At 42.4% G+C, this 144,179-nt stretch overlaps 1 protein-coding gene across 2 annotated transcripts; it reads left to right on the top strand.

The window, feature by feature from the left end:
* Window positions 1-23,419: 23,419 nt before the first annotated feature.
* Window positions 23,420-117,636, top strand: HHIP (hedgehog interacting protein). Of its 2 annotated transcripts, none has more exons than XM_077300198.1 (13): window positions 23,420-24,121; window positions 40,655-40,847; window positions 57,911-58,067; window positions 59,119-59,320; window positions 94,042-94,193; window positions 95,229-95,402; window positions 96,062-96,205; window positions 96,849-96,970; window positions 99,923-100,046; window positions 100,986-101,116; window positions 102,629-102,710; window positions 113,985-114,133; window positions 117,358-117,636. In XM_077300198.1, the coding sequence occupies exons 1-13, from the start codon at window positions 23,849-23,851 to the stop codon at window positions 117,549-117,551; spliced, it is 2,097 nt and encodes a 698-aa protein (XP_077156313.1). In that variant the 5' UTR covers window positions 23,420-23,848; the 3' UTR covers window positions 117,552-117,636. The 2 variants fall into 2 exon arrangements, with proteins under 2 accessions (XP_077156313.1, XP_077156314.1); XM_077300199.1 differs by lacking the exon at window positions 23,420-24,121 and adding an exon at window positions 36,001-36,126.
* The last annotated feature ends 26,543 nt before the right edge of the window (window positions 117,637-144,179 follow it).

Genomic DNA, 144,179 nt, shown 5'->3' with positions numbered 1-144,179 from the left:
AGGCTGACAAGCTCTTGAATATAATGAGCATTATAACAAATACTGGCCATGAGAATTTCCAAGCTCTTCTCACTGAGAAACTACCAAGAACACTACATTACCACAGTGATGCAAGAAAGGAGAAGTTGAACTACTTTGCTTCAGCTTTCAATACACATTCCCTAAACTATACAGTTATGTAAGGACAATTAGCTGGGATCTGGGCCATAACTGGTTAAGACAACTATCCATCAATTATTTTCAAGTTATTTTCTCCATCCCCCGCCCTGAGGATCCAGATTACTTCTAAATTCAAGAGCTTTATATACTGTAGTCCAAACATTGTGTTCCCTGTGTAATAGTCATAATTTAATTTGCATATTTTGTTATGTCTAGTTAGCTGCCAAACTTATAAACTAAATGATAAATACAGAGTCTTTAGGGATTTGGTTCAATTAAGCCATTCTTCAGGGTGGTCTTGATATGAGTTAAAACTGGGAAAATGATGTTATGTTTCCACCTAAACCCTAAAGTGAACATAAGTAATTTATTGTATGGCTCTCTTGACTTTTACTGCCATGTATTCATGATGTGCTTCCTTTTTATTAGATGTTTACATATTTTATGAACTGTATTTCCAGCCATCATTGATAAAGACTTATAAGATTTAGTTAAATGGGATAATTCACTTTATTTAACTGGCAGCTTCATTTCACGCTATGCAAGGCTCACTGCTAGGAGCTCATGTCTTCTCTTTTATGAGGTTGATGATTAAGCATAACTTCAGAACATATTCCATTATTAAGCAATATCTGATTATATTTTGCATTGGAAATAACTGCAAAAATTAATGGTAGAGATGATTCAACAAAAAATTAATAGCAAAAATATAGAACAGAATTAGATTGCCAACATTATTTTAGCAACAATTCATTATTAAGATGAATATTTAATATTAAACCAAATGAGGGATATTTATTCAAAACACCTGCTGTTCAAAGATAATTGAGGACACCAGCATTTGGTATACATTTGGCACTACGTATACATGTTGAAATTATCACAGGCTTGAGCAGAAAACATTGTAACAACAGTGTTACCCAATGGGAAACATAGCAAGATCAAATCAAGAACAAGTGGACCATGTAAAATGCCACTTAACTGGCAACCCAATTCTCAGGTACTGGCAATGCTAGTATTTCCCATTCTAAAATATGTTGAAATTTTAAATATGCTTCTAATACATTATGCTGCCTTTTCTCACTAAAGTCTATTATACATATCTAGAGATCTTTCATATCACCTGCTACCTGATCTTTTTAACTGGAAAGAGAGTGATTAAAACTAGAACCTCCTGGACAAGAATGCTGGAAGGGAAGGGAGTATGTGAAGGGTGGGTGCTACTCAAACAAGAGCTATTGCATGCTCAATCAATGACTATCCCAGAAAGACGAAAACACTGCAGGAGCTCTAAGAAGCCTATTTGGATGAACAGAGAACTTCAAGAGGAACTAAGAAAAAAAAGGAAAATGTTCAGGAAATGGAGGGAAGGACAGAGCTCTAAAGAAGAGTACCTACAGGTTACTAGGCACTGTAGATCAATCATCAGAAAGGCCAAAGCTGAGAGTGAGCTAAGATTGGCCAGGGAAGCCCATTGTAACAAGAAAAGATTTTTCAGTTATGTGAGGAGCAAACATAAAGTAAAGGAGGCAATAGGCCCACTGTTGGGTGCGGATGGACAAACTCTAACGAAAGATGCAGAGAAAGCAGAAAGGCTTAGTGCCTATTTTACATCTGTTTTTTCCCCACAGGTCAAAGGGTTTAGGCACATCTAGAGATGGCAGTAGCCAAAGGATAGTGTCTGGGTGGCAGGTTAACATGGATAGAGAGGTTGTCAAGAGGCATTTAGCTGCACTGGATGAGTTCAAATCCCCTGGGCTGGAGGAAATGCACCCGAGAGTGCTCAAAGAACTTTCTAGAGAACTTGCACAGGCCTTGTCCATCATCTTCGGGACCTCTTTAAGGACTGGAGATGTCCCGGAAGACTGGAAGAGAGCAAACGTTATTCCGATCTTCAAAAAAGGGAGGAAGGATGACCCGGGAAACTACAGGCCAGTGAGTCTGACCTCTGTTGTGGGGAAGATAATGGAGCAGATATTAAAGGGAGCGATCTGCAAACATCTGGAGGACAATTTGGTGATCCAAGGAAGTCAGCATGGATTTGTCTCCAACAGGTCTTGCCAGACCAACCTGGTTTCCTTTCTTGACCAAGTAACAGGTTTGCTGGATCGTGGAAATTCGGTTGATGTCATTTACTTGGATTTTAGTAAAGCTTTTGACAAGGTTCCCCATGATGTTCTGATGGATAAGTTGAAGGACTGCAATCTGGATTCTCAGATAGTCAGGTGGATAGGGCATTAGTTAGAGAACCGCACTCAAAGGGTTGTTCTCAATGGTGTTTCATCAGACTGGAGAGAGGTGAGTAGCGGGGTACCTCAGGGCTCGGTGCTCGGCCCGGTACTTTTTAACGTATTTATTAATGATCTAGATGAGGGGGTGGAGGGACTACTCATCAAGTTTGCAGATGACACCAAATTGGGAGGACTGGCAAATACTCCAGAACAGTGGTCCCCAACCCGCGGGCCATGGCCCAGCGCCGGGCCGCAAAGGCCTCAGCGGCAGGCTGCGAAAGCCTCGGCGCCAGGCCGCGGCTCCTTCTTCCCCCCCGAAGCGAGAAGCTCACCAGGCCGCGAGCAAATCGACCACCAAAGCGTCCGATTAGCTCGTGGCCCGGCAAGCTTCTCACTTCGGGAGAGGAGGGAAGAGAAGCTTGCCGAGCTGCAAGCTAATCGGACGCTGTAGCGGCTGATTTGCTTGTGGCCCGGAGGGGCTGGGAGGGGAAGTCGTGGCCGCTGGCATGGCGGCGGCGCAAACGCGCGTGCACGGCAGTCCGCGCATGCGCGTTTGCGCTGGGGCTGCCGCACGTGCGCGGGCCCCCGGGCCGCCCTCTCCACCCACAACTCCACAGCAGTCCACGGCAAGCGGAAGCTTGCGGACCGCTGCTCCAGAAGATAGAGACAGAGTTCAACGAAATCTGAACACAATGGAAAAATGGGCAAATGAGAACATGATGTAATTTAATAAAGATAAGTGTAAAGTTCTGCATCTGGGTCAAAAAAATGAAAAGCATGCGTACTGGATGGGGGATACGCTTCTAGGCAACACTGTGTGTGAACGAGACCTTGGGGTACTTGTGGATTGTAAACTAAACATGAGCAGGCAGTGTGATGCAGCGGTAAGGTAAAGGTAAAGGTATCCCCTGTGCAAGCACCGAGTCATGTCTGACCCTTGGGGTGACGCCCTCCAGCGTTTTCATGGCAGACTCAATACGGGGTGGTTTGCCAGTGCCTTCCCCAGTCATTACCGTTTACCCCCCAGCAAGCAAGCTGGGTACTCATTTTACCGACCTCGGAAGGATGGAAGGCTGAGTCAACCTTGAGCCGGCTGCTGGGATCGAACTCCCAGCCTCATGAGCAAAGTTTTCAGACGGCTGCCTTACCACTCTGCGCCACAAGAGGCTCTTGATGCAGCGGTAAAAAAGGCAAATGCCATTTTGGGCTGTATCAACAGGGGCATCACATCAAAATCACAAGATGTCATAGTCCCATTGTATATGGCACTGGTCAGACCACACCTGGAGTACTGTGTGCAGTTCTGGAGGCCTCACTTCAAGAAGGACGTAGATAAAATTGAAAGGGTACAGAGGAGAGCGACGAAGATGATCTGGGGCCAAGGGACCAAGCCCTATGAAGATAGGTTGAGGGACTTGGGAATGTTCAGCCTGGAGAAAAGGAGGTTGAGAGGGGACATGATAGCCCTCTTTAAGTATTTGAAAGGTTGTCACTTGGAGGAGGGCAGGATGCTGTTTCTGTTGGCTGCAGAGGAGAGGACACGCAGTAATGGGTTTAAATTTCAAGTACAACGATATAGGCTAGATATCAGGGGGGGAAATTTCACAGTCAGAGTAGTTCAGCAGTGGAATAGGCTGCCTAAGGAGGTGGTGAACTCCCCCTTACTGGCAGTCTTCAAGCAAAGGCTGGATACACACTTTTCTTGGATGCTTTAGGATGGTTAGGGCTGATCCTGCGTTGAGCAGGGTGTTGGACTAGATGGCCTGTATGGCCCCTTCCAACTCTATGATTCTATGATTCTATGATATTATCTAGTAGATGCCCTACCACTGAGCCACATCTCCTGCCATTTCTGTTAGCTGTTCATAGCTAGCAATGAATACTATTCATTTTCAGAAGTGGCTTACTTGAGATAAATCCCTGTAGGGACACCACATGCTCCTATCAGCTCCACGGAGTTGCGGAGCTTGATGGGGTGTTCCCCCATTCCCACCTTGGTAGAGGAGTGGCATGCTGCTCTCCTGCCATTGTGCAGTGGGGGGGGGCTGCCCCCTGCTCCCTCCCAATGCTACTACCACTATGCCGCGCACCTGGCTCTTACAGTCCCAGTGTTGTGTGTGCTTGTGCACTACGTCAGGGTAGTCTGCAGATGCCGGGGAATTCCCTCCCACATGTATATGCAGGAAGTGGCAGGGCATGCCACCCTGGCATAAGGACTAAGCAGCAGTCTGGCATGGCTGCTGCTATGCATAATGGGTCTCTGGGGAGATAATCCAGACTTTCGGTGCCATGACTGAGATGACTGTCTCCCAGGCTGCTACTTGCCTCATTACAGAAGGCAGAGCTACCCAAAGTGGGACTTCAGAAGATGACTCTGGCAGTCAAAAAGTTTTGTAAAAGTGTAAGCAATCCTACAGGCATGCTGGTTCCAAGTTTTATAAGGCTTTAAAGGTCATCACCAACATCTTGAATTGTGCCTGGAAATAAACTGGGATCCAATGCAAATGGACTAAAACTAGAGTGATATCTAGATGCAACCAGACCACAGGGGATATTTCTTTCCTGCTCAGGTCTTTATTGGCCTCAGTTGGCCTTGGGTCCAAGAGTGTCTCCAAACCACAAATCTTGCCAAGATAGAATGCTGGGTACTTTTACAGCTGAATGAATGCTCTGTTTAAAATAATAAAGAGCACCAGTTTTTTAATTAGTGATCAACTTGTGTTTTCTTTATATCAATGCAAAATTGTATTGAGTCTAATCCTGTCTCTAATGAAGTTACAGAGGATTAACTATACTGACACATGAACTGAAATTTAACTAACTTGGTACACTGCATGAGAAATATTCAAATATCTAATCGACTGAATTTTAGAAGGCTTTCACTGAGACAATAGTGAGCAGCCAGGAATTAATGACTGTGCTACTGGCAAAACATCAGGGACTAATAATACCAGGCAACATCCACGCAGCCTGCAAAACCCACAACAGTCAATGAAATAGATTTATTTTTACATTTTGTAATAAATAGTAAAATACTATTTGCTGAAATTTCTTTTATGAAATAAAAACTGTACAGCTAAGAATTTTTGATGCAGTAAAGCTGTGTTTCAGTTGGATCCTAGCTTGTCTTTTTATGCCCCACCTAAGAATGGATATGATTGCTGGATATGATTTTAATTCCAATAAAAATTTATGAACCCCATAGCTATAGAAGGCCAGAAAATGAATAGGATATGATTCAGGCAAGGGGTTTATCTGTGTTGCTGGGGGGGGGGGGAATTAATATGAATTGGCTGTTCCTGGTAATAGGTTATATTTTTAAAAGGCACACACCTATGGCTCCTCCTGTCCCCTTTTCCTTTTAGGCTGGCAGTAATGACTTCAGCCTGGAGCATTTCCTGCAGAATAATGACTGATGTGGTTAATGGCCCCCAGCCGAGACCTGGGCCATCAACTCCTCTTAACCAGCCATTAATCTCAAGGAAATGCCTCCCATCTCAATTGTTATTGCAGATCTCTGCAGGGAGAGCAAATCTCTGCACTGAGAATATAGTGTATTTTCCCCAGTCAAAACTAAAATGCCACTGTGAACTTCTCCATGACACAGTGTCACAATATGCTAAACAGATTAAGAAGTTATTCACTTCCATCTCTTTAGCATCATTTCCCAAAATCTACTGAACACTATTATTGTGAGTGCTCTCTGTGTGTGTGTTTACTTTGCAGAAGAATCACAACATTTAAAAACTTCTGCATCAGCAAATAAGAGTGCTGTAAAAGTTTTCCTCTAATTTGTTATTCTCTGGCATGACCAGAAAAGCCCAATCTCCTTTCGCCGTGAAATGTGTCATTCTTTATATTTTGTACGAAAGAGCACTATGTATCCATTGACCAGGCAGTGGTCTCCACAGTGGTTTGGAAATGCATTTGGCCCTTTATCAGGGCCAGCTGTAAGATCAACTGAGACAACTCCCTCAGGCCAGAAGGTTTTGGGACCTGGCAACCTCCTGTCCTGCCTATTGCTAGCCTCCTGTTCTACTATATTGGCCAATGCCACTTAGGAAATTTCCAGGAATTTTCCAAGCCTGGGGTGGGCAGAGTTTTTGTAGGGAAGGGAGCACTGTGGTACCATAGTCTGCCCTCAGAAGCTGTAATTTACTCCAGGGGAACTTACTTGTACAGTCTGGAGATCAATTGAAATTCTAGAGAACTCTAGGCCCCACCAGGATGTTGTCAACCCCTCATCCTATGAGCCCACCACTTCTGCCTCGGTCCCCTGTTTTGGGGAGTCAGACAGGGTTGCCAGCCTCCAGATGGTGGCTAGACACCTACTGCTATTAATATCCTCCTCTCCTCAGGCTCCAGTCCCAAAATCTTCAGATATTTCCCAACCTAGAGCTGGTAACCCTAGAACCAGAGCAGCTGCTCCACCTTACCTTCTCCCACCCCCAGCTTTCTTTAAAAGCAGCAGGTTAAACCCTTAATGCTTATAGTTTGGACACCATTTTGATTCCCTAAGTAGCCATGGTAATCAGCAGGATTGACAGTGCAACCAAAATGAAGGAAAAACTTTTATAAGAAGAACTTCATAAGAAGAACTTCATGAGAGTTCAGGCATGAATGATAAAAGACGTTTTTAAAATACTGTTTTTGAAAAGGGTGGTAAAATAGTGAATGCAAGAAGGCTTAGCTGTTCCGGCTCCCTGAAAAAAGAGGTAGCAGAAAGGCAAAATGGGGGCAGTCTTAGATGGCAAAATGTCTTGAACTGGCACGGCCCTTAACACCTGCCCCCCCTCCCCGCAAGGGAAGTTGCTTATGGAGAGGTTGATTAAATTGAACTCTGCTATACACCTATTAAGGTGTAGGCATAGAGGCACAATTATCTACTAGCTCTAGGGTCACTATTGTCCCAGTGGCAGCAGGTTACCTTCCACCTCTGTCCTCATTCCCCACCCTTGTTAATTTTAGCAGTGGGGAAAATGGGAGGAAACAGTGGTGATTTTGATGCTCTAGGAATTTTCCTGATCTCTAAGGTCATTGCCATAAAGCTGGTAGAAATCCTAGTTTGTCACGCAGCCCACTTCTCATACTATAATCCCTTAGCTAGGGTTGGCAGGAGAAACTGGGGTTAGGTATGTATGAGCAGTGATCCATTTGTCCCATCCACGTATACTTTATCAAAGCAGCCAGTGTAGTGTAGCCTTAATTAAACTATCATTTCTCAGCCTAGACTACAGCGTTGTTGTAAGCATAAGATGGAATAACTGCATTGTCAGCTACTCAAGAGTCTAAGTATCTTAGAGAAAGGCTATGATCCAAATCTGGCTTCTGGACACAAGCTGTAGTTTTACATGATCAGGTGAACAAGGTTTTTTTGTAGTGCACTGCAGAGTTTGTAAAGTCACTTGCTTAGTAGACTGAGCAGCCTGTTGTCATTACAATGGTTTCTTCCATTGTTGTAAAAGATGCAAACAGTTCTAGTGAACCTGAAATTCAAGAGACAAACATGCGTCTAACAACTACATCAAGAAACATTTACTAAATGGGAAGTATAGCATTAGCCAAGGAATTTTCACCACCCTTACTAATTTTAAATTATTTTAGCCAGTTTAAACATTTAAGAAACTTTCCCTGGTCTCAAGAGAGCCATTAAGCATAGACATCACAAATTCACATGCGGCTGTAAGTCACCAAAACCTGGTTTTGATTCTTTCCAGCTTTTTCAATAAAGTCATGTTAAATTGAATAATTTAAAAGTATCTCAGGATAGAAGAGTGGGGTAAAAATGTGTCAGGGATATATAAATTAATGTGACCAGTGTTTGCTGGCAGGGGCTCGTGGGAATTGTAGTCCATGGACATCTGGAGGACCACAGGTTGACTACCCCTGTGTTAGAGGTCAGTAACTTGCAGTCCTTCGATCATTTCTGGCCCTTACAAGAAGAATTATTTCTCTCTCTCTCTAGCATGAGAAATTCTTGGAGATTTCAAGGTAGTGCTTGGGTAAGATAGAATTTGGGGAGGAGAGGGAGCTCAGCAGGGATAACATACCATAAAGTCCATCCTCCCAAGCTGCTACTTCCTGCAGGAGATCTGATCTCTGCAGTCTGGAGATTGGTTGTAATTCCAGAACTCCATACCAAGAGATTGGCAGCCCTAAGAAGGTGCATCAGTCGTAACAACACGACTTGCTGGCTGACACCATCATCCTATGATCCTATGAATGGTGGAATTAAGGGGCGCAACAAAAATAAAGGTTTGAGCAGGCACCATTTTGCAAAAAAAGAAAAGAAAAGGGGGAAGAAAGCAAAGCATGATGGGACTCAGATTGTACTCAGATGCAGAAAGTATATCACAATTTTCAGCCTGGGAAATGAGGGAAGGAAAGCTCAAATGCGGAAAGCCTAGAGTTGACCTGCAGCATCCAAAGGAACTCCAAAGTGAGGCTAAAATATGATATGTCTCCTAAGGTAGAAACCATCTATGACTTCCTTCTCAAAGCAATTATCTGGTAGCAAAACTACTTGCTCTAATTAGTAGTATAATCTTGATCTTTTGGCAGGAGGCCACCTGAGCTGGCATGGCCCTGTACAATCATATCTCCAGGGCCATGTGGAACTTTAGTTGTACTAGTATAGAATATTAGTAAGAGTTGGTGAGACCCATGTAAATCAATGTGACGTAATGACATTGTTAAACACGCAAACCTGCAAGTCCACTTAGTTTAGTTAGCTAGTCTGCTCTGGAAAATGTCAAAATGCACATGAACATTAAAAGTTTTCCTCTCTTTACATTACATAAATTGACAGAATAATTGCACATTGAGACTCTCTCTCTCTCTCTCTCTCTCTCTCTCTCTCTCTCAGTTATGGAAGTATTTTGTTCATTAGCAAGAAAAATTATTGGTGTAATGTATTATAATTAAGTCCTTATGCACTGTGGTTAGAAAATGGTTTATGTTGGCTACACCCATTCTCCTGTGTGGTATGAGGATACCATTTTGGGCAGTCTGAACAGAGGAATGCAGCACTGACCTTTCCCATATCCTTCACAGTAAGGTTCCATGCAGCTGAAGCTAGGAATTAACATGGAGCATGTGGAATGGATTTGCTAGTCACGGGGCATTTGTGTTGCAGTAAAAATTATGATTTTTGCAAAGGCATACTAATTTGACAAATACCATCATTTTTGCAAGACCACAGTTTTCCTCCCAAACCTGAATGTGTGTGGTTGAACACAAATATGCTACATGGATGGTGTGCTTTCATTTGTCCACAGGACTGATGGAGAGGTAGAATTTGTGGGCAGACATGCTGGAGGTTTCCCATGTGAAGCTGGAAGTAAGTTTACAGACTCTCATGAATTCTGTGATGTGTACAGTGAAAAATTAATAACAGGGAATGTATTATTGGATACTGCTCATTTGATATTGAAATTCAATTTTTGCATTGGATCTTTCAGGTGGGGAGAAATGAAAAACACTCGGCCGCCAATTTATCTCTGCTATATTATGCTAAGAACCAGCATAGTATAATGGTTAGACTGAGTATCAGAACAGGATTGAGGAGACCCAGGTTCACCACTCTGCAATGGATGTTGGCTGGGTGAGCTTGTGCAGTTATACACTCTCAGCCTAACCTATCTCACAGGGTTGTCATGGGGATAAAGAGAGGAGAGTGATGCAGTCTGTTTGGGATCACTATTGAAGTAAATAAATATAACTGTGAAATTTCCTCATTTGTCAGATATACAGAATATTATATTGCTTGTGAAATAGGTAGTATTTTCATCTAATTTGTCACTTTTGAAACTATTCAGGCTAATGGAATGAAAACTGAAAGTGCTCCGGGCTAATTTGAAATGGTCTGTTCTGACACTGGGTTTGTGAATAAAACAAAGTCCCTACTTAACACCGCAACTGACACACTCATGAAACTTTGGTCCCAGTCATTATGGCTGTTTAAACCCACTTTGGCTTCTAAAGGTAATTTTTTTTAAGGTTTCACACACCTCAAGGAAAAAAAGGATGATAAAGAAGAAGACTTGGTTTTTATACCCTGCTTTTCACTGCCTGAAGGTCAAAGTGGCTTACAATCACCTTACTTTTCTCTCCCCACAATAGACACCCTGTGAGGTCGGTGAAGCTGAGAGAACTTCTGACAGCACTGCTCAGTCAGAACAGCACTATCAGGGCTGTGACGAGCCCAGGTCTCACAGCTGGCAGCATGTGGAAGAGCAGGGAATCAAATCCAGTTCATCAGGTTAGAAGCCACCACTCACTACACCACACTCTTAACTACTACACCACAAGTTTCAGGAATGCTTAATTAATGCCTTTTGTCTCTGCCTGCTCCGCAGCTCCACGGAGCCGACAGGGGCGACCCCTACCCCCACCATGGTGGGAGAGCAGCATGTTGCCTGCTGTCTTGGCAAATATATTACAAGACTGTATATCTTCTGTATTCTATCTCACCCTAATGAAACTATTGTATACTCTGCAGGAATAACACCCAGAGAAGTACAGAACACTTAACAGTACTTTCTCTTTAAAAGGAGGAAGGGAGCTGGCTCTCTGGTGAAGGAGTACAAAAAATACTTCCTGGGGGTCAGAACAGAATTCAAAGAAAATAATACTCTACAAAGGTGAACACATTTAAAATGAAGGCTGGCTCAAATAATCTTAAATTCCAATTTTCCTGTCAAAATGGAGAACATTTGATGTACCTAGCAAAATATTACCAAACATTCACATGGGGTTATGTTTCACAGCTATTTAACTCTTCTTTGTTCCTTTGCTTGCTGCTTATTCTTTGTACAATTTCCTTTGTGCTGTTCTTTGTCCACATAGTGCTTGGGTCCATTGGTCCACACAGCCATTTAACTGAACTGGCTGTGATGAGCCATCTAAGATTGTTTACAAGTATCTGTGTGGTCATCTCCTAATATATAGCTCTGTGACATAATCAACGAATTCATAGTGGTTGCTGGAGCACCTTCTCAAGAGGACTGATGAAGAGAAAGAAGAATGTTGAAACAACACTAATGTATTCACAAGTGATCAAAAAACAACAGGTATTTTTTGAAACTCATGAATAGCAACTTGAAACATGATCAGCAATTTCGTCCAAAGTCTATTTCAATTGGATGAACTCATGAATCATAACTGGTTCGTGTCAGAAGATATGTGCTCAGTAATCCAATTTTTAAAATTATTTTATAGCTCTGTCATTGTATGAATCAGGGGTAGTCAAAATGCGGCCCTCCAGATGCCCATGGACTATAATTCCCATGAGCCCCTGCCAGTGAATGCAGTGAACGTGAAGTGGAAAAGGAGGAAAATATTTCCATGACTTCTGAGGGAGTTATACTGTGATGCATATGTTTAAAAGGAATATGTGAGAATTTCTGGAGAGAAATCAGAAAATATTCTCCCAACCCAGTTAAGCTTATGGTTATATTTTATAGGTTTTTCATAAGACTGACATCACTCAAAAACAGGACATCAACATTATTAATTAGTGGCCATAAAAGTGCCTCGTACCCTTAATAATCAGGCACCACTGACATTTCCCATTTCTCCTATTTTGTAATCATATATAACAGAATATTCACAGCTAGCCCTTTATTTTTCAGTGTGCCTTGATTATTTGATCTGAGCTGGTTTATGATCTCTGATTCATCATGTCTTCATGCTTTAAGCTGAGGTCTCACTTTTTAATTTACCTTATTAGCTTCATTACATCTTTGAGAGAGCCAGTTTGGTATAGTGGTTAGGAGTGCGGATTTCTAATCTGGTGAGCCAAGTTTGATTCTGCACTCCCCCACATGCAGCCAGCTGGGTGGCCTTGGGCTTGCCACAGTGCTGATAAAACTGTTCTGATTGAGCAGTGATATCAGGGCTCTCTCAGCCTCACCTACCTCACAGGGTGTCTGTTGTGGGGAGAGGAAAGGGAAGGTGAATGTAAGCCACTTTGAGACTCTTTCGGGTAGAGAAAAGTGGCATATAAGAACCAACTCCTTCTTCTTCTTCTTCTTCTTCTTCTTCTTCTTCTTCTTCTTCTTCAAGGTATCACTTTTATGCCTGTGTTGCCAACATCCTGTCCCACTGCAGACTAAGCTCTGCTGTATTTCATTGTTCATTGTCTTGTACATACATGAGCTATGAAAGAAGCCCTTTTACAACATTCTGAGGTCTTTATGGAGGCTTTGGCTTCTCAAAGAAACTCCAAATTTATTATTTTTTCTGGTTTCTACTTAATTATTTTTCTTGTAAAAATATTTGAAGCTAAATTTCACCAGCATCTGAAATACTAACATTGGTCTAGAGTTGTCATAATGTTCGTTTAGCAGTCATGGTTAATCCATCCAACATGTGATGCACGGTGAAGGTTGGGTCGGAGAGTGGATAAAACTCAAATGTCAAACCAGAAGTAAGCAAGGACAAAGATAATCCTGAAAACAGAAGGAAACGGCCCATGAGCAGAGTACACATCAATTTAGAGGTAGATACATACAATGTACACTAATTATCCCATCATTTAATTTATTTATTTTGATACTTTTGGCCCACAGGACAGCATGGTTTTCCTCTTTTCCACTTTATCCTTACAAGACCTCTGGGAAGATTAATAGGCTGAGCCAGTCATTTTCCTTGCACTCAGGCCATTACAGAGAGACAGAAAGGATTTAGTAATCAGACTGTAAATTACAATATGGGTGATATGAATGGTAACTGTGTAGTAAGTCCTTCTCTGGGGGGAAAAGTAGACCTAGAATCCTCAGGTGAAATCTATAGTTGGTTCTACTCACCTTATAGGTAGATTTTGATACATTTTGACATGGAGCAGCAGAACTTTACAATGAACCACTACTAAAAGAAGACTGCCTATAACAAGTATAACAAGTATGGACCAACAGGGTCAGGGATCCCGATACTGAGGAGAAGAGGTGGAGATAGCGGTTGGAGGAGATGGGAAAAGAGGAGGGACCCAAAACACAGATATCCTCAGGTCTCCTCCGGCCTCTGCCCCATCCCTCGAGTCACTAGGGTGGAGGCAAAGGTGGACAATCTGCCTCCGACACTGATGTTGTGCAACGCCAGGTCGATTAACAATAAGACCCACACTCTGCAAGATTTCATTGCAACTTACAACATGGACCTGGCGTGCGTGACGGAGACCTGGGTAAGGGAGGGAGAAACTGTTGCCCTCAAGGAACTAACCCCTGCCGGGTTCTCTGTCCTTCATCAGTCTTGGACTGCGGGGCAGGGAGGAGGGGTGGCTATCCTAATCCAGGAGAGCTTTTCCTTCAGGGCTCTCCCTGCACCATCAATTCCAGGAATTGAATGTGTTGGCCTCGGGTGGGACTCAACCGAGAGCGTGGCCATCTGGCTGGTGTACCACATGCCCAATGCACCCCCAGATGCCCTGCAAGCCCTACTGGAGGAGGTAGTGGCCTGGGCGCTACAGTCCCCCAGACTCTTAATCCTGGGTGACTTTAACATCCATGCTGAGCTGCCTTCCTCCAGGAATGGGCTAGTTCTAGTGTCAACCATGGCAACACTAGGGCTCTCGCAGTTTGTTGTTGGCCCCACCCATCAAGCAGGCCACACCCTGGACCTCATTTTTGGTGCAGTGTTGAATGAGGATCTGTTCTCGGCCACGGCCATGCCATGGTCAAACCACTATGCCCTGAAGGCCTGGCTAAGGCTGCCACCCCCTCCTCAGTTGGGCACCAAGCAGATTTCAGCTCGCCCACAAAGACTTATGGATCCAATAGGATTCCTGAATGCTCTGTGGGACCCAATGCATCCCAGCACTAGATGGCCTGGTCAGCGACTGGCACAACAGAATGCTGGCAGCCATCGATGAGATAGCTCCCAGACGCCCTCTCCGCCCCTGTCATAAGCGGGCCCCTTGGTACACCGAGGAACTCCGCGAGAAAAAACGGGAGCTGATATGACTAGAGTGCGTTTGGAGGAAGTCTCGTGATGAAGTGGCGAGAGTATCCTATAGAATGTAGTTAAGAACCTATGAGATGGCGGTGAAGTCGGTAAAATGCAAATTCTACTCGACTGAAATTGCATCTGCTAACTCATGCCCAGTGCAATTATTTAAGATAGTTAGATCTCTTACCGCCCTAAAAGAAGGGCGCCAAAATACCATCCAAAATAGCAGACATCAACTGTGAGGCCTTTTCGAGTCACTTTGCAGATAAAATCTTGTCACTCCACCACAACCTCCCTCCTACTTTAGAGACAGAAAGTGAACTAGAGGCCCCTCAGCAATCTTTGGAGAGTTCACTGAGTAACTTCAGACGACTCACGCTGACTGAAGTGGACAAGTTACTAAAGACAGCGAAGCCAACCACTTGCTCTCTAGATCCATGTCCATCATGGCTACTGAAAACATCCGAAATAAGAGTAGTAGCCCCCCTCTGGGAGATAATCAACCTCTTCCTTTCAACAGGAGAATTCCTGGAGAGTCTAAAAGAGGCAGTGGCTGAGAGTGCTGGAATAAAGGAGAAAACTGTAACATAAAAGTTTGATATATTAATAATACAAAGTTTAATACATTAATAAAACTATATTAAAAGTTTAAAAGTAGATGACTGAGACAAAGGTAATGCAATATGGCTAGTCCATTTTCTTTTCCGGATATATTCAACGGACAAATATATACAAATTATTTTTGATGAAAAAATATGTATATCAATGCAAATACGGAAAGATAGATACTATGCAGATATTGTAAGAGATAAAAATGGCTTATATGACAAAGTTATATTGAAAGGCAAACGTTTTAGCATTCTTGGGCCAACATGTCAGACATGGATTGTAAAGGTGCTCTTCACCCTGCCACATCCTGAACTTTCAGGAAGAACTTCAGAAACACCCCCAAAATCCAAGAAATCAAGGGAGACTTAATGGACCTTAAATTTGGCATTTCTAGTTCTTGTCTGGTTCACCTACATCAAATCTTCCATTATGAGAAAATAGTAGGAAGGCATCAAGGCCAGAGAAACTTGTTCAAATTCAGAAAGAAGATAATTTTTAAAAATATCTTAGCTGGTTCATATACACACTGAAGAAACATGAAATGTTGGAATAGGGTGAAACCCTTCTGATGCACCACATGTATGAGAGTTCAAATAAACATAGTGGTATATACTTTTGATTAAGTATACATAGGAAATCAGTTTTCCAAACAAAGGTCAAGATTGATCAAACTTCCATTCTCTCAAACGTCTGTGATGAATCATTTGAGCTCATCTCCTTAGAATCAAATTAGATGAAATTCTGATCAATCTATAACTGGAACTCCCTTTAAAAATAACTAAACACAGCTGGAGATCCTATTTTGGAATGGTGACTATGGGTTTTAACCCTTTCTTTTCTCAATGCAAATTACAGTCAACCATGGAAGCTAATATTTGCTCTGAAGGGAAAAACATAGAGGCACAGGACAGTGATATATTAGGATTATTTAAATATCATACCCAACATTTAAACATTTAAATGATGTGTAAATGTAAACATTAGATAGGCTAGTTTGGTTTCTAATTTTTTTTCAAACATCTTCCCTCAGTTGTGGGCCTTGTACATATCTGAATAGTTAAAACATGAGCCCTTTTAGTCAAGGGACACAACACCTGTGTACTAAACTCAATGAGTTTTTTAAAAAAATCAGGAAGAGCCTAAAGCAAATGGTTTCCACATCTGTGGATGCTTCTTCCATCTTGCAGGATATATTTATTTACTATTATTATTTTCAAAGATGATTGGTTGGGTCTCAAGTTCAGTCAGAGTTCATCAGGGCATGATATGCCTTTGGTAGAATTCCATGGGGATAAAGTAGATTTATTCTCATATCCTAAATTCCTAACCAAATTGGCATCTGAGTTTGATTTATCTCAACCTGCTTGCATTTTTCTTAGAATAAGCATTTTTAAATGATAAAACGGGACCTTAACTTATGCTACCAGATCTAGACTATATGTGGCATATAGTGTGGGGTTACATTTTCACCTGGAGTTTGTTTAAGGGAGTCAAGGTGATAGACAGTGCTATGGCATCCTTTCACCTGCCATATGGCATATTCTACTGAGTCTTAAAATACCTTATACAGAATTCCTCAGAAACATTTCCTTGGCATCAATTATAACCAACAGCAGATACATGATCATGAACTGTGGTTCAGTGGGACAGCATCTGCTCTGCAGCCTGAAGGCAGGGCTGCTGAAAGCCACCATGGGCCCCTGGACAAAGGCTCCATCTGGCCCCCCACAGGATCTTGTTTCAAATTAAATATAATAAATCAAATCACTTGGCTGTTACCATCCATCTATAATAATACAAGGATCCACATATCCATTTCTTTGTCCATTTGTGGCAGGTATAACTCAGAAAATAAAACTAATAATCTCAGAACTGGCCACTAGTTTTAGGATGATCATGGGAGTTTCAGGGTCAAAAATGAAAGGCACTAGAATGGGGGACATCAACCCCCGGTCCGCGGCCTGGTGCCAGGCCACTGGTGGCCACTCCTGCCTTTCCTCCCCCCCTGCAGCAAGAAGCTCGCCAGGCCATGAGTGAAGCGGCTGCCAAAGCAGCTGCTTCGCTTGCGGCCTAGCTAGCTTCTCGCTGTGGGGGGGGGGAGAGGTGGGCACGGCCACTGGCATGCCGGCAGACACAAACACACATGCGCGGAGCTGCCGGGCATGTGCGTTTGCGCCCCCTGCCAGCGGGGCACAAACATACATGCGCGGCACCTCTGTGCTAGCGCTTTTGTGCTGAGCTGCTGTGCGTACTCATTTGCATGGTGCCCAGGTTGCTGGCTCTTCCCCATCCCCGGAGGCGGTCCTCAACCAGAAAAAAGTTGGGGACCGCTACACTAGAATATCCTGGCCCAAGTTATCTTCAGACCCTGCATTCTATTTGCGATGGAAACTGAACTTGCATAGTGGTAAAATGTCAAGAGTAGGGGGCTTTCCGCCCAAGGACCAATTTTGCTGAATGTTTTCAGTATGCAGAAACTCTATATTAAATAGTGGAATTTCGTCATTCCGCATACCTTTAATTTTAGTGGAATATTGAAGTCCCAGTAGCATTGCATTCATTCCCCACAGGTTTCCGGTCTCGCTGGAATCGCAACAAAGGAAGCAATATTTTTCCACGCTTCTTCCCACCCCTGGCCATCAATCCAACAGAACAGCCAATGAACAGTTGTGTTCGTGCTCCCCAAAAGGCCCTCTCCCTTTAAAAACTGTTTTTTTAAAACCCAAACACACCAGTTGCAATGAATATTTGTTCATTCATTGTCTCTGAAAGACTTTTTTTGCTGGCGTAGGAGCTGGCGCTTAATCGTTTACATGGTCTTCAAGTAAAAAAAAATCCCCCCCCATGAGTGCTGTATTGTGCTTGGGAACTTTAAAGACACTAGCAGTAGGGAGCTTTATTTTACTGTTAATCACTTCTGTGGAGGGACTTTAGCCTCGCTCGTTCATTGCTTTCGCCGGTCTAAGGGGAAAAAATGGCGATCCCTTCTCCAGAAGCTCGGGGGCGAGAGCGAGGGAGGGACATTCTTTCTACCGCTACATTGAGAACACACATGTCTTTTTCAGATGTGCTGCAGGTTGTTCTCAAGAGTCTAGCGGTTTTTTAAGGGGGAATCCACTTTTCTGGATTTCCCGAAAAGCACTACAATGAAGCGATTTTTGCGGGAGTGTTGCAGGAGTGTTGCAGATTGTGTACGACGTCATGCGGAACATTGAATTAAGAGGGTTTTTCTAAAGGCAAGACTTCTGCTACATTTAAGTCATGCGGAATGGCCCTAGGATCTGAGAAAGGAAGTCCTGAATCCCCAATCTGCCATGGAAGCTGCTGGGTAACCTTGGGCCAGTCACACACTTAGCCTAAACTACTTCACAGAGTTGTTGAGAAAATAAAAGAAAGGAGAGAACAAGGTAAGCTGCTCTGGATCCCTCTTGGTGAAAAAATAAATAAAGTAAACAAATAAATGAGCTCTAACTTCTGTTCCTTATTTGTTACCACTTAGGCAGATTAACATTTATTGTCATGCATATTAAAGGGGTGAGGGGGGACGCATATTTTACTACTTATGATTGGAGAAATATTAACTTCTCTCTTCTGTTCATAATATTGACAAAAGTTTGCTCCTATGATACTATTACATAATAATAAATTTTTATTTCCATCCTACCTTTCCCTGGTCGACTCATGGCAGGTAACAACTCTCTAAATTGCTCCTATGCTACTATTAAATACTTTCTAAATTGCAAAATATGATATTATTAAAAGTTTTCTAAATTGTCAGGAAGCAGTAAGTGAGAAATACAGAGGGGGATTAAAAATGGATTTAGATGAATAAGCAGATAATTAAAGGAAGAGGCAAAATGAAGGAGTAGAAAAGAGTGAAAAAGAGCTGGAGGAATCTAGGAAAAGCTAATAAAAGTTTTTTTGTTTTTTTTTAACTATGCTACCACATACTAACAAGGTTGCCCCTGTGCAGGAACTGGGTAAAATAAAAAGGAAACCATAGACCTTATTAGGAGGCTGCATCCTGGCATTGATTGTAGCTTGCACTGGCTAGTCTTTCCTTGCTTCAATGCTAGCTTGGATTATGGGTTTAGCAGAATCTGAGAAGCAAGGGTTGCCCTCTGTCCTATGGCAAATTTTGCGGAAAGTCTGAGCCCCAGAGTCAAATATGGCTCTTTGCTTTCAGTGAGTCCATAGTGGCAGCGGTCAGAACTGCATTATAATTTTAAAAAACACATTTTGTATATACCGCATGATTCTGTGAATACCCCCTGAATTTTATCCCCTCAGTCTATGGCCCTGGACCAAGGTCCCAGGTTCAACCTCTCCGGTTAAAAGGATCCAGGAGGAGGTGTAAAAAATGTCCACCTGAGAGCCACTATCTGTCAGAGTACACAGTACACAGAATACCAATATTGACCTTTGTAGCCCATTAAGGAGTATCCTGTGTCCCCTCTCATTCTCAAAATCTTTATGCAAAGCTAGCTGAATATCATTTGTAGGAAGCATTCAATTACCTAATGAATATCACACTGCTGCCTTTTGCCAGTTAATCTTGCTAGCTATGTGAACACTATTTGAAGGGGCACTTATTCATACCAGTTCATACTATCTATTTCTCTTTCCTCACAGCCTTTGGAGGAACAGCAACTGTGTGCACAGCTGCTGTGTTGGCTACACATCTGCACAGCTTTTTAAGGTCTTACCCAGTACAGATAATTGTTTTATTTGGAAGTGGAAAGTTTTCAATTTCCATTTTTAAAATTGGCGGGTGTGTCAGGGAAAGTAGGTCAAGAATATCATTCCAAAGAGTTCTTCCCAGTCAAATGTCATTTGAAATGCTAATGTTACATTGCACTGTAATTAATGGAGCTTAAGACATTTCCTGTTTAGTTGAAATTAAGCATGCTACAGCTTACATGTGATGGAAGAATTCTGTTTATTGTACTAGTTACATTGGGAGGGTATTAGGAGCAGCTGCCCATAAAAAACCTATAACTACAATTTAGCATGGCACTAAAGCAAAAGGAAATAACATTTATCTGTCAATTAGTCATCCACCTCCTGAGCCAATCCTGCACAAATAATGCAGGCCACGTTTCAATTTCTTTGTGGCTTACAGTGTGGTATGCCTTTTAAAATGTATTTAGATGCACCGCTGGTCAAGATTTTCTACCTGCTTTCACCTTATGTCTTCCTGAAGTTCTCAACCTGTTTTAAAGACCAAGTTGTCACCTCATGAAGAAACAACTTTCACAGTAAACTTTGAATGCAACAAAATTCACAGGTTCATCTAGTGCAATTTCTATTTGTCAAAATAAAAAATACATTTGATTTTCAGATTTGACAAGCTCTATTTGTCTCACAATCTCACTACAGCATCAGACGATTAGCATATTCTGTAAAGTAAGGATAGTTGGTGCTGATCTTTCATGCTGTCAGGCGATATGCATTATAGTGACACCTTTGCAGTTAGCTTCAGAAAAGCTCAAAAAAGTAGAAAACAATATATTTTCCTTTGAACATTTTATTTTACAAGATATCTCTAAACCAAGAAATCACCCATGGCACTATTTCACCAGTAGTATTAGTTTTGTTTGTTATGTGCGAAGTCGTGTCCGACCCATCGCGACCCCATGAACAATGATCCTCCAGGCCTTCCTGTCCTCTACCATTCCCCGGAGTCCATTTAAGTTTGCACCTACTGCTTCAGTGACTCCATCCATCCACCTCATTCTCTGTCGTCCCCTTCTTCTTTTGCCCTCGATCTCTCCCAGCATTAGGCTCTTCTCCAGGGAGTCCTTCCTTCTCATGAGGTGGCCAAAATATTTGAGTTTCATCTTCAGGATCTGGCCTTCTAAAGAGCAGTCAGGGCTGATCTCCTCTAGGACTGACTGGTTTGTTCGCCTTGCAGTCCAAGGGACTCGCAAGAGTCTTCTCCAGCACCAGAGTTCAAAAGCCTCAATTCTTTGACGCTCGGCCTTCCTTATGGTCCAACTTTCGCAGCCATACATTGCAACTGGGAAGACCATAGCCTTGACTAAACGCACTTTTGTTGGCAGGGTGATGTCTCTGCTTTTTAGGATGCTGTCTAGATTTGCCATAGCTTTCCTCCCCAGGAGCAAGCGTCTTTTAATTTCTTTGCTGCAGTCCCCATCTGCAGTGATCTTGGAGCCCAGGAAAATAAAATCTGTCACTATCTCCATTTCTTCCCCTTCTATTTGCCAGGAATTGAGAGGGCCGGATGCCATGATCTTTGTTTTCTTGATGTTGAGTTTCAAGCCAACTTTGGCACTCTCCTCCTTCACCCGCATCAACAGGCTCTTTAGTTCCTCTTCACTTTCTGCCATTAGAGTGGTATCATCTGCATATCTGAGGTTGTTGATATTTCTCCCTGCAATCTTGATCCCAATTTGTGACTCCTCTAATCCCGCATTTCTCATGATGTGCTCTGCATAAAAGTTAAATAGGCAAGGCGACAGTATACAGCCTTGCCGAACTCCTTTCTCAATTTTGAACCAGTCAGTGATTCCATGTTCAGTTCTCACTGTTGCTTCTTGACCTGCATATAAATTTCTCAAGAGACAAATAAGATGCTCTGGTATTCCCATCTCTTTAAGAACTTGCCACAATTTGTTGTGCTCCACACAATCAAAGGCTTTAGCATAGTCAATGAAGCAGAAGTAGACGTTCTTCTGGTACTCCCTAGCTTTCTCCATGATCCAGCGTATGTTGGCAATTTGATCTCTAGTTCCTCTGCCTCTTCGAAATCCTGCCTGTACTTCTGGAAGTTCTCGGTCCACATATTGCTGGAGCCTAGCTTGTAGGATTTTGAGCATAACTTTGCTAGCATGAGAAATTAGTGCGATGGTGCGGTAGTTTGAACATTCTTTGGCATTGCCCTTCTTTGGGATTGGAATGTAAACTGACCTTTTCCAATCCTGTGGCCATTGTTGAGTTTTCCAAATTTGCTGGCATATTGAGTGTAGCACTTTTACTGCATCGTCCTTTAAGATTTTGAATAGTTCAACTGGAATGCTGTCACTACCACTAGCTTTATTGTTGCTCAGACTTCCTAAGGCCCATTTGACTTCACATTCCAGGATGTCTGGCTCCAGGTCAGTAACTACCCCATTGTGGTCATCAGGGATGTAGTATTAGTAGTACATTAAAAAAGGAAAGTTGTGGACATGAGATCCATCAAGGGAACAGGGACTGCAGCTCAAGTAATCTAATAAAGACCTGAGAGAACACTTAGAACAAGTCCATTCTGAAACCTTGATAAAGATTATAAGCACAGTCCTTAGGACACATCATTAGGATGGAACTAATTTAGGAAGTATCATATAGCGCTAATGTGCATCAAGTTCTAGGTACATAAGCTCATGCTTGATCCGTTTCATCTGACAGATAAAGATGGGCTGTATGATGAGCTATAAAAGAAATCAGGGAAAAAACTGAAAGTTTGTGTCTGAGCACTTTCCATGTTTCATATGGTACTGAAGTGAATTGAGAATATATCACAGCTTGGTGTTCTTTTAGAACTCTCAGTCCTGACATTACTTTTACATTTCTAATGGATTTAGATTGCACCTGCAGATTAGTATCTAGGTTAAAAGATTTTGGTTTTGTGAATCTTGTCATTTGGCAGGTCAGTTGGCTTATTATAAGATCCTTGGGATCCTTTCTTCCAAACCATTGTATAAAACCACTAGTCAGCTACAGAACTGCTGCCAAGCATCTAGCAAGTTTAAGAAACTACCTTTCAATAGAATTATTATAAACTTTGGACTGGTTGTTTGGAGTCAGAGCATAATTAGAACCTGGGTTTCTGCCTCAAAACCTGACCTAGTTATAGTTGTAAATCTAGTGTCAGAATAGGGTCACTTGGTCTGGATAAAAAAGTGACCAAAAGTGAGCCCTGTGCATATGCAGAATGTTTTTTTCTCAAAGTTATTTATCTGTTATTTTAATGTATAGTTTGACTTTCTCACTAAGGCCCAAGGTGGATACCACAGTGCATCGATGTAGCCCAACAGGTGAACTATTCCTAGTCAAAATGTGACTTTTCCCATTCCCCTTGAGCACCCTGGCTTCATTAACTCTGCTTATGGGTTGCTGAAAATTAGCCCCTGTGCATTTAGCAGGCGCCTGCCAGGTGGCCAAGATAAGAGGCTCTTTCCAACCAGAAGAGCTATGGGAAAGAGTTGCATTTCTTCCTTTGCCTGGGTCCTACTAAAAGTGCCAAGAGATCTTGGGAGTGGCTTCACCGCCTCGCCAAGGCGACCGTCCCTGACCCTTTCCTCCGCCCTCCACCAACGGAACCCTCTCCTCACGGCAGTGTCCTCGCGCACGCGCCAAGAGCCCCAGAGGCGCGCGCGCGCCCGCCTGTCCGCTCGCTCGCCTGCCCGCCCCGGGCTCTCCCCGCGAGTCCCTCTTTCGGTGACGTGAAGGGGCGCGCGGTGGCAGCACCTCCCCGCGCGCTGCTTAAAAACAAGAAGAAAAGAGGGAGCGAAACATGAGAGCCCTAGTGAGCGCGAGCTCCCGCCGGCTGCAGAGGAGGCATCACCCCAGCCCAGCCAGCCCGCCAGCCTGTCCTCCCTCCGCGGCAGCCGCCGCCTTTATATGGGACGAGGAGAAGGGACTCGCCACCGCCGCCTCCTGCCGCCCGGGAACCCCTTCGACCCGCAGCTGCGGCGCTTGGCGCCCGACCACGGGCACAGCGACAGCCCTTGCTAAGCCTGCGGCCGCCCGCGCACCACCACCAGCAGCAGCAGCAGCGACTGCGCCTGGGGCGGCGGGTGGCCACGTGCCGTTTGCGGGCGCCCATTCCGGCGGCTGTGGCCCCTGGCGGCTCGGGCTTCGACTGTGCCTCGGGCGGCGGCGGCGGCGCTCCTGCGGGCATGGTGGAGCTGAAGATGCTCCCGCTGCGCCTGCTCCTGGTGGCCGCGGTGCTCTGCTTCTTCGCGGCGGATGCCAAGTTCGGGGAGAACGGCGCCAAGCGGCGGCGGTGCCTCAACGGCAGCCCCCCTCGGCGCCTCAAGAAGCGCGACCGGAGGCTGCTCCTGCTCGAGCCCCCCCACGGCGTGGAGCTGACCTGCCGGGGCTTCTACCCGCGCCTCTCCTGCTGCCCCCGGGCGCAGAGCCAAAGCTGGCTGCAGCTCTCCGAGAACAAGGTAGGCAGCCCGGGCGGGCGGGCAGGCGGGCGAGGGGGGGGCAGCTCCTCACCTGAGCCCTGGGCAGGACTCCGCTACTTCCCAGAGACTGTTTAGGCACTGGGAACGTCACTGCCCCAGCTCCCGTGCAGGAGCACAAATTGGGGGCGGATGAGGCGCACCGGGCCAAATGCCCCCTGTGTGGGTGCAGGAAGAGGAGGGGCAACCTGCCACGACTAAAACTCCAGCCTGCAGCCCGGCATGAAACTTCCAGAGCGTAAACAGTCAGAGCGTCCCCGGTGGCGGGAGAGGTGCGAGGGAGGCGTCTGGCGCAGCTCCTGTCACATCCCGAACAAAGTCAGGAGCCACCTGGCTTGCCATTGCCTGGCTTGACAGCTGCTGCGAGATGCTGCTGTGCCGGAACAGGGCGGGAGGGAGAAAGAAGCGATCGCTTTCTCTGGACCACTCGCGGCATGTATCGGCGCAGGAATCACAGCGGTCTTCATCCCGAAGCATGGTTTCTGCTCGGTCCCGGAGCTTCTGGCCCAGTGTGGGCCATTGCCTCTGGGTCTCTTCCAGAATCAAGTTGGTGTCCTACTGACATGTGTTAATTTCAGAACACCTCCGTGTGCCTGTCCTATCCCTCATTCCAAGACCCTCCAGGATCTGGTTGGGAGCCCTGTACAATGCAGTCCTTCAAGGGAAATGTGCATGGAGTTGCAAAGGGATAGTGGTGATTTGAGAGGATGGGAGCGCAGTGAGTGACGTCTTAACGTTCTTGGCACTCTTAGGGTAGAAAGACTTTTTGTGAGTCTGCAATCTTTTGAAAAGGGATGACATTAGGGGAAAGGAAGGGATGCATGTGCCCACACATAGACACAATTCCAGGTCTTGTTTCATAAAGCCACACCGGTCAGGTAATCCCTTGGAAGGAAAGGAGGAAGAAAGGTCTGATTTGCAGGTTGTTTCTTAGTGCACGTGGAATTAAGATAAACTTGCACCCCAGGATGAAGGGAGGGGGGTGGCAGTTGTGACTGCCAATAAAGTATGAAGGGTTTTCTTGGAACAAGTTTGTGCACCCTGGCAGCAGTGAGACTGTAAATTAAGGTGGCGGTGGTTTCCCGTTTATTTTTTCTGAGGGTAGAAAAGTGTGTATGATTCTCTCCGCATGTTTGGTCAGGAAACTTCAGTAGCAGATGGCGATTTGGAGAGCAGATGATGCCTGAACGTTGCAAACTTTTACGAGCACTGATTAAGTGAGTCCTCTGCAAAGGGGAGAGAAGCGGGGGGGAAAGGGACTTTATAAAGTTATTCCACTACAAGCTGGGGGTGGGATCAAAGCATAAGGGCATAAGCAAGGAGTCTCTAGTCTTCCTTTTTGCCTCTCACATTGTGGCAAGTTCCAGGTTTTATGGAGTTGTAGGGGGGGGGGAGAACTCTCCTCCCCTAGACTTGTTACAATCACTGACATTCTAGGCATCTTCAAGTAAGGAGGATGTCTTTTTATGGGGCTATGGTTTGCTGTGCTCCACTGTGTTGGTGTTACAAGTTTTTCAGACTGTTTTAATCAGAACAACAATGTGAAGTGCTGGATCTGGTGAAGGAAACATGATGAATAAATGTCATTGAGAATCTCTGCACGTGAAATAAACAATCAGGTGTCTCACTCCTCCCCCCCTTCTCCTCCCCCAGCTTTTAGGGTTAATTAAGAATTCCTCTGTTACAACACTGCAGTTGTCAAGGTCTGAGAGCGGCTTGGAAAACTTGTATTTCAGTCTTTCTGGCCCAAGCATAATAAAAAAAAATACCCAGGCTGAATCGAATTTTTATGCTCAGTTCACGGTAGATTTCACTCCATTCTCATGTAAACAGCTTCTACGAATCAACATATGTGTCTGGGTGGTATCTCTCACTTTGTTTTGTAACAAAAAGCCATATTGCATCATTTAATTTGCTCAAGTCATGCAAATAGGAAAAAAATCAATAGGACAAAAAGGGGTCGACTTATCGTCCTGCCCACTAAACTGCTGCCCACACACAGAGTCCTGTTGCTTATGGCAAAAGAATAACAACAACACCATTGTGTTTGTTGGTTGGTTCGCTAATGGGTGAAACTGGAGAACATCATTCTCCTGCTCTGTCCAAATGTTCATGCCTTTTGAAGGAGCATTTGTCCTGTCGCCTCTGTTCCCAGATGAGTGAGAGCTGTCTTGGCTGTGGGGATTTCAGCGAAGGAAACTCTATTCTTACCAGATGCAACAGGAGTTTGGGCGAATATTTTCTCCGCATGTTTGGCCAGAGGTAGTGTCAGTAAAGCTCCTGTGTGGTAATCGCATTAAACTGCACACTAACTACATTCAGATAACCTTCTGAAGACTCTCAGCAAAACCCACAAAAGCCAGAGTAAAGCTGGGGAGAAAAATGTCCTTAGTTTACCCTGTTAGTAATATCTGGCCTCTGCAGAAGCAGCAGCATCTGCTTTGTGAACTCCCTGGAAGGCTCTGCACTAAATAAGCTCTGTGTGATGAGTTAAAGGTGAGATTTCAGAGGATGGTTGTATTTTTAGGCAGTGCTGAGGCATGATCTCTTCTCATTTGTTTGTAGCTCAAGTACCTCTTCTTTTTAATGTGACATTTGAAAATGTTCTCTCAGCAGTGCATGAGACTTAGTGTACATCATAACATAGCTTTCTGAGCCAGACAACTTATTCTGTATCACATTTAAAACTTGGTAATAAGCATTGTTTTGTGAAACAATCGAGCAAAAGCATTTCATTAACCCTTTACATTCCAGTGGCTGTAGATCTCTCAAATTGGATGGTTTTCAAAGATGTACTACTTTTAGTGCTCAGGACACATAATGGGTGGCTTTTTCATGCAGCATGCATATATTAGATTTAGAGACGGCAGACTTTGAACAGGATACTCTGGAAGGGTTCCAAGAAGCACATTCTTATGTCTTTGATGTGACATAGCACTTACGATACATTCATCCATAGACAAGGGCAAGTATCATAAAGAATAGGTGTTTTAGCAGTCTTTAGAAGTAACCGCACGTGCTCAGCAGGCATTTCTAATTACAATTAGGCTCTTGGGTTAAGACCACATTTGCCATTCTTGGGCAGTTTTATAATCAAATTATTGATCTGTATTTAGAGTGGAAACTTTGCCAGCCTCTTAAATACTGCAAAGCTGCAACAGAGAACACTGCTTCAGTACATAGCCATGAGGTTACAGCGTCCCCTTAATTAATTTGTTTTTTGCACTATGTCACTGATACTTTATTCTTATCTTATGGTATCTGTTTATGCCCTGTTCCTCAGTGGACTCAGTAAACTTATGAACAAATAATGCTAATGACTTATTTGGCTTTGGGTGCTATTATAATAAGTTTTCTTACAAGATGTCATGCACTGTGGTCTTCTCTACCTTAGATAGGTTCACAGCTGAGGCTGTCAGTGAATGGGTGAAAAGTAATTGTTTTCAAGTGTGCCCCTTTGCAATCATTTGTTTGCTCTGATTCTTTCTTGAACAAAAGCTATTGTTGAGCGCATTCAGCTAAACTCATCTTGGGATCCCTTTAACAGCTGCCTTGGTACAATGATCTATTTACATATTGTCCTAAAATTGAAACTGAACTTCTTTAATGACATAATCTAACCCCATAATACCAAAGAAACATATGTTCAAACTAGCAGCTGAACAACTTCACAGGCGTCCTGCTTTGAAAAAATAATTGCTTGTAGATTGAATCCTGTGTAATGTTCTTACATCATTACTATGATATCACCACCAATACCTCTCACCTGTTCATGCTTATCATGCAAAATGGTGCAAGCCATATTGTCCAAATTCTTTTGGAAAGGTGAAAGAAATGTGTGTCTCATTCAATGTAATCTTAAACAGAGTTACAACCTTCTAAGCCCATTGATTTCATTCAATTTACAAGGGTGTAATTTTGCTTAGGATGTATTTGTTTTCCTTTCACAATATATTTTCTAAGTGCTAAGCAGACTACCTATGTATTCATCTAACCTGTCGTTTCCTGGCTTCAGCTTTCTATGGATGGAAATTAAGGGATATGTTTACAGATGTCTCAGATCAGCTTGCAATAAGTATACTAAGTACTAAGAAGGGTTCTATAAAGTGTGGATGTATTTATCACAGTGTTGTTAACTTAAACCTGTATAATTTGATAGTTTTCCATATAGCTTTGGGGAAAAAGGCAGTGAATTTAGCAGATCTTTTTTCTTACTCCTTTACACCAAGACATGTTTGTTCTTAAATGTAGGTTTTTTTATTTACGGCACATTAACCCCCAGTAAGCCTTACTGTCATACTCAAGTCAGATTTGTAGGAACTGATGCATCAGAATTCAGACTATCCCCCACCTGTAATCTTAGCATAGCTTGCCATATTGGATAGATGCAAGAGCTTGGTTTATAATGGCTAATCCATGTTTTGCTTATTTATACCTGATACCAGTGAATCGTGTGCTCCTTCTACCTCCTCCTGGCATGCAGTCAGTTTTCCTTCCTTTTTCAGAGCAAGCCATAATCTTCCATTGCTTGCAAACTTTGGTATATGAAGCAATAATTCATAGTTTGTTCAGTTTTCATGAAATCATAAGTGATGATTTGCTGAGAAAGCAGAAGGAGAGGGAGGAAAACAAAGTACAAGAGAGGAGAAGGAAGGAGTGAGGAACCTGTGGCTTTCTCAGTCTTGTAAACCATTGTATATAGGATTGGGAATGACCAAAGATAACATAAGGCAGTAGTTCTCACCCTTTTTGAGTATGAGGACCTCTTTAACATTACATTCTTTGTGAATCTCATTACATAATGACAAAAGACTTCTATGAATTCAGTTACACTTTTAAATTAATTTATATTGTACTAATCACAACATCAAGTTTTCCTGAAATAGAATCTAAGTATACTTCTAAGTATACTTAAGATCAGATTGAAAATCACATTTCCAAAGTTTTGTGGAAAAACAGTAGTCCAATGAATGCAGCTGCACTTGAATAACAGGGTTGTGAACTGAAGATTGTAATTTCATGCAGATTGGTGTTTCCATCTCTTTGCCAGGATATATTTCTCCGCCAACATTGGTGGCTAAAGGGATGGGAAACAGAGGAGCTGGCATATGGGCCCGAGGGGAGCAGAGTCATAACTACAGTTAATTAGTCCCCCTTTTTACTGTGCAAGTCCTTTGCTATTTGAAGCACAAGAGGATTCTGTGTGGTTGCCTTTCCTGCTCACTTGAAGTCTTCAACAGTCAGTTCAGAGGATCAAGCACAAAACTAACAACAAAATGGCCTAAATTCTACAAAGTTTACAGTGATCTGATGAGAAATGTTCCTCCTACTTAGAATGATTTTCATCAGGTGTTTAGCTTAGGGCCTCTGATTGTTTCCATGTCACCTTAGAAGAGGTCTCTATTTACGTTCTGTTAGATTCTCAGTTACCACTGATGAATTAATTGCTGCATAAAATAGAATCACCCCATATAGAGCTCCAAAATACAGAACATGTTGTAAAACCATGAGCAGATTATATGCTATGTTAGACTAAGGAATCTATGTAATGTATTAAATCTATGCAAATGTATTGACAGGGTAGCCCCATCATTTCCCCATCTCAGCTCATCACCTGCTTGTAGCTCCCTGCCTAGCCTTGGACAGCAGCAATCCCTCTCTTCTGGGCACTAACTCGCTTTGTTATTGTTTGTCTTTCTTTTTTCCCTCATAGTAGCTCATTAGCTTTTCTTGTCCATGTCTTGCTGTTCCTGGGGCCAAGCACAGCATCCATAGCTGCCTATACAGTCTCTCCTGGAGGAAACTGAAAGCTTGGTCCTAACTAGAGATACACATATGAATATCACTTATGGCAAACTGCATACCTACTGATTCTGCACAACCAGAACTGCTTTAAATCACAATCAGAACAATACATTCATAGAATAGGCAGTATCATTTAGCCCATGTCTGATTTAAACAGCTGAGAGTTCATAAGAATAATTGTGATATTAGCAATGTAATGGAGCAATAGCAACAGGGATCTGAAAATGCAGAGCGATATCAGAGGCAAAGAACAAATTTTTGTAACGAAAGTGGACTTCAAGTTCTCTGAATAGTTGAGCGAATGTGAATTCGCTGTATAACACATAATTGCACATATGATAAATATGATAATTACTCTTGAAGCAAGAAGAAATGACACAGTTGTTTATTGAATCCTGAATACTACCCTGGCTCTGATACTGGGTACAAGCATTATTTAACCACTTACCTGTGAGGGGGTCACTTTTCCTACCTATATATCATAGAATCATAGAGTTGGAAGGGACTTCCATGGTCATCTAGTACAACCCCTGCACAATGCAGGAACTCACAACTACCTGCCCACCTACTGTGACCTCAATTTCATGCCCAAGTGATCCCTCCACCAAAAATCTCTAGAATCCAGCCTGGCCTGGAGTAAATTCACCTACCATCTCACAGTGGCAATGAGCAATTCCCTGGGTATGCAGGGAAGGGTCACAAGAGACAAACACTGGCACATCCCTTCCTGCCTACCCACTCACAACCTTCCTAAGTTCATAAAATCTATCTAGCCTCTATCTAGCCAAAGAAGGAGAACTCACCACCTCCCAAGGAAGCCTGTTCCACTGAGGAACCGCTCTGCCAAGAACTTCTTCCAGATGTTTAGCCAAAGATTCTTTTGAATTAATTTAAACCTATTGGTTCTGTTGCCTCTAGGGCAACAGAAAACAACTCTGCTCCATCTTCTGTATGACAACCCAAGTATTTGAAGATGGTTATCAGATCACCTCTTAGTGGTTTTATTTCGAGGCTAAACAGACCAAGCTCCCTCAACCTTTCCTCATGCGACTTCATCTCCAAACCCCTCAGCATGTTCCTAGCTCTCCTCTGGATAACCTCCAGTATCTCTACATCTTTCATCAGTTGTGGTGCCCAAAACTGAACACAGTATTCTAAGTAAGGTCCAACCAGAGCGGAGGAAAGTGATAACATCACCTCACATGATCTAGACACTATACTTCTTTTAATACAAACCATCTCCTGATAGAAGAGCCTTATCACGGTAGTGTGATCCATATTCCAAAACCCCAAAACTTTCCCAATGATACCAATGACATAGCCAGTCAGTTATCTGCATTATTTTTCTTTCCCTTCCTAAGCCTTGGCCATTAACAGGAAGAACTGACGAAAACACAACTTGTGCTCCCAAGTCCTTCAATTATCCCCCCAAGGCCACGTAGTCTCACTTCATATGCTGCACACTGCACTGGGTAGTAGTATCATTTGTTCCCACACGAAGAATCAGACAGGGATATCTGTCCTTGGTCTTTACAGTTCTTTCCACCCTTTCTGTGACAGCCTTGGTTCTCATGCCAGGTAGACAACATACCTCCTGAGACAAGAAATCCAGTCGACATACTTTGGCTTCTACTCCTGTCAATAGTGAATCCCCAGTTAACAGCATGCATCTCTTAGTCCTAACAAACTGGAGAGTGGAAGAGGTACTCCTCTCATCCACAGTGGCCTGTGAAAGTCCAAGTAGAGGTCTATCCCACTTTTGTCACACAGTAGGGCTTAAAGCATGGCAACATGAAATACACATGGACTCACATTTTAAAATATATATATATATAACCCCACAAATCCCAATACATATCCTACAGTTGATGAGCCTCAAGGATATCGCTGGCTGGTGCTGATTCTGCAGCATGACTCACAAAGGTAAGGTGACCAGATTGTCCCACTTTTTGAGGGACATCTGGGGGTACCTGGCAAATTGTACTTATGTTGAAATTAACATATATTACAATACTATTTTTGCATTCTATGCATTCTATGAAACTTTTTGTTGCTCCATATAGACCACATTTTAAATCAAGAACCCCCCCCCCCCCGGTCAATGGTGTCTCGCTTTCCCAATGTTAAAATCTGGTCACTTTACACAAAGGGCTACAGGCTAAGGGCATGATCTTACTCCAGTGACACAGATGTTCCCAATTTAGTTTGGGTACTTTCCTGTATCTCAGTTTCTGAACTGCTATACTACACCAACTCTGTGTAGCTGCTATGGAAATATGATGCATGGCTCCAGTCAGAATACCTGGTTACAGTTCTGACACACATCTCACAAAGGATGGCACAGAGATGAAAAAGAAGGGAACAAGGCAGTTAAAATGTTGAAGATGTTCCTTTGAAAATAAAAGGCTGGGTCTCCAAGTTTAGAAAGAAAAATGACAGGAGGGCAGATATAACAGTGGTCTGTGACAAATGTGGTGATGGCCATTGGCTCAGTCAGATTTGTAGAGGTTAGGTCTATCAGTAGTTAATAACTGCAGCAGCCAAATGGGACCTGTGTGTTCAATGGTATATTCAGAAGGTGGATGTTGTCTTTATGCCCTCCTTTACCTTTTATGCATGGCGGCAACTACCCTGTACTGTCGCCGTGCTGTAGCGGCGGGGCACGATGCCCAGCCATTCCCCGTGTACACATGGGGGTGGGGCATGCTGGGCTGCCCTGGCATAGAGCGCTTTATGCCGGGGCTAGGAGGACCGGATCGCTGCTCCATGGAGCCTGCAGGGGTGTGGGCTGGGTGGGCCGAAAGACCCGGCGCTGGCGATTATGCACGGCGCTGGCCCGCCTCAGCCCCTCCGGCCCCCTGAGTACCCAGGAAGCTGCAGAAGTTCCCGCATTTACTTAATGAGGGTCTTTTGTAGCCCTGGGCCAGAACGCACCCGCGCTGGCGGCGGCGGCGAGCATTATCGGGGATTTTCCCCAAAGCGCTGCCACCGCCAGCGCGGTCATTATGGCCTGTGCATAATGGGCCCTTGTGAATCTCCCAGAGGCAACTGTTGTTGCAAGTAAGACTGTGAGGCCACTGGGCACTGCCTAGAGCAGGGGTAGTCAAACTGCGCCCCTCCAGATGTCCATGGACTACAATTCCCAGGAGCCCCCTGCCAGCGAATGCTGGCAGGGGCTCCTGGGAATTGTAGTCCATGGACATCTGGAGGGGCGCAGTTTGACTACCCCTGGCCTAGAGATTACAAAATCATTATGCCACCTCTGTTTGCACACTAGGGTTTGACAATCTAAATGCTGTTCTGCTTTCTAAGGGCCCCTCTTTGGAACTGTGAAGCTTTTAACTTTTTTTGTTATAGGTTCCTTTCTCACAGAGATTCACACTGCCATCGTAAGCAAAGTTGTACCCTTCCAAGTCAATTAAAGTCAGTGTGCATTGAAGAGTATTATACTTGTTGAGATTAATAATTAAGGTGTAGTACACAGTGTAAAGCAGTGTAACCAAATAGCATAAGACAAACAATGCAACTGGACTAGGATCACCAAAATTAGAAACAGTGCAAAAAGCATCAGACATGATATATCATGAACAATGCACAAAAGAATGCACTTACAAAAATATCAAGTAATGCAGTAAGAGCCAGACAATACGTACAGTAAACCATGGAATAAACAACAATGTATAATGTAGCTGAAGGAAAATATGGCTCCCTGAAGGGGGCAGTGCTTTACAAGTATGGGCTGTTTTAAAAATAATCTCAGTTAATGCCTTTGTTAATTCTTAGGAAGTGCTTTAAAATGCTCTGTCATTAAATTAGGTATCCTTGTGCCAAGACAGTCCCAGGGCCTTCAGTGTAGTTTCACTGACACAAGCTCATTAAAGCCTCTGACTGTTTAATTACTTAGCACAATGAAACATATTCTCTGATCAAACTTGACAAGAAGTTTTATGCAATCTCCATCTACCCAGTCAAAAATAAAGCATTGAAATCTATGTTACCAAACTGTGGGGTCTTGGAAGAGTCATGATACAATATGCACTAATTATGGGCTGAATCTGAATTGAATTCAGTAACAGAGCTGGACTTGGCACAGAGAACTCTTAATTCAAGCAGAATGAATGGAGTAATGTAGCGAGAAATTACTGTATTCTTTCCAAAAGAACTGTTCAGTGCGACGTTATAAGAATTGAAACACCACATATCCCAAATACCCCATGGTCTGAATAACATTAATAAGTTGTGAATATCAAATTGATTCTAGGTTGTAAACTCTTCCAGAATATGGAATAGAGCTGGAACATTACCCATGTTAAATTTTCTGGAAGGAAAAACATAAATCTCATATATGCATGCAGTGGAAGGTTGTATACAGTTCCAAGGTTACAAAGTTTGCAAAACATAACAACTAGGATATGTTGTTTCCTAAATTCACTCACTTTTTGTGGTATATATTCATCAAGTCCTTTGCCCAATTGCATATTTATTATTTATTTATTGTATAGCAGAGTTACCCATTGGAAGCATGTAATAATAGCTTCAGTATTAGTGAATGGGCAAAAGTTACACCTGCAAACTATAAAATGACTTAGCATGCAAATAACGAGACATTTTTCTTTTTGAGAAAAGTAAAATCCATGACATAAAATGTGTGATTCTTTGTGTATGATAAATATAATACATATACTTTAACTGAAATGAATAAAAAATAGGATTACATTTGTAGGAGTGAGTGCAATATCATCTTTTTCATGGAAAGATTTTAAATACAAAATTGTTTATTTTGGAGATCTGTGTACAAATGAGATTTCCACCTTTTATATTCTTGGCAGAGTTGCACTTCTGTCCTGTTGTACAAGGGCTGAAAGTCTCTCTGAATGTTGGTTCTAGCTATCTGCAAGGATTTTACACAGAACAGATACACAATATAAAGAAAGATGTAATATTAAAATCTGGAATTTCATTTCCTATCTAGTAGCCAATGGTGAATACTGTTTTAGATTGCTAAGCAAGCCAAATATAGACTATATATTGGGGGCATAGGGCGTTGTTAGATACAGAAGAGCTTAAATCTCTTCTTAGATCTTCTAGATCTTCTTTATGTCTGCCTTTGATTCTGCTTAGGAGACCCATGTTTGGAAGCTTTGGCAATCCACCTGAGTGAGGGGGTGAGGCAAGCAGCTAACTTTGGGGAATAACCCAGCCTCAGACAGAGGGGCATGGGTGGAATCACAGCCATAGTGGGTAGAAAGCCAAGCTGGAGTTGGCAAGTAAGGGAATGATGGGAAACAGAATCAAATGTTCTCATCCATACCCATTATGGTAGCCTTCAGGACAACAGTGGGAGATGTGAGAATCTGATATTTGACCTAATAGAAGAAAGTTTCCTTATTCCTTTTCTGTCTGTACCCATACATTATGGAATATGCTATCGTGGCTGAGAAGGAAATAGCCTTCAAATATTGCATGGCCATGCCTCCTTTCTTTTAAATTTCAGGGTGACATTCCTTGTTAACCCCCACTGGTTTGTGGAGGAGGACAGCGTTTTAAACCTGCAAGGTTTATCTTCATGTCTCAGAGATCACCATAGCCTTCAAAAACCTGCTATAATCTCATCTGTGATGGTCAGTGTATTGTATTATTTCAAAGGAAGATGACTCTGAATGTAAGACAACCCTCTTAATAATGTTAGACACACATAACACACAAGATTATTACTGGATATAACTATAATTTATATATATGAATGTAAGATTGCCCCCCTCTGTTTTGATAGCTTACCTGGGGAAAAACTTAGCCTTACATGTGGGTAAATACTGTGAATCTTCCTTCATATGGGACCTTCATTTTACTAATAAGAGTTGTGAGGAATGTTAGTACCAATACACTACTGAACAGCTAGCCATTGTGTTAGGCTGTATGTCTTCTGCATGTCTATGTCATGTCTTTTCCTGCCCTCCTTATGACTAATCTATTGTGATTTCACAGGAGAGCCTTTGCAATCAGAGGTGTCATGGCTGGCTGTTTTTGTTTTACCTGCTCCACCAGTCTTACAAAGAATCTGGACAGCCTTGGATCAGGCAGCTAGTTGCTAATGAGACTATGGAGAGTCTGGAATGTCAGCCTTTGTCAAATTCAGCTGCATAAGCTATACCTGGACCCAGTGGCCTTACAAAGGATACCTTGTATGTGCTTTCACTTAAGAAATGCCAGAGGTTGTGGTGGGAACAGATATTGGCCTAGAGCCTGACTGCCAATTCAGTGGGCAGGAGGACTTCTAGTGGAGTGTGACTTTCCCATGCTCCCCTTTTCTCAGGAACTAAGTTTCAGGGGTATTTCAAGCTTCCACAACCATGAGAGGAGGAATGTGAGGAAATCATACTTTGTGAGTGGAAGTCCTTCTGTTCATGGAAACAGTGGTTGAGATCCAATCCATGGATTACATGGTAATATACTTGCAGCATGCAGCAGTAGGAATGGGAGAGTATTTTACTCTGAGCAGATTTTAAATCTCTTCCTTATGGATTTATATATAGAGAGTTGTATTTTTATAAAACTTGCCTTAGTTGTCAGTAATCATGTTTAGGAATCCTCAGTGAAAGTTGCCAGAACAAAGTAAATTCAAAATACCACAATTTTAAATTGGAAATAGAAAGATTTCTCTTCATACTTTCTCTTCACCTCTCAACATGGAAATGTTAAGTCTGAGAAACCTTTTATAGCTTGTGTCCATGTTGCCGGTTTCCCATTGTCTTGTAGCCACATTGTGTATCTCTATCCCATCCATGTAGACATGTAGCTTTACACACAGAGAGAAGGTCTCATCCCCCTCTTGGTTTTGGCAATTATAATCTCTTCTTGGAATAATTTGCTTGACAAATTATTTATTAGTTTTTTAATAAGAACAAAAGGGTCTAGTCTACCATGCCCACACATGTACATAATCCATGATCTCTGTGTCTAAGGATTCTTGCAGCAGTATTGCATTGCCTTGCAGGGGAGCATTCCCCCACCCCATGAAGGACACCGACACCACGTTTTGGCAGAAAATGGCCACAACTTTTTATTGAGAAGCGTTGGAATGGCATGGGGAAAGAATCCCATAAACCTGTGACCACATGGTCACAAGGCACCCAAAAATTCTTACCGCCTAGCAGGTATGCCCGGGTCCTCTTGGCTATCAGCCAAGCTCCCCGTGCCCCCAATGACCTGCTGGTTACCTGGGTGGTGGCAAGTTCTTTTGGGACCCCTTGAGGTGCGAACCTTTGCCGGGCCCCTTGCCACCTGGTAAGTGGTTCTACCATCCAAGCTTCCCCCTCCATGAGGGGGAGGCCTCCCGGCTCCACTTACCAATGACCTCTTAAGGAGGTCCCCTCCAAAAGAGCGGGGCAGCTTGCAGGCTTGTCCCACTCACAAAGGGATCTTCCCCCTGCCACAAACCCTCAAGTTGTGACAGTGTTTTAATAAAATTCAAATGCAATATCCGTTAGGAACAAACAAGCAATATGCAATGCACAACATTGTGTAACTAAAACTTTCAATAACCGGTCTTTTTGGGAGGGTGGGTGGGTATTTCCCCGTCAGTGAGGGAGAGGGAAAGAGCCTCGAGCCGATTGCCCCGCCCCTGGTATAGAGCAGGGATGGAGCAACGGCCAGGCACGCTCCCACAACCCTCCCCCCCCAGAGCCCTCTGGGACTTGTAGTCCCAAAGCAGCTCGGATCCCTTATGGGCTGGGAGCTTCCCAGCCGCGGCAATGCTGCCGGGGTAAGTCCCGTTCGCCCATTATACCCAGTAACCATTGCCTTATATTGCCTTTCACATGTGCCACTTAAAACACTTTTCTGTCCTTTTTCATTGTTGGTGTGAATTTATAAAAGACAGTTTTAATGCATGAGTGTCAGGTTTCTGATTTGATTGGTAGTGATGCAGGAAGGCTGAGTTACAAAGGTATTTTAGCTTCTCTGCAATTTAAGAATGCATGTGTGATTTCAATTACTTAGAAACTTCAGTATTACTAAGAACATCTGAATCTAATGCTAATGGGACTTAGGCAAAAAGTGGGGAGAAGCAGTGCCCCCCCCCCAAAGAGAAAAGATTTAGCCATTTGTAATTGCAAAAAAAAACCCACGGAAATGTGCGTGCACAGACTTAACAAAATATGTTTGAGTGCCTGACCAGAAACCACTCCAGTGATAGACAACAGTCCCCTAAGCAGAGCTTTGCTGAAGGGGGATGGGGAAGCAGCATCCATATTGGAGGGGGCCAGGAGGCAGCACTGGAGCTCCTGGGGCCACATATGTAGTACTATGCAAGTGCACAACTTGGTTGTAATTGGCAGTGGCTAGAGTACTCCCTTTAGCTACTAAAGGCAGGCTTATCAGGAGAGGCTGGGTGCTAAAAACATGTTGTGCTTTCAGCCCCACCAACACATTGGCTGGCCAACAATTGCTAGTAAACATTGGTAGATAGGTATCTGGGCAGATGGGAAGAAGAGAGAGTCCATTGGGGCTGTGAAAGGGAGGGAAAGAGGGACAGGAGGGAAAGTGATGTTGAATAGACTGAAATAGAGTAGGTGGGTAAATGGGGGGATGGGACTTGAATGAAGTGAGAGCCAGAGCAATTGTGGAGAGCAAGCACTTTGAGGGAGGAAGACCAGTAGAGGAAGTGAAGTTCTCTTCCTAAGCCCTTTAATACCTAATTTAGCAAAACCAAATAAAGATTTTTTTAAGTAAAAGCCAAATTAATATATATATATCTTTAGCACTATTTCTGTTACCATCTCTCTCCTTAGAGCCTTTTAAAAACAAGAGATAACTTGCCAACAAAGTTTTAAAAATTGGCTCATTTAACATGGAATTACACAGAATTCCTTGATAAAATTCATAGCGTCTGTAATAGAACGTTGCATCAGTTTACACATTGTGTGTTACTTTGATGAAGATGTTTTTTAAACATTACGTTTCTTTGTGCTTATGGTTTGTTCCTCCAGTATCATCTTTGTAGCAGTAAAACATGAACAGGCGTGTTGGCATGTAGATTAACCACCATGTTGATTCATTCTGTTTCATTGGTTTCAAAACAATGGCATTCCATCTACAGCTCACAGTGGTCAATTTTAATTTATGCAACAGAGCCACTGTTATTTCCGTTCCTGGCTTGGGGTTTGTACCTCTGGGACTGATTATGCACGGGCCCAGGTCTTCCCCCAACCTACAGTGTCCCTGCAGGGACACCACATGCCCCTGTCAGCTCTGCGGAGCTGTGGAGCTTGCTGGGCAGTCCCCCCCGCACCTTGGTGGGAGAGTGGCATATTGCTCTCCATCATTGTGTAGTGGGGGCCCCATGCCCCCCACTCACTCCCAGCTGGTGCTGCCTCCAGGCAGCGTACTGGGCTTTCTAGCCATAGTGTTTTGCGTGTGTGTGTGCTACGCTGGGGCAGCCTGCATACGTCAGGGGATTCCCTCCCCCGTGCATACTCAAGATGTGCCAGGGCATGCTGCCCCAACACAATGCCCAACAGCAGTCTGCCATGCCTGCTACTCTGCATAATGGGTCTGGGAGGCTCACAGCCTTCCCATTCTTCAGCTGATAGCTGTTTTAAGGTGGGAATCACCTGCCAACCACAAACATGGGGCAGGTGTTGCATGTGAGAACAGTGCTCGTAAAGGCCACAGGTGAATCCCAAACCACTGACTATCACTGCTTTGAAATAAACAAAATGTCCATCACTGAACATAGGATTCTGAGGAGAGAAGAGGGAGGCACACTGTGTCCTCTGTCCTTTTTATATTGTCACAATGCAAAGAATTCACAGAGGACCAGAAGGAACGTATTATCACCTATTGCCACCTTCTCCTCTCCAGTACTCTACCATACCTTTTGCAGTGATTCCAGAGTCAGAAGCTCTCTTTCACCGATCTGTCTTCCGGCACCATACTCTTCAGTTTTCATTGTCTCGGACAAGAGGATACTTTGCTTGCCACACTTCATTCAGCATATGGGCACATCTTGACAGGGAAGGGAATGAAGGATGGAACAGAACAATTTGACCCCAAGCATGGTTTGCACACAGCCTTGGAAGTATGGAAGAAGAAATCAGTGTCATTTGTGTAGAATGAGTTTTAATTTTAATAGGAAGGTGGTGAGTTTTCCTTGGGAAGATTTTAGGCAGAGGCTAGATAGTTATCTCACAGAAATGTTGATTTTATGAATTCAGGCAGGTTGTGAGTGGATGGGCAGGAAGGGACATGCCAGTGTTTGTCTCTTGTGGCCCTTCCTTGCATACCCTAGGTATTGCTAATTGCTACTGTGGGATGGTAGGTGAAATTCCTCCAGGCCAAGCTGGATTCTGGAGATTTTTGGTGTGGGAGGGGAATCACTTGGGCATGAAATTGGGGTCACTGTGGGTGGGCAACTAGTTGTGAGTTCCTGCATTGTGCAGGGGGTTGGACTAGATGACCCTGTAAATCCATTCCCACTCTATGATGGTATAAATCTAGGGCAAACAAGTCTGCAATGTTACCAAATCAAATTGTTCATTTGTGCTTGTGATTCAGTTCTTTTTGTTTTCTTGTAATATTATTACCAACATTTTGACAGTGTTATTTTGATATTTACCTCATATAAATTGGCGTGAATTCGATGCATTAATCTAAATTACTTTTTTTGCTTTAGATAGGAAAGCTTATATGTCTTTGGTTTGTGGCTTGCAGATCTTTTCTGTTACCAACAACACAGAATGTGTGAAGCTGCTGCAGGAAATCAAATGTGCACACTGTTCACCGAATGCTCAGAATCTATTCCACTCAACTGAGAAAGAAGCATTGGAAAGAGAACTAGTCCTTCCTTTCCTGTGCAAGGATTATTGTAAAGAATTCTATTACACTTGCAGAGGTCACATACCAGGTAAAAATATTGAAAAATGGTAACTGAAGTTATGTGTGATTTTAATTGCTTAACTGTACTAGGTTTCTTATGTTCATCTAAAAAGCTTTATCAAGAAAATACTGCTTATGTATTGAAAGATAATTTGATGTCATTAAACGTGAACAATTGGAATAATTATAGTTAAGTAGTACTTAATTTTATGATTCTTAAGTGGATTTAGAAGAGTGTGTTTAGAACTGCACTGGTGACTGAGGTTAGCCCATAGGACACGGAGTTCCCGGAGAAAGATTCCATAACAAGTATGTAAAAACATACACACAAGTATGTACATATAAATAATAATAATAATAAAGAAATGAGAAGGCCAGGGGGGTGGTTTTAAAAAGAGGTGGTTTTAAAATTAGGAATATTTTACTTTTTCCAGTGGATAACTTCGAAAGTTTGGATAACACTAAATCAAACATCTTTTTAAATTGTTGAAATGCCTTTTAGGACAAGATTTTACTCACTCAACATGGATAGTATAAAAATTTTAATGCATGACAATCTATAGCATTAAATAATAATTGTTATGCTTGTTGTGATCATAGATATATTTTCCAGAACGTGCTTATACTTTTTTTCTGTGATTAATTTGCTGTAACATGTGTGATAATGAACGGTTGAAGGGTTCAGTGTTTTTAACATTACGAAGTTAAATTTAATCTTAAAATATGCAGTAGTCCTATTGTGGCTGTATGAAACTGCTTCGGTCTGAATAATGGATTAGTTCTTGCCAACTTTTATGCTGATGAAAAAGAGAGGAGGGCCCCCTTTGGCCCACCAAAAAGCTGTACTTTTGAGGAGGGCCATGTAGATAGGGCTGTGTAGAGGGATGGCCATGGAGATAGAAATCAAGCAGAATGGGAATCAAATGGGATAGAACTGTAGAGCTGATAAAAAAAACAGTACAGCTCAACACAATTTATTTTTAGTTTTGAACTATTATTTTTCCCACCTCTCTGTGGGAAAAAATCAGGATACATGTGGAGCGATAACAGGCATACAATAGTTTACCGTTCTTAAGTATTTTAAATAGTCATAATTTTGTTTGTGCAAAACTAAGGTATTTGTCCTTTTAAATTCCAACTCTATAACACATTGTAGCATTTTAGATAGATACAGATACAGAAGCCTTTATTGGCATAATATTGTAGCATTTTATTTGCTTTGTAACTAGTGCAGTTTACCTTATTAAAATAGGAGAATAAGTTTTATTTATTATATTTATATTGTATACATTTCCATTTTCTCCCATTTTCTCCAGCATTTCTATTTTTATAGCTTTAAGAGGTCTAGACATGTTTTATTCCTAGGTGCAAGCAGAAGTTTCAGAGTATAAGTCTGAAGAAATACAGTTGGATTTTAACTCTGTAGGATATGAGAGAGCCCTCAGCAAGTGTTCTCAGGGAAGGAAATGAACTATGTTTTTCCATGACTTCAGAATTTCCAGAAATTTTACATCTCCAGTCTGATGACTGCCAGTATCTTACTTCTCAGGCTACATTACAGACAGTATAAATGGGTGATTGCTGACTTGTAGTATCAGACTGTGATATCATTGAATGACCTCGAACTGTGTCTCTTGTCTTCTCTTCTGGTGATCCCTCAGGGACTAAAACATTTTGGGTGGTACATGTCTCAGATATCCTTCCTGAATTTGGAACACGGCAATCCATCAATTTTTTATCCTATTTTTCCTTCAAGGGTTTCAGAATGTATACGGTTCTCTTCGATTTTATTCTTCTAAATAACCCTGTGAGGCAATTTATACTGGGAGAATGTGATTGATTCCAGGTTACCCACTGAGGGTGTTTCATGGCTTGGTAGGGATTTGTACCTGACTCTCCATGCTCTGATACTCTCTAGCAACATAATTTCTTCATCTTCTTCCTCAGAGAGATCTTTAGGGGCTTTCTCCTCACACTTCAGGCAGGGTCTGGAAGTCTTTTGATGAAAAATGGAGGGATGTCAGAGTCCGTACTTGCTTCCCCCCCCCCCCATGGTTATTAGTAATATTGTTATAATCTTGTACAGCATTGATATAATTACAAAATAGTCACCTGAATATTTACAGTTTAAATATTGACAGGACACAAGATGAAAGGGGAATAGGAGGACATAAAGCGCAAGCTATGTAGGGCAAGTCGACAGAAACTTTTTAAATATATATAAAATAAAGCAGAAAAATACTAAAGGATGTAATTAAGAGTGAGGAGGAAAGAATCTCAGTTATGAGGGGAACCAAACGCTACAACAGCAAATACAACACACCCAATCCAAGCAGATGATTAAAGGGAAAGCAAGCAAAGAAAACTGATGAATAGGTTAATAAAGGAAGGTGATGTCTTGACCTCTTTGAGACACTGTGCTAAAGGGCACGATCAGGGGTCGGAGGCAGCCTTAGGTGAAGTTGTGGCTTTTAAACCATCAAGAAGAGATTCCACACTCCTGGCTCTTCTGGATGTCTAGGAACAGTGACTTGTAATTTTAAAACAGCTAAAATGCATCGGTAGAGTCAGGGTGAGCTTAAATGGACTGCATGATGCTAAAGCTCTGTTCCATTTCTGATTTGACAGTCATGTAAAATGAGCAGAGAGCTAAAGCAAATTTTCAATTGAACTATAGGCTTTGGATTAATTTCACAGAGCTACTTGGAGGAAATAATGAGTAGTCTTCAAACTCCCCATTTCTGTGGAGTGGAAGGGCACCTGTGCTTATGCAAGAGTAGCGAGGGATTTTGCCAATTCCTCGTCTCACTGTAAAATGCTGCAATCTAATACCATTCCTGGTGATTTTTCAGTCATCACAAGCAGCTTTAGAAAGTGTGGGGGACTACGCAGGGGAAGGGAGGGATGGTAAAGATTCACATGATAAGTGCACAGCTCCAGTTCTATGGATTCTGCCCAGACCTTTTGGTTAGCGAGAGAATATATCATAGTGAATGGGATTTGTAGAGTATTATATGAATGTGAAATGTGGGATCTGAGTTAATACAAAAGAGGCTCAGTCCAGAAAAAGATAGGTTGTACTTAAGTCCTCTGACTTCATTGGGATTTAGGATTTTCTATGGATTGTGCTGTCACCTTTTTCTACTGATTTTTTTTTTTACAAGTCACATTTTATCCTTTGTAAGGGCTCAGCTTCTTCTGTTGTGGGGGAGGGGGCATCAACTCACAGCCAATTTATGGAAACCTCCTAAGGTTGGCTTTTTCAACCAGGATTTTGTGAAGACCTGGGGCTTCTTGACAGCCTTGGAGAGGTTTCCTGAATGGGTGGGAATTAATTAATTTTATATATTTAAAAAAAAATAAACATTTATTGGGAGATATGAACATATATGGTCATGTTTACTGCCTCCCACCAAATGACCAGTGATAGGTCTGGAGGGTGGTGGGAAGGGTAAGGGCCCAAGGTGGGCATGTACACAGCTATGCTTCCCAACAATATTCTGTACCATCACGGCACTTCTGGGGTTTCTCAAAGCCTGAAGAATGTTTCAGGGGTTTCCTCAATGGGAGAAAAGTTGAGACGGGCTGCTCTAGGGCAGGGGCAGTCAACCTGTGGTCCTCCAGATATTCATGGACTACAATTCCCAGGAGCCCCTGCCAGCAAATGCTGGCAGGGGCTCCTGGGAATTGTAGTCCATGAACATCTGGAGGACCACAGGTTGACTACCCCTGCTCTAGGGTATTCAAGGTAAAAAACATACAGAAATGTATAGGATAGTAGTACAGGAGTGGTACAGGAGTGTATAAACTTCTTTCACTGAAATCTGTAATACATTAAAATGACTGAAAAGTAGTTTGAAGATGAGTTAGTGTGACTTTACTATTGCATTTTCAGCTGTTGTTTCCTGGGAAGCCAGGAAGATGTAAGTACCTGGCTTTTATCGATCTATGGTTCCATCCTAGTATATCGTTCTGTATGTGTACAGGTACATAGTTGGGGTTAATATCTGAGCTGAATCAATTGTAATTGAATACAGTGACAAATAAGAAAGAAAAGGAGTCAGGTTTCAAAATGTCGTGCAATAAAATCCTAGGTGTACAAAATCAGGAAATTCAGAGGAGGGCAAACAATTCCTAATGGAAGTGCTCACATTTTGCTAGTCTTAAGTGGAAGCCACTCTTGGAAATGTGTGCAGTTATCCCCACAACAGAGAAAGAAGAAGGACCAGAGAGAAGAGGAGGTATTACTAGTTGAGGAGAGATGGCTTGAACTTGGTGGTGAGTAGAAGGGCAGAGGGGTTACAGAATAGGGTTTTAAAGCTTGGCTAAACAACATTGTGAGAGAAGAGGGGAAAAGGTAGCACAATGTCCACTAGGGCCAATTCTGCATGGGCGGAAAAGGCTGGGGTGGCATCAGCATGGACCCAGGGCTAAATTCTATGTTTATATGACATTGCCACCAGGCCGTCACCCTCCCAGGCCTGGCACAGATTGGGCCCCAGAAACCCTGCACTAACAGGATCTATCCTGCAGCAGGCCCATGTGGATGAGCCTGGCTCCTCCCTGCCCTACAGAGGCTGGCAGGGGGCAAAAAATGCCCTGGTCATATTCATGGTGCTACAGGGCAGACCAGGGCTTTTTACAATTTTGCAGGAAGGTGGGAGTGCAAAATACAATACACCCCATACACCCAAGCATGGTAGAACCTTTTCACTGCTCCTGCATCCCCAGGAAAACAGCGGGGCACCGGGTGTCCCACTGAAACGTGTCCCCCATGAGGACACATTAAGCTGATATGGAATCAACCTAGCTGGTTGGGAATGAAAGGGAGAAGGGAGGGGGAGAGAATGACGGAGATCTCTGGAGGAAGGGTCTGTGACATCAGAGGAGAGTACAGAGGGGAGGGCATGCAAGAGAATCAGAGATAAGAGAAAGGTACATACATTGTTTGATTCTGTGAATATTGTCAAGAGCAACAGTGATGGAAGGTGGTGTGGTAAAACTGAAGGTAGACTGCTAAACTAAAATATGGTTCTTACTAGTAATCAAGCCCACTGCAGTTAAATGCAGCGGGCGCTAGGCAGTTACTGTGGGTGGGTCATGGGATTTGTATTCGATGGACATCTGTAGGGCCAGAGCTTGAGTCTACCTGAGTAACCCTCCACCTCCCCCCAGTCGAGGCTGCCATGGCAACCCCTTGCCATTGTCTGCCTGGAAACCAGGGCCCGCCCCTCACCTGGAGTCTCTCCTTCAGGAATCGCTGGACGGGGTCGAAGCCCTGCGGCTGCGCGGCCACCTGGAGGCCGGATGGGGCCTTTAGTTGAGCGGCGGCGACCGCCGCGGAGGCGTGGGCGGTTTGCTGCTGGCCGGGAGGCACCCCGGGGGCAGCGAGAGGCGCGGCCTGGGCCAGCTGTTGCTGCTGCTGGTGCTGAGGCGCCGCCACCGCCATGCTGCTTTGGAAGATGAGTATGCCGGTTGGGACGCTCCAGTCGTGCGGAGCGGAAGTGGCCTGGTAGCGGCGAACTCCATTTCCCAGGAGGGCCAGCGCCGCGGCCGGAAGTGCCCCGTAGCGCCGGCGACGGTCCCAGGATCGCGATGGCACCCACCATCCAGATGCAGGCGCAGCGGGAGGATCCGGGCCACAGGTGAGACGCCAGGCGGCCAGGCAGGGAGCCCCCGGCAGCCGCGCTTCGCGCGACTGCCGGGGGCTCCCTCTGGAGCGGCCTGACGCGGCGAGAGGCGCTTTGCGCCTCTTGCCGCGCCAGGCCGCCAGGCAGGGAGCCCCCGGCAGCCGCGCTTCGCGCGACTGCCGGGGGCTCCCTCGGGGGGCGGCCTGACGCGGCGAGAGGCACTTTGCGCCTCTCGCCACGTCAGGCCAGGAGCAACTGCGAGCCGCGCTGCGCGCGGCTCGCAGTTGCTGGGGCTGGGAATCGGAGGGACCAATCGGCAGGCGCGAAGCGCCTGCCGATAGGTCCCTCCGATTGTCTGTCGTGAGGAAGGGTCCAATCCGGACCCTTCCTCATCACGGACAGAGCCCACCTCAAGGCCCCTTAACCATTTATTTAGTCCGTGGCGCCCGCGGCGCCACGGGCGGTTTAAAGATAGACCTGAAATTCACACCTTTTGCTGTTGTTGGTTGGACGACTGGTTTCTCATCATTTGAGTCACTCTGAGGGATATACTAAAGGGCCAGAGATGAAGTTGTCTTGCTGATTGATTAATTTATTGGCCAGGCCTGTACTATTCATAACATCAAGGTGTAATATCATTGCCTGATAAATTTGCTTCCCACCCTTCCATCTTTTTAAATTTTATAACATTTACCCTAAGGGATCTGGTGATATTGAAACCTTGCACAACGTTTTGTATCAATTTTGTTTGTCCTAATAAATGGTATTGCACAGATCTTGTTATTGGTCCTGGGTTTTGCGTGGACCAGTATAGCTGTTTACAACCCTTTTCTGTATCATCCAGGACACTCGTAGAGAGGAATGGAAAGTTAGGGAATTGTCCCACAAGCAATGATCACTGAGTTTTTGTCTGTATGTGGGGAGATCCCTTGGAGATAATGCAAGTCCATTATGAAGGGATGTGATGGTCCTAGCTGTCTCTAATACCATTTTATTACACTTAATAGCTATCATGACTTTCTGGCTTGATTGAAGATGCAGTGTACCTGCACCTTTGTCTGCATAGGCACCAGAATTGTACAGGGCACTGGGACTGCAAAACCAGTCAGAGTTTAAATGTGTGTCACTTTTAAACAAGTTAACACAGACTATAAGAACTACAGAACAAGTCTCAAACTAAAATGGAAGAACTTTGGAAGAACTTTAAAAAATGCTTGTGCATGGAGTATTCTTGATTTCTTTGAACTCTCAGGGGTACACAATGTTTTTCGTAGTGTTCTTTGATTGACTTGAGAAAACATTTTGAAAGGAGTTGCTTTTTCCCTTTGGTGTGGTTTAACATGTATCTAAACTCATTCAAATATGAAAATATTATTATTGACTTTGTAAACTACAGAGAGGTTTCTAAGGCTTTCTTAAACCAGCTGTTTCTTGCTCTTTATTGGATTCCCTAAAGCAACACAGAGTACATCACAGTTGCCAAGACTACATGTTGAGCAGCGATAACAGATTAGATTAAATGTTTGGCTCAAGCTGAAGGCCTCCAGGAAGGACTATTTTTTTAAAAACCTATGTAAATAAAAATTGTAATTATCCCAACCACATATTATATTCTGTGAAATTTCAGCACTGTCTTTTTTCCAAAAGTTATTGTTCTTTTGCACTAAGAAAAGAATACGAAACTAAACCATCAGGCTGAGCAAACTGAGCTGCACAGGAGCTAGAGTCAAAGAACCTCACTCACCAGATCAACATATGTGGTGATGAATGACAAATTTATTTTCCTACAGAGTTTGTGTATATGTAAAACTGCTGAAGTGCATCAAGATGTCAAGTGCTTTCTGTGACCACCCAGGTTGCCTTGAAAGATAACCAGATGAAAACACAACTTTAAGCACTGGACAGAGCACTGTGCATTGGAAGAAACAGCTTACATGCTAAAACATCAGCAAGAATAGGATACTTCCCCTACATCAGTCAGATGCTAATTTTCAGTCCAAAGCCTTGTTCCAAAGCTGGCCACACTGACAAAAAATTTTTTGGCATATATTATTGTCCATTGACCTGTATATTATTATAATTGTTTAAAATACTACGGAAAATTTTTGTTCTGGGACAAAAAACAATTGGCTCAGTTTTGGAGCAACATGGCTCTAAAAAAGAGAGTCTTACCAGGAAATATATGTTGAGCCAATTTGATTTTTATTGTTTTTGATCCTCAGACCAGCATGCCTAGGCTGCAGTTCTTTGAACACTTTTCTGGGAATAAACCCCCACCTAATAAGTTGGGGGGGGGTCTTTCTGAATGTACCCATTGCTCCATCAGATTCATACAGAATATGAACGATTGCTGAGAAAAAAACTCCCTCACTAGTTGGTTTTATTTGGGTGAAACAGTAGTTGCCTTTTGGGGAGTAGGATCAAAACCCCAAATCGAATCTCTTACAGCCTCTAGTATCTTGGAAAACTCTTACAACCTCTGTAGTATCTTGGAAACTTTAGTAGCAAGCTAACCCATTAGGCAGTTGGAAGTTTTTTTAAAGGTAGAATGAGGGCAGATCCCCACAGTTTCTTGGCTCACAAATCATAACTAATGTGTATGGCTAAACATCCAAGAGCTGTATGGAAGGGCAGTATAAAAATATCAATCAATCAATCAAACCTTGGGGCTTATCTTAGTATTTTTTAAGTAGAAAAAAAAGGGCCTAAAATCAGGGGTAGTCAAACTGCGGCCCTCCAGATGTCCATGGACTACAACTCCCAGGAGCCCCTGCCAGCATTCGCTGGCAGGGGCTCCTGGGAATGTAGTCCACGGATATCTGGAGGGCCGCAGTTTGACTACCCCTTAAGGTAGAACAAACAAGTACAAGAGATGGGATACTACATAAACAAATGAAGAGGCAAAATTTTATATTCCAAGAATCAAAAGGGCTCCAAAGGAAAACACTGCTGAGACTGAATTGATGGATAACAGGAAACTAGTATAGCGAAACAGGAAGGCCTGTATTCCATTGATTCTTCAATGATGTAGGGGAAAACTGTTATTGTCATTGCATGGCTTGAGGTATTTTGTTGCTGGCGTGTTTGTTTATTTTGTTGTGAGGTAGATTCTCCTGCTACTTAGGTAGTTATTCTGAGTTTTCTCACTATCTCTTCCATTTTTAATTACAAGCATTTTTACCCTGATATATTAGGAGTGTCTGCACAGAATAGCTTACTCTTATCTATATATCCAATTCTCAACATGACCCAAATCTGTAAATGTTTTAGAGACTGGGGCTATGAACTGACAAGAAAGGAACCAGGTTTGCAGAAAAATCTGGGATTGTGTGTGTGGGGGGAACATACATTGGCCATTAACTCCCCCCCTCCCATAACAGAACCAGCATCTTTGCCCTTAAGGAATGAATTGTCTCAGTGGTCATTGTAGGGGTTGCTTATTAATTAATTAATTTTTTTGCCCACTACTCTCCATGGACTCAAGGCAAGTTACAAACCATATAACTGCATCAAAACCCCTGCCCCATAAACCCCCACATAAAACATAACCCAAGATAACGACATTTCTCATAGCTCCTTCCCCATCCAGCAGCCATCTACTTTGGGGGTTTGCTCGGTGTAAATACATAGCCTGAGGAGGGCCCCCTTAGATTTTAATCATGTCCTGAAGAGCTCCATTTTACAGGCCCTGTGGAAGTGTGAAAGCTCCATCAGGGCCCTCAGCTCGCCAAGGAGCTCATTCCACCAGGTTGGGGCCAGGACCAAAAAGGCCCTGGCCTAGGTTGAGACCAGGCATATTTTGGGCCAGGGCCATCCAGGAGATTAGTTCCCACAGAGCAAAGTGCCCTGTGGGGTGGCATAAACAGACAAGCAGCCCCTCAGATAGGTAGGGCCCGAGCCACTGATGGCTTGGCAATCTTAGCAATATTTCTAGCCATTTCAGTCAGTATAAGGTGGGGGGCAGAGATTTTTCCAGGGCTGTTTTGGCCTTCCAGTCCACCCCGGTCCCCTCCCCCCTTTCCAAGAGGGAGGATTTATTTGGGACAGGCCCAGCAGCAACTACCAAGCAAGTTACTCCATGCATTTTGCACAGTTCACCCAGTTGAAACAGTGATTGCATGACCCCTCTGTAGATACTTAAATATATAGACTGAAGTCATAGACAAACAACATTAATCTTTCTACAAGCCTAAAAATAATGCTGAAATTTGGAAGAAAAAAAAACTGTGCACGTTGCTTTAAGAAATGGTCTTCAATGTTGCCAACCTTCAGTCCTACATTTCTGTTAATAAAAGGCAGGGGGAGGGAGCAGAGAACTTTCTGTTTTGATATTGAAGAAAGAAGTCATTGAAGCATCTTAGTCCCATGTGACTTGTATAACTCGCCCATCTTGGCTGCTTGCTTCTCATCAACACCAGCCACCCCATGAAAACCAGTGTGGCATTACTGGTAGATATTAAGATGAAGATCTAGAAGACCCAGGTTTGAATCACCATTCTGCTATGGAAACATACTAATACCTTTTCTGCACCAGGAATTCGGTGTGGCACAGCGCTTGTCCAGTTGCAGGGCTAATTTCTGCTTCTGGATGACATTGGCACCAGTCTAGGACAGTCCCAGGTCTGGAGAGATGCACACCTTCATTTGCCCCATGGTGAGGGAATTCACAATCCCTTGCTGCAGGGCAAGTGAGAGAGTGCATCACACCAGGCTTGGGACCACCCCTGACATCATCCGGAAGTGAAAATTAGCCCCAGAACCAGACAGGCACTGCACCAGACTAGGTTCCTGGTATGGGAAAGGTCTGGTTGACCTTTAGCCAGTTACACATTCTCAGACTAACTAATCTCATAGAGTTGATGGGAGCATTACATTGAATGGAGGGAATTATGTAATCTGCTTTGGGTTCCTATAGAGGAGAAAGTAGATGAAGTAAATAATAAATATAGTTGCAGATGGGGAGCAGATAAGAGGTAGTATGTTTGGTGAGTGGAAATAAAAGAAACGGAAAGGTGAGGATACAGGGGGATTCCAGGAGGAGGGAAAGAGGAATTGCTATGGGAAAGGGGATACTGTGGAAAATTTCAGTTTCTTCATCATCAACCTTAAAGTTTTGTCATTTCTCAGTAGTCACTACTTTTGTCTTCCAGATATTCAGCTGTAATCTTACTTTGGCACTTACTCAGATTGTTAGCTTTCCTTCCATCGGTTGTCACTCCACCTTCATCTAAATCTAATTCAGTTTTCATAATGATATTTTTACTTTATTTAAAACATTTTAATGTTTTTTTTCTATCCAATCAGGGTCCACAAGGCAGCATATAGATTTAACAAATAGGGAGATAAAATACATCCTTGTTTGACATCTTTGCCAACTGGAAAACATTTTGTTTTTCCATATTCTGTTTTAACAGTAGCCTGTTGTCCAGAATATAAATTGCACATCAGAACAAAAATATGTGGTACTTCATGTTTTTAAAACCTTGTGGACAAGCATGTATAGGAATTCAGAAATTCCTAGCAAACCAGGGATGGCTGGTGGAAGTTCTCAAATTTCAATTGATAGACCTGCTGTATTACTAGAAGGTATACCTTGCTTTCCACAAGTGTCGACACATTTGTGGCTGCCTTTAGAGCAGCCATCCTCTTCATTCCAAGACTGATGTAAGGGGCCCTTCCAGACCACTGTGTTTGGTTAGTAGCCTTACTCAGTTTTCTACTTTCTGTAGTTCTGGAAGTTACTATAAGGCAGTGGTCCCCAACCTGCGGTCCGCGGCCCGGTGCCAGGCCGCGAAGGCCTTGGTGCCGGGCCGCGGCTTCTTCTTCCCTCCCCCGCCCGAAGCGAGAAGCTCACCAGGCCGCGAGCAAATCGGCCGTCAAAGCGGCCGATTAGCTTGCAGGCCGGCAAGCTTCTTGTTTCGGGCGGGGGAGGGAAGAGAAGCTTGCCGAGCTGCAAGCTAATCGGCCGCTTTGGTGGCCAATTTGCTGGTGGCCCTGAGGGGCTGGGAGGCGAAGCCGCAACCGCCGGCATGGCGGCGGCGCAAACACGCGTGCGCGTACTGCCGCGCACGCGTGTTTGCACCCCTGCCGGGTGCAAACGCGCGTGTGCAGCAGTCCACGCACACGCATTTGCGCTGGGGCTGCCCTCTCCCCACTCTCCGGAGCAGCGGTCCGTGGCAGCTGAAAGGTTGCGGACCGCTGCTATAAGGTACACCATGTCTTTTGGATGAGAGACATAAAAAGATCCAATTTTCAGATGCCTATAATAGAATGTATTGGATCTTTTAGAGGTGCTTCCATGTGTTGCATATCCTTATCTGTGAGCAAAACATAAGCAGTCTTAGTCATTATGTGGTCTGACGAAGAGTGCTTGCACTCGAAAGCTCACGCCCTGAATAAATCTATGTTGGTCTTAAAGGTGCTCCTGGACTCTGATTCTGTTTTGTCATTATGTGCAAGAGATGTTTGCGCTAATAGGGGCAAGTTGAAGTCTCTGGTAATAACTGGTGGAACTATTTTGCTGTAACTGAGGGATGGGGAAGGAAGCAAGATGCCCAAGTGATATTGGCTGAATTGCTGTGATTCTAGAGAAAGGCAGGTGAACAAGAGGGCCTAGGAAATGATGTGTATGAGAGATACAGGATGGAGGGGTATAAAAACACATGAGGCTGTGTTATTATCTTCTCCGTGCCTGTGATTCTGGGCCAGATATCATTCAGTAAGGTGGAAAAGCCTTTGCATTTGATTCATGAGAAGGTAGAAGAAAAATGGATTAGCTCAATGTATAGGAATGATATTGACAGTAACAATTTACAGTTAACAAGAGAGAAATGTTTTCAGTGGCATCCAATTAAAAAAAACATAGTTGATTAACATAGCAATTTTGATAATGCAATCCCCAAGCAGAATTATACCTTTCTAAATCCAATCTGAGTGCATTTAGAAAGATATGAGTTCAGCATAGTACTTCCTACCTGCATGAATAGCATATCTGTTCCACATAATATATTTCCAATAAGGGCTTGAAGGAGGAACGTCTCATGGCTGAAGTGCCACTCAGTACTTAACACCCACTCAGGGTGGCTGTCTTGCCCCTGAGTGCCTCCTCCTCCAACCAGCATGCCTGACTGTTCAGTGGCCAGGCAGTCGCCTTCCATCCCCCACCCCTGACCAACCCCTACTCCTTCCACTTCCCTCCAAGGCTTGGAGGCTGCAGACCCCTGCTAGGTGAGAGCTACCTGTGCCAGTGAGTTCCCTAACAGCTTTCTGCAGCCTTCCCAGATCCTGGGGGGAGGCAGAGGCCATCTGCAGAGTTCTTCCCTCTTACCCCACCCCAATCAAGCACCCATTGTATTCTTGAATGCAAGGGGCTTGGCCCCTAGTACATAAAATAATAATTTAGGAAAACAGACTATTTTCTAGTGATGTATATGTTGCAGCAGCTGTCCTCAGCCAAGAAGGCATTCCTTCCTTTTGAGTTAAAGCAGGATGTAACTTCAAAGTTGGTACCTTATTAAAAATAACATTTTTGTAGAACTATAGTAGCCAATTAATGGTGTGGGTGGAATGGCTTTTCAGTTGAGCATTACTGTTCTAATCTTCAAACTTTATCACATGGTAGAATGGTCTCTTGCAATATCCCGAGTTGATGCATTCCATAGTAAATAGAGAGTTGAACCTGAAATGTTCAGGTTTTGAAAGTATTGAATAAAAGGGTTCTTATGGTACTACTGTATAGAATAAAGTTTATATGCTACATATGAATCTACTGTGCAAGATCTACTGTGTGTATACACAAAGAAGTGACTGGAAAATCTTGCAGGGACAGCAATGGGGACAACTAGCTAGAAAAGCAAGGTTAGGGATACACACCCCATTTCAAATACTTCTCCATCTTGCCTCTGATTGGTTCATTCAGATTTTTCCCTGTTCTTCTGAGAACAATTAGTTGTTCTCATCTGCTCACCAGCTAGAGCAAACAGACAAGCTTCTATCTCTCCTGTTATACAGTTTGCCATCTTATTCAGTACATCTGTTTTGTGGTTAATCAGCACGTGATCAAATTCTATGCATACCTATAATTTCTACAGACAAAAGACTGACATGATTGCTAAATATGATGATTCACCTCACTCTCCTAATACAACCAAAAATTGAATTAGAACCAACAATAACCTGTATCACTGTACATGTGTATTTAAGCACACATACAGTGAAGAAACACAACATATGACACTAGTTGTTAAATGTAAAGAAGCAAGAGGCACCCAAGGTACATAACAAATAGGTAACTTTATTTTAACTACAAAAGCTCATCAGGAAGAATCTTTGAACTGACTGACTAGACTGGAGCAGGAAAGTGAAACTCCTATTTCTAAGGCTGCATTCCAACGATTCTTAGCAGGGCAAACCAGGAAAGTCTATACTTTCACCCCTGGCTCAGTAGTCATACCAGAGGGGAGCTGTAATGTGAGCTGACAGAGTGATGCCTGATGTCTCAGAATCTTGGGCAGCTGCCTGGCTCATCACTGATGGTCCATAATGACTGAGATACACACCTCCTCATCTGGTCTGTAGGCTATAAGACTTGGCCATCTAAGGGTCTCATTCTAGTAAGATGGTGGACACTGTTGAGTTACAGTGGCAGGAATCTATGCTGATCTGATCCATAATTCCCGAAACAGACTGGGCCATCTGTATCATAGGCATGTTGAGGCCTTTAAACTCCGGCTGTAGCAGCTTTGTCATCACCATCCTTTTGTTGGCCCTTGGTCGGTCACGACACAAGAGAATTGTCAATCACCTGTTCATTAAGAGAGCCGAGTTAGGTTTTATTTATGATATCAGTTTCAGTAAGAGAAAACATTAACTTTATCTGAATAAGCAAACTAAATAAATATAGAAAAGCATACAGTTGAGAAATAACATATGAGCAAGAGAAAATAACAGGGGTATTTAAATGCTGTCATTCCCTCTGAAGAAATGCAGTTGCAGAAGTTTACTTCCTCTGAATGTGAAAATTCCTCTTCTTCATAGTGGCTTTAGCTAAAGTGAACCCCCACATCCAGAGGAACTTATCCCATAATTACCAGTATTAGAAGGCTTGTAAGGGATGGCCTTGTCCTTTTGTTCTGTTTATTAATCCTGAAGGGTAATTGGTTGACCACTGTTGTTTGCTCAAAATTGTCAAAGATTTCAAAGTCTCTGTACTTTTGAGAACAGGTAGGTTGCAGTGTTATTAGTTGCAATGAACAATGTGTGTGCAAATACCAACATAGCTGGAGTATAAGTTGTTGTTATGAGCTTTTGATGTGGCTGCTGATGAGATATCCTTATGATTCATGACATACATATCTTGGACTCCAGCAGACATAAAGATTTGGCTGGTTATTTCAAATCAATACACATCCTATCTCCTTGGTCTTAGTGTATCATCTAGTAGTGTATTGTCTCAGACCTTTACCACATGGAGAATGTCACACTGGGCTGCTGCCTGGTGATTGGGGCAGGGCAGGTTGCCCCACCTCTTCCTGCTCCCGTACAGGGGAGCATTTGGCCCACTGGACCCCTTCTGCCCTGGATTTGTGCTCCTGCACAGCAGCCAGGGAGGCAAGGTTCCACTGTGCTGCAGGGCAGTTAGGGCCTTTCATTTTTTTAAGATTGTGGTATTGTATTCCAATGCAATACCACATTCTTTAAAATTTAAAAAAAAACAACACTCCAGGCATCCCCGCGATGCTGCACAGTACAGCAGAGCCACCTTGGGGGCATTTTTTGTCCGTTCCAGGACACCATACTTGGGCATGGCTGGGGAGGATCCAGGCCAGAACAGCCCAACGCTTCCACAGCTGCGTGGCTCAACATGGGCCCCATTGATACCTGGGGCAAAAAGGGGAATGGAGATTTATCCGCATTCCCTTGCCACAGGCCAGATGAGTCAGGCCAGGCCTGGGACAGCCCCAGACTGGCACCGATATCATGCAGAAGTGGGAATTTGGTCTGGAACCAGATGAACCGTGAGTCAGTCCAAATTCCTGGTGTGGAAAAGGTCTCTGTCTTGCTCTGGCTCTGCTTCCATCACAATCATAAGCAGAGTTAATACCCTTTAAGTCCCCTTCAGCTGAATTCAGTGGATGTAGAAGGGTGTAACTCTGTTTGGAAATTTAGTGGAATGTAAGTTTAGTAGAACTACTTTGTGGCCTTTTTGAAATGTACTAATAAGTTTTGGTAGGACTGCAGGTACATTGGTATAATTTCTATTGAGTGTATAGGTTTGGGGACATTCATATTTCATGAAATTTAAACAGATAATAAGTTCTGCTGCCATCTTTATGTAAAGGCAATTGCCTATTTGCTTAAATCTAGATAGCAACATGCAGATAAAATTTAATATTGTATGAAGTTAAAAAAACCCAAAATGTTTTAAAAAATTAAAGAAAAATATTTTAAAGTTTATTTTTGTAAATTCTGAAATTGGCAATATTAATAGAATGGGAACATTCTCAAGGATTTATCCAATTAAATTTATTATATTGCTAACATATCTGATACAGATTTTTTCTTGCCTTTTATATGCATTTATATTAAATGCGGCCTTTTACAAGATAGTATGTGAGGTCCCATGAGGAACTCATGGGGAAATACTCTCATCGTCTTCTGACTTCTGACACGTACCCCAGTCATTTTTCTGTACTCTTCCTCCAACTGCCCTCTTCTCTTCCCCCATCTTTGTCATTCCACATCCTACTTCCCCCATTTACACCTCCCTCTGCCCTCTTACTGGCTCCTTTTCCCCTTGTCTGCCCTCTCTGCCTGCTGTCTGCCCCCCTTACCAGGTCCTTTCCACTCTGCCTTTCCTGACTGTCCCTCTCCTCTCAGCTGTTAGTCCGCCCACCCCTCTACAGCACTTTGCCTGCCTGCCTGTCCTCCTCATTACCACTCTGATTAACTGCTCTCTTCTCACTCCACATCAATTTGTTCCCCCACCCATCCTCATTTTACTGTCTGGCTACTCACTGGCTGGTCTGCCTGGCTTCCACTGGCTGATGTCCTCAGCAGCTCCCCCTCCCCAGCAACCTCAAGTGGTAAGGATGTACTCATGTCTCCCCAGCTGCATGCTCCTTGCCACAGGGTCTGCCCACCCTCTTCCTCTGTCCATCTGTACCTCTGTTGCCTCCGTCATGCGGCAGAGTCTCCACTGAAGGAGCATTGTGTGTGCCACTTTTTCCCTCACATCTCAGATTTTTCTACAACTCAAGTTGCCCTGCTTTAAAAGCCCCCTTCTGTCTACAGAGTTAATCCACAGAGTTAAGTGTCCACAGATGGGGCCATGTTAACTGTTACATATACTGATATTTTAAAACAGCTCTTTTTCAGTCTGTACACAGTACATTTGTGTGAACTCATGTATAAAATCTCAAGATTAGTCAGTATGCTAAGCATTTTTCCTGTCCATTTTAAGGTTTCCTCCAAACAACAGTTGATGAATTTTGCTTCTACTATGCAAGAAAAGATGGTGGGTCATGCTTTCCAGATTTTCCAAGAAAACAAGTTCGAGGACCAGCTTCTAACTATTTGGACCAGATGGAAGAATATGGCAAAGTGGAAGAGATCAGCAGGTTCATAAAGATAAATGCTGTTTGATCTAAAAAATCTGACAAATGTTTATAGTTTTGACAGTTGAGTCAGTCTAAGTTTATGCTCTCCAGCTGTGTCATCCAGATGTTACTTCCTCCTGCTGTTGCTGTGTGTCAGAACTGGGTTTCTCCCAGGCAACCTGTAGCAATGCACCCCATAGCCAGCTGGGTAAGGGTCTAAAGTCCTTTGGCTCTGTTTCCCCCCTCCCCAAAAGCACATTCCAAACTTTCTGGTCAGTTCCATCACTTGTTTTCTCAGGACTTCATGCATAGAGTGCAAGGAAGCACTTCCTGCCTCATGTCCTAAAAGCTCCCCTTGCTAACTCAATCAGCCACCTCCAGCAAGCATCTAACTGCTTATTTTAAGCATTGCCTCAACCAGCACCATAGCTTGGCTGTCCCAGCTGGCCCACCTGCTCCCAGCAGCTGCTATTTGTTGCTGGCTTGACTGCTGTTTTTACCTGAAACTGGTCTTGCCCTGAGCAGGCTTCTCAGAGCTGCTTGTCCACCTTTTTGCTTCCAGCAGTGCCTCAGGGCTTCCCTCATGAGGTGTACCTTCTGGCCTCAGGTAAGTAGGCTCCCACTCTAGCCTGTTCCTGTCATGTGCTAACATTCCACTATTTCTTAATGTGTCAAATTCTTGTGTAATACATATTTATATTGATGAAACACTGTATTAATGCTGGATCAGATATCTTGCAGATATATTATCTGAAATATTATTTAATTGGATTCTTGGTGATCTGCATTTTTCTCCTCTCTTTCATGACAAAAAGCCTGGGATAGGATAGCTTAGAGTCAGACTAGTTGCTACAACATCAAGGTTGACCCTAACTCTAATATGGTAACAAAATACTTTTTTTTTTCTGAACTGGATGGAATGATACTCTTGTATCTTTACTAGTTCCATTTCTTAAAAATTGATTTCTGTTTTGATTTCTTAAAAATTGACTCAGTTTGTCTCAAAGAGCAATTGAAGTAATCTGTAGCGACTTCAGATGAAAACAAGAATAGTTTTTGCTTACTTTTTTAGGAAACACAAACACAATTGCTTTTGTATACATGAAGTTATAAGTGGTCTGAGGCAACCTGTTGGAGCAGTCCATTGTGGAGATGGATCACAGCGCTTGTTCATCTTGGAGAAGGAAGGATATGTAAAGATTTTCACACCTGAAGGAGATGTAGTCAAGGAACCATTTCTGGACATACACAAACTTGTTCAAAGTGGAATCAAGGTTAGAATTTCTTTTATTTGCCATTTATACTATAACAATTCAGTATTATTTTGTTATAGCTTCAAGAAATTATTTCATTTTAATTTTAAATTTGAAAGAAGAAAATACTAAGCAAATATTTTTGAAAGGATAATAGCAGATTAGTGAACAAGAAAGACTAATGGTGTTTCTGTACATGGTACAGAAGCCATGCTAATGCTATGTCCAGGCATTATCTGGAAGACAGGGTAGATTATAAATGCAGTGAAATTAAAAAATAAGGAAAACACCATATCCACAGTCATATTTAAGCACATTTGAACCAGTTCTGTCAACTGTCAACAGTTCTGTATCTCACTCAGTAGACAGGTAGAAAACCTGTTGCACATTCTGAACATTCTGAGTTCAATCTCTGGCAGTTCCAGTAGGGTAAGAATATCAGACTCTTCTCTTGAGAACCTGGAGAGTCAAGCCAACCAGAAGAGGATGAATCAATGATCCGCTGGTATAAGATTCCTTCATCAGTGATCTGCTGGTATAAGGTACCTCCCTTTCTATGGAGGCCCAGGTCACAAGAGTAGCCCAGCTGGCATTCTACCATCTTCGCCAAGTGAGGCTACTAGTCCCTTATCTGTCCCAGGATCACCTTGCCACAGTGATCCATGCGACAGTCATCTTCAAGCTAGACTTCTGTAACTCACTCTACATGGGCCAACCCATGTCTGTGCTCCGGAAATTACAGCTGGTACAAAATGCAGCTGTTAGGGTCCTCACCAGGACACCATGGAGTGCCCATATCCAATCAGTATTGAGGCAGATGCATTGACTACCAATTGAGTACTGGATCAGATTCAAGGTACTGGTTTTGACCTTTAAGGCCATACGTGATCTGGCCCCTATGTACCTGAGGGACCGTCTAACTCCCTATGCCCCATGTAGGTCATTGCATTCTGCAATGGTGAACAAACTGAAGATCCCTGGGCCACACAAAGTCCGGCTGGCCTCAACCAGGGCCAGGGTATTTTCAGCCTTGGCCCCAGCTTGGTGGAATGACCTCTCGCAGGGCCTGTAATATGGATCCCTTCTGACAGGCCTCTAGTTGAGGCCAGGTGAGGGGAAGGAAAGGTCTAGCCCCTTCTCTGGAATTCTGTATCTTCCCTAGGCATACAGTTGGGGGGAATAGAGGCCAGTGGGGGGAGGGGAGGGTGAGAGGAGAATTTTAATTGTTTAATTGTTTTATATATATGGATCGCATTGTGAGCCACCATGAGCCAGCTGTGCTGGGAACGGCAGGATATAAATGTAACACATAAATAAAAATGTTCAACTAACTATAATTTGGAGCAAACCAGAAGAGGTAGTCCTGCAAGTATGCAGCCATGAAAAGCTTTAAAGGTGATATCTGGTACCTTGAATTGAACTTAGACTCCAGCCTATGCAATGATCTCAAGATGGAAGTAATTTATAGTTGGACTGGTGCATTCTGAACTAAACGGAGTTTCCAAGTTGTCTTCAAGGGCAGTCCCATCTTGTACAGCAAGTTAAAGCTAGCTAACCTCAAAGCTGCCAAGTTTGGATCCATGTGCCTAAATCAGCTAAATCTAGAAAAGGGATATTTTTTGCACTATATGCAATTGAAAGAAAGCACTATTGCCATCTTAGGAACCTGCTTCTGTAACAGGACAGGGTCTAATAAGAGTCCCAGACTTTTCAGAGTCTGACAGCACAAGATCTCCTGCATCCAGAGTAGCCAGCAAAATCCCCTCCAGTATACCTGACTTTCAATCCAACATCACCTACATCTTGTCTGGATTCACTTGACCGTGGCTGCCAGGCATTGGCCTAGCACAGAGATGACAGTTTCTAGAAACTTATAGAAAGAAATATATATATTTGTGTGTCTCATTTGGATGAAGCCTTATCTTGGAGCTTGAAGGCCCGCAGAACTATCATCCTGAAGGTCTCCAGGTTAAAACCTGAGTCCACCTCCACCACCTCAGACCGAGTACTAACTAAATGCTAGGCAAGATAGGGCATTAATAGGACACCATCCATCCCTGGACCCCAGCACAAATACCACAAATCAAAGCTGGCAACCATTTGCACCAAATGAAGGAAAGACTCATAGACACTTATGATACTCTCTCCCCCTGTCCTTCCATTGGCATTTGATAATGGATTACATACCCAGCTTAGATGAGTTGTGACAGGAAAATTGCCTGACCCTCCCCCCCCCCATCACATTTCAGTCATTCACACTGGTCAAAGAGTAAGAAATCTTTCTCCTTTATTTCTCCATTATAAAATATTAAGATCAATGTGGAGAGATCATTGAAACCCCTGTTAACCAGATTCTTAATGTTGGGACAGAGATCAGCCAAACAAAGCTCTGAACTCATGTCAGTGTGCACTGCTCTCACTGAATATTCCATTACTACCATACCTCTCTGTCTCATGAAACACTTGAACATCACTGATAAACATAATGAGAATTCACCCAAACACATGTCAGTTCACAAAAAGGACACAGTCTGCTAGCAAACAAGCCAGGTGTTCCATTTCCTCAAAAGTGCCTCCTCACACCCAGTATAAACCACTTCCACAGGTTATTTTAAAAAGTAATGGAGTATGAATAGGAACAAATAATATCTTGCCAGAATTCCACTTCAGAGGGATATGCCAGAAAATCCCTCTGGCATTGCCATATGGCATCATCCAACAGCATCACTGTAGAGGCATTGCCAAATAAATAATGGCTTATTCCAGAATTGGCTCCAATTTGTCAGCTATGGTCTTCTCTGGCCAATGGTTGTGAAGGCAGCATATAGATACTATAGTTTGGGATGGCTTCAAGACCAGTGTCAGACAAGGAGAGATCAGGTCCAAAAGAGCAAACCAACAACTTAGAGGCAAGGTCCAATCATTGCAGCCCCCTAAAGGTCCAATTATTGCAGCCACCTAAAAAGCCCATAAAAGTAATAAACAAGAGAATTCTGAAAGCATGCTACAGGAGATTCATCTGGAGGAATTTCATTGTGCCTGCAAAAAGGCTATTGTTATCTGTAGATAGTTGAAACTTCCACTGAGTTTAATGAAAAGAATGAAATGGCAACTGAGCAGTGATATTATTCCTCAGTATGTTAGCTTCTATTGCATTGTGAGATGCTCTTGCTCAGGGCTGGCGGGGCAGCGGCTCCTGCTCGGCAGCAGGGGGAGGGTGGTGGTGGTTCCTGCTCGGCGGTGGCAGGATGGTTAGCGGAAAGAATGCAGGCGGGGCTGCAGGCAGCTCATGCGAGCACCGATAAGCCCCATAAGCAGAGGGGAAGGCACGCCATATAAGCTCCACAGCCGCTGAGCTCATCCCGTTGCTCTCCCAACCAGGCGGGCGCCGCAAGATCTGAGGAAAACCTCCGGCCCTCCCAGCTCACCTTGTCAGGTCCTGGACACCGCAGGAGAGAGTGCGAGACCCAGCTGCCTGCCAGGAGAACCTTGAAAAGAATGTGGGCGGGGCTGCAGGTGGCTCACGCAAGCCCCGGTAAACCCGAAAGGCAGAGGGGGAGGTGCGCCCCATGAGCTCCACAGCCGCTGAGCTCATCCTGTCGCTCTCCTGACCAGGCGGGCACTGCAAAATCCGAGCAAGGCCCCCGGCCCTCCCAGGTCACCTTGCCAGTCCTGGATGCTGCAGAGGAACTGTCCAGTACAGTTGAGCCACATTCTGATTCGCCACCTGCATTCTCTCCCTCCCACTCCCCCAGGGAGCAAAACCCAGCTCCCAGATGGCATTGTCACCCGGCCTTCTTCGAGCGGCTTGTGAGGCTGCCCGCAGCAGGCGGGACTTTTTTAAAAAGCCCCGGGGCAAGGGACATTTCTTCAGAAAGTGTGTTTGTCCTGAGAGATGCGGGACAAATGGGCACCTTAATTTATGTGGCTCTTCATTGTAATCTGCTGTTTCATACTGGAATCGTATGGTTATGTATACTAATCCTGTAACAGGGAATTTAAACTACTTGTGTGTCTTAGGGTTTCAGTTTTTCACAGTCCACTCTAACAACCCAAAGTATTGCTGGGGCTTATGGGACCTGAATGTATAAAAGTGAGATGAGGCTGTAGTAAGAAAATAAATTAGACAATGTTGAGTGAAAAATCTGGCTAGGTTCATCCCTTAAAGTGTTTCCTTTTCCTTCAAGTTTTGCTATTTGTGGTGTCCCATCCCCTAATTAAGGGGATGACAGTAGCTGCTGTTCATTAACATGACCTATTAGACTAGTCTAAGGTCTATCAGCTGAGAGAGCCGAGTACGATCCTGAAACCTGGCAATATTCCCCTTCTGGTAGCTCCTGTATCCTGATGCTCCGCATTCTTGGCACTTGGGGACTAACAGTAGGAGAGCTTCTGGAGTTCTGACCAATGTGTGACAGAGTGTTGGACTGGATGGACCATTTGCCTGATTCAGCACGGCTCCCCTTATGTTCTTATGCCTCAGCTCAGTCTAGTAGTGTCCATGTTTCTAGTCACTGAAATAAGTCAACCTTAGTGTATTATTTGACACATAATGAAAAATTACATACTAATCCCAACTCAGTGGGCTTAAATTTAAGTAACTCTGCAGAGGATTGTACTGTAATTTTGCTATCTAGAAGTGTGTGTATACTCTATGCACCCACCTAGGTTTCCTTCAAAATTACATCTGCTGCCTAAATATCAGTGTTTCCAGAATTTTCAGAATACTTTGGGAGTTTGGTATGGGGGAAATGACTCTTGGTCTAACGTGCTCAGTTTAGTAACTCTGTCCCCAAAGCCCAAAATGTTTTTAAAATTCAAGCTGGTGGAATAAATTGTTTCAAGGAAATTTCTCCAAATAACTCTAATAGGACAGTGTGCATTGTGTGCATGTGTTTTAATTGCCCCTTAATGAACCTCTGCAATTCTTGCAATACATGAAAAAAATTGGAAAAATATTTTTGGTATGTTTTGTATCGGCATTTAAAAATACAGGCAGATACACATTGATCATTTGTATGTCCTGCAGTGTTATACATTTTATATTTGGCATAGTGACCCAAGGTGATATTGCTTTATATTAGTACAGTTTCTTTCAGTCATGATTTACTTTTTAGAAAAATTGCATAAAGCAAGTTGGCATCAGTAGATAAGGACTGCAAACTGAATCTTTTCTTGCTTATGTGGTTACATTATAATATTATTGTATTGTTTTATGCTTGCTTAGGGTGATTTGATAAGACAAGAATTCTAAGATCTGCAAAATGAGCATGTTATAAGGAAATATATACTGCTCCCTATTAGACATAATTCCAGAAGGAAAGTATGGCTCAAAACATATGACTTTGAAGCTTACAAAGCCATGGTATCAAAGTTGTACTGCATTTAGATCAACCATTTAAGTAATGATAGTAGTGTTTTAATAATAAATCTAATGAAAACATCATGATAAAAGCACAAAGCCTCTGAGGAAAATGAAAGACAAAACATATGTCAGGGAAATGGTATTGAAGATAGACTGTTAAGAATATATGGGCTAGACTCCTTGACCTCCGCCACCTTCTGCTCCGCTCCAGGCTATGAATGGGTTTTGCTTGTCACAATGGCTTAAATTTTAATAGAAAGTTTCCCTAAATCTTGAACCACATCTGCTTCTTTGTTTCGTTTCTGAGTCAAATCCTTCACTGAGGCCAGTTATACATGCCTTTGCATTTCTACCTTTTAAAAATACAATATACTAATGTGATTTCTTTTGTAATCATTTCAGTAGTTCACAGTTTGCCACAGTTACAGCAGACTGCAGTTAAATACAGAGCTTCTTAAGCATTCCAGTTATACATTCTCCGTTTGCTCCTTTCTGTTCCTATGAAGCATTCACATTAGAACACATACAGCTTTTGTGTTTCTTTTAACAGACTTCAAAGAGTTTTTGGTGTTGCCCTGTATGGTTGCAGTAGTTTGGATAAGGATAAGAGAGGTCCATCTTTAATACATGACTGTTGGACATGGAAGACAAATACAGGCAGATGCAATGGACGTGCACCATGGTTCCTCATCACATTTCAAGTTGGCAAATATGTGCCTTCTTTTCAGTCTTTACTGTATTCATCACATGAGCATGCCATAAACATAGAATAAACGTATGTGTCATGTAAACTGACCTTGAATGCTCAGCAGCAGACTCCAAACTGTAGCATATGATAGTGTTCCTTAGGAAACAATAAAACACTTTCCTCCTTGCTGGCCTATCAGTAACCTGTCTTAACATGCATGGTCATTACTTTCAAGCAAGCCTGTCTGTGCCTTTTTATGTGTTGTTACAGTGGCACTATGCCTCCACAAGGGAACATGTGCAAACCACTAGTGCAGGGATTCCCAGCCAGGGGTCTCTGGACCCCTGGGGGTCCGTGAGAGTTCCAGAGGGGGTCAGTGGCCTTTCACCTCTTGCCTGAATGGCCACAAGCTAGGGAACTGGCTGCCTCTACTCAGAGAGCTTGGTGGGTAGGGCAAGAGTGTAAAAATCAAAGGGGGAGGAGTTGGTTGTAGCATGGTAAAGGGGGTCCAGGTGGTCTTCTCAGCTCCTGCCCTTAAGTCTGGCCTACATGAGGCAAATGCCACTTTAAAGTGTGGCCAGCTGACATCACTTCTAGGGGTCCCTTAAGCCTGAAAAGTTATTTCAGGAGCTCCTCCATGGTCAAAAGGTTGAAAAATGCTGTACTAGTGCTTTAACTGTGGGAAAAGGTGGGTCATGCTAATCTCTCTGCCTCCCCCAGTGGCTGTGCTGTAACACACTATTCAGTAGACTCACTGCATATTGCAAGGCGAGATACGTAATGCATCCTGATTGCTGGTGATATTGTAGTGTGAGAAGTAGGTGATTTTTCCTGGAGAACAAGGTTTGCTTGACCATTTTTTCACAAGCTGTTTTTCCAGCACAGATGTACTCCAAGCTATTGTTTATGTCCTACCTGTTTCTAGGTGTGTGTTTATCTTACCAGCTGTGTACCTAGAACTGGGCAGGGGGGGCAGCTTCCTTGCATTGCTTCTATGCTCAAAATATCCCTATCCCAGAGCTAATTTTCTTTATAAAAAGTGGACATTCAGAATTCTCATTCCATTTATTTTTGTAAGATATAGCTTGCCCTGGGATCAAATAATTAATAGGTGGTACATAGTACGTCTGGAATTATGTCTTTTGTAGAAGCAGATTCCTGTACAAATCCTGTATCACAAAGCCATATATTATAAATACAGCAATGTATCAGTTGTACCTGTTACTTATTGCTCTTTTGAAGTATCTGATCCTAATTAAGTTAGGATGAGTTTAAAACATTAGCCTGTCACTTATCAGTAATATACATTCACGAGATCTAAACATTTGAACAAGATAACAGCAGGTTGTTTATATTAAAGTTGTTATAATTGGTTGGTTTAGAGCCAGTATCCTAGGCTCAAGGAATCTAGAGGAGGGTAAAGATGATACTTTTACATATCCATGTTTAGGGTGTAACATTCTGGGTTTCCTTGAGAAGAGTTCCATGGTGCCAGTTAACGGAGCTTGCTCCAAAACAAGTCTCTGTTTGGAAAGCCCAGTTTTCATTGTGGGTGTTCTTTGAAATTGTATGCCTTATACCCTGTTATTATGGAGACATGTGTCGTATGATGAAGAATGCCAGCTTCTTTTCCATACACTGTATGAATTAAAGTGCATCCCACACACAGTGCTAGCTAATCTATATTTCAGTGTCCTTACATGTATTTGTGAGCATTAACTATTTAAAATGTCTTCTTTTGGTATGCTGTTTGTTTTAAGCTGAGGAAATTTTAAAATTTAAAATATTTCAAAACCAATTAAATTACATTGCATTTTATAAAAATCGAGCAAAGAAAGGGCGCAAAGGCTTCTGGATATGTCATCTAATAACCATATCTGGAAATCCTACGTCAGAACTCGGCACAGATAATGTTAATGACTGAAGACTAGAGGCAAAGGGATTCAGCCATACCATTTCCTTGATGTGTTTTCAGCTGTTGAAAGCTTTTGTCCTTCCAGGGCCTTCCTCAAGCTGTACCTAGGGTGGAGTGCACCCCCTGCCCTTGGTATGTCACTGATTCAGAGGTCTGTATCCTGTGGTTGGTTCTGCTATTACCACAGCCTGACCCTGACAGAGTCTGGCATTGCGTGTTTTCTGCATCTCCTTTGTATCCAGAAGATCCCTAGCTAGGAAGTGATGTATCTACTACTGCTAAACAGAATAGATAGTACTACTAACTGAATAGAACAGCAGTCTGAGAGAGTTTTTGGCAGCTTCATGTATGAAGTGATCATGTGACTAGAAACTTATCCTTCCTGTCTGTATTGGATATTGGCTTGTGTTCCTCACCATGGGCCACTTTCTCACCCCTCTTCCAAGTAGAGGCTGCTATCTCCATCTGTGTAGATTATTAATATTTGAATCTCCACAACTCTTGACTGCTTTCTGATATACCCTTCTGGTTGGTAGTCAATTTCTAAGAAAAGTAGTCATCTTCTTGACAGCCAGCAATGGCCTCTAATCTGAAGAACTGGGACTGACTCCCCATAAGCAACCAGCTGAGTGACCTTGGGCCAGTCACAGTTCTCTCAGAGTTCTCTCAGCCTCATCTACCTCATAGGGTACCTGTTGTGGGGAGAGGAAGGATAGGCAATTGTAAGCCAGGTCCCAGCTGGAGTCTGGCATCCCTGCCCCTGGTCAGCCTCCAGTTGGGACCTGGAGAACCCACAGAATGTAAGCTCCTCTCCAGACAACAGAGATCAGTTTCCCTGGAGGACAAAGCTGTTTGGGATGGGGGTTGTGAAGCACTCCCCTCCATACGTACATACACACACACACATACAGAGAGAGAGAGAGAGACCAGAAGACAAAAGCATTCCTTCTCAAATAGCAAATATTAACCACACAATCACCACTTCATCTGGAAATACCTGAGAATCTCCCTCCTTTTGTATTGCTCTGAGAAGCCATTGGCCAGAAGGTCCAGAAGACCAGGGCAACTTAATGGCAACAGGGCATGCTCTGAGGCCAGCTCCTCTTCTACCCAACAAACTTGTTAAACTGGCAGGGAGTCAGAGAGCTGACCCCTTTTAGCTTTTCCTGGTTGAGAGCTCCCTCCTGATTGGGACTAAACTACCAGGACTGAGGGCCCTCCTGATTGGGGCTAGATTGTCCTGGCTGAAAACCATGACTTGCTCATAAACATTCGCAGGGCAGGGGCTTTTCTTGGCAGTCTGCATGCAATTTGACATGATTGGCCTTCACTGGCAGAGTGCAATTTAAACGGGTTGGCCCTCACTCATGAGTAAACATTCCCAGGGTAGAGGCTTTTCCTGGGCACCCTGGGTCCCAGACGGCCAGCAAGGGGGCAGTTTCTGGGCCTCCTGCAGCCCCTCACCTCCAGAAGGCATGCAGAGGCTGCTCCAGCTCCCCCTATGTTCTCTGAGTTGAAAGAGGCCACAGCAACTTACTGGCGGCTGGGCATGCTCTGAGGCTGGTTCCTCTTCCAGCCAGCAAACTTCTGAAACCAACAGGAAGTTGGAGGTGGAGAGCTGATCCCTTATGAAGCCCTTCCTGGCTAAGGGATGCCTCCTGATTGTGTCTAAACTTCCTGGGCTGGCCATTCCTGGATGAGGGCCAATCAGGTAGTGGGTAATTTGTCAGTTTGTATATTATAAGGTTTACTGATGATGGTTATGCTTCTGAATTCACAACAAACAGTGGTGCAGAAGAACTAAACTTCTTCTGTTCAGGAAGTAGGCATCTTCCTGAATAGGTAGAAAAACAGAAGACAAAAGTCCATCACATCAAAGGAAGAGAAAGTCATGCATTATTTAACAGGGTTCATAATCATATAATTGGTATAAAGTGCATGCATTCAGAAGAAGAGTAGCATTTTTTCCCTAAAATTCTGGAGTGCATGTTGTTCCAAACAAAGCTCCAACATGAAGTGATGAAATTACTTGAGAAAGTTTGTAGTTTTAGCATCAGGGAGGTCTGTTATGGCAGTGCAAACATTTATCTAATCTAGGAAGATCAGGTCCCTGAATTTACTTTCTTAGGTATTTATAATGTGCTAGCCATCATAGTGCTAAGCACAGATGTGTTTTCTTCTCCTTTTAAGGGCCTTTGTGGTTGTTATAATGATCAGGAATTTTTCTGCTACAGTGTACATGTTGTGCATTTTGGTGCGGTTTCAGCTGGCAGACTTTCAGCTATGCCCCACAATAGTCGCAAAGAGTGGCAATGTACTCCCAATTTACTTTACTTGAATGTATATGACTTGTTTTACAAGACAGATGGCATTTGATTTAGATGGCTGAAATCATAAGTTCTGCAAAAACTGTGACACAGCTAAAATTCTTCCATTTAGTTATATCTTATGGAAGAGGTACAAAGGCTATTGAGATCAACACTAAGAACAGAAAACCCAGTTATGAGAAGTATGGGAAAGGTAGAAAAAAGTCATAGGGTATACTTCCCTGAAACCTCATGGTCACTCTAGAGGCAGACTAGTTGACCTAAATTATTATTATTATTATTATTATATTATTATTTTATTTATATCCCGCCTCCCCCTGGAGGCTCAAGGCCCTGGTCGAGGCCAAGCGAGCCTCCTTGGGACCGGGAATGGTCCCAATAAACATCACTTCTGACACACTTCTGGGGTTACTCAATGTTGAAAGGCTGAGAAAGGCTGCTCTAGGGGGTACTCCGTGTGGCAGGTAGTTTCTGTATAGCCATTAAATCTGCATAACTTTTACTACATCCTGAGTCAACATTAGCATTGGCACGGTGAATACTAGAAGCTCTGCACGGTAAGCATCTTTGGAGGAGTGGGTCATCATTACAGCTCATCACTTTATGAGAGCTAAACCATTGGCCAGTCTAGCTTAATAATCTGATCTCAGTGTGTTTAGCATTGCTGTCCACTGAAGCAGACAATATTTTTCTGACACCTGCTCCCTGAAATCTTTTAAGTGGAGACGCTAGGGATTGAAACTGGGACCCCCCCCCCATATAGTAAGTATATTTTCTGCCAAGAGGCACACAGAGCAGCTCTACCACACAGACACCTCCCACAGCTCTACTACACAGGCAGATTTAAAACACCCTGCACCAGGGTCACTTGGTCATATTAAATGGTTGTCTCTAACATGCAGTAGAGACAGTTTTCTTATAGCAATAAAGGTACTCTCAAGATGCACTTGAGTGGATGTTCACGGAATTTGATGAATTTTTGCACTGACACATAAGCTCCCTAGGTTCCTATGCACTATTACCACCACCACCCTAAACTTATTTATGACACAGCTATGGTGTACAATTGCCACCACTGCATGTTCTAGCAAAGATAGGCTGGGGAAGGGAGAAAATAGGATCTCCTGCTGACTCTTGTGCAGCATCGTCTCAGACTTTTAGTCCATAGAAGAAATGGTAGACACTCTTAAATTGATGTACCATCTATAGTGCTTGGTTTCCTTAGAAGTGGGACAGAACCAACCTACTTTTTTCCTGCTCCCCGGTATAATAACATCAAAGGTCGACATTCACATCACTGCAGCTTAAAGCAGTTTAGCAGAGCAGAGGATTTTTTCCTTAAAATGTCATTTTTCCTAAGGAGTATGATGTGTGTAAGGAGGCTGCTTTAAATTAATCCACGTTAAAAACAGCATTTGATTTCACAAAATGCCATCTTCCATTCTTGGACAAAGGTTAGGAAAATATTGTTTGATTTATTTGATGAACTTGGGTTGCCAACTTTACCCAGACAATAGGGATAATTTCCCCTGGAGAAATGGGCTGCTTTGGAGGGACTCTGCCAATGTTCCTCCCCTCCCCTCCCCTCCTTAATCCCTGTCCTTGCCAGGCTCCAGGCCTATTTCCCAACCCAGACCTGGCAACTCTACTTATACCCCACTTTTCAGCCAGATTGGCTTCCAAAGTACCTTACAACTAAGATTTATCACATTTATTAATGATAGAAAATGCACAATTCCTCATTTCCAGGTTGGATCTGAATCATGGTATGATTTTTATAACTATTTTTGCATTCAAAACTTTTTTGAGGATACAGAATTTTCTATCCAGGTCCAAACTCTGTTTACATTGACTAGCAAACAGACTAAACCTTGTACACTTTTAAAAGACTGGTAAAGGGGAAAAAATCATTTAGATTATTCAAATTCAAAGTAATCTAATTTGATTAGATTTATTGTTCAGGTTTGCCCCTAAACTGCATCTGCAATATGTATTTGGAAAGACATTTAGTGTTTCTAACAATCAATTTTCAGCAGCTGCATCCTTACAAACCTAAGCTCTTTTCTAAAGTGTATGTGTAAACAAGTCTTAAACTTCAAATACAAACCACCCAAGAGATTATACAAAATCATAAAAGATTGTTAACAAAGTTGCTTGCAAATAACTATGGAATAAGACCAAATTATATTTAGTAGACAAACACACAAGGACAAGATCAGATGTCTGGAAAACGAGACAGGGAGGATAGATTAGCAGCATTTTTATCTGTTAAAAAGCTTCTTTCTCATGCAATGGCATCCTTTCCCAATAAGTAGGTTATACTGTTATGTAGTCCAAATTGCACAACTTTATAGAGTTTGGGTAGCCAGGTTTACCCGTCTTTCTGTTATTTATTAATTTACTTCACGGATGTGAAAGCTGGACCCTGAAGAAGAAAGACAGGAGGAGAATAGATGCTTTCGAATTACGGTGTTGGAGACGAATGCTGGACAGCCAAAGTTACCAACAAAATTTTAGAGAGGAGTAAACCAACTATGTCATTAGAAGGCAAGATATTACGACTAAAGCTCACTTACTTTGGACACATCATGCAATCAGACTCGCTAGAAAAATCATTAATGCACGGCATGGTCAGCGGCAAAAGGAAACGTGTTTCCCATAAGGATCCACTGTCTCTATACCATCAAAGCTGATACAGGGATGATCAGGAACTAATTAAAAGAAGCAGTCAGAGACAGGGATGCATGGCAAAGATTTTTCTATAGAATCGCCAAGGGTCGGACATGACTGAACGAATAACATCATCATCATCATAACATACCTTTCTCTACAATATACTCTATTGTTCTCCTCCTCCATTCTGTTTGCACAACAACCCTGCGAGGTAAATTAGACTAAGATTATGTGATTTATCCAAGGTCACTCAGCAAACTTCCATGCCAGAGTAGAAATTCAGACCTGGGTATCTGAGATCCTAGTCTGACATTCTAAGGACTTCCATTTCTAACTTGTAATGTCAACTTTAATACCCCCTTATGCCAAGGGTTCCAACATGACAACCCTATGAATTAATGATCTCCAAAAGTCCTGTCATTAACAGTCATGCAAACCAAGGCTGTGTCTTTCTTTATTGAGTCAATCCATCTTGCTACTTTATCGACAGTAAACTGGAACATGTCTTGAGAATTTTGGTAAATATATTCATAGACCCCTGTAAACGTTTGTAGATTTCTCTGCTTCCTTAAAAGCATGCAAGATATTTGAAGCAAAAGAATACATTAAATGGTTGTATTCTATCTTATGGGCAGTGAGCGTTTTCTGACTATGTCCTTCAAAAGTCCCAAGAACCAGACTGAAACATGGCATTATAGAATCATAGAGTTGGAAGGGACATCCAGAGTCGTCTAGTCCAACCCCCTGCACAATGCAGGAAATCCTTTCCATTACTTTTAAGCAATTAGCTGTCTGGCCTAATTTTTGCAGCACACTTGTATTTTTAGAATACCTAATGCCACAGCAGCTCAACCAGTGGAAGGCAAAGAGGCTATGACACCTGAAACTTTCAACAGACTCTGTAGTATCACAGAAGGCTTCAAAGGTCTGGATCTGCAGGTGACTTGCTATCATGAAACCTCAGTGTGATAGAAAAGCAAATCAGCCAATGACATCAAGAAAGACAGAACAAGAAGAAATGGAAGCAGACATGAGATTAATCTCAGTGCAATCAAATGTTTAGCAGTGCAGCTCATTCCTTGGACAATTATGAAAAGAATATCCGTGAAATGTGATCATTTATAACTGAAAAGAATTGTCTTATGCAAACACAGGCCCTCAGGCTCCTGCCTTTATATTTTTGCATGAAAACATATTATGTCAAATTTTAGAATTTTACAAGTAAAAGAATGTGTTACGTCTTGAAAAACAACTTCAAAGTACATCTGGCTAATTAATTTGTCAGTGGAAGTCTAGAATTATCCTACAGTTTTGGGTTATATTGTATACATCTATTGTAGCCTCTTAACAACAGTTTCCTTGTCATCAGGTTTCCCCTCTGAACTGTTACCATGTGTAAGCATAACTCAATGAGATTAGTAATCATTTTAATTGAATTGCTTTTAATGTAGATAATTTGAACATGTACAGAGTTTGAACTGAGTGCATTTGCACTGCAGCTGAACTCTGCTTGAAAGGGATAACACATACAGTTACCTAAACTAAAATCTTTTTCATATCATATACTATAATAATCTGAATTGCATTCTGTGTGAAGAAACATTTAAGCCTTTGATATATCCATTTAATTTTCTTTCTAAGAACTGGACAGTATGTCTGATTATAGGGGAAAAAATTAATTTGATTCACAACTGGGACCACTTGTACAGATTTCCATCAAACATAATTTTTGAACACAACAACATACTCTGAAAACCAGTTTTGTAAGGATATGCCTTTCCTCAAAGAAGTTATATTTGTAGCACGCAGACAGAGAAAAAGCTTCACAATGGTACATTTGATGCATTCCATATTAAATAATCACACTGCTTGAATAATATAGAGCTTGGGTCTCCAACCATTTTGAGCCAATGGGCACCTTGGGAAACCTGATGCAGGGTGGTGGATGCAATCACAAAATCATCTATTATTGGGCATAATATTAAGCTCATTTAGCACACATTAGAATGCTTGCATATACTTTAACTGTCAAATGTATGGAGTGTAAAAACAATTTTCTCCAGCCATTCAGTATATGCTAATTGAGGGTAATCTATAACAGAGTTGGTGAATGTGGAACCTGAGGTAGAGGGAGTAGTTACTTCAGATAAATTCATCCAGAGAAGATCAGACTAAACTTCTGTATGTGTTGCGTTGAAGTGAATGAAGGCAAATTCTGGACTGTGTGATTCAAGCTATCAACTAGCAGTTCCCAAATTTGCTTTAAGCCAATTGAAAACACATTGTAGCTGCTTATGAAGTAAAGCAGCTATCTGATTTTATTCTCTCTTGGCTATATCAGCCCAAGATTAGGTGAGTAAGAATGTTACTCTTCCCTAAGAACTGGATCTAGCCATGTGACAGAGCCATCAGTTTTGAATGCACTGTGTGTGGACATAAGAGCAATCTGGTTATACCAGCTGTCACCCCATTGATTGCCAGGGTTGATTCGGCTGATCAGGCTGATGAATACACTTTGTGGCCTGGTCAGGGCTTATGTTTGGCTGGGCAAATCAACCCTTATGTGATAAAACTAGCATTTTTCTTCCCATGAGTCTATCTACTAGACTTTCCATCTTCTTCCAGTCAAGTATGTAGCAAACAATTTTCTGTTCATTTTTAGAGCCGGTTCTGTGGCACATGAGGAGAGAAATTGCTCTTGACAAAATTCATGAGTTAAATATACAAACTTGATTGAGGAAATAAGTGTGGTTCAGCCACTAGGTAGCAGTGACCATAAAGTAATTAAACGCAGCATCCTCCCATGGGGATCATACCATAAGGCAATAATTTTACAGTAAACTTCATTTTTAATAACTCAGAAGCCAAAAATAGCCTTAAGGGGAAGGTTAGGAAATTAAAATCCATATAATCAGCACAGAGGCTGTTAAATTATACTTGTCAAGTATGGAAATTCTGCAATATGAATTTTTTAAAAGGTGCTATAGCAAGGTGGAAGCAAGGATATTCAGCTCTAAAATATTCTATTTAATATACAGATATAATCTCATGATTAGGCTGTAAACTTAGAACAGAAAAAAAATTAAATGAATTTGGTATGAGGAAAGTATAACATGTAATGAAAAACTGGGCTGGATCCAGCCAGTTTTTGTACTTAATCTGACCTATTTCCTCGCCTTAGTATAGCCCCCATGTCCTGTGGCTTTTTGTCCTGTGATCCCCAAAATAGCCATTTTGATTGGTCAGAGAGATTCATCCCTGCTCTTTTACCAGTGCAAAAGCTGATTAGATCCAACACACATAAATAATACATTTAGAACATATTTATAAGGGCATTCGGAAAAGGCTTGGTAAGTAATAGTAAATAAAAATCACATTAGTCAACAATCTAATAACTAAAGAACTGACTCTGGGTGTGGTAAGCCAGAGTACAAAATCCCTACTCATATACTGAATTAGACGTTCTCCAGGAAACACGCCTCTTTTTTTGCATAAAAATGAACTCGGGGGCAGAGGGATTTGATCAACAGTAGCATCTGTCATTTTTCATTCATAAACATGTCCTTTTTCTTCCTCTTCCAACTATGATATTGTCACACATCAAAAATTTGGCTCTATGACATTATTAAGGGAATATGCAGCTAATTCTGAGCGAGGGCCCTGTTTCCCAAATAGACATTGCCATCAACTGAGTTCATTTGTCTCCAGAATTATTCAGGGCCTCTCTAAGGAGAGTTACTCCATTCTAAGTCCATTGAAATCAATGAGTTTGGGAAAAAGTACCCATCGTTAGGAGGGCATTGTTTGTCACCTGACAGATCTGATAGAAGAAGGGCTATTTTTCAAACAAAAATGGAGGTGCAGCTGATCAGTATATCAACAAAGATGTTTTACAAGAGCGGCAGGTAATAAATCTAATAAATAAATAAATAAATAATGCTGCAGTTGCCCCTTGAACACCGAACTGGGGGGAATATGTAAAGTCAGTCATGGAAGGGGGCAAGTTGCCTTGGAAGTGTGTAGGGTCTTTTAAATATGTATAGAAGTTGGCTAAAAGCACTCTAATAATGATCTTCAGAAGGGGGACTAGTTTCACAAGGGGGAAAATGCTCTTGAATTGTAAATCTGCATACACAGACAAAATCAATCATACATATGTCAGCTCAGCCATAAAACTTAGAACTAAACTACAAATGACCAGCACCTATGCACCAGCTTGGTATAGTGGTTAAGAGCAGCAGCTTCTAAACTGGCGAGCTGGGTTTGATTCCCCGCTCATCCACATGCAGCCAGCTGGGTGACTTTGGACTGATCATTGCCCTGATAATGTTGTTCTGACCAAGCAGTCCTGTCAGAGCTTTCTCAGCCTCACCTACCTCACAGGATTTCTGTTGTGGGGAGAGGAAGGGAAGGCAATTGTAAGCCACTTTGAGACTCCTTCAGACAGTGGAGAGCCAGGTATAAAAACGAACTCTTCTTCATGAGACCACTAATGTCATATTTAAATTGCTACAAGGCCTATACCCAGATAGAATGCATAGTATGGTTCTTGTTTCTCCTCCCCATGCCTTTTCAGGTGGGCAAATCACTCTTTCAATTTTGCAAGGATAAAATTAAAGGACCACATGTAAGTTACCCTGAGCATCTTTGTGGAAGGGCCTGCTGCACATCAGATAAATGAATTCAGTTGATATACTTGGGTAAGATATCCAGAACTTGGCCACTGTATCAGCTTTAAGGATTCTTCTTCAGAGTTTACACTTTTGACATGCTTTGGGTTATTGGACATGTGGTGTAGTTGAGAAAATGCTGGAAATAATGACAGCACCTTCAGAAAAAGAAAAGCATGGCCAGCAAGCCAGCCCTGTGAGCCTTAGACTGTGGCAAATGCCTCCCTGGCCCAGTTGGAAATCAATAAGACCAGATCAGAAGTGATGTGCTGCCATCAGAGAGCGGGATCCTTTTGACTAGCCAACAGCTGGGAAAGCTGGTGAAGGATAGAGCAATGGCCATGGAGCACACAAAGTCATTTATCAGACCAGAGGAGACAGGAATGCCCATGTACATCTCCAAGGCCAGGAGGGACCTGAGAATCATGGCAGAAGCCCAAGTAATATCAGCAGCAGCACTGGAGGTATGGGAGAAACAAGAGTTGCCTACCTTGTCATTCCAGACTGCAAAGGACTGCTACGAGAGGAAAGGGGCCCCCAAAATAGCTCACAGGCCCTGGCACAAACAGGCTGATGGGGGAAATTACCCATGTGGCCCACAGCCAAGACTCAACAACACTAGACCCACCAGGGCAGTGGGAAGCTGCACCCAGGACTGTCAGGGGCCAAGGGAGTCAGCAGTGTTAAAGAACTGGAGTAAATTAAAGGGCTGCTTACCTTAGAAAGAGACAGAGATCTTAGGGTATGAATGCTGTGTGTACTATAACTGTGGTTCTATTATAAAACAAGTGGCTAAGGAGGAGCCTGGGTGGGCTGCCCCTGTTCCCTGACACGGTAGGTTCCTGGTCTGAGGCCACACTGAGAAGTGACAAAGAGATAGTGATGGAAAACATCAAAACCAAACAGCCTTTAAAAAACATTTTAAGAAAAGACTGGACTTCAAAGTTGCTACATTAATTTTTTTTAAACATCTAATTTATTGCTGGAAACACAGATGTTATTACTGGAGAGTGGCCAGTGTTTTACAGAGACTCTGAAAGTTACTGGTGGTTACTTGGGGGGGGAGGGGGAGCTAGACCAGTGAGACCCAGGAAAATATAAACAAGGATAATCTAACGTAAGGAAAAAAATGGCAGATCCTCTAAAGTGTACTGAGACTTGTAACTGTTTTTTATTGCTTATAAAAAGACAGTTAAATTATATAAGACTTCTGATGAGAAAAGTATTGTTTACCTACAACATGCAAAACATCATGTTTTATATCACCCTGAACATTACGCTAAGGGTAGTTCTGTCAGGCCAATGGCTGAGGCCCAGAAATAATATCCAGAAAACACTGCTCCCCCCCCAGCCTTGAGAGTCCATCCATTAGCCAGTCCCTCCAAGCACTGACTAGCCCCCCTCAGCAAGATTTTAAATTATAAGAGGAGGCAGTATTAAAATGTTTTTAACACCTAAATTTAAATCTATAATTATTTTTAAAGTTTTATACATATGTAATTTGTAGTGAGCCTCTTGTATAGAGCCTCTTGTGGCGCAAAGTGGTAAGGCAGCCGTCTGAAAGCTTTGCCCATGAGGCTGGGAGTTCAATCCCAGCAGCCGGCTCAAGGTCGACTCAGCCTTCCATCCTTCCAAGGTCGGTAAAATGAGTACCCAGCTTGCTGGGGGGTAAACGGTAATGACTGGGGAAGGCACTGGCAAACCACCCCATATTGAGTCTGCCATGAAAACGCTAGAGGGCGTCACCCCAAGGGTCAGACATGACTCGGTGCTTGCACAGGGGAAACCTTTAATTTGTAGTGATTGTTTTAAACTTGAGCCAACCAGGAGAGAACAGGACATAAGAATAAAGTGTTGTTGTTGTTGTAGTTGTAAGGCGGGATTTTTTTTTTACATATCTGCCAAATAAGTAGTTTTAGAAGACATATAAAATATGGACAAGAAAATGTAAAAGGCCAAAAGATTAGGATATAAAAGGCCATCTTCAGCACTTAAACTGAGGCTGCCAAGCAGGGCTGACCACACAGAAGCTCAAGGAAATGGAATGAGGGCTGCTATGTTGGTCTGGAAACTGGCCAAATTGCACAAGATCCTGGTGGGGGAGGGGGTCCATGAATGCCCTCCCAAGTGTTTCTTTCTTTTGCAAAGCAGGTGCATGGGCTCTCAGTTCAGATCCAGATCATGGCACAGGGGGAAGGGGCCCTACAGAGGAACTGCTATTTGCTCTGTTATGGTAAGTGTGGGTAGAAAAAGAACAGTTGTGGGCTTCCTTCACCTTATGTAGTTTGGTCCAGAGAAAGATGGACTCTTTGATTGCATAGCAGGGAGCCAAGAAGTGAGAAGGAGTGATGCAGTGACTGCTTCAAAATGTTCCCATATATTTCATGAGAAGGATAGCATGGTTTCATGCTAGGAGCTGGTGTAACCAGGCAATTGAACTACAGTACAGAGGGCCCTTGGTTCAAGTCTTTCTCCTGTCCAGAATTCATTTGTTGACCCTGGACAAGATTTTTTTTCATTTCACTCCCCCAGCCTCAAACTGTAATAAAAGAATAATATTACCTTCACAACATCTTAAGCACTTTAATAACTATGTAAATTCTTAGTAATATTATTATAAATCATATTGCATGAATAGATGGCCTCTGTTTTCTCCTAGGCAGTGCTATCAAACTGACTTGACTGTCACCTCTGTCTTGCTTCCATAGCCCAAAGGTTTTCTCATCACCACATTGTAGTATCAATAGTAAAACCTCAGGTGCCCAACTGAGCATCAAGTGAATTCCTGACGTTTGTTAGACATAGGGTCCACTCTACCCGGTTTTCCCACTGGTGAAAAGAGGAGGAAGGAGCCTACTTAGACCACCAAGAAAGCTATGCATGGGAATTGTGGGGCCTGCACATACAAAAACTTTGTGGAATAGGGGCAATTGAGAAAGGAAGAAAGGCAATTGAGTGATAGTTAGTGCGAAAGCAGTCTGGATCCAACCTCTGTTTCACCCCAATAATGGCACCTATTGTTTTGGAGAGTCTTTCTGGATATTCAGCTGCTTCCAGGCAGACTGAACAGACATAACAAATTCATACAGATGATATCCATCATGTTTCTTGCAAGGCTATTTGAATTTCTATTTTTAAAACATCCAAGTTTTCTGGAGATTTTAGAGATCTAATATTTCAATACCAAATCACAGTATCAGGCTCTTTATCTTAACTTACACTGGCTGTCACAGAACCATGGTTTCTTTGTCACATTTGAAACTTATAATCAGATCCCCCCCCCCAAGTATTTTTGTTAAGATATAGCATGCTTCTAATAAGCTTGGTTACATTGATATTTAACAGTTAGGCATCTATTTTGTGACTAAGTACTGTATATAGGAAATTAAGTTTTGCTAATAGAGATGATGCATTTCCTAGGAAATGAGCTTTATTTGCATTATCTGAGCCCTACTTTCTTTTTCTAGTTATAGGTTACCTTAAAGCAGGATGGCGTCTTTAATTTATAACACATGATTAGGTTTTCATAAATTGCTACGTTGGATCTGTGTAATTCCTAGTGTCATGTGTTTGTGTATGTTTTAACAAAGATGGATTAACATGAGACAGATTTTTGTTAATGGAATCCATTCCACACAGAAGGTGTTCTTTACAACAAATGGGTAAGATTGCTAAATATAACACAGTTTGAGCTGTGGAAAGATACATTGATGATGTCACACATTACAAACATTATTTGTACTTGCTAGTTTATTTCAAGGGAAATTAGAAGAACAACATCATAATGGTGACTGACTTTTATTAAGGTTTTTTTCCTTTCTCTGTAACTGTAGTTTGTTAGAAAAAGAAATAGCCTCGAGAAGTCTGTCCCTGTTATCCATTTCAAAGATTTGTTGCAAAATTATTTGTATAAAAATACCACTGATACCCCCACTTCACTTATTACTGCCATTGGTTTTTAACGTAAGCCGGTTCTGCACACAGTTACATTATTCATTATGAGAAGCAGGAACTAATCACATATTTTCTAATCTAAGGTCAAAACAAGATGAGACATGAGAGATGAATAATAAGTATCTTCCGCTTTTTATATTGGCATACTGCTTGATGGAAGACTATGAATTTGATCAGAGTGGTGGTGTGGGGAGGGAATGTTTAACCCTTTCCTTATTTTTCATGATCCACATCTCCGATGTTTCCCCCCCACAGGAAAGTGCCCCTCAAGTTGCACCTAACTAATGGCGACCCCTTGGGGTTTTTAAGGCTAGAGAGACAAACAGAGATATTTTGCCATTACCTGCCTTTGAATAGAATCACTAGAGTTCTTTGGTGGTCTTCCACCCTTGTACTAATCAGGGCCAACTCTTAGTTTCTGAGATGTGATGAATTCAGATCAAGGTAGGAGAAATATTTACAGCATTCAGTCTCTTCCTACCCCCCCCCCCAATGAAGGCTAATGAATGAACATGGTGAATTATTTAATTATTTAGCACATATTTATCCCACTTCTCTAAGGAGCTCAAGGCAACTTTACCACAACTCTCTGAGGTAAGTCAGTTGAGCAACCATGACTGATGCAAAGTTTCCCAACAAATGTGATGGTGAACAAGGATTCTAAACCTAGATCTAGTACAACAACCTCCCCAATATTCCGTGTTGGTATTTAATCAGAAAAATGGCCCCCACACAAAAGAATTAAGCATGCCTACCTGCACATACATATCCTCTAATTCAGCTTCAGTGTTGCTTGAATTAGGTATATGAACACATAAATAGTATTTGGTAAATGGTAATCACATTTCTGTGTAGTTTTCTTATTACTGAATTATGCTTAATGAGAACTGGCTTGAGATACTGTGGTTTTTCAATGAAAGAGTACTCCACTAAAGAACTATTTTGCTCAAGTTTATAAAACTGTCACCTACAAGAACAGGCTTTCCTGAAAAGCACAGAACCAAGTTACTTCTTCCCTGTGCAAAAACAACATATAAAATGTGCACAGGTCTGATCACTGAAATTAAGTAAAGGTAAATTAAAACATGTATCATTTCTTATTACTGAGACTGTTAATGGCATTTCAGGGGGTTTACCAATGGACACTGTTCTTATAATCCACATCAGTTCTGCCATGTTTATCAGATATCAGCCTGATAGAATTTGTGCAGCTGTGGTCCCAATACTTAATACTTGACATCTTGGCATCACTAGAGAAGTATAACTCATACCTTGGTGATGTTTGTATTATCTCAGCAATTGTTTACCATCTCAATAGAAGCTCATTAAATATTTGACAAGTCATTTCTCATACTGAATTCAAAGATATATAATCTCATTGCCAAAGGTCTGTATCCAGGAAAAAAACTCATGGCCTCTCTGAGGTTCAGAAGGGCCTCACAAACAAAATCTACATGGTAATAGAAGGTTTTGCAGCAACAAGAGGGAAATCAATTTACAATGCCCACCATTTTGTCCATCAGAAGCCAGTAGTAGAAGGGAGAACAAGGCCTTTGAAGACAGCAAAGAGTAATATTAATTATAGATTCAGATGGGTAGCCATGTTGGTCTGAAGCAGCAAAACAGAGGGGACCAGTCAAATCTTCTGAGGAGGTTGTTCCATAGTGGTGGGAGTGCCACCAAAAAGTTTATCTCTCATGTGCCTACCAAACAAGCTGCTGTGATTAGTGTGATGATCAGGAGGGTCTCTCCCTGTGATCTTAATTCCTAGACAGGAACATAGGAAAGGAGTTGTTCTCTCCCACATTCCCAAGTCATGTAGGGCAGGGGTAGTCAACCTGTGGTCCTCCAGATGTCCATGGACTACAATTCCCATGAGTCCCTGACAGCATTTACTGGCAGGGGCTCATGGGAATTGTAGTCCATGGACATCTGGAGGACCACAGATTGACTACCCCTGATGTAGGGCCTTAAATACAAAACTAGCACACTGAAATTAGGCTTTAAAGCAAGCCTTTGATAGACAATGTACTTAATGTAGTATTGAGGTCACAAGCTCCTGATAGTTGGCCCCAACCAACACTCTAGCCACAGCATTCAACCCTAGCTGGAGCCTCCAAATACTCTTAAGGGTAGCCCCACTGCAGTAGTATAGAAGTAACTAAGACATGGATCACTGTGGCTAGATCTGACTGGTTTAGGATTAGGCACAGCCGTCATATCAGCCAATGCTGGGTGAAAGCAGGCCAAATAAATAAACAAACAAACAAATAAAACCACCGGGGTCATCTGGTTTTCTAAGGTGACCACTGTTTTAAGCAGCTCTCTTGAGCTGCAAGCCTGGCTTTTCAAGTGACCCTATGACCCTATTCAAGACCGGAGAAAACTTGAGTCCCTGATTTGCCTTTCTACTAATCCAGAGAACCTATCTTTTCAGACGTTTGAGCTTAATCCTGATTTAAAAGGTTTAAAAGCGGCAATGTAGTGTTTGCAGACCAAAGGACCATTCATTCGAGAGAAGGTTTTGCACAAATATAACTGACTGAAACTGGAATTTTGATTTCATCATAGGATTCCAGAAGATGGTCAGGATCCAGAGAAACATGAAAGTAGTTCCATGAGCCCCAGAGTCCTTTAGATTTATTTTTTCTTAAATGAAAATGGCCACCTTCCCTTTCCCATCATGGCAAAAGGAATTTCCAGAGGAGTATGTAATGTTGCATAGAGTTCAGCTGCTAAAAGGGGGGGAAATAATCACATTTGGGCTTGGTGATACTTTTGCATGAACTTAAGCAGCCTTTTGGATTCCAGCCAGTGGCATTTAATAGGAAGGAAGGAAGGCAAACAGGCAGTCTGGCCCCTATCCAGAGATCTCCCTCTTCCCCCACCCATACATAGTTGGCACTTTCTGCTCTGTCAGTGATGATCGCTTGGGAGAAATGAAGAAGAGTTTCTAGGCAGCATCAGTATTCCCAGCCCCCCCCCCCCAAAAAAAAACAAGCAATTAACCCTCTGAAACCGGTCCATGAAGCCAGTTGTTCAGCAGTGCATGTATAAAAGAAATGATCCAGAAGGGTAACCCATACATATTGTTCTTGCTGGATTGGTACAAGAAACTGCTAAAATCGTTATGCATGTTGTTTCTTCTCTCCATTTTGTTGTTAGGATAGACTATAAATGAAGTAAAGATACAATTTCCCATTTTAAAAACCATCCTATAAACATTTTCCCTGCTGTCTGTAAGTTATTAAGTACCTCAGACGAACATTAATAACTATTTGTCTCTCTATTAAATGATATGACTTTATTACCACTCTAGTTTACATTATTTACTATTGGCTTAGCATTCTGAATGTTATCAAGGGGGTCATAGGAACTCAATTTCTGTATGTTATTTTAGTAACACATACCTTTTAAATTGTTGATGTGAACATTATATAAATAGAAACTCTATAAATCTTTTTTAAATGTGCCATTTAAAAAAAGTATGACCTTTAAAGTCACAACAATCTGTTGCATAACTCTGCAGGGGAAGTCACATGGCCAAAACCTCATATTTCCTTAAATTTATGATTGTTTCTTGGTGGTCCAAATCACTTTTTTAAAGTTCCTTTCATAGTAGTACTCTTGCTAAATTGTTTAATGTTTGCTCTAATAAAGGTCAGCACAAGTTCTTATTTAGATTTACAATGGGAAATATATAATCTCATATAGTAATGAAACCTCAAGCAATGAAGTCAGGGATTTCCAGTGTTATGTTTCATTCTAATGATGTGAAGATAATGCCTTTAGCTGCATGACCACCATATTAGCCACAGATCATAAAAGAATCTTTATGGAAACAAGAGGTCAGAAATCATGTGTTTCTTACTCTAGTCAAGCATTTTCTATATTAGCAATAGTTGGTTGGTACTATATATATATAGCCATCGTCATATGGGTTTATGCTTCTGGGCCACAGAATTAAATAAAAGAGCCTTAATCCTAGGTTTATGGCACCAACCCATAAATGCTGAGGATAGACCATTAAATAACTATCATTGCAGTTTGTAAGTACCATGATGCAGGGCCAATTTAAACCACTACTCTGCACCAAGCACCCTCCTTCTATGTTACAGCTCTCCTGCAGAATCCAGAGGACTGATTCAAGGCCGAACACAAGGGGAAACATATGTCTTCTCTTTCATTTTGTTGCCATCTCAGCAGGATTCAAGCTGGGTGCAGACAAAGCACCTTCCTATGCAGCCCAACGTGGATGGGCACCTGCCATAGCCTCCTCCCACAATGTCCCAGTTTGTGGCCATTTTAGATTGCTTGGTGGTTAACTGCACCCCACCACCACCACCACCGTGTCTGCATTGTTTTTGTTATGGCAAAATTGCATACTTAAATTTAATATTTCGCTGTAATAAATCCAGACTTGAGAAGGAAGAACGATACACTCTGAAACACATTTGTTTGGGAAATTCGTTTATACAGTTGGGGAGGGAGGAGAAAACAAAAATGATCACCATATTAGCCTACATTCTATGTTCGTATGAAACTAATATTGCAAATTTAATCTAAGCCTTAATTCCTGTAATTTGTATTCCCATTTATGTGTCCTTGCTTTGTTCTCAAATCAAAGCTGATATATGCCATTGTGTATGGGTGCTTCCACGCACTGAAACACTCACATGTACCCACAGAAGAAAAGACTTGAAAGAAGAACAGTGCCCTGCACATTCAAGGTGTTTATGCCACTACAATGTCAATGTCCCCATTGCAGTAATTTCTTGGGGCATTTAAGCCAATCCATCCATTTATTGACTGATGCCTTATAATACCATTGCTATTTGTAATAATAAACATACTTTTCATCCACTTAAGCTAGGTGAAACACAGAAGGAACTAATTTTCTATATGGAAATTTCTTAAATGTTTATAATTGTTTTCCAAACCTGAAAGGACCCTGAGTAGCTAGTACTTGCTTGGTGGGGGAATTTACATTTTCTTATAGCTACACGTAAGTTTATGCAGTGAGGCAAATAGCTGTTGTTAAAATATAATGGAGGAGAGGAGAACAATGTGAGCCATTCCGCACAAGGACCAATTTTGCTGAATGTTTGCAGTATGCAGAAACGCTATATTTAATAGTGAAGTTTCGTCATTCAGCACACCTTTAATTCTAGTGGAATATTGAAGTCCCAGTAGCGTTGTATTAATTCCACACATGTTCCTGGTCTTGCTGGAATCGCAACAAAGGAAGCGATATTTTTCCATGCTTCTTCCCACCCCTGGCCATCAATCCAACAGAACAGCCAAGGAACTGTTGTGTTCGTGCTCCCAAACAGCCAAGGAACTGTTGTGTTCGTGCTCCCCTTTCACTTTAAAAACTGTTTTTTAAAAACCCATCAGTTGCAACGAATATTAGTTCATTCATTGTCTCAGAAAGACCTTTCTTGCTGGCGTAGGAGCTGGTGCTTAATTGTTTACACACTCTTCAAGTAACCCCCCCCCCCGATGGGTGCAATTTGTGGCCAAAATTATGGACAGTGTCAAATAGGGGGCTGTATTGTGCTTGGGAATTTTAAAGACACTTGCAGGGAGCTTTGTTTTACTGTTAAGCACTCCTGTGGAGGGACTTTAGCTGGAGAAGCCTCGCTTGTTCATTGCTTTTGCCGGTCTAAGGGGAAAAAATGGCGATCGTGTCTCCGGAAGCTCGGGGGCGAGAGTGAGGGAGGGACATTCTTTCTACCGCTAAATTGAGAATGCACATGTCTTTTTCGGATGTGTTGCAGGTTGTTCTCAAGAGTCTAGCGGTTTTTTTAGGGGGAATCCACTTTTCTGGATTTCCGGGAAAGCGCTACAACGAAGCGATTTTTGCGGGAGTGTTGCAGGAGTGTTGCAGATTGTATACGACGTCATGTGGAATGTTGAATTAATAGTGTTTATCAAAGGTAAGACTTCTGCTCCATTTAAGTTGTGCGGAATGGCCCTGTAAATTGCTTTCAATTCACATTGGGTAGAAGTACAGGTGATAAAGTGAACAAATAATCTAATTCCCAGTGCACGTCTGTTTGTAGTGACCATGTGGCAGATACAAGGACTTATAAACTGGCTCTATGGTCTCCCCTAGATAGAGCTCTGCCTATTTGCCTTCTCTGCATATAAATTATGAAGCAATCAGCTGGAAAGTTATGGGGGGGGGTATTATTTCTTGTGAACAGTCATGCTTTGGCAGACAGGAACAATTTGGTGAATTCACTGAATAGGGTCTTATCCTCGGTAGGATGCATTGGGTCTCCTTTCTTGTTTACTGGGCACTGACTTTATCCCCTGTGCTGCGGAAGCAGCAGTAATTAATACTATTCCAGCATCAGGTTTTGCACATTCTCACATAATGTAGCAAACTCACTTGTGTTATATAGCAAATGATTGCAGGGTGGCCCTGCAGAACATTTCACCAAAACCGAACCATTGCTTGGGGGGAGGGCACAATTAAGTAGAAATGCAGATCTGCCATTAAAGATATTATGTTCTGTCAGGGGGAGAATGGCTTAAGTCAAGTGAGACAGAATTTATGTACTTCAGCTTAACTGCTACTTTCCTTGTTAAAATAATTCAATTTGCACGGAGCAGTGACTAAAGTACAAAGACAATTGGGCAGTGAATCATCTTTGTCTGTATACCAATAAAAATCACTGAACTGAAATCATCTTTGTTGATCTTCTCTGAACACCTTCTAAGTCATTTACATCCTTCTCAGAATGTAGGGACTGAGGCTGAACTTCGGTGCATAAGTGGGAATTAAGTAGTAGTGAAAAGGATTTTGAGTCCTATACCTCAAACAAATCACAGTGCTTGCAAGCAACTGTTTGATGGACAAATCAAGCAGTGTCTGACACAGCAGAAAGCTAAATGATAATATGCAGCAAAGTTAATTTTGCCCATCACAATTTATAATGGCATCTTACTCATTTTCAGTCTGGTCATATCATTCTTTGACAATAAATGTGTTTCAGTGCTCAACATTAAGCAAATAACCAGTGTTCCTGCTTACAGTAGAATGTACCATGTACCCAGGTTGCAGTAGTGCCTTGCAAATTACAGTCAGTGCTAGATCTAAAGCCCATTGCATGATAAAATACATTGGGCGCTAGCATGGCTCCGGGCCCCTTGCAGCTGGCTGCCCCCCCCCAAGTCTGCAGCATCAAAGGTGAAGCGTTTGGGGTGGAGGTGCCGCTGAGTGGGCCGTGGTGCCTGGGGAGCGTTCCCCGGGCCCTTACCCCCCTCATCGGGCAGTAAAATCAAGGCATGCCACATGGACCTTGGAGCGGGGTCCACGTGGGTGAGGTAGCGTACCACGGCGCTCACTGCCCCCTGCCGTACAGAGTTACCTGTGTCCGCTCCATGTGGGGACGTGGGCAGCATCCATCGGTGGGTGGGGGTGGGTGGGGGTGGAGTCTGGGCGCGGCTCCGGGGCAGGCCATGCAGGCGTTTCTCGCCGCAGGCCCGTCCTTGTTGCCGGAAGTGGGAGGGCACAGTGTAGTGGCTGCGGCAGCTCCTGGGGACGGACTCGGCATGCAGCTCATGGAGATGGGGCAGGGGGAGTGAGGTGCTGCAGCATCCGGTGCGGCAAGCTCTCCTTTGGGATTCCTCGGGGTGGGCTGCTCATCCTTGGGCAAGAGTGCAGGCATGCAGGCAGTGGGGTCTGGAGCTGCAGCCACTCACCTGACTGGCTGGTTGGCTGGGAAGGCTGTCAGTCTGGGTGAGGGGCCAATCACCGTTGGCCCCAATCCTGGACAGGTAAGGCCTACAGTGGCCTTACTGTTTTATTTAAGAGGAACAGCTTCTCCATATAAAGTGGTGGTGGTAGTGAAGAAAAATGAGTTTATTTTTAATTAACCAATCCCAGCATTTGTGCATCCATTTTATATAAGCATTGTCAAACTTGCCATGTTCTCTCTCACATGCACACTCTGTTTCTAACTCCCTGTAGAAAAGCTGTAATACACAATAGATTTCAAAGTCTTGCAGGCTCTGTGTTTATATAAGACCCATTATGCACGGGGGTTTTAGCGCACATTCGGGGTGGAATGGCGGCGACTAAAATCACCGTTAACGCACGGAGCCGGCTGCAACCGGCCGCAGCTTCGGTGCATGCCGCCGAAAAAGCCGTGTCAGTGAAACGCGGAAGAAAGCGCAGCTTCCGGGTGAGCGGGGCGCAACCAGAAGCGGCGCCCGGATCGGCGCATGCATAATCGGTTACTCTGGGTTTTGCCGCCGTTGCGCCCCGCCTCGTGTATAACCGGTATGCGTCGCGTCTTCCCCCTCCGCGTTTTCCATGTGACCCGAAATCGCCGTTTTGGCGGCCGTGCATAATGGGCCCAAGTGACAGATTATTGTTTTTAACAGTTTGAGGATATCTTAACACTGTGGTTAAGATTTTTCTTTTTTAAATGCCTTAAGTTTATTTTTTTTATCTCTGATGGAATTTGTGATGACTTGTTGAAATATACTGTTTAGATAGATAGATAGATAGATAGATAGATAGATAGATAGATAGATAGATAGATAGATAGATAGATAGATAGATAGATAGATAGATAGATAGATAGATAGATAGATAGATAGATATGGAAATTTATTGGAAGAGGTGTAGTTATTGACATAACATTCTTACAGATTAGTATAATTCTGTAGCTAAAATAGTTTATGCACTGGGAACTTCACTGGCCCAGCCCTCGTGCAGGAGTATAAATCGGGGGCGGATGAGGCACACCAGGCCAAATACTCCCTTTTGTGGGTGCAGGAAGAAGTGGGGCAACCTGCCACAACTAAAACTCCAGCCTGCAGCCCAGCATGAAACCTCCAGTGCATAAACGGTCACTGTTTTGAATCCTACTCCACAGTTTCATGCCCTGCAGCATCTCACTGAGAGAAAAATATAGGCACACAAGTTAAATCAACATAGGGTTCACGGTATGATTATAAGCAAATAATTCACTTCGCAACTACCAAAATAACAGTTTTACATTTTAGACATTTGAAGTGTCTGTGCTTTGTCACTTCATGAATGATCTCATCAAATCTCAGAAGCAAAGCAAAACCAGTACTGATCAGTATTTCAGATGGGAGGCTACCAAGGAATACTAGGGTTGTGGCATGAAGGCAAACCACACCTGAATGTCTTCTGCATTGACTAATACAAGATATGCCAGTTCAACTCATTTGAACAGTAAACCACCACAGCCACATACTTCTCTTTTTCCCTAGCTGTCTTCTCCCTGTTACCTCGGATGTGGTTGAAGGGGGCCTTAAGAATCTTGCCTGTTGTAATAGTTCACTTCCAGGCAGAAGCCTCCCCAATGAGGCTGCTGGATATCTTGCTATAGCAAGAGACCTCCTGCCTTCATCCCCCTCCCTCACAACTCCTGCTGCTGTTTGGTAGACCAGCGGGGGGGGGGGGAGGATATAGAAAAAATCACTATCATGTAAAGGTCATTATGTCATTACTGAGGCAAACGCAGAAGTGACTCGCACTATTCTAGAACAGTGTGGCATCACTTCTGTATTCTCTCTGGAAATGACAACACATGGCTGGTGCAAAAATGCCCTACTACATCTCCATATCTCCCGTATATTACCAGGTGCCAGTCAAGAGGGGGAACCCTGCTGCCTACCTACCTTCTTTTTGTATTTTTGCATACACAGGCCAAGTTACATTCAAGTGCACTATGACCCAAATCATAAAGACACATAAATATAAGGAGCTCTTTTGCACTGAGTTTACAGATGAAGATGTCACAGGGCCAGAGTTAACCAGATATATGCCAAACATGGCTAAAGTTTGAGCAAGGAGCCTGGAAAGCGCTTCCATTTATTCATACAGATCACTTTCTCATTAGACTTTTGTCGTGTAAAAGAAAATGCAGTTTGCATTCTAAACAGACTTGATTTTTTAATAGTTTTACTGTTGGAAAATTAAGCTGAATATATTAAAATGTGAATAAGTCAACATTTTTCTGCTGTTTCTAAGAATAATTTAATTTTTAAAAGCTGTAATCCATGGGTTTCTAAATGATTCCAAGTCACTAGCTGATTACCACGGAATGTCAAAAGTTCATTATTTTATTGGTAAAAATACATATCCTTCATATACTTATTAAGACAGATAAGAATGCCATACAATAGCAGCTCTTGACTTTTAGTAATTTTCACAATGGCATTCTTGAGATTAGAAGAGTTGGGAATCATGTGGAAACAAAAAGTATGAATAAAATGTACATGATGAATAAACACAAGGGTTCGCAGCAACCTGGTAAATTTGGAGTAATCGTGGTTCGGATAATTGGTGTTCCGCTGTACTTTCTTTAGGGAAACTGAAAGCAGCATCTTATAGCAACTTGGAAGCAGCTGTGTGCTGGTTTTGTTTATGAAATGAGAAAGAGGATGGATGTTTTACCCAAGCTTTCATCCAGGATGCTGCTAATTGGAGAAGTACTTATGTTGCCATTGAAAGTACAATGTAATAGACTGTGGCTGAGATCCAAAAGGTTGTACAGGAAATGTATTGGAGCTTCTAAGAGGCTTTTTCTGAAAGCAGCCCTCCCTGCTGTCAGACAAGCTACACCCAAAACTTTGGAAGTTTGGGAGTGGTCTTTGCCGGTGGCCTCTGATGTACAATAGGAAGTGAAAAATCATGGGAGGGAGGCATGAATAACCAAGGAAGTCACCAATGTTTTCATGGAAGTGGTTCCATGATTCAGAGATCTTAGTTCTTACACTTGAAATTTAAATGTTATTTTAAAATATAGCAAAAGAGTTAATATTCTGCAAAATGTATTTAACAGCATATAAAGCTGCCTTATTTTGAGTCAGATTATTTGTCTGTCAAACTCAACATTGTCTACTTTGACTGGCAATGGACATACACCATCTGTGTACCAACTGGGAGCCAGTTTGGTGTAGTGGTTAGGAGTGCGGACTTCTAATCTGGTGAGCCAGATTCGATTCTGCGCTCCCCCACATGCAACCAGCTGGGTGACCTTGGGCTCGCCACGGCACTGAGAAAGCTGTTCTGACCGAGCAGTGATATCAGGGCTCTCTCAGCCTCACCCACCCCACAGGGTGTCTGTTGTGAGGAGAGGAATGGGAAGGCGACTGTAAGCCGCTTTGAGCCTCCTTCGGGTAGGGAAAAGCGGCATATAAGAACCAACTCTTCTTCTTCTTCATCTATTGTATGAGATCTATTAATGGGGGGATGTGGGCTGAACCTCTTTCTGCATGCAATGTATATGCTTTACAACTGAGCCACACTCACTCCTGTACAAGGTAGCTAATGTTCCACAAGCCGCTGCCTGGAGTTACATAAAGCATATTGGGTACAATTCAGCCCAAACTTAAAGGCCTACTGACACCAGTGCATAATGGGTTATATATTCTGCCTCTGTTGAAATGAGAGAAGTGGACGTTTCCTCATCTTCCCCATCCCCCATCTGCCTTCCATGACCCAGGAGTTCCAAAGATAAGGCAGACTATAAATCTCAGAATAAATAAAAATAAAATCCTGTAAGAGAGGAGCCACATGGATTAGGGGTGGCTACAGTAATGAGAGGAATTATGTAAAATTTGCCTTTCTACCTATCAGTGGAACAGCTGTAAAATTCCACCTAGTATGATATCAATGAGGAATGAGCAACTTTGGCTAGATTCCACTTCACACTCCATTTCATGTATGTTCAAGATGGTCCAGCTTTTTCTATAATAAGCTGTTGAGTATATTAGTACAGCTAAACTCAGAATAACAGAAATTCTGTACATTGGGGGGTAGAAAAGGATAGTCAGCTAAATATTTCCTTGTCCAGAAAGTGCTCAATTAATTCAGAAGCATGAAAGTATTTTGTAAGGGCCACCAAGGCCACCAGGATTAAGCATTCTTGATCCCATCCGTGGTTGTAGCTCTGTATTCTCTAACTTGGAAGTTCACTGCATTGAACTCACCGGAGACAAACTTAATGAAATAGTTTTGGAACTGGGTTGTTTGTGATGGATCATGGCCACAGTAAACATGTGAAGTAAATTGTACTGTTGTAAAAAATAGTTTATTTCCAGGCCATAGCTTTTCACTAAAATATTGCAAAATTTCCCAGTGACAAAAAAACCACACACATAATAGTTTACTGTACTGTAGTTTTGATCATTTTTTGAGCTTAACTTCTGCTATTATTTTATATTTATTTGCATATTGTATCACAGTCTATAATCAGGAGACTCTGTTGAAAAATTCATCTCTGGCATTCTGGTTCGGGGGTGCTTTTCGGGGTTTGGCGCATTAGGTCTCTCACCTCTTATTTTGTGGTCTTCTCTGCATTGTGTTGCTGGTATTTGTATTGTCACAGCAGTGAAATTGATGCTAAACACGTAACTGTGCTAATCTGTGTGGCTAACATAAAGAATGAAAGAAAGATGTTGGGTTATTTTCTGTTTTTGTTTTTTGAAATAATAAAAACCTTTGCACGGTGATCCCCCACGCCAAAAAAAGAAAGAAATGATGCTTTGAGGCGGTGAGATTGGGGGCAGCTTATTACCTACTACAGTATGCTAGCAATGATGAACAGACCACCATCGTTGTGACAAGTGATGTAGCTGCCTCCAGGGTAAAACAAAGGCTTACATATTATACAAGCAGTTGAACTGTTTTCTAAACATATTGCCAAGACAGTGGGAGTTGGCACTGTGTTTTAGGACTTGGATACTTGGGTTTGAAGTGACTGCTGATTATAGACCTTTTTTATTTGCCTTCTGCACACAAGCAACCTAGTAATCCAGCAAAGAATTCTTCACAGCACTTAAACTTGTCTTCATGGCTTCCCAAAGATTACACTCACAAATCACTCCATAAAAGCTGAGTAAGGAGGCTTGTGTACCGATAGCTTCACAAAACAATTGTCCTAGTCCAGTTCTGAAGACCTCCCCCTCCCCTATCCAAATGAAATGTTTTATAATCCTTTTTTGTGCTGTAGTCAGAAAAGGAAGAAAGGAAGGAAGAAAGGAGCCGGGTAAAGATTACCCAAAAGAAAAAAAGAAACTTTTGGGGGTTCCCTCTTAAACACAATAAAGAACATAATTAACTTCACAATTCTTTGTGTTTTTCATTTGACTGCAGGGTGGAGATGAAAGAGGGCTGTTAAGCCTGGCATTCCATCCCAATTACAAAAAAAATGGAAAGCTGTATGTGTCTTATACCACCAACCAAGAACGATGGGCTATTGGGCCTCATGACCATATCCTTAGGGTTGTAGAATACACTGTGTCCAGGTATGATATTTATGTCCAATTTCTACAATGATTGTCATGTATAATTAGCAAATACATAATATATTTTCTGGGTATCATCCCAGGACCAAAACAGCAAACTTCACCTTTCTTTTTCCCCATATCATGCTTTTAAACATGGTCCCTCTTGAATTAGAAGTTGCTTTAAGATTGCATCAATGATAACTTTAGAGACCAGTGGTATACGACTTTAGGGCCTTCTGTACATCTTTCAATTCAAATAATTTCATAATTGTGTACATTTTTCTGAATGATACACAATCGTACATGCGAGATACATGATTTTAGCTCCTAAAAAAGTCAAACTACCATTTTTGGAATTAAGAAGTTTGCCTTTTGACTGACGCATATTCAGAGGTTTGGCTGGCGAATACTCTCATGCTCTATAAAATAATGACACTAGGGCCACAGAAATAGTTTCAAGAGTTGTGGCAGTTGCTGATGGCTATACTGGCTCATAAGCTTTCCCCATTTGCCTTAGCTGGAGAATTTGCAACCATATTGCATGTGATTGATTACTATTATTTCAAGCTGCATCAGCCTGTTATGGTTGCCCCAGGCAGCCTTGTCTCTTGAATGAGACTATTTCAAAAAATGGTTCAGTGGTATTTCTAACATTTTTCAGGGCTGCTATCATTTATGTCATTCCTACATAACTGTGATAATACTGTGTGTGAGTGGGGGGGGACCATAGAGGCATTCAGAATACAATGAAATACTAAAACCCTTGTCACTAGATGTCTGGTACTACAGGAAAGACAATATAAAGCTCAGATAGGTCTTTTAGGCCCAGGAAACATCATCTTCCATCTCAAATGAATGACAGCAAGCATATCCTAAATATTCTACTTCACAAAGTGTGACATAGTAATTTTGCAACAACTTATCAAGAACCTTCCATTCTTTTCATTGTGGGACAGAGATAAAATGAATTATACATCATTTGATCAGAAATACATTGCTGAGATTAATTCTGATTTATGTGTATATATGTGTTTGTGTGCGTGTGTGTTGCAGAAAAAACCCACACCAGGTTGATATGAGAACAGCAAAAGTTTTTCTAGAAGTAGCTGAGCTACATAGAAAACACCTTGGAGGACAACTGTTGTTTGGCCCTGATGGATTTTTATACATATTCCTTGGTGATGGAATGATCACTATTGACGATATGGAGGAGATGGATGGTTTAAGGTACAAAAATTCAAGTGGTTTTAATTTTAATTTTCTCCTTCATTTTTTCCTTAGAAAATAATTGAAACAGTAATGTTTATTTGGCCACTAACAAAATCAATATTTATAAAAAGAACCAAATCCTACTCCCTATATTCACCACATTCACATTCTCACTGAATTAAAGCCAATCTACATGTGGCTCTAGAGTTCTGTGACCAGAACTTCAGACATATTAATTAACCCAAATTTGACAGGGGAGGATTGAGTCCAGTATGAATTGGGCCTGTGGGCAGTAGGGAAAGGAGGTAAACTCTCCACCTTGGGCATAGACTGGTACTCATGTTATGTCATGAATAGTTTCCCATTTGGGAAATCCTTCCATGATCATCAAGAAACCCCAGGATTTCACAAAACCATAGTTAAGATAGCCTGCTCTAAGTGCTGTCTCCTTACTCATCAGCATTCCCTTAACACAGGCCAGGAAGAGGCTGAGCTGACGTCAGCATTGTGCATCTCCAGGGATTTGTCCCACTGATGTGCAAGTGCTGGCCTGCCTTATCCCTCCTGTGCATAATCGGTCTGAGTGATTTTCTAGAGCTCTTTGATGCTATGTGCATGAACACTGTTGAGTAACAATTGTTTTTAAAATCAATTGTGTTATCCTCCAACTTTCTCAGTGATTTTACAGGTTCTGTGTTGCGCCTGGATGTAGATACTGATTCCTGCAACGTGCCTTATTCCATACCACGGAGCAACCCACACTTTAACAGCACCAATCAGCCTCCTGAAATTTTTGCTCACGGACTCCACAATCCAGGCAGGTGAGGAGGTTGCTTTTCTTTTTCAGCATGAGCAGAAACTAGCCAGGCTCTTCGCACACATCTAAATATATAGTAGGAATAAAAGCCCTTATTTGTTTAGTACGTTCATCCATCAAGCTCAGGGTGATGTTCACGAATCTTCACTATAGCCTAGTTCATCATCATTCTAGCAATTGGAATTTGAACCTAAATCTCTAATTACTAACCACTGGTTCTCATTCTCTCATATTGTTCTGGGAGCAAATGTGTATTAAGACATTTGGTGAACTGAAGGGTTGTAGCAAAGGGGAGGGCTAGCTGTCCCTGCTCCTGAGCTTTACATTTTTCTAAAGATCTGAACAGGACCCAATGCATGCTGTCCAAATTAGCAGAGGAGCACAACTTGGACACTAATAATAATTTAAAAACTGCTGGACAAAATGGTCTGCAGGTCTGATCAAGCAGGGATCTTCTTAAATTTACTGAATTACTATGCTATCCTGTTTCCTGCAACATTCAACAAACCATACACAAATGCATATTGTAATACACTTCTGTATCAGTGATTTAGGATGTAGTTGTTCTGGTACAGAAATAAATGTAAAGAATAACAAAAAATTAACTGTTTTATACATTTTAACAAACTGTTGTGTGCTACTTACAGGTGTGCTGTGGATCGTCACCCAACTGATGTAAATGTGAATTTAACAATACTTTGTTCAGACTCCAATGGAAAGAACAGGTCCTCAGCGAGGATCTTACAGATAATAAAGGGGAAAGATTATGGTAAGTTCTGTATCAGTACAATTGCATGTATTCCCTTCAAATAATGTGGGTTTATTTTAATATTATGTATATTTTATAGGCTATCACCAATAAAGTTATCCTAGTGAATTAGTTGCAATCATTCTAATTAAATAATTCATTGAATCTGCATAAATTTGGATGTGAATAAGAAAGGCTGAATTGTGTATAGTTTTGAAGGTGGGTATCACCAATATTTTGATAACACCTAGCTATACAGTATGATAACAAGCTGTTCCCATCTCTACCCTGGGCCAGCCACACTCCTGTGGTCAAGTTAAGAATCCCAGTAAGCTGGTGGTGATGCCAGTCAGAAAATTTGCCCCCTTCCATTCATTTGCTTCCCATTTGCCGGAGTGCAAGGTTTCTTTGAAGGACCATTAAGCATACATGAGTTATTTGATTGTAGCCTCCAGCTGGAGGAGGGCATGCTTTTAAATATTTATATCCTACCTTTCTTCTTGATTGGGGACCCAAAGTAGTTTTTCACATTGTTTACCTCCCAGCAGTGTAATCCTCACAACAGCAACCTAGCAAAGATAGTTAGGCTGAGAGTGACAAGCTCAAGGTCACCTGGAAGGCTTCCATTTGAACCCAGTACTAGTTCTACACTATGACCACTGGGCTGCACCAACCCTTAATTTAGACTACCATTCATGACATAGCTAATATTTTATTGAGCACAGATATACAGCCAAACCTATATGACTCAATTTGAGAAGGATTCTAGTCCTATTGTTTTAGAAACAAACATGTAAAATGTTATAGGATTGCCCACATGTCCTTAGCTCTCATTTAAGCCAATGGACATATATTTAATTTTTATAAAAGCTGAACCAATCATGTGGTTTGAAACTGATTTATTATGCCACAGTCCCAATGGAATCCTGACCACATACAAAATAGATTACACCAAGCAATATTGTGGGGTAAAACAGCCATCCAGGAAAAAATCCAGTTCTAATAAGAGATGGTGTAGTTTACTGTCTAAAAATAAAATTTATCAAATTGCAGATTGATGCATTCTTCATACTAATGGCTCAACATACAAAAATGATTCTGGGGAGCAGAAGATCCAGAACAGCACACTTGTCTCTATGGCCCCTTTCAGACAGCCTTTGTAATCCATTTTGGTAGCCAGTTGCTAATGGATTTTTTGTGTCATTTCAGACACAACTGTTTTAGCAACCGGCTGCTAACGGATTTTATTTACCTTTTCATATAAAGCCACTTGTGTCTGGCTAGCAAAGCGTGGTTCAGGCATTCTTGAGGTAAACTATTTTGTTCCATTTTCACCTCTTCTTTGCACTTCTGAATCACTGTTTAAAATGTCTGCAGCTCTTCCAGTACCACCACACAATCTTCCCAGTCTTTTTTCACCATGCAAACTTTCTCAAGTTTTTTTTCCATTCTAAGTTGAGTGCTATAACACTAGATCATTATAGCATATCAGTGCTACAGCAAGATGGCTTGGCACAGCTATATTTAATAACGAATAAACAAACTTTATTTTTATATCCTTCCCTTCCTATGGGGCTAAGGGTGGGTAATACAATAATATTGAGCTAAAGCACCCAATTTAGAATGTTAAAAAAAAAAGATTTGAGAAAGATCTCGTGGTGAAAAAGAATGGTACAGTTTGAAATTGCCAGATCGCTTCAGAGATTTCCGGAATGAAATTTCCTATAAGAAACCTCCATCCCTGTATCTCTTTACTTGGAACTGGGCCAACAATGGATAACGCTGGTTTAGAACAGTAATGTGAAAGAAGCCTGGCTTACTTAGCAGTGCTGTCCTAAGCAGAATTATACCTACTAGGTCCATTGCAGTGGATGAGAAAGCTGCAGCTCTGCTTAGAATGGCACTGTAAGTTCAACAAATAAAAAACTTCCTTGTGGTAGACATTAATTTAAAGAATTAGGGTATCCTTTTAATTTCTTTGGTCTAGGATTACATTTTAATTTTGTGTATTTTATATGTTAAACTGTTTATTGTCATGTAGTATTGAGGAATACCAGAATCTGTCAGGATCTCAAGTCTAACACTTTCCTGAGATTAAGTCCCGCTGAACAGACTTGGTAGAGTTCTAGGTAGACCTGCTTATGACTGCTTTGCAAGAGATAACAAGAATTGCCAATGAAAGCCATAGCTTCTCACACCATCAATGGAGGCTGACATGGCCAATCTATAGATACTGAGTTTACATTTTTCTAGCACCTCAAATAGAGTAGTCTTTCCTGTGCATTATTTCTCCATCTTCATCAACTATCACCATCAGCACTCCTAGTCATTTTACTAAGCCCATATACTAAAGAGTGAAAATCAGAATAAGCCCATTTTTCCATATGTTATTCCTCACAAAAAATGTGCATCCATTTTAATTTTCACATTAGATTTTTCCTTGACATACAAGATAATATCTTTTAAAACAACACAAGTAAAAGAGGAATGCTATGTAATCAACACTGTGTTATAATGAGCCTCTTGTGGCACAGAGTGCCCCCCCGCCCAGCTTGTGGGTTCCTAATATATAAAACACTGTCTTTTTCATTTGTTGATGACAGGCCTACATGGAAATGTATACATGGGGTATTGGATGCAATCAGCTTTTATATTAGTGGAAAGGGGATGAGGGGTCCTTATTGTCCATCACAAGGACTATGCTGGGGATAATGGATCCTTTATGGAGAAATGCACATGGAATGCTGATTGTAATAAGTAGGGCAATTGGCCGAGATGAACAAAAAAGCTGGCTGGATCTAGCCCATGATAATGCAGAGATCTTCTCCTTGTAAATCTGATGTTTCAGGTCTAACATAAGAAAAACATAGAATGAAGGAGCTGTGATTTTATCCTTTGCTATTATTTTCATTTAAGAATGTTTGGACTACATGAAATTGTATTTCATCTAATGCTATGTTAGTTTCTTTTTAGAAAGTGAACCTTCACTGTTAGAATTCAAGCCATTTAGTAGTGGACCCTTGGTTGGGGGATTCATATACAGAGGCTGCCAATCTGAAAGACTTTATGGAGGTTATGTGTTTGCAGATCGCAATGGGTACGTTTCTTTAAATTAATATTGTAAACCAAAAGTGGAGAGTGTGTGCTAGATTCTGTTGTAAGATTTATATTCATAGCAAATCTCATTTTATATAGATTAATCCTAAAATTTCCATCCACTTAACATCTGAAGCAGTCTGATACAGAAGATTCCAGTACAACAAAACAGCTGTTAATTCTGAGGCATCATTTTTGAGAATCTATCAGTAAATGAAGGCTCAATTCAGAGATTACATCTAGAAGGACTTTGGATTTGTATCTCCAACCAGAAATATAGGATTCATCCACACATACATATCGAACCATAGCATGAATCTGAAGGCCAAAGCAGTTTGTGACATGGCACATTTGTCATTTATCCCCAAAGGAAATCAAAAGTCTCACAAACAACAAGTAGAAGCTGTTTGCAATTAATCAAAACATCAAGACAGTACATTTATTATTTCTCAAGAATGTTCAACTCTGATAAAAAAACAAAATTTAAGTCCAGTAGCACCTTGAAGACCAACAAAATTTTATTCAAGGTATAAGATTTCTTGTGCATGCACACTACTTCAGATACTGTGAAAGGAATTTCCTCAACCATTACATATAGGTAGAAATAGGGGTGTTAATTGCTAGGAGGGGCTAGAGTCAAGATGCATGAGTAACTGGGCAATTATAACTGAGATTGGATTAAGGCATTTGGCAAGATCTGTGATTGGCAGTAAATCAGCATACAGATACAAGAGTTAACCAACAGATGCAAGAACAAAGTTGGAGTCCAAGGACAACTGGAATACCAACATTGGACTCTAATTTTGTTCTCAGGTCTGTTTGTTACCTCTTGTGTTCGTATGCTGATTTACTGCCATTCACAGATCTTGACATGTAATGTATGCCTTCAAAGCAAAACAAGCGCTTTGTAACTTTTTGTCTTTTGTATATGTGATTACAGAAACTTTTTAACACTTCAACAGAGTCCCATTACCAAACAGTGGCAAGAGAAACCATTATGTCTTGGCAACAGCGGTTCATGCAGAGGTTTCTTTTCAGGACATGTCTTAGGATTTGGCGAAGACGAATTAGGTGAGATAGAAAATATTATTTGTGTATGATTACATTATTAATGGGATTTTGACCAAGATCATCCCAGTGATATTCAGAAGTATCCTGGGAGTCCTGGGTGTAAACTGCACGTAGCTTTTATTCCAATCCCAGGTCGATTCAGTCTCTGCCGTCTATACAGAATGCGATTTCTGTTTTGATTTTGGGCGATTTTAATTTTCCCTCTGCACCAAGCAGGATTGATCCGGAGTCACCCTACCATTTCTTCGCCATATCCAGGAGCCCTTTTAATCCTCGATATTGGAATATTGCAGTTCAGAAAGCATGAGAAAGCACTCCCTCTGTGGTAGAGAAGCGCTGATTGGCCAGCTGACTCCGTGGTAGAGCAGTTCTGATTGGCCAAACCTGCGAAGCCAGCCAAGGCTGGTAGCTTTTCTTAAAGAGGAAGCCCTAATTTTCTTTCTGTAGAAACTACAGAAGCCCTCACTGCTGTAGATAGAGATTTGCCTCGTGGATTTTTTCCCTCCCTTCTCTGTTATCTTCAATCCCCCCCCCCACACACACACACCATTAAAGAAAAGAAAGAAATAGGCTCTCTCTGGGCTTGGCTCCCCCCTCCCCTTCTGAGTTTTCCCAATCAAGTGCAGAACACTTTTCTGTTTCAATGGGGCGGGGGGGTGGGGGAGAGGAAGACCCGAGTTCAAATCGATCTGAATTCGGCAGGATCCACACCAAAAAAAACAAAGTAAGTGCAGATTCAGCCCTGGTGTCAGCATATCTGTAGAACAATTGTTTTTTTCTTTTGTTTCCATTTTTTAAACAAAATTGTTTGTAAAGTATCCATAAGCATTGTTCTATTTTACATCTACATTATTACTTCAAATGCATTATAAAGGGCATTATGTACTTACACACCTTTTAGGTGCTAGGCCTTTTTGAAGTACTGAGTTGGATCAAGCTGGCTCTATCTCTCAATTCCCCTTCTTACTGCAACTTCCACTGAACGTGGCTTTTGTGCATGCTAATTTTATGAGCCCTCCATAAGCTTCTTTGGTAGCCAAAAGGGACTCCTTTTTCCTGTCTTACCATTCAAAACCTTGGGTGGATCAAACCTATATATTTACATATGTAAGTAGAACAAATCAGGTGTTGAGACCCAAGAACAAAATGTACCCTTAGAAGTGATCTTCATTGTTGGACCAGAGAAACCTAGATGCAGTTGCCTGCTTTTGCATGAATATTCAGAGTTTCCTTGCGCAAATTATTCTTCCTCAACTTCTGTTCCCTGCTATTGAAATAGAAACAAAAATCATAGTGGTTGTGAGAATGACTGAGGTAATTATTGTGATATACTTGTCCCTATTAAGAGGCCCGTGAAAATGATCCAGTAGAGTACTTTACAGTTCAGTCCTGAACAGAATTACACCTTTCTAAGTCCATCGACTTCAGTGGACTTAGAAAGGTTTCAGTTCTGTTTAGGATAATACGTTTGTGGATATCAGTATTGATTTATGGTATGTTTTTGTCTAACAGGTGAAGTTTATATCTTAGCAAGCAGTAAAAGCATGACACAGTCTCACAGTGGAAAACTTTATAAAATAATTGACCCCAAAAGGTAAGAAATGCCATTAAAAAATAAAAATGTAATTAAAATATTCTGATTTCCAGATTTGTCAGAGGAGAAACCAATTCTACCCAACCAATTAGGCTCTGATTTCTCTTTGTTTACTTCCATGTTCCTCCCCCCCTTCCACATGGAATTGGACCTCTTTAGGAGAGGTCCCAGGGCTGGCCTGACTTGCCCCCATAGTGGGCCCATGTCAAGGGAATGCATTCTGTTTTTTGAAGCAGGATCCAACAGGGTGTATGTTGGGGCTGGGCCATGCAGAAAACGTTCCCAGCCATTGCTCCCCCACCTCCCCGACCTTTAAAAAAAAAAACATGTCTGATTGTGTTTCAATGCTATTCCAAAATAATTAAATAGCAACACACACACACCACTGCCACCATGTTTGGTCAGTACCTTTCCTTCTTTCTCTTTTTTCTTTAGGATTCAATTTCATACTTGGCTTTAGTGAGATCAGGGACAATCTGCATGATTATGTTGTTACAGTTTTGTGTTATAATGCAATTGTGGTAATTTTTTAAAAATGATTTTGGTCTTGGAGGGGGCACTTAAATGCAACAAAATGGTGTTTGAAGATTATTGGAGTTTTCAGATGTGACAAGTTAAAAAAGCAGGAAGTTTTGACTTCCTGTCCCGCAGCTGTCACGTGCAGACACAAATCTAGGGGCAAAGGGGGGGGGGAAATGGGACAAGGGCTCCCCCATGCGGAAGTAGGAAAAGATCAGGAAAGCCATCTTGAGGCAAAACAGGGGACAGCATGACATAATGGCTAAGTGAGTCCTTTATGTGGAAACTGTCAGAAAGTAATTTAGGTTCTGACTCTTCACAACTTTTTTAAAAAAAGAAAAAACGAGCTGCAGTGTAATCAGAAGGACTCTATAGTTATACCTAGTCATAGTTGAACTGGAAAAAATGTGATTTGTAGTATGTTTCAATTTTAGGCCATCATATTCCTCAGAAATGGCAAATAAGAACCTTGCCACTTCTTTGCTGAGGGAGTTGTGCACATGATTGTCTCTATTCTACATTGAGACAATTTCTGCATGAGGAATCTGTTTTAGACAGCCTTTGAAGGTTGGTGGCTTTCAGAGCTCCCCCCCCCCCCATATGACATCACCTGCATCCCAAGGCTGTCCAGTAGCTGGGTCAAGTTTTGGGCATTTTAACTCACGATTTCAGAAATAGGCAAAACTGGATTTACATCCATAAATCACATGTCCCATTGGTGAGCAACCAGGGATAAGACCGTATGGAGGAGAAAACATGTGATAGTCTCAGCAGTTTTGTCCCACCCTTGCACCCACCCTCCCCTCTCTATTTCCTGCTCTGAGTAATTTTTTTTTAAAATGGCATGGCCTGAATTACAGTGCAACCACAAAGCTACATTGTCAAAGGTAAAATAAAATCTTCTTTAAAGTGTCCAGGGTCTTTTTGGGATCAGGCAAGCAAAAAAATCTCCATTTCTGTTTTCTGGAGATGGTAAATGAGCTGGGGAGGGGGTGTTCAAGCATTCTTCTACTGATCATGCAGGGGTCATAGGACTATGTTTTTAAGCCAACCATTAACACAAAATGTCTTTTTGGGCTCCAGGGGCCATGTGCAGCCTTCTCGCAACTCGGGCAGGCAAAAACATCCCCATTTATGTTTTCTGGAGGTGGGAAATGAGCTGTGAAAGAAGGGGTGGGTGATCAAGCAGCCTTCTCCCAATCTGAGTCTGAGCACCTTGTTTTTAAGCAACCATTAACAGAACATGAGTTTTTTTGCTCCAAGGACCATGTTCAGCATCTCAGAAATCCACCCAGACAGAAATAAAGTGCAGAAATAAAGAACATAAATCCCAAAAAAGGGGCGATACTGTATCATCCTGCCATTTCTCCCTAATAACGTGTCAGTGTTGCTTTTTATTAAAGATGCATCTGTGTTGTGGCATTACCGCATAGCAATGCGGAAGTGCCTTAAACATTTCAGGGCTCGGTGGGAAGGAAAGCTTCAGTCTACAAGGTAACTGTTGTGCAGTGATTGGTGGCTTGCTGTGATTGACAAGCTAAGGAGTGGAGGGAGAAGTTTGTCTTGCTTTCCTTACGGGTCTCCCGTAAGGATGGCTGCAAACACGAGATTTACCATTCCACATTTGCAAACAGGAAGCCACTCGCATTTTACCCCTCCGTGTGGAAATGGTCTGGATATTTGACCTGGCTTTGGTGCTGATCAGAAATGTTTTTTCCCTTGCTTCCATTGATTGTTGTGGTATTCTCAGACATCTTTTGGATTTTCTGTGATTTCTCCTGAATGGTCTTTTAGGAAAGACTGCAACAAAGCCAGTTTGGTTGCTCTATGAACTTGGAAGTTCAGAACTTCTCCAGTCCTGCTTACAAGAGGCACTATAAATCTTCCCTTCCCCACAAAAAGAAAAAGTACTAATCAGCCTTCAAATACACGAAAGCATCAAGAAGAGCATAGTCATCAAATGCCTATGGGTAAATGGGGTACTATGGAGAACTAGCAGGTAGAATGCGTGAGAGAGGCTTGGAAATATATGCAGTAGCTTATCTATGAGGCCTTGGTTTTTGGCAGAAGGACATAAGTCTTCCAGAACTCAGAACCTAAAATAAATTAATAGCATTATCAATTACAGTAGAGCTTTCATTCTTTGTCATGGGTCTGCCACCCAAATTTACCATTCCTAATTAGGAAGCACATGTTACTGCAATCACTCAAGAATATTAAATATATTTTTATTTGTGATTTCTAGGGGAAAGTGCTTTTGCAAAACAAATATTGCCCGGCTTCATTTGGATTGTTTAGTCTGTTGGTGTGCGGACTTAGGTGAATTTTACACCTTTAATCCATTATTAGTATCTAATTACAAGGGGGCTGCTTTGTTTGACCTTGGCTTTGTGTTCCTGTTGCCTCAGCGATTAGGGTGGTCTCAGAATGACATACCTGAAAGGCCAGACCTCCCAATGCAGAGTTCCTGGTTAGCAATTTAATGTGTGGCACAGAGAGTAATATATCTGGCTGGAATGAGACGAAACAAACACCATGCTAATGACTCTGTGTACTCTGGCATGAATTTGAAATGAAACTGATTTGAACGCTAAAAAGATAGCTATGGGAATTTATATTTCTGATGATATTTGGACATGTACAAAACAACAGTGAAATAGTTATTCACATATTTAATGCAGTTTTCAGTCAAAGCCGATGCTCAACTAGCACTAGACAGTCATCTGCTTTGCATTGCATTCTTCCATGTGCAACACTGAGTACATGTGGCAACATATATTCTGGTGTGCCCTGCCTTTCTGCACATGACTCCTTCATTGTTCATACAGAGCAGCACTGGATTTTTTGAGAGGGCAGAGGTGCAGTCTGTCTTCTCTTGCATGCTCCATGATTGCATGTGGATTAGGCATGTTGTATACTGTGCCACAAACACCGAGCAAACTTACTTTGATCAAACTCCCTTGTGCAAAATCTCAGTGTTCCCTGACAAAGATCATCTTGAACACCGTATCATGCCAGGCAGCTTTTTGTCTGCTCAGTGATCATTGCAGGTTATGGCTGTTCCTGCAAAGTCCAAGGAAGAAATGATAGTTACCGGAGAAGAGGCAGTGTTCCCAGAGTTCATACTCACTTGGGTCTTAATTGACCCACTTGTACATACTGTTTTGTAGCTTGCCCCCTTCCCATTTTTTCCTCCTCAGCAATTAGTGGCACCTGTTTGAGAAATGATTGCAATAAATAGTTACACAATAAGATGGGTTCATGTACTGAGGCAGCTGCATTAGTTACCAGTTGTGGCCCGGAACAGGTTCAAGGTTCTGGTATTAACCTTTAAGGGCAATTGTGGTCTGGGCCCCTATTATCTGCCTATCTTCTTATGCCCCGCACAGGACATTGCATTATGCAGGTTTGAATTTGTTGTAGGTCCCTGGCCCGAGGGAGATTCACCTGGCCTCAACCAGTCCTGGCCCCTACCTTGTGGAATGAACTCCAGGGAGAGCTAAGGGCCCTGATGGAACTGTCTCAGTTCCGTAGGGCCTGCAAGATGGAGCTCTTCCACCAGGGCAGAGTCTGCACTTACTTTCTTTATTCCATTGTCAATCCTGTTGAATTCAGATCACTTTGAACTTGGGTCTTCTTCTCCCCCCCCCCCTCCCCATTGAAACAGGAAAGTCTTCTGCACATGGTTAGGGTAGTTCAGAAGGTGGGGGGACGGGGGAGCCAAGCCTCTTTCTTTCTTTTCTTGAAGGGTGGGGGGAGAGGAGCCAGGCAGGGAGCCTCTTTCTTTTCTTGGAGGGGAGGGGGAGAGGATCGAAAAAGGCAGAGGAGGGAGGAAAAATCCAGGACCGACAAAAGTTGAGAGAAATTAGGGGCTTCTCCTTTAAGGCAAGCGTGTCACATGACCAGGTGTAGCCTATCAGAGGTTCTCTACCACGGAGCTTTCTTTCCCAAATGGATATTGAGGATTTTCAGGACTACGAGATATCACACAATAAAGGTAGGGTCACTCCGGATCAATCCTTCTTGCTGCAAAAGGAAAATTTAAATCGCCCAAAATCCAAACGGAAATTGCATTCTGTGTAGAGGGCAGGGACTGAATCGATCTGGGGTTGGAATAAAAGCTCCGTGCAGTTTACACCAGGTCTTTGGTTGAGGCCAAGTCTAGTAAGATCTGGGTTCTCTGCTGACAAGTGAATCCATCAGTCCCCTTGTTTTCCCCCTGGAACACATTGGTACTGAAAAGGTCTGTTGAGCTGGGGGGAGGTGGGATTGTTTCTGTGAGGAGCGGTTTTTAGGGATTTATTGTTTTTAAGGGATTCTATGTTGAGTTTATTGTTGTGAACCACCATGAGCCATTGTGTGGGAGTGGCAATATATACATTGAAACATAAATAAATAAACAAACAATGAAGATATACAAAGTGCCATCCTAAGCATAGTTTTATTGTTCTTATGCTCACTGAACACGTTGGGCATAGCAATAGTGCAATTCTGCTTACATTGGCACTGTGAGACACCTAAGTCATAGGTCTCAGCTACAAATGTCAACGTGAATTATTTTTCTCTGTGATACACGGCTTTCAAAACGCAAGGTGGCAACACACAACTGACTGTTGCAGCTGCAAGAAAACAATATAAGTGTTCATATCAGACACATCAAATTTATTCAGACCCAAATGTCTTTTAGCCAATAACTTGAATCACATATAAGATTTCCATGATAGAAAAGGAAATTATTTCCCTGATCCTCCATTTCTACTGCAGATTTTCAGCTCCTGCCCACAAAGCTGAAGATTCTCTTCCCTAAAAATGCAGAATTTGGAGAAGTATTTTAGGTAGAAACAGTGAGTGGGAGGCAGGGAAGGCCCACTTCAGTGGGTCCAGGTGAATTTCAGCTGCCCCATCTCCATCACATAGAGAGCAGTGTCATTTCACGCAGCCAGCATCTCCATGAGATGTCAGCCATGCTAGGAGCCTTCACAGTCAGAGCTCTCACTGCATGTCCTGCATAGGTGCAACTTTGGTTGTGTGTTAAGCTCCTTGCAGTGTTGTAACAACACTGGGATAACAATGTTGGAACAGAAGAAATTGTTGCAACTACAGAACAGCTGGCCACTGCACACTGGCCACTGCAGCTTTTGGTAGCCCCTGCACTGTAACTGGAGCTCTTTCCAGCATCTGCCTCTGCTGGAAGGATGTCTAGAAACAACCAGAACAGGTGCTAAAACAATACTGAGTAATGTTCCACAGCTACCAAGACACACTAAGTGTGATCAAAATTGTGAGGTATGATTTGAGAGAATGGCATGGCTAGGTGGTCTTCTTGTTCTCATGCCTCCTTTATTCCCTCTTGGGAATCCCACATAGACCCATTATGCACGGGGGTTTTAGCGCACATTCGGGGTGGAATGGCGGCGACTAAAATCACCGATAACGCACGGAGCCGGCTGCAACCGGTCGCAGCTTCGGTGCATGCCGCCGAAAAAGCCGCGTCAGTGAAACGCGGAAGAAAGCGCAGCTTCTGGGTGACCGGGGCGCAACCAGAAGCGGCGCCTGGATCGCCGCGTGCATAATCGGTTACTCTGGATTTTGCGGCCGTCGCGCCCCGCCCCGTGCATAACCGGTGTGCGTCGCGTCTTCCCCCTCTGCGTTTTCCATGTGACCCGAAATCGCCGTTTCGGTGGCCGTGCATAATGGGCCATATTGAGATCATCTGTTGAGAGGTAGTGTAGTCACAGAGCTACTGTTTACCCATCTCTTGTAGGGAGTTGTGTTGGAACACAACTTTGCAGTTTGTGTTGGAACACTGTTTGCAGTTTGTGTTTGAGCTGCTTCATCTGCCAATCACCAAGAAATGCAGTTGTGCTCTCTGCCTCCCCTAGTTGCATGATATAGCACCAACATTGCATCATCATTTTGCCAATACATTTCCAGGGAAGGGGGCTTTCATCAGTATGCACATGCTTTGTAGGCGATATTGCTAGCAACTGTTGAGGGAAGGAGAGTAGTTATGCCTACATACTAGGTACATGTTGGGGTGGATAACATCTTCAGCAGCCAACTTTTAAGGGAGAAGAGCCCTTCCCTTCACCTGTCTGTGCGGAGAGGAGGCTCCACTTTGATGTTTATGTCCTGAGAAGGAGTATCTGTAAGCACTGTGAACAGAACAATGTTACCATTCATTACCTACTGCCATCTCTGGCCATTTGAGCAATGTGCCTCTATAGTTCTTGTCAGCAAAGTCCAGCCCATGTGCATCCTAAGTGTGCTGAGAGGAGGCCAAATTGAGATTCACCTCCACATTGCACACCTTCATCTGAGGTATGGATGTCTGGGCTGAGCTTTTTGTTGTTGTTAGGTGCAAAGTCGTGTCCGACCCATCGCGACCCCATGGACAATGATTCTCCAGGCCTTCCTGTCCTCTACCATTCCCCGGAGTCCATTTAAGTTTGCACCAACTGCTTCAGTGACTCCATCCAGGCACCTCATTCTCTGTCGTCCCCTTCTTCTTTTGCCCTCGATCGCTCCCAGCATTAGGCTCTTCTCCAGGGAGTCCTTCCTTCTCATGAGGTGGCCAAAGTATTTGAGTTTCATCTTCAGGATCTGGCCTTCTAAGGAGCAGTCCAGGCTGATCTCCTCTAGGACTAACGGGTTTGTTCGCCTTGCAGTGCAAGGCACTTGCAAAAGTCTTCTCCAGCACCAGAGTTCAAAAGCCTCAATTCTTTGACGCTCGGCCTTCCTTATGGTCCAACTTTCACAGCCATATATTGCAACGGGGAAGACCATAGCCTTGACTAAACGCACTTTTGTTGGCAGGGCGATATCTCTGCTTTTTAGGTCTAGATTTGCCATAGCTTTCCTCCCCAGGAGCAAGCGTCCTCCAGAGTATTTTGTTTACCTTCAACTGCATAAATGTGTACTAAGAATATTATGTGTTTTTGAACTTTTGAAAAACTTTGGATTTTTGTATGCTGTGCTGTACCATGTATAATAAAAGATTTCATCAAGGCCTAATTCAGGCAAGTTTTAACTCTATGTGATGTGAAATAATATTAGCATCAAAGTAGCAGGAGGTGAAGAGTTGGTCTTTATATCCCGCTTTTCACTGTCAGAGGGGTCTCAGAGCAGCTTCCTCTATGCCTTCCTCTATGTGTAGTTTGGTATCCACTGAATCCTGCTTAAGGGTATAGTGCTTCACTACAAGGATTCCTGGCTTTTGTTCAGTGGCATGTACAATATAAATCCTTCTGTCCTCAGTCATCTTCACTTACCTGATTGCATTAGAATAATAATACAGAATTACAAAACATAAAGGTGTTGGCTAGCTGCACTCTTCATAACTCAGTCAGGTGGACCCTGGAAATACCTTGGATTCAAAAACATACCTTTCCAATTCAAAAACATACCTTTCCATTTGCAGCCGTAGAAGGCCAACATGAATGCTTCTACATATGCAGTTTCGTTTCTGAGAGGGGGGTATGATCCGCCCATAGGCAAAACATGCATTAAGCTCTTTGAATGCCTAACATTAGCCTAAAGGGTTGTAACAATTATGGGGGATTTTTTTTTAAGCCTTCCGTAGCTAGTATATTTTCTTTGCCATTCCCCCTCGACTTCCATATTTCTAATACTAGCATTTGAAGAGTTTCCCGAGTACTTCACTTTATAAGGGGAGGGGGACTATTCCGCATATTTTGCCTGTGTGGGTGTTTGGGGGGGGGGGGTGCCTGCAAGTAGCTGGTTGCTCAGCCGTCGTAAAGAATGTAATACATAATTGAGCAGCTTTAGCCCCGTAAGCCAGTTCTTTCTCAATTCATCCGTCAAACTGCTATGCAAGTGGCCCCCTAAATTGATAAATTCCCACAGTGCCTGTTGACCCAGCTGCCAAGGCCTCATGCAGCAGGTGTTGTTTTCATGACCACCCTGACAGTAATACAAACTGTTTAGCAGTTGCATTGACCTTGCAGCTATTAACACTGATACAGGCGCCGCTGGGGACTAGTTTTCAAATATGACAGGATTTCTTAAAGACTAGAGGTCAGGAACAAGTATACCATATAAGAATAAATTTGATATGCTGCTGAGTTAAAAAATTTGAAAAGAGAGAAGGTTCTTTTACTTCCTCCCCACTCATTTCCCCCACAGTAAATCAAATCTTGAGCTTTTGGCATGCCTCCCAGTATTGAAAGCAAATAGATTGAAAAATCATACCTAAAGGGTATTTATTCTAGGGAAAGCAGTCACATCAAGAAATACGTTTTTTTCTGGATAGGGATTTTTGGATTAAAGAGAAATTAACTAGAAATGTTTTTCATTGAGATTTTTCCCCCCTTGCCTTTGTTCTCCACCACTTTGCCCCACCTGGACAAAGATAGCTTTAAGGGGGGAGGGGGGATGATCATTTGTGAGATCCCTCCGACTGTATAATTAAGTAGTTTTCAAAGTTAGCTTTTGTTTTTGTATGTTTGTGAGCAAGTAAAGACTGATTAGAAAAAACGGCCCTGGGACACTAGCACCTACGCGTACCTAACATTCCAGCCCAGCTGAAATACAAACATTTCTTAAAATATCCTCAAATAGTCAAAACCATATTTTATCCTAATGTATTTATTAATTAGCTTTTGTCACTGGGACTAAAGTCAGTTAGCAAACCAGGAGCAAAATACGATAACATTTGAATGGTAGCAACAGTTGAATCTAACAGCAAAGATTTCTAGGAAAATAAAACCATTCAGTCAATCAACAAGCTAATTGCAAAACATTTAAGTCTAACGTCAAAGGCTGTCACTGTGCCTGAAAAGACGTGGCAGGGGAGATGGACCAAGAGCTCCTGAGGCCTGGTTGAATTTCTGAAGAGCTGCAGTTGCTTTGAAGATGGCGCCAGTGGCCACAGGTAGCCTCTGTCTCTTGTCTTTTGGCACATAGTTAAACATAAAGCAGCCGGGCTGGGATTGAAGGACTGGAAGAAAAAACACCTGAGCTGATTCATTCTCTCATAGCTCTGCTTCCTGCACAAGAATGCCCTCCCAAAACAATTGCTTTGCACAGCCTCAGGCAGACCACTTCATAATGTGGGAGCCACCACGGAGAATGCACATGAACATGCAGTTGCCAATTTTATTATTATTTTTATTATTATTATTATTATTATTATTATTATTATTATTATTATTATTATTATTATTATTATTATTATTATTATTATTATATTGGATTTGTTCCCTGCCACTGTTGGCACACCGGTTTGTGGTGGGTTACAGAATAAAACCCCATAATGCAATAAAATACAATAAATAAAACTCCCATTAAAACCAATTAAAATTAACATTAACACACACACACATGGCAATAAAACAAACTCTCCCCCACAGCAGGCCACCTCCCCCACTAGGGCGGGAGGGGATCATATGCTGACCACCACTGACGGAACAGAGTGTGAGGGAGTGTCTTCCTTAGAGGACCCATCAGATCTCCTCCCTGCATTGGCCTCAACCATAGACCTGGCAGAAGAGCTCCAGCTAGCAGGCCCTGCAGAACGCATAAAGCTTTCCTGTTTGCAGGGTGTGACCCCCCCCCCCCAGAGGCTTTGCCGTGATGAGCAAAGCTGTCACAGCAGAACGTAGAAGAAGAGGCAGGTCCTACAGGTATATGGGTCCAGTCTCCCTGCCCACAGGGTGCAATACCACTGCCTCAGCCTCAGCCCCCCACCCCGGCTCTTTCTCTCTTCATTTGTTGCTGTCACCTACCTACCTTGAGTGGCAGTGACTGTTACTACTCCAACCATCAGGCGCAGCCTGCCCTCCATGTGTTGCGTCTGCTGCGATGATGGCAGATGAGGCCAGCTGACAATCATGTTCAGTGCAGAAGTGCAGATAGCATTACTGTATTTGGGGAGAATTTAACACACACCCTTCTGTTTGAAATTCTAAGATTTATCTGCAAACCTAGGAAGTATCACAGGGGTGCAGAAAATCTGATTTTTTAATGAGTGTGGTCTCAGTCGATGAATTTAAATATCCACAGATGGGCTCATCCTTGCTTATTAATATCAAAAGACAAGAAAGGTAATTTGATTTCATGTTTATACCAAATGGAAGTGATAAAAATATGATTACTGTCCCATTTTCTTTTTGATGAGTTGAACCTGAGCACACGTTTCAAGTACAAGTGTATAATAAGGGAGTGCTATATATGCCAACAGTTTCTGATTCGATATGTTTATTCTTATGAATTGCACCTTGTGGAATGTATGAATAGATAGGTCTCACACTTCTGATTGAAAACCTTAGGAACATCACACAGCAATCCTAAACAGAGGTGGTGTAACTGTTTAGGATTATACTGTCAATATAAGATATCAGCCACACTATTCCCAGCTGTAATTGATGGTACTGGAATGTTTGGCCTCACCTAATGAGAATTTAATTCTTAGTCACTTAGAGAAAAGGCAGGTTTACTAGGATAACGGAATGGACATGATAACTAAATAATTCTGGTATGACATCCTTGTTGACAAAATTGTATCTAAGGGGCTTCCTTGAAAATGTTGTTGCTGACTAAGTTTGTAATCCTTATTGTAGAACTGTGGATTTTATTGTCATAAAAACTCTGAAACATCCACAATGTACATGCAACAAAGATGGTTTAAAACAGTTTGGGGGCTTTGTGTAGTGAGAGGAACCTAGCCTGGGTATAAACAATCTCTGTGTGACCCTGACTTTTAAATATGCACGTTGATTGTATATTTTTCTACAGGCCTTTAGTTCCAGAGGAATGCAAAATACCATCTCTTCCTGCCCAGATACTGACATCTGAATGCTCAAGGCATTGTCGAAATGGGCACTGCACACCCACCGGAAAATGTTGCTGTAATCAAGGCTGGGAAGGTGACTTCTGCAGAACTGGTTAGTACTCTGTCTATAGTAATCATCAAAAAGTCTGATCAGCAATGGCAAGCCTTTGAGAAAAGTTTTTTTTTAATAAGTCTTTATTTACAGTCATTTAGACCAAAATTTCAGATGCACTAATAAACAATGGCAGAGAAAAAAGAAGGTAATACACAAGGAAAAGGTTTAAAATGCTTCAGCAGTAAAACTTTAGAACATAAAAGTGAATATTTAAGAGAAGCATTGAATACCATTGACTATTTTAGAGAAGCAAAATGAGACATAATAGCAATAAAAGTATTAAACTATTAAAATATAAAACTAAAAGCAAGATTAAGGGACGTACTATAAAAGCTACTAACCAAAAACATAAGTAATTCGATGGACTAATCGGCAAAGTTATAATGCTATACATCAGTGAGCCAATCTTTCCTAGTTCTTGAAGCTAGCCAAACAATTTTTGCTACTTTACTAGTTAAAAAACTATTTGAGTCCAATAGCAATAGTTGCAGGTGATGTTTTCTCAGGCCGCAAGGGCATTCTATAAGCATTGGTACTAATGCACCTGCATTATTAAAACAAATACCTGCAGTAAATAATGAATGGGCGAGGAAAAAAGAGCATGGAAGGAGAGGCTGGGAAATTCAACATGAATATATAAATCCTAAAGATGCTTTAGTTGTGGCATATAGATATTTAATAACCAGTGCAAGAAGAATTCTGATAATGCCTGCTATATATGGCAATTATTTATTAATTTAGCTATATTTCTAGCATCCTTTTATGTCCAATCAGGGTTACAAGGTAACGAACCATTTAAACAAGGCACTATAAAAATAATAAAAACAACTAAAACCAAATCTAAACCATATATATATATATATATATATATATACATATATATGTATATATATATGTATATATATATACACATACTAGCAAGAAAGCCCATTGCAACCAGGAATACAATGGGCACTAGGACCCAGGGGACACCAGGAGGTGCAGATCTCTCTCTGTGTCTCTCACTTGCTCGCTCTCCCACTCCCTGCGTGTCTCTGTGTCTCTCCATGTGCCTCGCAGCAGGAGGCATAGCAGGTCATTAGGGCTCGTTCTTAGGAGGGAAGAAGGGCTGGTCAGCAGCTTGGGGCTCTCTCTGTGTCTCTCTCTGCATCCCTCACAGCAGGAACAATAGGAGGGAATGAGGGCTCATGTTTGGTCTGCCAGGGCTCTGTGTGTCTCCCTCTGTCTCTGGCGCGTCTGATAGGAACTTGGCTAGCGTCCAGGGAGGAAGGGAAGGAGCTATAGGGGCAGTTCCAACTATTCCAACTTGGACAGCCAGACACATTCCACCCCCAAGCCTGTTTCACAAATATATAGAAGAACCATGGATAAGGATTAAAAAGCAAAGATAAAGTTATGAGGAATTATGAGACTGCAGAAACACACTTAGGGTTTGCTGCTGTCACCAAAATGAGAACTACATTTGTCTGTTAGGGACCAGTTATGCACAGCGGTGGCTGTGCCAGACCGCCAGCAGTTTCCCAAGGTGGGGCAGAGCTCACACACAACTCTGGGACTGGTAGGTTCCACTGTACCTGGCGGCAGCAGCACAAAAAACAGACACAGGGGTCCCACTGTATGATGGTAGAGTAGAGGCATGCCACTATCCAACCATCATCGCGGGGGGGGGGGTGTAAAAATGACCCATTCTGCTCCGCAGCACTGCAAAGCCAAATGGGGCATTTCATGTCCCTGTGGGGACACCGTAGCTGGGTGGGAGGAGCTGGGCCTAGATGGCCTGGTGCTTCCCATATGCACAGGCCTGGCCCAGCCTGGCCTTTGATGGCAGCCACAGCTAAAATGAGAATGCTGAAAAATCAGCGTTCCCTTGCCAGAGGCCATCATAGGCCCTAATGGGGCACAAGACCAGAAGGAGGCTGGGCTGGCAGCAACATCATGCGTATGTGGAGATTCACCCCACTTTCATGCCGCCACCAACTTGGCCTTTCCATCCCATGCATAATCAGTCAGTTACAAGCAGAACTTTTCAATCATTTCTCTGTAAATTCAAGAGCAAAAATAAAGTAGTTGATTGAACTGGGGATTATTTGGACTACAAGTGCAATATACACATGAGCTAGGAACATACCTGAAACACGTAACGTAACCTTCACCACCATTAGCTAGGGCAATTTATTTTGGGAGACAATATTGAAAGTTCAGAAGTCATACAAATCTTTTCGTGAACTTCTGTGAACACCCTCACACTTTCTAAAAGATTACAACCATCTCTGGAACATAATTAATCATTTTTTATTTTGAAATTACATTGCTAGATATTTTGTCTCAGTTCACTTTAAGATGCAGTAAATGATAGGTGGAATTTCGTGGGGTTACTGATAGAAAGACACTATTACATATAGGGATGGAATTTAACCTAAAAATTCCAGATTGGTTCGGGGTTTAGGGTAGCCCCTGAACTGACCCAAAAATGCCCTGAACTAAACTGGCTAGTTCTGATTCCCCTTTGTCTTGGCTGAAGCATGCCACAGCTGGGAGAAAAGGGAGAGATTGCCCAGAAAGAATTAAATGGCGGGCAGCCATTTAACCCATCCATTTTTCTTCCCCCTGCTTTGAAAAAGGGATAGTGAAACATACAGGTTTAATGGCTTGCAGCCTCTTTAAAACTAATAGCCAGTGGACGGACCCACCCCACTGTTAGCTTTAAATGGCTGGCAGCCATTTCATCCTAACAGTAAGGCTGGTACACCTGTAAGTTATTAGGCTGAAATGGCTCACAGCAGTTTCACCAGTCCATTTTGGAAGTAGGAGGAAACAAGACCAACCAGTGAAATTACTCTGTTAACAAAATAAAAACACAGATTAAAAATGTGTGGATTAAAAACAAATTCACCAAAAACAGTTCATATACCACCAAATGTCATCTGAAACAGTTCACATACCACCGAATGTCCTATCTTGCATGCCTTTCTAAACATAGCTAATTCAGATGCTCTCCATACCCACTCCTGTAGGACATTCCAGAGTAGGTCCATGACCTAGCTGTTGCTGTATGGAGAATCCTAAGAGAGGGTACCATAGAAAGAATATTGTCTGAAGAACATAACTGGCATACACAAAGAAATACCCATATAATGGTCAAGAAGTAGATCCCATTTGTGCATAGGACTACGTTTCTAATCCTCAGGAACCTTATCTAATTAGATCTTCTGTTTTAACAGCAAAATGTGACCCAGCATGTCGACATGGAGGTGTCTGCATACGACCAAACAAATGTATGTGTAAAAAGGGATATCTTGGGCTTCAGTGTGAACAAGTGGATAGAAACATCCGAAGAGTGACAAGGGCAGGTATTCTTGATCAGATCATAGACATGACATCTTATTTGCTGGATCTAACCAGCTACATTGTATAGTTTCCGGGACTATTTGGATACCACATTTTTGATGGGCATTTATTTTTGAATCTTCTCTTTTCTTAAAACAAAAAAAAAAACAAAAGACTGTTACCCTGCTTTTTTAATTCCAGCGATTTCATTGGGTTTGTAGATTTGCCTTAACATGTTCAACGAAGCAGAAATGTACAATTCATACCCAAACATCTGGTTGTATAACTAGTGGAATATTAAAATTATTTTTCCTTATGTGAAGTAGTTTACACAGGAATTCCACTGTTATCAACAAAGACAATGTCACCATGAATTATTTGATGTCCCACCAATTTTATGTCTGTAACTATTTAATTATAACAATCAGTGAGGAGTTTTGAAATGTAATTACAAATAAATTTTAACCATTGATTAAATGTGCAAAACATGGCAGGCGGATTCAGGTGAGCCGTTGTCATCCAATTCATGTAAATGCATTGGCAGTTTTTCTTTTCTTCCATTGAAAACCATGGTCTAAACCAGGGGTAGTCAAACTGCGGCCCTCCAGATGTCCATGGACTAGAATTCCCAGGAGCTCCCTGCCAGCGAATGCTGGCAGGGGCTCCTGGGAATTGTAGTCCACGGACATCTGGAGGGCCGCAGTTTAACTACCCCTGGTCTAAACTGAATTACAAGTCTGTTGTGGTAAGAGCTTTCACCTAGTGGAAGTTTCCGATTACCAAGCTATGAAAATTGCAGTCATCACATGAAGAACAATAGCCATGTGAATCCACCCTATCTATATAAGGCAATAGTTCAGAACTCCTTAATGCATTCTTATATAAACAGTTCATTGTAAGATTGTAATCCACACGTTTATCAATGTAACAGAATGTTATGCACTTAACTACTTAACCTGGCATAGATGCAAAACTATGGCTATTGCAGCTTAATTTCCACACCATTTCAAGTTAATTAAATTATATCTGCATATTTTAAAAACAGTCGATTCAAAAAGGTCTGCTTTTTATTGAATATCTTATTTAACAATGGGCACTGGGTTTGTGTTACATATTTATATTATTTTATTTTATTTTTTTATAATATAGACCTCACCTAGATGAACAGCTTTGCCATGTCCTGTAAAATACTAAAGTTACATTTTTCTCCAACTTCATTGGAATGACAGGGAATGAAAGAGCAAACACACTCTTTAATGTGTTGTGGACCTAATGTAGAAATGTATCCTTGTGACAACTTTTATTCATATTCAACAGAGCATCACCGCCAATCAATCGATCATTGTAATATTTAGAGAGTTCTTTCCATTATATTACAACTGGCCTGTTTATATGTTGTTAGAATCTATTGCAGAATTCATTCTGAATGGAACTTCACTGGATGGGAACTCACCTCAGCAAGCCTTGTCCGTGTAAGAGGATACTTGTACAAATCAGTAAAATTAAGATTATTTGCCAAATATGGTTAAAATGTAAATTTTGGGGGAGGGGAATTAATCAAACAATGTTTCCTTGTGGGTTTTTTTTGTAAATGTTATCAATAAATTTGGTGTACATGCTGTATTCAGAATTGTTAAAGTATTCCTATTTGAATTATAGGATCATCTTGAGAATTTAAAAACTTTTTTCATGCAATACTTGTGGCCTGGTCTATGTGTGCATAATTACAGTTTATATCAATTCTTCCATGTTATTGTTTTTATGGAGTAGCCTTTCCACACAGAGAATTGGGAAGAGCAGACTTTCCTCCTTCCTACTCTGGAAAAATACGTGTTCTTCAACCGACAATGCCCAGTGTTTTAAGGCCAGTAGCCTGACTCTTTAACCAAATGTTCCTAGGCAAATTTAAAATGGACTCTAGTTATGAATCCTTCAGTAATGAAACTGAGATATTTCTTACATTTTAATGCAATTGTGATTTGTAAACAAAACACAATAGGAAATGTTCTTGTCTGAATGTCTTACTTTAGAGACAGAAGGAGGATGCAGAATCTACACTTGCCATCCACCTATGATTACTCTGGAGTTTCAAGTGACCTCATGACAAATGGAAATTGGTTGAGAAATCTTGGTCGAGTGCTTAGTGAACAATGGTCTGCATTAAAAAGTGCATGCATAATTTCGCACAATGTAGGTCCAACTGACACTCTATTCACATAAGGTTCAGAATTAAATGAGCATGGAGACCAAATTGCCCTCTTCCCCCAGAAAAGGGTGGTCTCTTCCAGTCCTGCTAGCACATCATTGGCTAAGCAGTGTGACAAATCTTGCAATGAACCCTGCAATAGCCTGCATCTGTAGGTTAATAGCAGGCCTTTGTCTCCATTGCTTTCTTCCCATAGTCTTTTTACTGAATCACATCACAAAAAGTTTTACAATTAAAAAAAAAATGTCCTGACAACCATTTTTGTAAATTGACCTTACCATCTAATCTTCTCTTATTCAACGTGGGGATGACGTTAACCAAATGTGAACTTCTAGAGAATGACACAGCTGTCCAAATCTATCAAATAGTTCAGTTTTATTATGCATTACACTATCCATCGTTCTATCAGAGTAAAAACAAAGTTGTTATAATACTGATAAGCATTCCATATTAAGAGGATTTGAAACAGCCAATGTTTTGAAGCATTTCCCTGCAGCACTGATGGGAGGAGGAGGGAAAGAGAACTAGTTATCACTGAGAAATAGTTTGTCTCATTTAAAATATGTGCTTTTTCTGTGGGAAAAATCAGTCAAAATCTCGAAATACTCAAATCCTTGAAGTGAACTAAAACATCATATGTGTTGATTCTTAATAAGGACTGAAACTATTTTGTTAGTAAAAGCATGTATCCTAAACATTTGTGTTGGCATGCCATATTAAGGGTACTATCCTTGTAACGTTGGTTTAATACCCGTTGTGTGATGCTGCACTGAAGTAGCCATCCATACGGCTCAACCTAACCAATTAAAATATTGGACTGTGTTACAAATACAAAAGAATTCAGGCCAGTGAATGGCCTAAGATCTATTCCATCCTATGGAGACTGAGCTCACCCCTCAAAGCATCCATGAGTGCATAATTTAGCATGAAAAGTCTTCAGTAGAAACAAATTGTTTTCAGTGATACTACTGAAAATCCAGGCTGCATGTTTACGAAAAGCACACCAGTCCTTGAAATGGTTGGCAAGTAACTTTAATCCTTGTCTTTCTCCCCCACCCTTTGAGATAAAAATTAAAAGCTTAAATGATTTGTAATGAACATGCCAAAAATTAAATAATCTCTGCGACAACTTCATTGCTAATCGATCTCACAACATAGCATCTCATAATGAAACCCTAAAGACGGAGTTTACGTGAAACTTTTGCCCCCAGTAAAAACTGGGGTTGGTGCAACAAGCAGTTAATAGGCTCAAGAACAGCCTATGGCTTTTGTATTTGGGTTCAAGTTTTTTCTTTGTCTGCCTTTCCTCGCTTGAGGTCCTAATGAGGTTATTATGAAACTGTGTCTTTGTTTCCACAGCAATGTATATTTTTCAGGAGAGGGTGGAGGACATTCTTCAAGTTGTTTTTTCTGCCAAGCAGAAAAATATCCCTGAAAACTCTAATGAACATAGTTCAGCCTTATATGTTGAACATACTTGCAATAATTTGTGCTCCATTCTACAAATGCGTGTAAAGGGTATTATTTCACCTATTACTAAAAATACAACATAATTAAATAACCATAATAAATGACCCCTGTGACCACTAGCATGCATCCACTGTTGCACAATTACAGGGTGTTATAGCTTGGATATTTGATGGAAGCTTGACAATTATGGTTGAATTAAAATGTTTTCAATAAGTCTTTCTATAGCCAGTCACAATTAGACTGTAGGTTTTCCGCTATCAGCTGACTTTTCTATCATTTGTCTTGTGAATAGTAATTGCTCAAAAGCATTTGTTAGACTCATAAAGAGACCATCTTAAGGAAACCACAATGGACAAAATTTGGCCTCTGAATCTTCATAAATTCTCCCCTTATACATATTACAAAATGCTTTATGGTCATCATTGATTTGAAGATTAAAGCCACAATCACAGATGCTGCAGTGGTACTGGAGTAGTCAGAGTAAGTGAGAGGGATTGAAATAGTGATGCCCATGTTGTCCTTTCTTCCAGACTGAAGCCACTAAAACCCAGACTCCTCAGTTTCCTTTCATTATATCTTTCTTTTGCCTGCTCCAACCGGACATTGTGCCATCTGAGGCTGTAGAGAGCTAATATAGCATCTCAGCTTCCAGGTGTGCTGGAGTTTTCAGGACTCAGCTACCTATGTTGGTGCTACAGGGGGAGGGGCACAGTGAGGTGTCTCTTCATAACGGAGGTGTTAGGAATCACGCCCAAAGTTTAAACGAACTGTTCCATGATGCTGACATAATACATCAAAACTGTGGTGCAGCTGTCTTGTAAATTAAGATAATTCTTAATTTAAAAAATGATTGCTTCCATTTCATAACACAGACTAGGTGCTATTTTACCAGGTGTTATGAGCATCTGTTGAATGCAACATAATAGATTTAATGTGTTTTATATACAGAACTGTGTCAGTAACAAATTACATAAATCAGTAATCAAAAGATCGGGACAGAAGTGGAACAATTACTTGCATATGATTTATCACCATCAGTTAACAATTATTGTTACCACATTTTTATTTCTTGGCATAACTGTAGGAGCAAGTGCATCATCCTTTATTCTTGCATACATGGTCTCATACAAAATCACTCATTTATCTTAATGGAAACTGATTAAAATTACTATCTTTTTTGTTGGCTACTGAGAGATATAGCATTTTCTGTTATTTAATTATAAATACTTGTTTATATACACAGATAAACATACAGTTTATGGGAGTTGTGTGCATAGCTGCATCTAACACGCATAAAGATTTTTTCCAAGAAACATTAGTGTTACAAATGATGATTTTCATGAGATGTGGAAACTCAGTTCTACTATTGAAAAGCCATTACTGAATTGTAGAATATAGGTTGGATACAGACAGTCCCAGGCTCTGTATCTGGCATTTTCAATATAGAAGGACCGGTCCGTGGACCAGTTGGTACCGGTCCATGGCTCCTCCTCATCCTCCTTCCTGGCTGCTGCCTCAGGGGCTGCCCTGCCACTCTACCGCCGGCTCACCTTTGGTGCTCTCCAGAAGCCGCCATGGCTGGGGCTCCCCCTCAGTGTGGCACTGCCCCCCAGCAGATGGCAGGAAGTCAGGGGCGCTGGCGGGAAAGCAAGTGGAGCAGGGGCTCAGGCGGAGGTGGCGACGTCCCTCGGCAAAAGACTACCCCCACCCCCGGGCCTCAGTAAAATTGTCAAGTGTTGGCCAGTCCCTGATGATAAAAAAGTTGGGGACCACTGCCCTAGAGCCTTCCATGGAATGATGGTTCCTCCCTGAAAGGATATTCTCTGCCTGAGATTCTAGAGAGCTACTGCCAGTCAGAGTGCATGGATCAGTGGTTTATGAGACCAGTTTCATATGTTCAGAACAAAATGGTATTGATCATATCTGAGATTCCACCTTGTTCTAACTTCTAGTACATGACACCACAGTGAGGTCTACAGAAATATCCAAACCTTCCAAAAATCTCATGCTCTCTCTCAGCCTAACCCACATCACCAGGCTATAGTGAGGAAGAGATAGAGGCAGGGGGAACAATGTAAAAAAGCTGAGTGTAAATACAGTTGGTAATCTTGATGGAGACAAATTAATAAGGCTTCAAGGCATAAAGGATCTGATACCAATGGCATTTGACCAATATCAACCCCCCAAATGGAATTTAAATGGTCTGAGGTAGAAAAACCTTGGTCATCTTCTATGACCTTATTCCTCCTTGTTTTCATCAAGCCATCTGTAGTCTAGCTATTACCAGGGATTTTAGTATAGAATCTGTACTTCCAGTGTGAATTGTGAACAAGGGTGTAATGGAGCCATGGTCTTCCTGCATATACTTGTCTTGGGCAGGGAGCACTGGTGCCCGACAGACCATACGTCGGTGCAGGTCCCTCTCTAAAGATGACACTGCTTCAGAGGAGAAGATGCTACAGAGAACAGAACTCCCATACCTTGATCAGTTGTGTGCCAGAAGGAAGCTGCCTTATACTGAATCAAACTCTTAGACTGTCGAAGTCAATATTGTCCACTAAGGCTGGCAGGGGTTCCCCAGGCAATTGTTTTACAGGTCATTTACTAAACAAGAGAAGCCAGGGACTGAGCCCGGGACCTGTGTGCAAAGCACAGGCTCTTCCACTGAGCCACAGCAAGGTATTTTTTTCTTGTCACAAAGCAACGTAAGTGACAAAAGCTCCACCTGCTGAAATTCTCTTTTCTACAGAGCTCTTACAAATACAAGAGCCCTGTCCTCTGTGGCATATGATTCTTCTGTCTCCTGACTTTCAGGATGAAGAGCACAACATCCAGTGTGGAGCAGAGGCCACACTCATAAAGCACTGCTGCAAATAGTTTCCAAGAACAGGATCCCCCAATCCGACTGTGCCAACAAGGCTGCTTTCCAGTGGCATCTCATTAATACTGATTGTATACTCTAGTGGTACTGGACATGGGAAGGGGGAACAGCTCACAAAAGATTAAGAAATCCCGTCTGAACGAGGACGTTGTAAACCTTGATAATAGTGTGCTTTTAGCCCTTTAATAATGAATTCTCTTCAATACTTCATCTTCTGCAGTCTGGAAGACCTATCCTGCTCCTTTAAAATATACCCATCAATATTTATTGTGGGATTTCTTGCTCTACTGTTGAACATAACACTCTCAAAGCAGTTTACAACACACGCACATAAAGATAGCAGGATTCAGCTTCCCAAGAACAGAATTTTCTTTCTTTTTCTTTTTTTTTAAGGCAAACTTCTAGTCTTATGAAGAAAAACACCTGGTAAACTTTTTGAAACCAGAGCAGTGGGCTCAGTAGGATTTCCAGGTGTTTGGGGAACGGCTTCTGGGCTCTTTAAACCTCAAGTTTATTGCCCTTCCCAATGATAAATAAAAGTATAAGTGATGTGAATAAGGAAAACATGCCTGTTCGCAGAATTTCACTTTTTCGGATATAGAATTTGGATTACTTGATACAGAATTTGAACATTTTTACCACAGGCAATACTGCCTACCGTACAGCATTGCTGTAGTTAATAGGATCACAGCAACGTCTCTAGAAGTTCACCCAGTTCTTACACCACATGCCAGGTCACCAAGATTAATTAACCTAAACCATATTTCCAGAAGTGGAGCCCCTAAACCTAGGTGTAAACTGCACGGAGCTTTTATTCCAACCCCAGGTCGATTCAGTCCCTGCCCTCTACACAGAATGCAATTTCTGTTTTGATTTGGGGCTATTTAAATTTTCCTTCTGCAGCAAGAAGGATTGATCCGGAGTGACCCTACCTTTATTGTGCGATATCTTAGAGTGCTTTTAATCCTCAATATTTAAAGGCTGTTTTGAATCTGGGCTCTCCTCCATGGTAGAGGACCCGTGATTGGCCACAGGTGGTCATGTGACAAACTTCCCTTAAAGGAGAAGCCCCTAATTTCTCTCAACTTCTGTTGGTCTTGGATTTTTTTTCTGCCTTCTTTGATCCTCTCCCCCCCCCTTTAAGAAAAGATCTTATCCCCCCTTTTCCTTCCTCCTCTGACTTCTTTGGTCCTCTCCCCCCCTTCAAGAAAACTAAGAAAGAGTCTCCATTTGCCTCACCCCCCTCTTCTGAGCCTCCCTAACCACGTGCAGAAGACTTTCCTGTTTCAATGGGAAGGGGGGGAGAGGAAGACTCAAGTTCAAATCCATCCGAATTCAACAGGATTGACAATGGAATAAACAAAGTAAGTACAGACTCTGCCCTAGATTTGTGTAAGAAACAAATAAAGGGGGGGATCATATGGTCTCATTCCCTTGAAGCACTAAAGCAGAGTGTGTCAGGCAACTGGAAAACACAGAGACAAGCTTAAAATCCTTTCCTGAGCAGTCCACTGGGGGAAAGTTGCACTCTAGTTTTAACACACCAAGAAATGAAGAGTCCGTCATCACAGAAACTTGGCCATAATGACTGAGGTTGCCACCACTTTTTATGGTTTCTGTGCCTTTAAAACTGCATGATATACAAACATTTGACCAACAAAGTCACTCTAGGTCATATCAGAGAAAAGAAAGTCTTACCTTATTAAATGTCATTGCTAGCCCAGAAGCCCTGCCAGGAAAAGCTGGCAGTCCTCTGAGGGCATTCCACAGTGACTCAGGACTGCTTCCGCACAAAGAATTCAGCTTGGCTCAGCGCTTGTCTTGTTGCAGGATTAATTCCCGCTTCTTGATGACATTGGGCCTGGTCTGAGGTGGTCCCAAGCTTGGTACGACTCAGGCCGTCACTTGACCTACGACAAGGGGAGACAGATAGATCAGCTACCTTATGCAGTAGCGAAAATCCAGGGCAAACAGGTGGGCCAAACAATCTATGTGTGATTCCGGGAAGAATCGGGGCAACTAGCCCCAGATCAAACACCAGGCGGCAGCATAGCACAACACCTCCAATGCAGGAATGGCCCAGGCCTCATTCAACAGGAAACAGGGAGGCAGGCACTCCTTTAAATAATTTCACTTTTATACTACTTGGACCTATTGCATTGAAAAGCCCCTACTTTCCACACATCTTCTTGAGCACTTTCTGGCATCTCGCCACCCCTTGACATAAGAGAGAGACCTAAGCATGATTCTCTCTCTCTCTCTCTCTCTCTCTCTCTGGCAGCGATTTTCTTTCTGTGTCTGTACCAACCGTGGGAACAAACTGAAATTAAATATGGGCCTTGGTTAGTGTTTGGATGAGAGACTAATAAGGAAGTCCAAGGTTGTGACATGGAGGCAGGCAATGACATACCACTTCACCAAGTCCCTTGCCTGGAAAGCCCAGTGGGGTCACCTGTGCAATTTGACAGCACTTTTCATGACCAGCTTGCCTCATGCTGCTCCTGTGGAGATAGAGGCATGTGTGCCTGCTGCAGTGTGGACGCTATACTCCGTCTAAAATGAGCTGCATTCTCCTGTGTCACAGTGGCAAAGAGAGTGGTAGGATCTGTTGCACAGAAAGGAATTTTCCAAGGTTCAGTGCCTAATTACTAACCATATGGTCCTCCCCTCACCAGCAAACTCTGTTTGCTTTGGTGATTTATTAAGAAGTTACAAAAACCTGCTGACATATTTATATGCCTTGTAATTAATATGCACCCAACCTTTCATTTGGGTTTCAGAGCACGTTTAGGCAAAAGGCTTTTTTTTTTTTTTTTAACCTAGAGCCCTGGGAATGTTGATTTGGCCTCGGGCCTGAAAACCACTTGCTTTTAAGTAGTCTCATAGACATGAAAGCAGTGCCAGTATGTGACTTCAGGATGGTGTCCACCTGGATCGATTCCATCAGCCGTTCCAAGCAACATCTGGGTTGTATTTTTCTTTCTCTGGCCAATTGTATTAAAGATTAGTTCTGTCATATGGGTGAGTTTGGCACATTTTGCACCTGTCATTTGGACTCATGATCCAACTGCAAGGAACAATGGAGTGACCTCACCTGCATGGAATAAGTATTTGCATTTGGGTCTCCACCCCTTCGTGATGTTCTATACAAATGGGCGGAGAGTACGCCTGCTAGAAAGCAGAAAACTGTTGCTGCAACAACTGCCACTTGAAGGGTTTGATCTCCATCTCGCTTCGGAAGGAGGAGGTCTGCCCTAAAGAAATGGGTAAATAAAAAAGCCTCAGTAAAACATTATTTAGACTTCTGAAGTTTATATTCAATAAAGCTTATCCAAAGTAACAGAAACTTTGCTTGGGCGCCTTGAGGCCCCCTTTGCCACTTGAATGCTGGTGGATTACTGTGACACCAGCTGTCCTCGGAGAGCTGTTTATGATCTTTGTCATTTTGCAGTTCAAAGACACCCGTTGCTTACTCTGACCGTGACTGCAGATGTACTTCTTTTAGTGACGTTCTGGACTCCACCAGCACAAGCACATTGAGGACTGCAGCAAGGGAGGCCAAGAGGACTGTAACCATATCTGGGCATGTGTCACCCGCTCAGGCTAACACTAACATTAGTCCCATCAATTGTAGTGTTATGACAGCTACTAAGTTAAATACCCTCCCAGTAGATTCCACGACTTTTAAGAGTCAGCAATCAAAAAACTGTTCTCATTCCTCCTAGGCTTTAAAGCTCCCTTCTTTAACACTGAAGCTACACTTTATGTATGAAACCCTCTAAGGTGATTCTAGAGATGTATGAATAAATAACAGTGGACAATGCATTTCTTAGCTGCCTCTTAAGGAAAACAGCAAAATGAGAAGCCTCACTAAAATAACAATGCAACCTCAGTTGTTTTAAGGTTTTTTAAAGTGGCTTACTAGAATGGGTCCAGCCTCAGTTCCCCCTTCATATTGCAGAGCCCCTCCCAGGTCATTCCTCAAGAGCCCCTATGCTGTAGGGATACCATCGGACAAAGAGCAGTGGCCCGGGGGGGGGGGGGATGTGCAACAGTTTCATTCCACTAATGCAAAATTTAGTCTGGACTGTAAAATTCAGTTTCCACAGCAGTCCAGATCCACAATGCAAATCCATAATCCGTAGCCTGCTAAACCAATGCAAAACCAGACCAGTTTCAAATCCCTCAAGGGAACCTATATGAACTTCCACATAATCCGTCCTTACATGTTTACCAAAAGGCTGGTAAGGACAAAGATCTCTGATCCATTTCGAAAAACTTATTCCAAAGGAAAATAATTGTGTGGTTGTGGGGGAGAATCTTGAAGTGATGGCAGCAGAAGTTGTCAACTGCCATGAGGCGGTGCTATCAGTGCTGTGACTAGCCCAAGGTCACCCAGCTGACTGCATGTGGAGAAGAAGCAGGGAATCAAACCCAGCTCGCCAGGCTAGAAGTCAGCACTCCTAACCACTACAACAAGATGGCTGCCTGCATTCATCCAGTCTCTCATATCTAGAGGCCTCATAAATCTTTCCTCAATACTTAATGTTAACGTTCTAGTTTATACGTTCTAGGGTTGCCAACTTCATCTTAGGAAACTCCTGGTGATTTAGTGGGAGTCCCTGGAGACTGAAGAGCTTGAGCAAGGATCTCAGTAGGGGAGGGATGCCCTAATTTCTGCCCCCCGGACCTGCCATTTCCTTCTAAGGAATTAACTTTTGCTCCTGAAGTTCCAGAACTCCAAGCCTCCCTCAGAAGTTGGCAATCCTCTTCATTTATTCTCACTTCGGGCAGCAGAGTTTCAAAACCTTGGCTTCACCCTGTGTCTCCCTGTTCTGCAAAGTAAAGATGCTTCCTCTCTCCCCTCTTACCCTTTTCCTGTTGACACCCTGCCCACCTGCCAGCAATTACAATTGCCTGCATGCCTTACTATTTCATTGACTGAAGGACCTATAGGCAGAGGAAAGACTGTTTCTGGATACACTGTCTGAGGATGCATTGGGAGTGGGCAACTATCTTCCTGTATCAGATTAGGAAAGGACTGTGACTCAATGGCAGAGCAACTGCTTGGCATACAGAAGGTCCCAGGTTCAATCCCTGGCATCTCTAGTTAAGAGGACTAGGCAATAGGTAATATGAAAGATCTCTTCCTTAGACCCTGGAGAGCAGCTGCCAGTCAAAGTAGACCATACTGTCTGTGATGGACCAAGGGAATGATTCAGTGTAAGGCAGAGGGAGGGGCTGTGGATCAGTAGTAGAGTGTCTGCTTGGCCATGCAGAAGGTCCCAAGTGCAGTCCCTGGCAACATCTTTGCCATTGTCCTCTGCATGTAACACATATGGCATATCACAAAGAAAAACAAGCTGTGTGTCTGTTGCTCCTGAAAGTCTGGACCAGTGTGCCATCCAGTAGATACAAATCATTTGTGCATGTGTGTAGCCATTGCAACCTGGAAGCTACATAGAATTGACAGTGGTCTCTCCAAGCTAAAGAGGCAACAACATAAGTGGGACAATCCAGTGCAGCTTCTGTCAAGACACGTCTCTCTTGGGTCAAGCCTCACACACGCACACAATGAAACTTGGCAGCAAATAGTGAATAATAGAGAATAATAGCCTCATTGAACATTTCCAGTTGTTACTGAATATCATTAACTTTTGCAATCACATTATTTGTGTTCATTCATTTTTTTTCCCCATGGTGGCACGTATGAATCTTTCTCTTCTCCCTCATTTTATCACCCCAACAACCCGATGGAGAGAATGACTGGTTCAGTCTAATCCAGATAAATTCTGGCACTGCCGCACCACACACCTTATCAGGATCTAGCCCTTGCAGCATTTTTTTCATTGTTGCAGCTAAATTCTCCTCCAAAATAGCCTCAACAGCCAGGGGTTGGACCATTGGCTGCCGTAACATCTAGTCTGGCTATGAGAAGCAAGGGGGCTGTTGGGCAGCAGTGTGGATGGCACATCCACAGACTCCCAAACACCCAAGACTAGGAACGTAGTCCGTGCCCTGCCAGCTAAAGTATCTGGCCATCATACTGTGATAGGCAACTTCACACATCTTGAAATTCATATATTTCACCAAGAATTCATGAAGTTTCCTTATATTGAATCAGACCCTTGTTCTATGGAAGTCTATTTTGTCTACTCAGATTTCACATCGCTAGCTACTTCATCATTTAAACTGGAGATGTGGGGGATTGAACCTGGAATGTTCTGCACACTAAGCAAATGGTCAGCCACAGAGCCACAGTTCCCCCCTGCCTTATACTGAATCATTCCCTTGGCCATCATCTAGGCTGATGCTGCACTGAAAAGCCCCGTTTGTCGAGCCAGGGGATAGATATGTGCTACAAATTACAAATGTTTTACCCAGACAGATCTGGCATTCAGCAACAGCACATAGTCCATTGACAAAGCTCTCAGGGTAACTTCAATGGAGAAAGGAACCAAGAAAATAAACAAGTGTTAACATCAACAACAACAAATTTATTTTTATAGCCGGCCTTTCCCTGTTGGCCCAAGATGGGTAACAAAAGGACTTATACGGTTAAATGCATAAACAGTTAATTGAACATTCAAATTCACTTATATTAATAAAATTAACTTAAATTATATTCTTAAACTGCCTTATTAACCTTGTGAAGGGGCCCAAAGCGGGGGCAGGTTGTTGTTTTAGCAGATGGTGTGTATGCTGTTTTATGGGTATTACTTGCTCACAGTTCCTCTTATATATTTTAAAATTTTTAAATTTATAACTGGATTTATAGGACCACCCCTCTTGGCCCTGCCATCTTAGGGTGGTGTACAACAACTTGAAACCAGCATGAAATAAAAGCAATAATATCTGGCATTCGGCTTTTAAATGCTGAGAAAAAAATGGATAGTGACACCCCTCTCCTCTGCCCTTAGTTTCCTAAGATATGATGGGAGAAAAAAAACTCTACAGAAGAAGAAGAAGAAGAGGAGGAAGAGGAAGAGGAAGAAGAAGAGTTAATTCTTATAAGCTGCTTTTCTCTACCCAAAGGAGTTTCAAAGCAGATAACGGTCGCCTTCCTTTTCTCTCCCTACAACAGACACCCTGTGAGTTGCGGGGTGGGGGCTGAGAGAGCTCTGGCATGACTGTTCTGTGAGAACAGAACGTATCAGGTCTGTGGAGGAGTGAGGAATCAAACCCAGTCTCTGTCTATAGATGATTGTTGGGTGGCAGAACACCACCTGACCCACTCAGCTGGAAGAGATGGTTTAAGAGCAATGATACAAGCTTCTCCTTTCTCCTCCCCAGAAGAACCCTCTTGCTCCATGGGGGGGAGGTATCAGCCTGTCCACCTTGGTTATAGTGAAGGTGGCCTAACAGCCCCCCCCCCCCAACTGCTACAACACAACCAGGGCAAGCTCGCAGGAGAAGAGGAAGCAGACAGGCTATAGGGCTGGCTCCAAAGGGAAGAAGCAACCTAGTAGGCCTCCAGTGAGTATAGGGTCACTAGACACCCAGTGGTGGTGGGGGATGCCCAGCACTTGTCTCCCACCATCACTCTATGCAGTGGCAGAATAACTTTTATTAAATAGCCATTAGACCAACAGCATGATGTCACATCTGGGGAAACCCCAGAAGTGATGTCATACCTGTTTAGGGATTGCTATGAACTCTGTAGAAAAACAATAAGAATTTTCAGCAATTCCTAGCAAGATATGGTAAAACCATAATTTTTGGCAATTCTTAGAGAAGACTAACATTACTTGTTTCCCCATCCCCCCCCCAAAAAAAAGTGATGTCATGCCATCGCTGATGGTCACCACCATCCCAATCTCCCACTAGTTCCTGAGCTTGCCAACCCTAAACTGGAGAGGAGCTATAAGCAACTGGTGAGGCAAAGTTGGCCTCTGAAGTCCAAGCCAACCCTGCAGACAGGTGATAAGGAAAAGGCGTCTGACATTATGCCTGATGGAGGGTGGAAAGAAACCTGCCCAAACCAATGAAAACTTTCCCAGTACTTTCTGGTTATATGTATGGGATGAAGATAGCCAAGAGGGTGTGGCATCCCACTGGTCCCACACTGGAGAGCAGCAGTGAGTGGAAAAGAGGATGATCCTAGCATTGTAACCTCCTCCCCTTCTCTCCCTGAGGCTTAGTGGGCCCTCAAGCAGTAGCAGCAGGTACACAGAAGGACGAGCCATGGACAAGGGACAGAAGGAACTCCACAATGGCATCTACAGATGTAAATGCTCTGCGCATCAATCAAGCTGCAGCAGTGTAATCAGACTATGACATGGGAGACTCAGGTGCAAGTCTGCATTTGGCCATCAAGCTTGCTTTTGTCCATTCCCTGTTTATTGTTATGAGAAATAATGTGGTGAATGGAAAGCCATGAACAGTGCTGTGAGTTCACCCTGTTCACCGTGAGAAGGGCAGGATTAGAATGTGCTAGATAGCATTTGTGCTTCCATCCAATTTGATCACTGTTCCTCTTACCTATGCTTCTTCAGTTGTCACCTAATGCAGGTGAGGTATCAAACTATTCACAGTATAGATGCACAGTATATGCAGTCTTGATCTGTGTTTTGGAGACATTACTTCCTGCCAGTTTTCTTGTCAAAGCATACAGGAGAGCTGAGTTGTCTACAGAGTCCCACTATCTCTTTAACTGGATGACTTGCTTATCCTCCCTGGTTTGCACCCATTTCCTATCACATTTCCTTACTTCCTCCCATTCTTGGGCAGAAAAAAACACATGTCCCATGGTGGTCCTGAACAGAGAGGATCTCTTCCACTGCAGCTACTGCTGTGAAGTGTGCCTCGGGTCACAAGGTGCCAGATTCAGATCAAAGGATTGCTTGAATGGCGTGACACTTGTTGCCTTGTGATAGCTTGGGCCTAGAGCTGGTGGGCCATTGTCCTTTGCTGCCATTAGCATCACAATTGATACATCTGAATGTGAGTTGGCAAGAAGACCAGACCTTGCCTGCACACGTCTCAGATTAACTTGTGTAATGTCTTCATGACATCTCTATAGAAGATGTCAGACAATCCTTTTGGTGTTTTAAAGGGTGTCCTTTTTGTGATCTTCCCAAGGAAAGATGGCAGAAAATACAAAGATGGCAACAGGTCCCATCCATAACAAGAAGATCCAGGACACGAGAGGTCTGAGCACAGCTAGTGGAGTGCCATTCCCCAGAAAGAGAGATGTGCATAAGTTGTGCTGGGCTCTTGCCCCCTTGTTCACAGAGATAAACACTATTAAATCTTTGTAAGTGCTATGATAGATAAATGACATCGAGGTACCCAGAGGAGCAAGGAGAGCATGATTCTCTGTTAATATTTTACACATACCTCTGACAGATAACTTTGTTCTTCCCCTCCCCCAATGAACTGTTTCTCAAAAATATTTGTGAATAGATGTGACTTTTAGAAATATCAGATGCTTCTGGCACATGAAAATGGAACATATTTTCTCATTAGCTTAATTAACAGCTCTGCTTGGGTGGCATAATTGGGTATAAATTTCTTCCAGTACTGTGTGACATACCTAAAATGGATCTTATTTTTGTTATGTTTTCTGATGTCTTTAAATTTTTATGGCTTCTACTCTGTTTAGTCTGCATGTAATCCTTTAAAAAATCCCCATGTTAAAAAAAATAACAAAAATAACAGTTCGTTTTCTCCAAACTGGCGCTTATTCTGTTTTATAGTCCTTCCAGGGTCCTTCCCCCACCCCCTTTCTTCTGAGGACTTTCATGCAAATCCTTAAGGTGTAGTCCACCAGTCAGGGAATTTATGATTACATCGTCAAAGTAAACTTCAGTGAGGTGATATTTTAAACCTGACAAGATGCTGTTCATTAATCTCTGAAATATGGCCAGGTGTGAGGTAGTTATAAGAGACTTCCAAGTAGGGAAAGCTTAGCACAGCACCCACTGGCTCAGCTACATGGAGGGTTCCCTTACCTCATCTGGTGCTGCCTGGGTGGGGACTGAAAACTGGACGTCACTTCAGAAAAATTCAGTTGAAGGGAAGGGGAGGGGAAGAGTCATCCCTTCTTCTGCCAAGGGTCTTGCAGCCCTTTCAGTTTCTTCTCTTCTTTTTTCAAAATGATATTTTCTGATGGAAATAGTTCTTGAGCAGATTTAACCAGCAGATACAAACAGATCGTGCTGTGGATGACTTCTGATTGCAGATGTGTCTGTGTCTATATAACCTTGTTAGGAAAATAACTGGACTTTTTCCAGGCATCAGAGTTTGTTCCTCTTGTTTGTTGACCTGTTACTCATGGTTATAAGGATTCATCCCCACAGTTGTCACCAATAAACAGTTTAAATCCTAAGATCTTTTTCTATTAGCGGAAAGCACTCTGTCCACAGGAGAAGGGGAGTGGTTTTCATCAATCCTAACCCTTCATTCCTCTTTGTCCTCCATGCCACTCCTGGAAGTTGCATGCAGATTTTGAGGGAGCATGGCAGGGTGTAGAGGGTGGGGGAGTTGTTTGGAGAATTCCCCTTCTGCAGCTCCATAAGAGTTTAAGCCAAGGAGTTCTGCAGGTTTTTGTCACTGTTCAAAGATCTGCAGTCCCTATTTGAACAGAGATGGAGATTAAAGAAAATAAATCAGTTTGTGTGCACTATGGGTAGTGATGTCCCTCATTCCACCGACAGGCCTTCTAAAAATCTACAATCTGTTTCCAGCACTAGTTTTCTGTGTGCAGACCATTCTTGATTCAGGAGGGCACTCAAACTTCCATTCAGCTCCTGCAATCCTTCCTCTGCAACATTCCAGGATTAATTCCACCAGGCAAACCTGTCGCTTAATGGCCTTGGTCTAGTTCTAGCAACATGCAACATGAGTGTTACTCTCATCAAAAGACACATCCAGCCAGTCCCCTAAGGCATGGAAAGCACTGTGATGCTGATAGTCTTCCATATGTGATACTGAACCTACAGTGTTTGTGTGGGTGGAAGCCTGCAGACAGATCTAACGTGCTGCATAAGAACACTGACATCTACCCCTGGCAAACCTCTCAGTGCAGTTTGATGCGTGAAACTGTAGGGAAGTGAGGAATGCCATGTTATGACGTTACAGAAAGTTAAATCCTGGACTGAATCCAACTTCTGCTAACACAAAAACATGGCTATTCTTCTCCCCAGAAAGGCCAGGAGGTTGATTTGGAAGAAGATCCACTTCTCTAATACTTCATTGGATTCACTTTTGTGTCAGGTGTGTACAGCTTGTAACAGGATGATCAGAGAAATCATGTATGATGATAACCTTCCAGGGGCAAACTACCTACTTTTACTGCCTGGGAGGGGCTTGCAAAAGCTGTCCTAGGCAGACCACAGTATCTGGTTTCTGGACAGCTTTTGATTGAATAGGATTCAAGTTGTCAAGGCTTTCCCCAGCAAGTATTACAGGCAGTTAAAGTTTCATGAAGAGTTGATGCATGGCAGAGGTGAATTTATTTATCTATTTCTAAGATGCTAAAAGGGTAAGGTATAGAGCAGTGGTCCCCAACCTGCGGGCCGCGGCCCGGCACCGGGCCGCAAAGGCCATGGCGCCGGGCCGCGGCTCCCTCTCCCCGCCCCCCCCCGCAGTAAAAAACTTCCCAGGCCGCAAGCTTGCGGCCCGGGAAGCTACTTACTGCGAGAGGGCGGGGAGAGGGAATCAGGGCCGGGCCGCGCCCGCGCGGCCCGCGGGTGCGGCCCGATCCACGGGTGCGGCCTGCGGGTGCGGCCGGGCGCGGCTCGCGGGTGCGGCCCGATCCGCGGGTGCGGCCGGGCGCGGCTCGCGGGCGCGGCCCGATTCGCGGGTGCGGCCCGCGGGCGCGGCCGGGTGCGGCCCGATCCGCGGGCGCGGCCGGGCGCGGCTCGTGGGCGTGGCCTGCGCGGTCCCTGCGGGCGCGGCCCAATGCCCTGCCGGTCCCCAGCCTAATAAAGGTTGGGGACCACTGGTATAGAGGGTCCCCTGTCATGTCCAGCCCAGGGACATTTCTACAAATGGGCCCTTTGCATGGTGGGCTCTTTGCATGGTGGATGCAAAGAGAAAATGTTGGGACATTTGTATTTTGGATGTGTTTCATATACAAATTTACTTGGAACAACCTCCCAAGAAATACCTAGCAAACCATTATTGCATTTTAAAAATCAATGGGAAAGATGTCTTTTCTTTGGGTCGCCAACTTTCAGGTGGGACATGGAGTTCTCCTGAAATCAACCTGGTGTACTGGTTCAGAGTGTCAGACTGATGTTGGAAGGCCCAGGTTCAGATCCCTACTTGTGTCATGGAAACTCACTGGGTGAGTGAGCTTGGGCCAATCTCTCTACCTCACCTACCTCACAGGTTGAGTTGCCAGCTTTGGGTTGTGAAATACCTGGAGATTTGAGGGGGTGGATCCTGGGGAGGGGGGTTGAGAAGGGGAGGGAGCTCAGTGTCATATGATACCACAGAGTCCACCTGCCAGAGCAGCCATTTTCTCCATGGGATCTGATCTCTGTAATCTGTAGGCTGGTTGTAATGCTAGGAAATCTACAGCCACCACTGGGAGATTAAGTCAAAAAGGAGAAACCATTCAGTCCATGAAGTTGAAGTTGAGAAAAAGAATAGATAGTTGGCTGTGCAATAAAGTCCGTTCATTCGATCATGTGAGTGCGTGTATTCCTTATAAAGAGGATATCATTCTATGTTCAACAGAAATAAATGGAGTTCACCAAAACAAAGTCCCAGGTTCTAGCCCCGTTTTCAAATAGTACCTTCCACAGTGGCTTCTTCCTTGAATATTCCTATTACTTTTGTCATCAGGTTTGTTCACCACAATATAGCAATTTCTTAAAGTATCTTTTGGGCAGACAGCTCCCACTAAATTGGAGAACCTGTTGAAAGCCACCTGGTGAGCTGCAGGGCTGAGCAGAGATCATACTCAACTGCCCAATGCTGGAATGTGCAAGATCTGTGGTGTGCATGACTGAAGAGCAGATAAAGAAGACCCTACAGAGGGCATCGGAGGCACTGCGCAGTTAGCATATTTAATGATTTCCTATGTCCCAATTGGCTCAATTGAAGTCTTCCTGCTCCTTTGAGCACACTTCCTCCCTGATTGCCTTCAGATGAAGAAGAACAGTCAGAGAACTAGGACTCTCTCCTCTCTTTCTCTCTCTTCACAAAGTTGTTTCAGTTTTCAGCACAGCTGTTTATTTTAAACATGTGTCCTTCCCTCTCATTGGCTTGGTTTATGTATTTAAAACTATTTAGTCCTTCATGCTTGTACCCCTCAGGCCTAACTGGTTCCCATAAGTTCAATGCAAAGCTTCAGGTGAACCAAAAATTATTTCAGAACAGCTGTAGAGGTTTGTCATACCTCTGCCCATGAACTATTTGCCTGCTAAGAAAGCCAAAAGCTGTCATGTTTTTGAAAAATTAGCTTCTACTGAAATTAAATCCCTTTCTAAACACAGAGGTTAAGTATTTATCCCTCTCTCTATACCCCTATGCTTTGATTTTTATCTCAAATATTAATTTTTGTTAAGACCACCCATTCACTTATTTAAGGTAACTTAATCCAGAGATATCTCATCAGCATCTACAGGCCGGTCGAACTGCCCAAGTAGATTGAGAACACATTTCATTTGTGCTCGTTTTTCCATCTGTCGGGCTTTTTGCAACTGATTCTTGAGCATTGTGGATTTCAAAGTCAGCATATGAAACCCATGAGATTTGTTTGTTAAAGCACAGTGCTCTTTGAGCATTCAAGATGGACCAAAAAGCATTATATTTTCAGCTAAAAATCTCTCTAGAAAGTTAGGTGACGTACAGGCATCATCATGCTGAAGTAGAAGAAGTAGGCAGTGAGGGACATTAACTACAATGTGAATATTGGGACCATGGGCAGTTGTCCACCTGTACAGGGCCATAGCCAGGCTGGCCTCACTGGGTGCAATGTTCCATGTGGAACACTGACTCTCTCTTTCAAAATTCCCCCAGCCTTTCCTGTAAAGATTAAAAGGTCCTTGCTAGATTTATGGGTATGTTTGTTTGTTATAATCAGCAGCCGCTACTGCCCCCTTAAAGGGCCAGTATTCCAAACTTAGGAAACTGGTCCAACAGAAGAAGAAGAAGAAGAAGAAGAAGAAGAAGAAGAAGTAGTAGTAGTAGTAGTAGTAGTAGTAGTAGTAGTAGTAGTAGTAGTGCATGGTGCTTAACTGTTCCTAAAAGCAACTCCTCTCATTACGTACCATTGCTCTTAATATAGGTGTGCCTAAAAGGAATAACTTACATTATTCATGAGGCAAAGGCTTCTGAACATTGAAATTACCTTTTCAACACATAGATTTCTAATTCATTCATAGACACCAGAATGGATATATATACTTAGAATTCAGGAAGTTATGAGAAAGCTGCCTGTTTGAATCCCTGCCTGGGACATGGTAGTCTCCTCTAGCAAGGGTAGTTGGCTACAGCTCTCTCTGTCTCTTTCCCAGTTCACTAGTACTCAAGTACTCAAAAGATACAGAGAGCAATCTAAAGCAAGTCTTCTTGGAAGTCAGTCCTATTTCGTCCAATGGGAATTACTCCGAGGAAAACATTCTTAGGATTGCAGTCTCAGACTGCTGTCTAGAGCTCTGTGGTACAGTATTTCATCTCCTCTGCGGCAACAGTAGAGATAAATCTTAAATATATACATAATTACATCAGAAATCAGTTGGCACACCTACCTAGAAGACTGTTCTGTGAACTGAAGATCAAACATCTGAAATGTTCCACATTCATTGCAGAATCTGTAAACAAGGCTGGGAATCATTAATGAAAATGGAAGTAACTACATCATGTTATAATGGTGAACTGTGGCATGTGGTTTTGAACCGGGAAGACTATTTGCTTCAAACAAGAGCTGGAATAATAGTTCCCTAGACTGCTGAGGATGTTATAAAAGTTTAGGAGTAACCGGTGTCACAGCTCCAACACTTCTGATTAAAATATTTGTATATTTTGGATTTTCCCTACAAGCCATGAATCTTTACATGTTCTCTCTCAAAATACTACTGGAATTATATCAGGCCACCCCAAAATAAATAAAAGCATCCTTGGAACATCAGCAATACACAAGAAACCTTAGATGTGTTTGGCATTACTTAAATCATGCCATCTAGTGGTACCATTGACTAAGTGCCATTATATATTTTGTATTAAAATACTGATTAAAGCATCTACGCACTTCATTTCCCATGTTTAAAGGCTGCCATATTGCCTGGTTTTACTCTGAAGCTGTACAAAGCACCTGGTTGATCCATTAGCTGCCCAAATTTCAAGAAAGTTTCTACGCTGTTTAGAACCAGGGACAGAAGGCAAAAAGCCAAAACAGTTTTCTGCGTCTTCTAGACAGGTCCACCTTCCCTTTATGATAGTCCATTAAGAAACTCATGTCTGTGATAGACAAGTAAGGAAAGTCCAAGGGAATGTTTTGGTTAGCCATTGCCATGAGCCACCATCTACATGTCTTCTGTTTCTTAGGCTTTCACTGGCTTCTGAACAAAAATAATTTTATGGGAGCATGCACAAAAAGTGATCTTTATATTGTTTAAAACAGAAGGTTTTCCTTGAGAAAGTGTGAACAGTTGTTAGGGGAAACCAAGATCTTCCGGATCTTTCTCAACTGATACCTTCATATATCAGGAACAGAACTGCCAGCCTCCAGGAAATCTCCCATTATTATAGCCAGTGTCTAGGAAACAGAGATCCGTTCACCTGGAGAAAATGGTTGCTTTTGAAGGTAGACTCTAAGGCAAGATACTCCACTAAAGTCCCTCCCCTCCCCAAATCCTGACCCTCTCAGGCTCCACCACCAAAATCTCCAGGTATTTCCCAATGAGGAGCTGGCAACTCTAAGTTTATTGCATAGAAGAAATAAATGGGATGATTGGGATATTGGGCAACAATAACTGTCAACTCTCCTTGTTCACAGATTGTTTTCAGTTTTATTCTTTGCTTTTATGAAATCCATAGAAGCATCTCTGATTGCTCCATATGATCGGGAAAGGTGATGATAACATTATTTATGAGCAGTGTGACTCGCTCCAGTGATACAACCTGGCAAACCATACCAGGTACCCATATCAGCAGCTTTAATGAGATGCTAACAAGAATATCAGCTTTTTACTAATGGTGCTAGTATAATCTAGCGGTAAGGCCATGTACATTATTTCAAAACTCATATATCCGAGTTTAGTTTCTTTCCTACAGTCTGAAAGTCAGACAGCAAAATATTGCCTAGGTTTCATCGTGTGAGGGAGTCCCAATATGGTTTCTCAAGTGAGAAAGAACAACCGCATTTGTCTTTTGTAACATGTCACTCCAACCACAAAGTCTTTCCAAGGGTGCTTTTGATCTTTTCTAATTGGTTGCATCCTGCATTCTGTTTTCTCTTATTATTTGCACTTTCAGTTGTTTCTTCTTTTCAGTCAGGTCCCAGATGTTGTGGGTTGTCCTTTTTTCCCTTCCAGTGCATTGCATCCTTTCCTGAGCCTGTGCATGATTTCTTTCTACATACTCACAGCCTTGGATTATACGTTTGTGGAAATGATTAATTCATTAGCAATAACTTTAAAACTTTCCCTTCTCCTTGTTCATTGTGGCCAAATATCTAAATCCAAAACTGGAGTCACCTTTTGTAAGTACAGTTTTGATCTCTATCAAAACATTCATCCTGATTCATCTGAAACATTGGTAGCCAGGTATTTTATGCAACTTTCCACTTTGAAATAAGACACTCTTACTTTCAAGGTATCTGAAAGGGGGAAGATGCTTAGTAGATCTTTCCTGGCTGGCCCAGGTTTTCAAATTCCTGTTGCCTTCAGCTTCCTCTGTGTGATGAAGGCAAAAAGAATGGCAAACCATGGATCAATATAACAGAACACAATACGCAGACCGAAATGGAGACAATTAGTTTTCATTTTGAGTGAACTATCAGGGCCATTCCGCACAGCCACCAATGTAGCTGAATCTGAGCACTATCGAAAAGCGCTGCAATAAATAGCAGCAGGTCTCAGTAACGCACACAGCCGTTTTTCTCGGAAAAAAGGCTCTCCCACTAGCGCTATTCTCGTAACGCACAAGTTTCCGGTCTTGCTGGAATTGCAACAAAGGAGGCAATATTTTTCCACAGTTACTCCCGCCCCTTGCCGTCAATCAAAAAGAATAATTCCTCTCCCTACCACAGACACTCTGTGAGGCTGGTGAGGCTGAGAGAGCACTGAGAGAACTGTGACTGCCCCCAGGTCACCCAGCTACCTACATATGGGGAAGTGGGGAATCAAACCTGGTTCTCTAGATCAGAGGCCACTGCTCTTAACCACTATACAAATCTGACTTAGAGCCTCACAAGGAATTGCTGAAGGGCTGGAAACCCCACCCCCAAAGTCTCCTCCTTTGTGATGCCCCATTCCTTTCTAAAGATCTTTCAGGCTTTATTTTTGGGGGGGGGACTATTTTTGGTTATTCAGTTTACAAAGTTGTTGTCTTTGGCCTATTAGGGAGGTCTGCAAGTTGGTAGCCCACCAAAGGTTTCCTGTGTCTGGTCACCTTGTGCAGTTATTGTTCTGCAGAGACCAGCAAGTTTACAATTAGATCGAGTGAGGATGCTCATCTCCAGGACATGGTTTAAGAACTGAGCTCTTCCCAGGTCCAGGCAGTAAGAGTTGGAAAGGAATCAAAGCAATGGCTTCCAGCTATCAATAATGGTCCATGCCACTTTTTACTGAGGCCCAACATGTGTTTCAAGTGCTTTTGGTTTACTATGTTTTGCAAAATCCACAGTAATACAACGTGTTTATATAATGACTCTTGGCCAGAGCAATTTCTGCTTTGGAGCCTTGCTCTGTTATTGACCATTAACAAAATAAAATAAATTTAAAGTCAGTAAGGTAAGCCAAGTGGAAACCACAAATCAGGAAAGCCACTGGCTGAAGTTGTCTTCACTGCCAAAGTGATATATAATGGAAGGGTAATAAGGGGCTGGAACTGGCTCATAGTACTAAGTTCATATACATTTTGGCAAAGCAGAAGGGCTGGGCCGATCTTGATCCTTAAACAAACATCTGATGCATTTTTTTTCACTTTGCTTTGCAATAATATGCTCCATCCTACCTTCTCATGACCTAAGTCTCTTTACCCCAGGGCAGGCTAGGGTTAGGACCTCTCTGTTCACTTACTATGGCATGTTGCTTCAACCAGCTCCAAATGGGCTTAAGTCTTGACCCTTAATAGACTTGGGAAATGTGGAAAGAGCAGCAGGAGACCGCTCTGGCTATAGAGAGTGCTGCATTCCCTCCCCGTTTCTGGCTCTGTTCATTATTCACTGTACTACTGGGAGGGCAAGGTGCAGTGTGACTCACCCCATGGCATGTCTCCACTGAAAGTCAACACCAATCCACACCCCCACCACTGAGAATCAGATGTGAATTGGGTCAAAATGATCCATTTTCTGCCAAGTGAAAACTGGTGCTCGAGGGATTGGCTGACGAGGGCTACATGGTTCAAACAGCTATCACCAAATGTCAATTAAGGAATGAAGCAAGGCTCCCTCAGACTGTTCCAGAAAAACACCGTCTGGTAGCTTCAGTCAAAGAAATTAGCACTGGTCATTTTAACAAAGGCTCTGAGAGGTCTGAACATATTTTTAGGAGGCAAAATTGGCATGATGAGTAGGCGAGGAGAAATTACATTTATTCGTTTATTATTTTTGAAGACTTATAACTTGTGACAGTATGTATCTGTACAAGATATAAAAGTGGTTGTGGCAAGTGTCTGTATTCTTCAGCAATACCGGGGAAAACACCTTCCCTTATACAGTATATAACACATGCTACTTATGCATGGACATCTATTTATAAAATTATCAGAAGGCTATAGGGTGCTATAACTATTGCTTAAAGTGTGAAGAAAACTTCCCTTGGCTCAATTCAGAACCAGCTCAGGATTTTATAGCTAACTTAGTGAGTGTTCAGGAAAAAAACAACTTTGTTTTCTGAGAGTCCCTTCCAACTTGTAATACTGACATATCAGTCTTATCATGTTGCACCCTGGGAATTGTAGTTCCCACTGCCAGCCATGGTTGAGAACAACTTGGAAATTTAGCCACCCCAATCCCAAATCAAATATACCCAAAAATAAGAAAGGGTTTTTGACCCAAATGAGGTCCAGCAGCCACAGAAAGTGCTTGCAAGAAACTATTGAGAAAACTGATCCAAATAGAGAAAATGCCCAATAACAAAGGGTTGCTTAGTTGGGTGGTCTAGTCACATAATCCATAGCAAACAATGAAAGTTTAATTGAGAATAACAAGTTTTTTTTAAACAACCACTAGACATGCGCCTAAAGGAAACAGGCTTTGTACTTCATAATTTCATAGTGATAAAGTGTCTCTTAAAAGTAAGATAACATCTGTGAAGTTTTGAACACATACCTACCAAGCAGCCTGGGAAGCCGGAATAGTAACTGCACAATGTGCAGAAGCTCATTTTGCAATCTGGACTGGAACAGTCTTTCTGCAAAATGTTTCTTTCATAGTTAATCCAAAGGTTATAAATGGATAAATTCATTACCTGAAGCAGATCATTTCAAACTTTCTCAACAATGCATGAAATGCATAGTCCCCATAACTGGTACCAGCAATTAGAGCAGAATGCAGGAAGCATAATTAAGCTGCTGTAGAATATTCTTAAAAATAGACTTTGCTAAATGCTAAATTAGAGGGATACATGCTAAATTTTAAAATGCTGGGTTCTCAGTCTAATTTTAAAAAATGGTTTACTTAAGTGTTAACATTTAGTTACAATGTTTCATTAATGGAATGCTGCATTAATGGAATAACTGTCACAAGTTATAAGTCTTCAAAAATAATAAACGAATAAATGTAATTTCTCCTCGCCTACTCATCATGCCAATTTTGCCTCCTAAAAATATGTTCAGACCTCTCAGAGCCATTGTTAAAATGCTGCAGCTATCAGGAGCATGTGACCCCAATATTGCCACAATTACATTGGCTACCAAATCCATATTTGAGCTTGATTCGAGGTATTGGTTTGACCCATAAAGCCCTACATGCCTTGGGATGAGTTTATTTGAAGTACTGCCTTCTCCAAAACATTCCTGCTTGGGAAAGATGAATTATT

The sequence above is a fragment of the Paroedura picta genome, chromosome 10 (assembly GCF_049243985.1).
Source record: "Paroedura picta isolate Pp20150507F chromosome 10, Ppicta_v3.0, whole genome shotgun sequence".
NCBI lineage: Eukaryota > Metazoa > Chordata > Lepidosauria > Squamata > Gekkonidae > Paroedura > Paroedura picta.
Note: the sequence above shows the minus strand (reverse complement) of the source record. Positions and strands in the feature narration are given on the sequence as shown.

Bases quoted from the DNA above. Each gene is read 5' to 3' on its own strand.
- HHIP (XM_077300198.1), top strand. From the start codon at position 23,849: ATGGTGGAGCTGAAGATGCTCCCGCTGCGCCTGCTCCTGGTGGCCGCG. The intron at 40,848-57,910 runs GTAAAAATATTG...GTCCATTTTAAG, and splicing joins TTGCAGAGGTCACATACCAG to GTTTCCTCCAAACAACAGTT. The intron at 95,403-96,061 runs GTACAAAAATTC...CAACTTTCTCAG, and splicing joins GAGGAGATGGATGGTTTAAG to TGATTTTACAGGTTCTGTGT.